At 42.4% G+C, this 112,088-nt stretch overlaps 4 protein-coding genes across 7 annotated transcripts; all 4 read right to left on the bottom strand.

The window, feature by feature from the left end:
* Nucleotides 1-29,412: 29,412 nt before the first annotated feature.
* LOC117350670 (endothelin-converting enzyme 1-like) lies at nucleotides 29,413-62,329 on the bottom strand. Of its 4 annotated transcripts, none has more exons than XR_004537280.1 (19): nucleotides 61,882-62,325; nucleotides 56,663-56,801; nucleotides 54,985-55,194; nucleotides 53,857-53,981; nucleotides 52,025-52,171; nucleotides 51,180-51,236; nucleotides 49,095-49,283; nucleotides 48,500-48,642; nucleotides 46,465-46,591; nucleotides 45,369-45,479; nucleotides 41,947-42,045; nucleotides 40,972-41,049; nucleotides 40,469-40,572; nucleotides 39,722-39,832; nucleotides 39,239-39,306; nucleotides 37,507-37,670; nucleotides 36,371-36,466; nucleotides 34,633-36,103; nucleotides 29,413-29,957 (listed from the first exon to the last, which is right to left on the bottom strand). XR_004537280.1 is itself a non-coding variant. In XM_033925147.1 (18 exons), exons 1-18 carry the CDS (start codon nucleotides 61,903-61,905, stop codon nucleotides 35,927-35,929), a joined length of 2,169 nt encoding a protein of 722 aa, XP_033781038.1. In that variant the 5' UTR covers nucleotides 61,906-62,325; the 3' UTR covers nucleotides 33,587-35,926. The 4 variants fall into 4 exon arrangements, 2 of the variants coding, with proteins under 2 accessions (XP_033781038.1, XP_033781039.1); XR_004537279.1 differs by lacking the exon at nucleotides 29,413-29,957 and adding an exon at nucleotides 32,124-32,585; XM_033925147.1 differs by lacking the exon at nucleotides 29,413-29,957 and having other exon boundaries at nucleotides 33,587-36,103.
* A 4,006-nt stretch (nucleotides 62,330-66,335) lies between these two features.
* Nucleotides 66,336-67,325, bottom strand: LOC117350375 (olfactory receptor 1019-like). Its single transcript, XM_033924647.1, has one exon. The coding sequence runs from the start codon at nucleotides 67,323-67,325 to the stop codon at nucleotides 66,336-66,338; it is 990 nt and encodes a 329-aa protein (XP_033780538.1).
* Nucleotides 67,326-72,730: 5,405 nt separating this feature from the next.
* LOC117350374 (olfactory receptor 1019-like) lies at nucleotides 72,731-73,708 on the bottom strand. The gene has a single exon (XM_033924645.1). The coding sequence runs from the start codon at nucleotides 73,706-73,708 to the stop codon at nucleotides 72,731-72,733; it is 978 nt and encodes a 325-aa protein (XP_033780536.1).
* Nucleotides 73,709-79,520: 5,812 nt separating this feature from the next.
* On the bottom strand, nucleotides 79,521-82,419 carry LOC117350373 (olfactory receptor 1G1-like). The gene is made up of 2 exons (XM_033924644.1): nucleotides 82,302-82,419; nucleotides 79,521-80,485 (listed from the first exon to the last, which is right to left on the bottom strand). Exons 1-2 carry the CDS (start codon nucleotides 82,417-82,419, stop codon nucleotides 79,521-79,523), a joined length of 1,083 nt encoding a protein of 360 aa, XP_033780535.1.
* Between the last annotated feature and the right edge of the window lie 29,669 nt (nucleotides 82,420-112,088).

The raw sequence follows: 112,088 nt of genomic DNA, 5'->3' as shown, positions 1-112,088 counted from the left end.
GACAAGGGGGGAAGCCACTGCTTGCCTTGGATTGGTAGCATGGAAAGTTGCCTACTATTTGGTTTTTGGCCAGGTACTTGGTGACCTGGACTGGCCACAGTAAAGACGGGACCCTAGGCTAGAATGGGACCCTAGGCTATTCTTATGGGTTTTAGCCTACTGCTGTAACCATGCCACAAACGCCTTGAACACAAGCTATATCAAGTGTTTTATTTGGTCAGGAAGCCGAGAGCTTCTAGTATGGTCCCACACCTTAATTTTTGGAGAAGGGTCTGCAGATTATGGAAACTTTTCTCGCTAAGACAGAAGAAGGGGGGAGGGGGCAGGAAATGGAGGTTTTCTTCCTCATGCTAAGTGCTTTTACAAGAGTCCCTGGATAGACTGAAAAGTCCTTTCAGCCCTTTCTGATCCTTGATTTTAAGTTATTAAAGACTTTGTTCATCGCATCATTTGCACACCCTGGGCTGATTTGTTTTTGGACTTGTCCCCATTCTTTTGGTTCAGTCCTGACAACCTTTACACATGCTCTTAAGTAGTACGCAGGAGAAATTTTCATAAGGGATTTAACCAGGTAGTCCACAAGTTACCCAACTAGGTCAGCTGTGTCGCGAATTGTGCTTTGATGAGCTATTTATTTATTTAAAAAATTTCAAATCCATTTTATCCTCAGTTCTAGGCGGAGTACAGTTTCATATATATAATAATAACGATAATGAAAACCCAAAGCAACAAACAAAAAAATTTTTTTTTTTAAATCTGTAAAACATAAAACACTTTGCCAGCCAATCAGTTCTAGAGCAGGCTGCAGAGCAAATACCTCATTCAAAAAATGTCTTCAGACTCTTTTTTAAAAGCTACTATATAAAACGGTCTTGGTTCACCCTCTTCCAAGCACCCAGCCACCACAGTGCTGCCTGCTGCCCCCATCCCTGCACCCCAAATTTGCATCAGAAGCTCTCCACCCAGTGATATCTCCTGAGGTTTTCTTCCTACCTCTGATAGCCATCCTACCCTCTCCCAGAAGAGGGGGTGGAAACAGAGACTGTGTCTGAATTCAAGAGGGCCTGGGAAAGGCGCCTGGGATCTCTCAGAGAGAGGAAGAGTATAATGGTTACTGCGGATGGGCAGACTAGATGGGCCATGTTTCTATGACCTCACAGTGCAGGTATAAAGAACCTTAGCTTATAGGAAGAGGAGATGCAAACGTTAAGAGCGTAAGCCAATAGGGAGAGGAGGAGATAGTGGATGCTGGATGGACAGACTGGATGGGCCATTTGGCCTTTATTTGCCGTCATGTTTCTATGTTTTCTGAGAGCAGGGGAGAGGGGTAGGCTTCCTCCTGTCTGCTCTAGCACTAAAAAACTGTACAATCAAAGCAATGAAAAAGATGTTACTTCTTTGCAATGGAAACCTTTGGACCAATCGATCTTATTTTAACTTTACCGCATTTAGGCTTCTGGTTCAATCTTTAGTCTTAAGTACTTTAGATTACTGTAACTTGATTTATCGAGCTTCAAGCAAAAAGAACATCAAAAGGATGCAAATTATTCAGAACACAGCTGTCCGATTGATATGCAATCTGAAGAAATTTCAATCATATATCGGATGATTATCAGAGTTTACATTGGTTGCAAATTGAAGGAAGAATATTATTTAAATTGGGTTGTATTTGCTATAAGACATTGCATGGTTTGGGGTCTACCTACATTTATTAATAGAAAGCGATTTCATTTGTGATTCCCAGACTATTCGCTTTCCCTTCGGAAAAAGGTTGTTTATAGAAACAATTTTTTAATAGAATTCTTACCTATCAGGCAGCTTTGTGGATAAGAGCTTTGGTAATTTCATTTTTACATCTGACACCTATCTAACCCCCCTCCTTTACTATGAGCATCGGAGCAGTTACCGCCACTGCCGGCGCTAAAACCCATGTTACGCGTTAGTAAAGAAGGGGGTAATTTGTAGGAAATTGATAAAAAACATCTCTTTTTGAGAAATTTCTTCAATAATCTGAATTGTCACACCACTGTGAATGTGTAGGATTTTGCTATTGTACCCCCGCACGGAGCCGCAAAGTAGCTGCGGTATAATAAATGAGTTGTTATGTTATAAAGTGATAAAACCCAGGAAACACACCACCGGTGACACTTCTCTAGATTCTGGTGCTGGTCCATAGTATCTCTGTTCATGGGGCATTTCTGCTTCTAACCTGGGAACAGGATCCCACAGATTTTCCAGCCTCCAGCACCTGATTCTCTTCTTTCTCCAGGATTCGATTCAGTTTTTTCCTGCTCATTCTTTTGTGGGAAGCCTTTGATTTCCTCTCTGCTCTTTGGGAAAGTGTTTCTTTTCTCTCTTTGTATTCTGGACAGTACAGGAGGTTCTGGATCTCAAGATTTTGCTGTTTCTCCCCTTTCCCCAGATTTAGATCCAATTTTTCCCTGCTCACTCTTTTGGAGGAACTCTTTTCATTTTCTCTCTGTTCCTTGGAAAATGTGCAACTCTTCTCTCTTTGCATTTTGGACAGTACAGGAGGAAATGCATTTTTGTTTGCATATGTTTTTACTTCAAGCGTCTTATTGAGAAATTATTCTTGAATGATACAAAACAAGGAAACCCAAAACCAAGAACATATACAAGAACTAGGAATTACAAGTCTGACTTTGGGAGAATCAGTAATGAAATGGTAAATGTTAAGTTTGCATTGTGTTGAGTTAAAAATGTTTCAAAAGATTTCCAAATTTGTGTAATTTTAGGATATCTGTTATTTTATTTTCAGCAGCCTTTAAGTTGAGTGCCACCCAAATTTTGTTGATATCTCAGTAGTTGAATCTATCTAATAAACTGGCTTGATTTGGATAGCAAGTGATATGAGAATATCAAATAACTTCAACTTTTAAGATGGGAAAAGATGCATGAAAAATAATTATTGCTTTGGAATTTTTGATTGTATTTTTTAATTTCAAATATTTTAAAATTTTCAATGAAAAAGAACAGTATAAAAAGAACATACATGACAGTAAAAACCTAAGATATTGATATATTTGTATGGAAAGAAAAATACATAAGAAAATTGAAATATCAAAATTGGGTTACAGTGGAGACAAGAATAGTCTAGGTTTCTGGTTGTCTTAGGAAAATGTCTAGAAGGGTCCAAATTTTAAATATATTTTGGTACTTGGATTTTTTCCCTCCAATGCTTGTAATTCAAATTTGTCAATCTGACATATGTTATCCCATCAAAAGGTATCATTTAAATGGTTCACATTGTTTCAGCAGCCTAAAATCATTTGAATAGTGATATGAAACCATAGATATCTACTAAAGATTGTTCTAGATCAAATAAATTGGACAGAAGAAGAGCATATCGTAAAATGATAATTGGTAATGAAATCTGGCAACCTCTGACCAAAATCAGTTGTATAAAAGACTGGACTTTCTGCCAAAACATATTAATAATTGGACATTCAAAAAGGGATTGGGACTTGTAATACCACCTTTTTGTAGTTAAACAAACACACTCAAGCATTTCCCTGTCTGTCCCAGGGGGCTCACACTCTATTTAATAAACCTGGGGCAGTGGAGGATTAAGTCACTTGCCCAGGGTCACAAGGAATAGCCTGGGGTTGAACCCACAACCTCAGGGTGTTGAGGCTGTAGCTTTAACCACTTCGCCACTCTAGAAATTAAAATGTAGTAAAAGTGTAGTACAATCAAGCCTTTGTGACATCACTGATGAGGTTGGCTCTTAGGCATTGGTGGAATGAGACATTATTACATTACATTACATGAGAGATTTCTATTCCGCCAATACCTTGCAGTTCAAGGCGGATTACAAAAGATTTATGGTTGGACTGTTACAAAAGGAGATCGTTTCGGAGAGTTAGGAAGAAAAAAGGAAAGGAGGAATTTGTGATGTTAAGACTTATTCAGGGATTTCTTGAAGAGTATGGTTTTTATTTCTTTTCTGAATAACTTGTAGTCTGAGGTTGATATCAGTCGATTAGAGATTTGGCTATCGAGTCTCACTGCTTGAGTGGCCAGGAGGCCGTCGTAGAGTTTTTTTCCGTTTCATTTCTTTGATTGGTGGGTGTGTGAATGGGTTGTGGGTTTTTCTATGCCTGGTTGAGGTATTAAGGATGAGTCGGTTGTTCAGGTAGGCTGGGCTGTCTCCATTTATAGTTTTAAATAGTATGCAGTAGAATTTGAATAGTATTCTTTCCTGGATTGGGAGCCAGTGTGAGTTGATGAATGCTTCAGTAATGTGGTCGTGTTTCCTTAAGGAGTAGACGACGAGTCTTAGGGCTGTATTGTGAATTGTTTGTAGTTGTTTGGTCACTGTTGCAGGGTGGGGGAGATAGAGGATGTTGCAATAATCTACCCAGGATAAGGGATTGAACTATGAGCTGGAACTGTTTTCTTTCGAAGAATTTACGGACTTGTCTTAGGTTTCTCATAATGGCGAAAGATTTCTGTATTGTTTTGTTTATTTGTGGTTGCATGGTGCAGCATCTGTCTATTGTTATGCCTAGTAGTTTTAGGGTGGTTTGGATGGGGTATTTGATCGAGTTGAGTTCTATGTTGGTTATAGTTGTGGTTTTCTTATTTTCGAGGAGAATGAATTTTGTTTTGTCTGGGTTGAGTTTCAGTTTGTGGCCTTCCATCCAGTTCGCTACTGTTTCCAGAGTTCGGTGTAGTGTGTCTGTTATGGTGGTTTTTGGTTGATCAAAAGGTATGAGGATGGTGATGTCATCTGCATAACTGTACCAGCTCTGATTATCAGAGGCTGAAACTTTTCACACTATTTATTTATTCAGTTTTCTATACTGTTCTCTCAGGGGAGCACAGAACAGTTGATATGAATTTATTCAGTTTTAAAGACATAAAAATAACAAACAAACCCAGAAAACACCCAACAAACCAGAAATGTGGATTAGGATCAATAAACATGAAAGCATGGGACAAATAAGCATCATGGGTAATATTCCACAGTGGCAATATATAAAACACATTCGCATGGATCGTGCAGAAAGTACAAACAGCTACAACACGAGTCAAGCGAACCACCACTGGGAGGAAAAGCCTCAGACAAAGCCCTCCCACCACCACAGCTGGTCAAAAATTGAGGTAAAAAAGTGACTCAAACGTATCTTTTTCAATGTAATAATTTGTAAAGCTCGGTCGGAACACCAGCAGTGGCCAGCATTTCACATAATGCTGCCTCAGGGTGTAACCTCCGGTCGTGAGCTAAAAATTCAAAGAGAAAAAGCAGATGGGAATAAAAATGTTAATTATTACCTTAATGTCACCACTAAAATCATGTCATGCACGCAAAACATACCTTTCAAAACGGGGCACGCTAAATCGTGTTTCCTTACACAAAAAAAGATAGCGTTTAGAACACAGAGCTAGACGGGATTTCAACTGACTGACGTGAAGACGCAACCAGAAGTGACCTCAAGGCGCAGCCATAGCAACAGCGTGGCCACGAAAAGAGGCCACCCGGAAGGCGCCAAAGTTTAAAGATATACCGTAATCTGAAAAAAATGACCATTGTACAGAGAGAAAATTCCGTAGGATGAAGTGATCTCTATCATTACAGATTTTTTGCATCCTCATTCAGTCAATCCAAGAATCCAAGTTTTTTGATCAAACTTTTGGCTCTGGCAATGCAGAAGAACTATTTTAGATTTAAAAACAGATATTTTTTTTTACAAATTTCTGGGGTGGCCATGGGTGCAACCATGGCACCTTCTGTGGCCAACCTCTATGCAGAGGTTTGAAGACAACTGGATTACAAACAATTCCTTTTTCCAATCATTTGCGAGCCTGGAATGCGTTTCAATCGATGATGCTATTTGTTGTGTGGACCGGCTCAAAGGAAGATTTGGACTCTTTTCATTGTTGCCTAACTCTAGACATAACCCTATGCAGACATCATTTTTAGATGTCACTGTCACTAAAGAGTCCTATTCCATCATGACAACTGTCCTTAAGAAAAGCACTGACAGAATCGCATTTTTGCCAATTCTCAAGCAACCATCCACAGCCACTTAAATGCAGTCATCCTACCTCGCAATTTTTCAGATATCGCAGAATCTGTTCTGGTATGCCTGTTTTTAAACAACAGAGTAAACAACTGTACACACGCCTGAGAAATCGGGGTTACCCCTCACCCGGTTCTCAAAAAAGCCTATAAGAGAGTGAAATTTTTGAATAGAGACTACTTTTCATTCCCAGAGCTAAGGACAAAGAAGATGACACTGTCACATGTATCCTGCAATATTCTCCTAAATGACAGCTATCACCAAGATTTTAAGGAAACATTGGGTCACTATGAAACTTAATTCCACTTTCAAAGATACTCATTTTCGTATAGCACATTCCAGGCAAAAGAATTTTAAGGAACTGTAAGTCCATCTGACATTAGTCAAGTGACACAGTTGAACATAGGCAAGGGTGGTCATTATAAGTGTGGTAACCGTCTCACGTGTGGCTTCAGAGCCCAGAGAAAGCAATTCAGTGGCCTGGCCCACTGAATCTCAACTCTTTCTCGGCCTTATCAGCAGCTTTTGGGTTAAACAGAAGTCCTCATCTTATTTCTGGGCCTCTTATCTTATAGAGCTTGACCCACCCTTCAGTAGCTGATCAGGGAGACTTCTTGTTACTTCCCAAAGTCAATGAGGTAGAAGGGAAGACCTTGAAGTGTTCTCTTAGCGGCTCAGCTTGCCAACTGGTTCCAGTCACTCAGCAGGGTTGATCGAATCCTGGGTTACCCACTGCACGCAGGGACTTGCGGTCTTGCTTTTCTTTGTCATAGAAAATGCCATGTGGAAATTAGAACTACAAGTCCTTACGTGCAATGGACTCCGTCAATCTGTCAGGCAAATCTGGATCTCATTGGCAACCCTACTTGCAACTGTAAAGCAATAGTCAGTGTAGAAGAAGCTCAAAGGTGGCCCAGATGGCTTTGGCTGTACCTTGCTGCTTTGTACAGGAAGACTGGATAATCTGACTTCCAACAAGGCTGGAAGAGAACAAACAGACCGAAGAATAATGTCGGAAAATGTTACTTTCCAAAAAGTATGCTGGATGTAAAGAATGAACTCCCAGAGGTTGTTGGTGAAGGTAATAGCTGTAATAATACAATGAGGGAGTGAAGAGTAATGCCTGGGACTGGGACAGGCACAGAGGTAGAGAATGACACGGCAACAAATTTTTCCCTATCCCCGCGGGAACTCATTTTTACGTCCCAGCAAGTTCCGTCCTCAACTGCACAAGCCTCAAACACTTTAAAATGATAAGTGTTTGAGGCTTCTGCGGTGAAGGAAAAGCTTACAGGAATGGGGCAGGGGCAGGGACAGCGAGAAAACTTGTGGGGACGGGAGGGGGACAAATATGTCTCTGTGTCATTCACTACCAGGGACAAATTTTTCCCTATCCCCCCAGGAACTCATTTTCCCATCCCATTCCATCCCAGCAAATTCTTTTCCTGTCCTTAACCCAGTCCTGCAAGCTCCGTCCTCATCTGCACAAGCCTCAAACACTTTAAAATCATGTGTCCGAGGCTTGTGCGGTTAAGGCAGAGCTTACAGGAACGGGGCAGGGACAGCGACAAAACTCATGGGGACAGGGAAATGGAGTTCCTGCAGGGATGGGGAAAATTCTCTAATGTCTGGGAGTAACACAGAGAATGAGATTGGCCACGTTGGTGATTTTTTTGGAAGCAGGATAACAAGTGTATTCAACTGAATAAAACTTTATCTGTGTCCTATTCCTATTTGAATACACAAGGGACCATCTGGATCAAGCATCCTATGCAAAATACTTATTTTGTACCTGGGCAATAGAGGGTTAAATGATTTGCCCATGGTCACAAGGAGCTGCAGTGGGGACTGAACCCAGCTCTGCTCATTTTCCAAACACAGCACTGACCAATAAGGCCACTCTTCCACTCCAGTTAGCAACAGTATGTTTGAATGTTTGCCCCCATAACCTAATTGTACCTTTTTGCATGACAATCATGTTGTAAGTGTGAACCGTGAGGCTCCTGGTGGAAAATTCAATCCCAGGGTCATCTAGAAAGTTATGAAAGAATAAAAATGAATTTCAGAGAATATATATAACAAAAACAAACAACGAGAATTACATGTGAGCAGAAGGAGGAGGAGGGACAGATTTCTTGTGTAATCCAGCAGAGGGTGGGATGAGAAGACCATTTTTCTCGGGAACCCTGGCAGCAGTTACCACCCCATCCACCCATCATGTAATGAGGATCTTAAACAGGTTTACGTAACCCTTCAGTGGGCTGCCTGACCACATTCCACCCAAGGCAGAAGCCTGAAGTACAGTTTGGCAGCAGCGAGCTCTGATCTCAGGAGTTGCCCGAGGAGGCTGTGAGATTTATCTCCACTGAATATGACAAGTAGAAAATCCTCAGCTTAGTACGTGTCAGAGATTCAAAGAAGCAAAGAGAATGTTGGGAGCAGAAAGGAAAACAGAGAAGATCTGAATTCTTCAGTAGCGATCCAAAGAAAAGGATGACTGAAATGATAAAGGGGATGGTAGGGACTTCACATAAGAATTGCCATACTGGGACAGACTGAAGGTCCATCAAGTCCAGTATCCTGCTTCCAGCAGTGGCCAACCTAGGTCCCAAGTACCTGGCAGAAACCCACAGAATAGCAACATTCCAGAGTTGAGATTGTGATGTCATAATGTCTCATTCCACCAATGCCTAAGAGCCAACCTCAGCAGTGATGTCACAATGGCTTGATTGCCCTATACTTATTATTTATTTAAAAAATTTATATACCGCTTTAAATCAAAGCGGTGTACAAATAAACATACAGAACACACACAGCTTAAAAATAATATCAATCATATAGATGTCATTCTTACAAGTTTCATACATTGACATAAAGGGGTCATATGATGTCAAATTATAATGGCTTAAAGTCAATCCATATCATATAGAACTTGGAAGTTCTCACAACTCTCTTGAATTGTGCCAAACCGAACACACTACATGAATGCATCAACAAACAATTGAGTTTTCGTTTGTTTCCTGAAATAAACTCGATCTTTGCATAACCGCAGAACTCCAGGGAGAGAGTTCCAAAGTTGAACTCCTACCACAGAAAACATTATATCACCAATTCTCTTATAGTGAATCTTGGTTTGCTTATCACCAGCAAGCCTCATACATCCCTCAGATCTTAATGTACGACTGGGATGGTAGACTTTCCAAAGATTTTGAAACCATGCTGGGGCCGTAGAATATATCACCTGTTGCATATATGAAAGTACCTTATGAAAGATTCTCTGAAGGAATGGGAGCCAGTGTAATTTTTTTTTTAACTTGCATAATATGGTCAAACCTTGGAGTATCAGATATTAATATAGCTGCTGAATTCATTAGCTGCTGAAGTGACCTAAGTTTAGTCTTAGGTCGACCAAGGTACAGCATATTACAATAGTCCAGTCAAGTTAGACTAAATGATTGCACTACAGATCGAAAATCAAATCGTTAAAGCAGTAGGAGTTCCAAATTCACAGCGTCGAAAGCACCGGACACATCAAGTGAGACAACAAAGTATGATTCCTAGCGATCAAAACCTTCCCTTATCCCCTCTTTTACACTGTGCTAGCAGTTTTTAGCATAGAGAGCCGCGCTGAATGGCCTATGCTGCTCCCAATGCTCATAGGAACTCTGAGCGTCGGAAGCACCATGGGCCATTGAGCGTGGCTCCCCGCGCTAGAAACTGCTAGCGCAGTTTAATAGAAGAGGCCCTTAATGTCTCAATGACAGAAGTCAACAATGATTCAACATTATGGGCTTTCCTGAAACCAAATTGTTGAGGTTCAAGACAGCCTACAGTCTGAATATATTCATCCAACTGATTCAAAACCAATTTTTCCAACACCTTTCCTAAGAAAGGTACAACAGAAATAGGACGATAGCTTGTGAAGAGATTAGGATCCAATCCTTTTCTGTTTAGGATAGGATTAACGGTAGACTGTTTACAATCATCAGGAACATAGCCCTGAGAAAGTGGGGTTTTTTTAAACAACATCAACAACATAATGAAGCAATTTTGTCCACTAACAGTCATAAGATGTTCGTATTATATGGGTCCAACAGTGCCCTGGTAGGGGTAACTTTAGAGATCACATTCTTCACTTCATCCAAATCTACTTCTTTGAAGCTATCCCAAATAAGTCCAGGCACCGAACATTCAAATTCACAATCTCCTCAGAAATATCATCTACTGTGCTACTTCCTTCCCTCTTATGAGACAAGTATTCAGCATAGTCGTCAACCTTCAGATTACCACAGTATTTAGGGGCACAATTTCCCTCAATTAATTTCACAGTTTGAAAGGGTTTACGTGGACAATCTCGTACAACCTCACATAAGTACATAAGAGCTGCCATACCAGGACAGGCAGAAGGTCCATCAAGTCCAGTATCCTGTTTCTAACAATGGGCAACCCAGGTCCCAAGCACCTAGCGTAGATCCCAAGCAATAAAACAGTAGTGGAACAGAGACAGCTGAAGGGGGATATGATAGAGGTTTATACATCCTGAGTGAAGTGCAACAGTAAAACAAGGAACAGGTATTGAGCGCTTTACCCTTCACTCCCCTATAACTGGTAACACATTTTCAGAAAATAATTTTCAGTCAAAACTGTGAAACTTTCCTGGAGGATGTGCTCAGATTTAGGGCTCCTTTTATGAAGTAGTGGTAGACCTTTTAAGCGCAGGCTAGCAAGGTAAATCCTCCCACACTCTTAGGATTTGATTGAGCGTTGGAGCATTTATCTTGCTGGCCCGCAGTTCAAAGCTCTACCGCTGCTTGATAAAAGAAGCCTTTGGTAAGAGAGCTAGATTGAATGTGTAACCACAAAAAAATCAGTATACAAGTCCCATTCCCCATATAAAAGAATTCAAACAAGTTTCTGAAAAAAAGTCCAGTAAAAATGATTCTCCGGGTAGGCATAGGGATTGTGAACAATGTAGAAGAAGGAACAGATACAGAGAAACTGAGCATGTCACCTCTAGGACTGGAGGGCTCAGGGGATGGACACAGGGATAGAGAGCCTTGGCCTGTCATCTCTAGGACTAGACAGTTCATGGGATGGGTGCAGGTGTAAAGAGCCTGTCATTGCTAGGACTGGTTACCATTGGTAAGAGGCATATAGGACAGTCTCTCACACTGGACTATAAAGGTATTCATAATCAATGGCGTAGTGAGGGGGGTAAGGACCACCCTGAGCCCAAGTCGGTGGGGGCACTGGCACCTCTCCGCCCTGCTCACACCATCCCTCCCTCTGTACTATCTTCGCTAGCATGAGCAACTTCTGTACGTTGCTCGTGCCAGCCTAGTTCCCCTCTGAATCACTTCTGGGTCATGTGGCCTGGAAGTGACATCAGAGAGAAATCCAACGTTGGCGAGGAGAGGAGCATGCTGCTGAAGCCACTTGCACTGGTGAAGGTTTAGAGGAACGGGGGGGGGGGGGGGGAGAACACAAGTGTGGAATGGTGGGTGAAAGGAGCAGGGAAGACACAGAAGGAATGGAGACAGGAGGGAAGGGCATGGGAGGGGGCCTTGCTACCCTTACTAAGCCACTGTTCATAATCAAAGCCTTTGACTCCTAGGGTAATGGTCTTGATCATTGAAGGAAGTTTGGGAGGAAACCCCCCCCTCATCCCTGAGATGGCGCATAGACTGGGAAAGGAGCAGCTGAGCCCCATGACATCATATTCTTGAGTCCTCAGTACTGATCCTCACCAGGAGATAAAGAGTTTCCTTTCTTTCCCTCACTCCAAGAACTTTACTGGGTCAGACCAATGGTCCATCAAGCCCAGTAGCCCGTTTTCATGGTGGCCAATCCAGGTCACTAGTACCTGGCCAAAACCTAAAGAGTAACAACATTCCAGAATCCCAAAGAGTAACAAAAGATTATAGAACCCCAAAGAGTATCAGGATTCCATATAGAGCCTCAAAGAACCCCAAAGAGTAGCAACATTCCATGCTACTGATCCAGGGCAAGCAGTGGCTTCCCCCATGTCTTTCTCAATAATAGACTATGGAATTTTTCTCCAGGAACTTGTCCAAACCTTTCTTAAAACCAGCTACGCTATCCGCTCTTACCACATCCTCTGGCAACACGTTCCAGAGCTTAACTATTCTCTGAGTGAAAAAAAATTTCCTCCTATTGGTTTTAAAGTATTTCCCTGTAACTTCATCGAGCGTCCCCGAGTCTTTGTACTTTTTGACGGAGTGAAAAATCGATCCACTTGTACCCATTCTACTCCACTGAGACTGTGATATTCCCTTCCACACACTTCTCACCCAAGTTAGTTTGAGGTTACAAAGAGACAGCCATCTTGCCCTGTAAACTTATTGACTTCAGTGGGCGTGCAAATGAAAAGTACAGTAATTCTAGGTGTGGTTGGATGGAAGCCAGAAGCCAGAAATGCATAAGAGACACTACAGACAGCGTTGGCAGACAGCTATCCTGCTGAAGGCTATTACTGGTATCATCCTCAGTTTCTCTTATGCGCATTCAGTATTGTTATATAAAAAAATATTAATACGGGCACACTGGAGGTTCCTTCTCAGAACAGAATGAGTGGAAAGAAAGGCAAACATATGGGATAAGATAAACAGATTATCATTTGAGTCCTATGACTCCTTACTCTTCAGTGTTTTCACCCTCAAACCACATTATTCACCCCTATAGATTTTCAATGGTATCACCTTCATAGTCATCTCATTTGCCTTCATAGACTTCTACGGTATCACCCTCTGAACCATATCATTCATCTTCATACAATTCAGTTTAAAAATAGGAACCTTAATACATAGAAACATGAAGGCAGATAAAGACCAAATGGCCCATTCTGTCTGCCCATCCACAGCATCCACTATTTGCTCCTCTCCCTATGAGATCCCACATACCTGTTCCACGCTCTCTTGAATTCAGACACAGTCTTTGTTTCCACCACCTCTAGTTCAAGACTATTCCACACATCTACCACCCTTTCTGTGAAAAAAAGTATTTCCTTAGATTACTCATGAGTCTATCACCTCTTAACTTCATCCTATGCCCTCTCATTCCATGGCTTCCTTTCCTCCGGTACTACTCCCAATTCTAGAGAAGCATTGAAAAGGTCAGCCAGCGGAGCCGCCAGAACTTCTCTAAGTTCCTTCAGTACCCTCAGGTCCCATCGCTTTGTCCATCTTTAGTTTAGCTAGCAACTCAGAAAAGAATCCTTTGAAAATCAATCAGCGTTTACCTCACCTCCATCCCTACTTGCGTTTGTCTTTTGCGGTCCCACTCCCGGTGCTTCAGATGTGAACATAGACTCACATGTTAAGCAATTCAGTGTTATCTTCATCAGTTTCTACATATTTCTCCCCTTCACCTTTGAGTCTCACAATGCCACGTTTATACTTCTTCCTATTACTAATATGCTTAAAAATGTCTTGTCGCCCCCCAATATACAGTGTCAGCTATTTTTAATTCCATTTGCATCTTTGCTTTCCTGACTACTCGACCAGCTTCTCTTAATTTTTCCAGATATTTTTGCCTGTCTTCCTCTTTCTGCGATCTTTTGTAGTTTATGAAAGCTGACCTCTTATTCCTTACCTTCTCAGCTACTACTTTTGAGAACCAAAGCGGCCTTCGGTTTCCCTCTTCCTTACTTTCCTTACAAAATGGTTTGGTGCCCTTACAGTAGCTCCCTTCAATTTAGCCCACTGCTTTCCTACTTCTTCCAGATGTTCTCATCCAGACAACAATTCCTTGATTTAGTCCACCATCTAGAAGAAGTCTAGAAGCTTTACTTTTGAACGAGCCCTCTCTATACCCATCTTAATATTAAACCACACCATATGGTGATCACTGGGCACAATTCCATTATTCAGAGACTATTTTCTCACACACATCTACCCTCCGATGCCCGAGAACACTGTCGCCGCATACTTTTGAGTGCATTTAGCAGTTTTCCATTTGTTTCTTTGCTACACTCAATGAAGTCAATGAGTTTAAAGAGAGCAGTAAATAGAAAAATCTAAGTTCAATAAGACAATTCCAAACTCAAAGAGAAACAACTAGCTGGTTTCACCACAAGACCTCAAACACCCGAGGCACTACTTCAACCTTTTTTCGTGCCCTTACAGGGGTGATGTGTTCATCATCGGTCTTTCTTTTGGCATATACACAAAATACTGTCAATATTTATTAACAGGCTCAAAATTGGTAGTGTGTTGATACTTTATGAAGGAAGAGCACTTAGCTTGCAGCGGCCTTCTCCAGCGGTAGAAACTTCTACCGCTGCTTTGTAAAAGCCAGCGTTTGTTTTAACAGCCATCTAAGATTCATATTTAGAAAGCACACAAATGCTGTTCCACCACAATCAAAATGAAATTTTTGTGTCTTTCTATTCAGAAAAGATTAACCCCTCCTTTTTTAAACCGTAGTGCGGTTTGTAGCGCCGGCCAGGCTGTAGCAGCTGTTACCGCCTCGGCTGGTGCTAAAAAACGCACTATGGTTTTGTATAAGGAGGGAGGGTAAGTTGAGAGCTACCGACATTAAATGATCAAAAAAACTTTCCTTTTCCACAGGAATATGAAAACTAGATAAGAAGAATGAAATAATAATATGCTTGCATGCATGACATTGTAGTTTTAACCAGTAACATAGTGTATATCCATAAAGTTGTAAATGAATGCAAGAAAAAATGACCTCCTCCCCCCTTTTACAAAACCACAAAAGCGGTTCCTATGAGCGTCGGAGAAGCACACAGCATTCAGCATGCTGGCCGGTGTGAAAAACCACTTTTGGCTGCTGGAGAAGATTCTCGGGCCTCACTTCTCTTCATGAAATCTCTCAGTGCCCTCTTCCTTAGCTTGCGTGCACGTGGTGACATGTGCGCACAATGCAAGCCACACGGAAACCTCGAGCGCCGGATCCAATCAGTGGGCGCACAATTCATGAGGATCCAGTGTGTTCATCCTCCTCCTGCATCCCAGTTGTTTCTTTAGATGATTCAGGGCATCTTCAAGTTGATGAGTAGAAAAGTTGTAATGGAGAGCTATAGAAAAATCCGACCGATGGGAACGGGCGGAAACTAAAGACTGGGGATTAGGGGGGAAGCAGGGGAAATGGGTAGGGCTCGGGCATGCCCAGTGGGGCCCGGGCACTCACATGCTCAGAGAAAAAAAAAAAAAAAATCTCTCTGAGCTATTGGAGAGCTTATCCGCAAATTGGGAGGTGTTGGGACAACACCCCCATATGTGGCTGACTCATCCTGCTTGTCCTAGGAGAACCACTTTTGTGGTTTTGTAAAACGAGGGTTAAGTGTTCTAATGTTTCTCTATGAGTATTACATGACCAGTATGAACTGGATTTTGTTTTACTGGTGTCCATAAAGCTCTGTGTATCAAAAGGGATAGCAATTGGCATTTGAAGCTGATGTCAGTGGTCTGTTGGTCTTGAAACCCCCACAAATAAACAATTGTTCTTTTGACAAGGAAGTCTCAGTGTTTATGTATAACTGGGAGACTAGGAATCCAAACGGCAGATGATGTTTATTGTGAGCAAGTGCAAAGTGATGCATATGGGAAAGAGGAACTATAGCTATGTGATGTTGGGTTTCATGTTAGGAGTCACTGCCAAGGAAAAGGATCTAAGTGTCATTGTTGAGGATACGTTGAAACCCTCAGCTCAGTATGTGGCGGCAGCTAAGAAAGCAAATAGAATGTTAGGAATTATCAGGAACGGAATGGAAAACAAAGACGAGAATGTTATAATGCCCTTGTATCGCTCCTTGGTGTGGCCACACCTCAAATCCTGTGTGCAATTCTGGTCACCGCATCTCAAAAAAAGATATAGTGGAATTAGAAAACGTGCCCAGCAGTCCGCTCACGCGGCGGCCCCCAGGTCAAAGACCTGTGCCCTAACCAAGACCTGCCCTACTTGCTTTCGTTCTGGTTCAGCAGGAACTTGTCCAACCTTGTCTTAAATCCCTGGAGGGTGTTTCCCCCTATAACAGACTCCGGAAGAGCATTCCAGTTCTCTACCACTCTCTGGGTGAAGAAGAACTTCCTTACCTTTGTACAGAATCTATCCCCTTTTAACTTTAGAGAGTGCCCTCTCGTTCTCTCTACTTTGGAGAGGTTGAACAACCTGTCTTTATCTACCGAGTCTATTCCCTTCATTATCTTGAATGTTTCGATCATGTCCCCTCTCAGTCTCCTCTTTTCAAGAGAGAAGAAGCCCAGTTTCTCTAATCTGTCACTGTATGGTAACTCCTCCAGTCCCTTAACCATTTCAGTCGCTCTTCTCTGGACCCTCTCGATAGTACCGTGTCCTTCTTGCCAGGTATTGTGATCTGGATTGGCCACTGCTGGAAACAGGATACTAGGCTTGATAGACCTTCAATCTGTTCCAATATGGCAGCTTTTATGTTATTATGACCATACATTTTCTATGCTTTGATGTCAGTAGGATTTTTGTTATGAATTAGCTTATAGAATCTGGAGGCAGATTTGCCTAAAATTAATTCTTTTAGGGAGAGGATGAGATATTAGATGCTGTGGATGGGCCGTTTGGCCTTTATCTGCCATCTTGTTTCTTCGTTTCTATAACCATAAAACTCTATAAAACAATGCAAGTGTTATAAGGTGAGGGGCTTATAATCGAAACTTAAATACTTCTAAAAACCCACCCAAGTTGGCACTTGGACGGTCTATAAGACACGTCATCCAAGTACTGATAATCAAAATGATTTCTTGGACGTATCCAGGGACATTTTAGGCCTCTGAAATGTTTTTGGACGAGTGGTTAGGGCAGGACTTGAGCAGGATGTGGGCCGACCTAGACTTAATCATCCTGCAGGAATAATCGAATGTGTGATGAGACTGCCTAGGCAAAACTTATACATTGTGAGTTAGATGATGTAAAAACAGGTATAAGTGCCCACAAGTTATCAAAAGTGACCAGATAACCACTGCAGGAGACAAAGTAAAGGACCTTCCAACACTCCCCCCATGTTCACTGACCCCGTTGAATCCTCACAAAGTTCAGAATAAAATTGTACATACCTGCCTCCAGAACATCAGCACCTGGCATAGGAAGGCCTATTAGAGCTGCACAGAGGTTACATAGTCAGAAGAGAAAGATCATTGGAGAAGGATATTATGTTTGAGGACATTGAAGGAACCAGGTGAAGAGGGTGACTTGCAATCAGATGGCTGGACATGTTGAAAACAACCATGGGGATGATGCTGGAGGACCTTACCAGACTAGCACAAAACCAAATTCTTTTTAGATTTGTAATTCATCAAGTTGCTAGGACTCAAGCAAGAGTCGATGGCACCTAACTAACTAACATTTCCTCAAAAACCTTCACAATCACTCTGGAAGCACTTTTGGGACATCATAGAAAAAATGAAGGCTTCATTTTCTACTAAACTGGTAACTACTGTTAAGTTCTAATGATCCTTTTTCTACACTGGAGTCATTGAATAGGAAAACTTCTGATATAGAGCAAGATATTTCTGCCTTAAAAAACACTTTCAGGAGTCTTCAGAAAAACAGCTGGTTCTGATGAAAGTAAATTTGCAGTTGCATAGGAAAACTGAGAACCTAGAAAATTGGCTAGGTGGAAAACCCTGAAACTCATAAACTTTCCAAAGGTTTTGACTGTGGCACCAGGTTTTGACTTGTAAGAGATATCTCACTGAGATAGTAAGAATTCCAGGAGGTGAGGGGTGGTCTAGTGGTAAAGCTACCACCTGAACACTCTGAAGTTGTGGGAAACAAATCCAGCACCACTCCTCGTGACACTGGGCAAATCACTTAATCCTCCATAGTCCCAGGTACAAAATAAGGTACCTCTATGCTGTATATGTAAACTGCTTTGAATGTATGACCACAAAATGGAAGTATACAAGTTACCATCCCCTTATACTAGAGAATGACATAGTGACAGAAATTCATTACAGTTCCCATCCCTGCGGATAACCATAGGAAATCACCCGCATGTCATTCTCTAAGGAGAGAGGGAAGAATCAGAGAATGAATGGGCACAACCACTGACCCTCATGCCTTGGATTGGAGAATGCTAGTGTAGAAGGACTGAAGGTTGAGATAGACACTAAAGAATGACATGGGATGGTTTCCAGCCACTGACCCTCAAGCTTTACATTAAAGAAGGAAGTGGGTCTAATAAAGATCCCTTCATGCCCTTCGCTTTGAACACAATTTTGGTATTCAGAGACTTTTCTTATACATATCAATCTTGAGCATAGCATCATTGCAAACTGTTGAATGCATCTGGCACTTTTCCAAGTACTGTCTGGACTGGTTTCAGTGCCTACACCCAACGGTGTCAATGAGTTTACAGAGAGGCAGAGCACTTGTCATTCTCCTCAAGGGGGTTAGAAGATGCCTTGTATTTAGCACAAAGGACTGTTCTGTGAATGCCCTTCCATTCCCTTTTGATGATGTCAGGATGCCTTCAGCTGGCCTGCTTTTACCTCAGATCTCTCCTCATCTCCTCAACTCAACGATGCTTTGGCCTCTTTTTGTTTGCATAGATCATGCAGAGTTGAGATGGTGTTACCAACTTTTCATGGCTAGGAAGGGGTTCCCCAGGATGGAGCCCCTAGAACTGTAATTCATTTGCTCGCAGTTGCTTAAAAGAGGCCCGACCAGGTAGCTTTTCACAAACTGGTTAAGACAGCTCTCTTAGGAAAGTTTCATGTTTCATCGTAGCCTGTGCTTTGAAGTACAACATAACATAACAATGCTCTTATATAGTGCAGCTATCTCACAATTCAATGAGGTTTATAATGTATAGAGAGAAATTACAATTCAGCTATTTGGAAGTTTTCTCAAAGAGATGAGTTTTTAACAATTTTCTAAAATTTAAGTAGGAATTAGAACTTGAGTTCAAATTATCAAACCTCAAACCTCTTATCCCAAGTTTGGTAGGCCAAAATTCTATTGAAAAATCGCTTGTACAGACAACCCTTTACTGAGGGGAAGACAAAAAAATCTAGAATCACGAGCAAAGTGTCTTCCATTTGCAAATTGGAAATGGTCAACGATATAGGTAGGTATTAAGCCATACAGTGTCTTGTAGCAGATACAACTAAATTTAAATAATATTCTTGCTTCAATTTGCAGCCAAATGTCCACTTCCGATAGTTGTTCGAAATGTGATCAAATCTCTTCAGATTAAATATCGACCTGACAGTGGTATTCTGGATAATTTGCAGCTTCTTAATAGAAACATAAAAACATGATGGCAGATAAAGGCCAAATGGCCCATCTAGTCTGCCCATCCACAGTAACCATTATCTCTTTCTCTCTCTGAGAGATCCCACGTGCCCATCCTAGGCCCTCTTGATAGAAACATGATGGCAGATAAAGGCCAAATGGCCCATCTAGTCTGCCCATTCCAGAGTAACCATTATCTCTTTCTCTCTCTGAGAGATCCCACGTGCCTATTCCAGATAGAAACATGGCGGCTAAGTAAATCAAATTGCAATAAGCTAAGGTACTTAGTACCAGGGATTGAACCAGAAGCCTAAACGTATTAAAAGTGAAATAGGCCCTGAAGTTTCCAGAGCAAGAAATAACATTCATTTTGAACCTCGAATAATAAATCCCGGCCCAAGTATATCCCCCAAATTTTAATGCTTGAACGAATAGGGTACATTATCCCATTCAAATTTAGGTCTCCTTTTATTAAGACGCGCTACGGGGGTTAGCGCGTCAGACATTTCATCACGCGTTAACCCCCGCGGCAGCCTAAAATTCTAACGCCTCGTCAATGGAGGCGTTAGGTGGTAGCACGGCAGGCGGTTTAACGCGTGGTATTCCGCGCATTAAACCGCTCCCGCGCCTTTGTAAAAGGACCCCTTAATGTGTTCTCTTTAAGCTTATTAGATAGCGAAGCTGAAAATAATTTGGTTTTATCAGGATCCAGGAGTCTACTGAATGGATGATGGAAGGAACCGAGGATGCAGAAATTAGGAGAATCTCTATAGTAGAGAATGACATGGGGACAGATTTTTCCCATTTTTCCTGTCCCTGCCCCATTCCTGCAATCTCCGTCTTCATCTGTACAAGCCTCAAACGCTTTAAAATCATAAGTGTTTGAGGCTTGTGTGGTTAAGGCAGGGTTTACAGGAAAGGGGCAGGGACAGTGACAAAACTTGCGGGGATGGGACAAGGAAATTGAGTTTATTTATTTATTTAGATTTTTATCCCGTCCTCCCAGTAGCTCAGAACGGTCTACAAGTGAACATACACAATGGAGAGTAATTTGACATATAAGAAGTATAACAGGTTTAAATGTTTGGACTATAAGAATGTGATGTAATTTAAATAAAGGGAGAATAAGCAAATTAAGAGTAGACTTTAAATATAAGTAGTTTAGTTTAAGAACAGTTCTATGAGTTTAGATACAGTTTGTCAGTGTAAGGACTAAGAGAGGACTATACTGAAATTTAGGGAGAAGATAGGCAGGGGAGAGAGGAGAGAGGGGGTTTAAGGGGGGGAGTAGACAGAGGGTGATCTTTAGTTGAAGAGGAGGGTCTTTATCAATTTGCGGAATGTTAATAATGAGTTCTGTTGTCTGAGTTGAGGGGGGAGTTGGTTCCAGAGGTGTGGAATGAAGTGGCTGTAGGACCGTTTGCGGGCAGTTTCTGTGAGGAGGGACCTTCCGGGGGGGGGGGGGGGGGGGTGCATAGGCGTATCTCCGATTTTGAGCGGAGGGTGCGAGTGGGGGTGTAGATGGGAAGCTTGGATTTTATGTAGGAGGGGGTGGTGGAATAAATTGTCTTGTGGAGATAGGGGAAAATGTGTTCCCATGTCATTCTCCACTCTATAGTACTGGCAGGATAATCTCTTAGAATCCACTGATGGCTCCCTGCATTTCATAAGCACACACTGCCCCCATCACAAAATGCATGCTTTCCCTCCCCTCCCACTTCTCCCCACACATGCTGACAGATTCTCAGGAGCCCCCACAGCCATGCAAAATGGAGGCTGCTACACATGAGCCTGTCCATCCTGGTGATGTTGAACCTTCTGACCCAGTGTAATTGCTCTCATTCTGGGATGTTTCCAAGGCTACACCCACTAGAGTCAACGGGTTCTTGAATTCTAAAATAAGAAACAAGTGCCTATCCCTGAGCTCAGGGTTAAAGGAGTCTGTGAAAGTAGGAGGCTAGTGGCGTGTTGGCATCAAGATGGGAGAATACAGAGGGAGACAGAACAGCATGCTGCTTCCGTTGAAGAACATAAGAATAGCCTCACTGGGCCAGACCAATGGTTCATCAAGCCCAGTAGCCCGTTCTCACAGTAGCCAATCCAGGTCCCTAGTACCTGGCCAAAACCCAAGGAGTAACATTCAGAATGCTAAATAGCAAGGTTCCTGAACCCTAAAGAGTAACAAAAGATTCTGGAACCCCAAACAGTAGCAACATTCTATGCTACCAATCCAGGTCAAGCAGTGGCTTCCCTCATGTATTTCTCAATAACAGACTATGGACTTTTCCTCCAGGAACTTGTCCAAACCTTTCTTGAAACCAGCTACGCTATCCGCTCTTATCACAACCTCTGGCAATGCGTTCCAAAGCTTAACTATTCTCCGAGTGAAAAAATATTTCCTCCTATTGGTTTTAAAAGTATTCCCCTGTAACTTCATCGAGTGTCCCCGAGTCTTTGTAATTTTTCTAGGGACCGGGGTGCTTGCATGCCCAGCTCATGCGGCATTCTCTGGTCCTTTCAATGCTTTTATCCATGGCATCCCATACCTGAATGTTGGAAGCTGTCTTTTGATGAAGATACGTTGCATGTATTTTTCACTCACTTTTAATGTCATAGTTAGACTATGAAAATGTGGTGTATATGGGACTCCCACATTATTTATTATGTAGATTGCATACATTACAAAACGTGGGCTCACCAGTCTATTTATTGGTTTCTCTGCTTTCTTTGTTTTTTATTTTCTTTAGTTTTTATCTGGTATTATTTATTGTAATATAGATGTATTTATGATAATTATTCTATTGATGTACCTGCTGGCAAGAAAGTTGACTTTTTCTGAGGAGTAGTCAATTTTGAATTTATTTATTTAAAAAATTTCTATCCCGCTTATATCCTAATTTGATTGTAGGATGGTGTGTGTTGAAAGAATTGTAAAAATGTTTGAGAATCTCTTCTCCCTGAGTCTAAATCATAAAGATGTAATCAGTGTATTGATAGTTCTTCCCCACCAGTGCTCACCAGACGCTATTACAGCATTAATGAAATTCATTCCGACAACTATTTCCACTTCAACAATGATATCTATCTGCAAATCAAGGGCACTGCAAACCCCTTTATGACAGAACTAGAAGAGACATTTCTGGATATATATCAGACAAAACCCCTAAAATACTGTCTCTGCATTTTTTGCGCAAATTTTGTGAATTTTGATGGCAATGTGAATGGGCGTATTGTCATGATGTAGGAACCACGAATGCTCCCTCCCAACCTCGGAATGCTTCCTCCTGATTCTCTCATGGAGTCGTTTAGTTTGTCCTTGTGGCAGAAATCCATAATGAAAAACACCATGACGGTCAAAAACAACCTGTCATCACTTTGACATTTGACCAAACTTGCTGAGCTTTTTTCGGTCTTGGCAATATTTTGGTTCTCCATTGAGATGATTGAGCTTTGGTTTCCTCGTCATAGCCATAGACTGATGTCTCATTACCAGTTATCACTTTATCGAGAAATGTTTTGTCTTCATTTGCCTGCTCAAGAAGATTCTGACAGATCATGACATGGTTGTTCTTCTGGTCGTCGGTCATCAATCATGGAACAAATTTTGCCGCAGCACGAAACATTTCCAACTTCTCTGTTAGAATGTTGTGGCATGATCCAATGGAGATGTTGCATTCCTCTCCAATTCTCTAACAGTTAATCACAGATTAGCATGCATAAGAACCCTCACTTGATCAATATGATCATCTTCAGTTGACATTGATGGTCTTCCAGTTCCAAATTGTCTTCCACCGATTCACGACCACTTTTGAAGTATGAATATTATTCAAAACATCTTCCATGACTCATGACATGTTCCCCCATAAGCCACTTTCAACATTTCATAAGTTTCTGTAGTGGTGTTAGTCAATTGAAAACAGAACTTCATGCTATAGTGCTGCATATTGAGGTCGCACATGATGAAAAATAGCCAATCATGAAAACACACTTTTACAAAACTGCCAAAGCTCGGAGATGAAATCAGATAACAACAAACGGAAAAAAGGAGGTTACTTGTGAGGTTTCAAGCTACTCAACACCACCTAGCATATCTCAAAAGAACTTCCTATTGGTGTGTAATTTAAACTATCCTGGAACTTTTTGAACAGACCTCGTAAAAGGCACTGGAATTGCACCTACGTAGGTGCATCGGGCCACCAAATGCCAAAGTAGGCATGGCCAACATCGGAGGTGCCATTAAGCGGCCTAAAGTGCCTATGTAGGTGTGATTCTTGCAAAGATAGGCGCTGGAAATGTAGGCCTGGAAAACCCTGGCCTACATTTCTGGTGCCTATCTTTCCTGTAGGTACGATTCTGAAACCGGCATCAATGTGTGATTGACATGTGATCAGCAGCCGCTTTTAAGGCGACCACTTATATCGGTGCCAGAATCCAGGCATTAGGGCTCTTTTTATAAAGACACGGTAATGATTCTGCCACGGTAAATGCACTGAAACCCATTCAAATATTATGGGCTTTACTGCATTTACTGTGGAGGCAAAATCACTTGTTTAGAGCTAACTACTCATTTTCAGCAAAATGCTGAGAGCTGCCTACTGAATAATGACCCCTTATTTTAATTTTTTTGCGAGGGGGTTCTTTATTGGTGTTCATCAGTTAAAATCTAAAATTTGAAGCCCTAAATCTGCCATGGAGTTTTAGGGTAAATCTTAGCTAAGCAAAGTCTCCCTAGTGATGCGACTCACTTTGGAAAGAACCCTTGATTTTCAGTCCTTCTGGGTCCCATTCTGAGATACCAAAGATTGTCAGGTCAGTTTTTTAAAAAAATCCCTGAAGGTGAAAACTACTCGCCCAGGGAGTTTCACAAGGCAGTAAGCCACAAAATTGAGTGTTCTTGGGGGTAGGCAGAATGTGGGGGTAGAAACATAGAAACATGATGGCAGATTAAGGCTAAATGGCCCATCCAGTCTGCCTAGCCGGAGTAACCATGAACTCTCCCTCTCTCTAAGAGATCCCACGTGCCTATTAATGGGTGTAGATATAAGACCTTCTTAGATAGGACCCTAGCAAAAATCTTGGTTAGGTAAATGTATTCAGCAAGCTATGTTATCCTATTGCAATTTTCGGAAATTAATTAAGACCACTTTGTTCGATAAGTTTATTATTGAAATTCTATTTTATAAATATTTATATTTTTTACTGTATTATTGTATTTCGCTGATTGTCCAGCTCTTTGTAGTGTAAACCGCCTAGAACTTTTGGTTATGGCGGTATAAAAGAATAAAGTTATTATTATTATTATCCCATGCTTTCTTTGAAATCAGAGGGTCTCTGTCTCCACCACTTCTTCCGGGAGACTGTTCCACACATCTACCACCCTTTCTGTAAAAAAGTATTTCCATAGATTACTCCTGAGTCTGTCGCCTCTTAACTTCATCCTATGCCCTCTCATTCCAGAGCTTCCTTTCAAATGAAAGAGACTCAACTCATGTGCATTTATCGTATGTATTTAGGATGCCTACAATCTGCTATTTATGGCTTTATGTAGTAAAATCCAAAATCATATTATGATATAGTTATGCTTATAAATATCTAGTCTTTTGCACTATTTTGGAATTGGTTTTGTGAGCCATTGGAACAGAAAAAAGCTGGAAAGATTCCAGATATAATGTGAGGAACATATAGATATATATGGATGTCTTATGTGCTTAAATTTCTATAGTGTGTATGATCAAATATAATGCTAACACTTTGATCCATCTCAGCTAGCATTATTCCTGAGTAATATAGTCAGGGATTTGATTGTTGAATTATCATGCTATACTTTCCCAAAGGGGAAGCAGGAGCAAAGCCCATTAATAATTGCCCCTCTTAAGTACAAGGCTGTGCAAGAGTGAAAGCCTCAGAGTTTCTGGGGTTAACAGTGATCCTCGGTGTCTCGAGGCAGCTTGGCACGATTCCCTCCTGTACAATAATTATTTACTTATGAATTAATGATCAGAATGTATTTTCCAGAGTGCTCAGGGCTCTTTGCCTGCTTTCCTGATGCCCATGATCTATATCGGTGCTCCAGCCCCTGACTAATAACTTCCTCTCTGCCCAGATTTCTCATTAGGATGATGGAGTTAATGTGACAATCTGAGGCCCTTTGCCAGCAGCGAATCTGCTTTAGACATACTGGAATTGGGCCCAGTCCCTGGAGAGTGGAAACTTTATACCATAAACCCTCTCTCGAATATGGTCAAGCAGCTATGTGCCTTTGGTGATAATCCAGCCTGTCTATACTCATTGACCCTCTGCTGGGGAGGGAGGCTGGAGATGTGAAGGCAAGGACAGAGGGACAAGAGGATGAAGGGGGGTGGGGGGAAGAGAGAGAAAGAAATAGTGATAGATGAAGAACAGGAGTGACAGGGGCAGGAAACTGCAAGAGAGAGAAATGGGAACAACAGAAGGGACAGAAGGAGACAAAGAGAGAGGAACATAGACCGACCGACCAGAAGATAGAAAGAATCAGTGATGACAGATAAATCCATTGTGGGTCTAGGGCGCTAGTTGGCCAAAGTCGGCAGCGTCTAAAGTCCATTCTCAAAAAATACGTCCAAAATATTTCTTTTCGAGAAAAACGCACTCCCCATTCATACCCCCCCCAATCAAGGAAGTAAAAAGAACAAGACTACACGACGGCCTACTAGCCACTCAAGCCGCAAGACTGGACAACCAAATCTCCAACCTTCTGATGACCACCCCAGACTATAGGACATTCAGAAAGGAAATAAAGACCACACTTTTCAAGAAATTCCTGAAGCAGCAATAACATCACGACCTCTTAGTAACACCAAAACTGACGATCGATCTAACCATTACTCACTAATAATAACAAAAGAACCTCCACTTTGACCACCTATCAACTCTACTACAAACCACCTCACCCTCAACAACCCGCTAAATGTCTATAAGATCTACAACCTACCTCTCTAGCTAATCATTGTAACTCAGTTTTTAAATTAACCTTTTGTAATCCGCCTTGAACCGCAAGGTAATGGCGGAATAGAAATCCCTAATGTAATGTAATGTAATGTAATTGTCTAATTATATGTCCAGCTGTTTGATCGTCCAGACCACTAAGCCATCTATCTTTATACCGCATCCTCGTCCAAAAAATCGTCCAAGTCCAAAACGCCTAAAACAAGACCTTTTGGACATGGCAGGGGTCAGCAAAGTGATGGACTGGCCACTCAGACATGGCAACAGAGTTGTGGGGCAACTTATAAGGCACTGCTATGAACTTCACAGAAAGGGTGCCCCATAAACATCGGATCACAATTCTGTTATAGGTCATAGTTAGCCCCCCATAACACCCCCAAACCCTACTATGCCCACCTGTTTACCATCCCAATAGCCCTTATGGCTGCAAGCGGCACCTATATGGGAGAGCGGATGCAATACGGTGATGTCACGCACGTGTGCACATACGTGTGACATCATCGCGTAACACCTGTGTATACACAGATGCACTCCTAATGCGACTTCGAGCACAAGAATAGGTTGTGGGGGGGTGAGGCTGGGTGGAATGGGGCGTGATTTGGGCAGAATGGGATGGGGGCTGATAGAAGTGGGCGGGCCTGGGGGCAGGGCAATGGGGGGGGGGGTCTAGATTTTACATTAGTAAAATCTGGTGAACCTACCTAAACAGAGCAGCAGGTACAACCCTAACAACAAAGGAGGGGGGAGGGATAGGAAAAAGGAGGCATCGATGCCTCTTTATAAGACTCTGGTAAAACCTCCTTCAGAATACTGGGTTCAATTCTAGAGGCCGCACCTTCAAAAAGATATAAAAAGGATGCAGTCGGTCCAGAGGAAGGCTACTAAAATGGTGGATGGTCTTTGTCATAAGGCGTATGGGGACAGACAATCTGTATACTTTGGAGGAAAGGCGGGAGAGGGCAGATATGACAGAAACGTTTAAATATCTACCTATTATAAATGTGCATGATCGAGTCTCTTTCATTTGAAAGGAAACTCTGCAATGAGAGAGCATAGGATGAAGTTAAGAGGTGATAGTCTCCAGAGTAATCTGAGGAAATACTTTTTTTCCCAGAAAGGGTGGTAGATGCGTGGAACGGTCTACCGGAAGAGGTGGTGGAAACAGAGACTGTGTCTGATTTCAAGAAAGCCTGGGTTAGGCACGTGGGATCTCGTAGAGAGAGGAAGAGGTAATGGTTACTGCGGATGGGTAGACTGGATGGGCCATTTGGCCTTTATCTGCTATCATGTTTCTATAAGGAGCCCCTCCAGATATTACAGGATGAATTCTGCATTCTGTTATAAAGATATCCCAGATTTGGTTGCATAAAATCCGTCATCTTGTGTAATGTTCTTATTTCTCTGTTTGAACCCCTGTGAGGCCCCTATGCTCCTTGGCTGGGATTCTGTGCTTATTGTATTTTCTCCCCGTCTCCCTAATGCTGTAGTTTTGTATGGGGTTAATGATTGTCTCTGATGTCTCAGGGCTGTTCAGCACCATTCTCTTGTGTATAATAATTATTCAAATGATTAAACATAGGAATGAATGTTCCAGGGTGCCCTGGGCTCTTCCCCAAGTCCTTGATCAGTATCCGTGCTCCAGACCCAGTCTAATTGCTTCCTATGGACAGATTTCTCCAGAGGGTGTCTGGGTCAGTGTGATAGTTTGAGGTCCCTTGCCACTGGCACATCCGTTGTAGACATGTTGGAATGTGGCCCAGTCCCAGGAGAGTGGAAACTTCACACCATAAGACTCTCCCCGGACCAGGCAAGGAGACTATTACTTCTGCTAATAATCTCTGCCTGGGTACCCTGAAGATGTGTGCACAAACTCAAAGGGATAGGAGGATAGAGAGAGCCAAAGAAAGGGGGAGAAAGAGAAACAGAAGGAAAGAGGGGAGAAGGAAAAGAAAGAAAGGCAGATGCAGGAACAGAAGTACTTCAGTGGCTTCAACCCTTATATTATACCATTCCCTTGGGTTTTTGGAGCCAAGATGCATGACCTCGTATGTTTTAGCATTAAATCATAGCTGACAATGCCCCTTTCTTCAGAGCTGCATTTTCCCTCATCCTTTGTCGCTGAGGCAGTCTGTAGTGATTCTCAGTGTTGTTGTCTGAGTAATGCAGCTGAAAATCATTGCAGACTCTCCGAGACTCGGCTGAGGCCGCAGTACTTTTATCTATATGCGGAGGAGAAACCAGGTTTTGATGTCAGGGGGAGCAGACCTTTTGTGAAACAGGCGTCGATGTGAAGCTGAACAGCTGATCTGCATAGGCTCCTTTTCCACCCCACATAGCTACACCTCTGCCTCTAGGATATTTTTTCAGAGACCATTTCCTAAAAGGAATAAAGCTCACCAACCCTTTGGGAGTGGGTGACTGTCAAGATATCCTTATGTGTAGGATTACCATATGGCTCCACACGAATTGAGACATCCGGGTTTTACATCCATTGCTTTCAGTGGAAGTAAAATCCAAATGTCTCAATCTGTCCTGCTTATTTCCATTGCTTTCAATGGAAGTAAAACCTGGATGTCTCAATCTCCCATTCTGGAGCCATATGGTAACCCTACTTATGCATATGATGTGTCACAGTCTATATGTGTGTCTGCGTGTGTGTGTTTGTGAAGAAGAATTACTGTAATATGCTTTATTATAAGCTTTAATCGCCTTTGAGACCTATATGCTTATCATCTTCCTAGTACCATCCCCGTGGCACCTTCTTTTGTCCATGTAAGCAGCAGTTCTCCATGGCAGGCTGTGGCCTCATGGTGAAGTCACAGAGCCCTCAGTGACATCGCCAGCATCAGTGTCATAGAACCTTCCTGGTAGAGGAGGGATAGGGGAGTAAGGGGTGAATGCTGATGTCCTGCAGGGTTGGAGGAGATGATGGGCCCCACCAGACTTGAACTCCACCTGAGAATTCTGCTCCTGGCCTCCGTGTTCTTGGCAGTATCAGGCATTGTTCTTCCACCAAAGGTGGGAATGGGGCCACTGCAGGGAGTGAGGATTCGAAGGCAGGAGGGAGTGACATCCACTGCTACAACACTGACCAGCTCAACAAGTAAGAGACCAAGGGATGGTGTCGTGGGGGGGAGGGGGGGGAGGTAAGGAGATGTCATTATGTATGATGTGTGATTTGTGTAAGTTGTGATGTGATTTACCAATATGTGTCAGTCATGAGTGTGAGAAGTCATTCCTTTATTCAGTTGATAATTTTTGAGCCAAAGAAAGGGACCTACTGTAAACATGGCCTCAGAAGCTCACATGCATTGTTCTGGTGCTAATTCAAGAATGCGTGTCAGAGTCTGTGAAGAAGCCGGTATCCTGCAGGGCCAACAGGACTACAAGGGCCCTCAGACTCCTGAATAATGAAAAGGCCGGAGTGATATTCCGAGAGTAGTGTAAAACAAGCAGTGACATACCAGCAAAATGAACATAGATGTCAGCTCAAGAAGAGTACATGGAATAAATAAGGTGGGGGATATTTAGGAAAAATGATTGAATCCATGAAATATATCACAAAATTCTTTCACCTGTAACCTCTGAAAGGTAGAGGAAAATACACAGAAGGTGAAAAGAAGCTCACAAATCCAGTAGGATGAGGTGGGGGCTTCTTCTGTGTCTGTGGAGAATCTGTAATGAATAAAGACACAGGTCCTGATATAATAAGATTTTGACTTAGACAGCCCTGTTAATATGTAAAGAAAAACATTAAAAAAATAAAAAAAATTGTCTGCCTAAACAGGAGCTTGGAATGCTGGGTGAGGTGGTGGTGGGAGACAGGGTTCCTGGAGCCATATTGGTCCGGGAGAAAAACAGGCCATAATGCCTACATTAGATCAGCGGTTCTCAACCCGGGACATATTCATTTAATCAGGTTTTCAAGATAGCCACAATGAATATGGATGAGATAGATTTGTACGCAGTGTCCCCTTGGTATGCAAATTTAACTGATGCATATTCATCGAAAGTGTCCTGAAAACCTAACTGGCCGGGTGTGCGTTGAGAACTGGGATGAGAACCACTGCATTAGATCAATGAATGTCCACTAGTCTTGATGTCCAACTGGACATATCTGTGAGGTCTGGAGCATAGGAGCCAATGCTGTGAGTGCACTTGGGTGCTGAGCAACCCAATTTTGAGCAAGCTCCTTCACCGTGCCCAGGAGGAGGTCATTTCTATGTAACTAAGTTTTTAGATTCTGCTTAACTAGAGTTCTAAGTGATCGCAAAATCAAACATTACATCTCAACAGACTTCAGCTACAATCCTCTCATGTGCCGCCTAAGGCAACCTATGGCCTGGAATGATTTCAGTTGTCCTTGGGTCATTTTTCAAAAGGTTTGTCAGGCTTAACCTGTGTAATTTGGGGAGTTACATGGATCAAACTAACTCAATTGGAATTTCCTCCTGCTCAACAATGAAATGTATTTCACAGCATATGCAAAACCTTGGAGAAGGAAGCAGAAAAGCTGGCCTGGTTGCATGTTCAGTCCCCAATGTACATAGTTCACGCATGTGTAAGAGAGAGGGGGGTGCACTAAAGTGTCTTTCTTTACTCTCTCTGGCCAGGGGAAGAGCAGATAGTGGATTCCTTCCAGGCCGTGTTCACAGGAGACCGCATGGAAATCTTCAACATGGCCCAAAGCCAAGAGTCTCGGATGGCCAACGCGGCAGTGAGGGAGCATCTCTTCGACATGGCCCTTTGTTTTAACCTGGGCACTCTGCTGCTTTTTTTATGCGGGAGCTTGTCCTGGATCTGATTGGCTGGTTCCTGGAAGAAGACTTGGATGCATACATCCCCTTCTTGATTGCCTACTGAGTATGCTGGAAGTAGAGAATGACACGGGGGCAAATTTTTCCCTGTCCCCTGCGGGAACTGAATTTCCCCTTCCCGTCCCTGCGAGTTTTGTCGCCGTCCCCACTCCATTCCTCTAAGCTCAGCCTTAACCGCACAAGCCTTGAACACTTACGATTTTCAAGTGTTTGAGGCTTGTGCAGATGAGGACGGAGCTTGCAGGAATGGGGCAGGGACAGGAAAAGAACTCATCGAGAAGGGAAAATGAGTTCTTGCGGGGACGGGAAAAAATTTGTCTCTGCGTCATTCTCTAGCTGGAAGGACCACCAACACAGGCCATGGATAGTGGGTCATTGTAGAATGAATAAACCCAAAAGTGACCCAGTTGGTGAAGAGTTATTTCCATTTCTCATGGTGCTCCAGCTGGCTTGAGTCGTGACATGACCTGGGGCCTGTTCACCCTCCAGCCTCCCCATCCCCTCCAGAGATTGAGCATTGTTTACCCTTGACCTTAGAGGAGCCTAAGTTTGTGACCTTACAGCCACGAGAGATACAAATCAATTTCTGTATTTTTTTTGATACAAATCTATTGTTGATGTGCCTTGCAAGAAAGTCTGTGAATGTCTCTCGGGGGAAATCTTTGGTACTTTAGAGCAGTCTGTATCGTATGGGACGCCTGGGATTAGCATTCAAGGAACCTGAGAACAAGAGAGTCTGTTCATTTCCCTTTTGGTGTTTCTTTATACATTTTCAATAATCATTTTATTGTTTATTTCTGAAGCTGCTGTGCTCTGAAGAATGTCATTTGCTGCAGAATTACATTAAGCAGATGATCCCATGCAGGGTGTTTCTAAAAGAAGTTTATAAAGGTGCCCTCAAGATGCTGAATCATGGATGTTGCTAAGGTGCTTCCTTGTAGCCCCAGGGTTCCCCCTAGAGGCAGGGAGACAGTCAAGGTGACATAGACATTACCACACCAGAAGCAGCAAACAGAATCAGACTGAAGTAATAGATTTCCTCACCTACAGAGCAAGGGATTCTTTATTGAAATGTGGAGATTTTGCCAGGAGAAATCATTATGGCTACACCACTGAATGCATTTAGAAGTCAGCTGTACAGGTTTTCAGGTTAGGCACAGTGAAGATGCATGTAGGCAAACTGCTGTCATGCATATTTAGTTTGGATATCCTGGGAACTTGAAATGGGGGGAGGGCAGGGGCGGACACCAGGTCAGGTCTGGAAGTGCAATATCGCAGCACCAGGGAGGAGCGTAAATTCAGCAGTTCTGGGCCAATAGCAAACCTTGAGTTTGGGAAGGAGTATTTTTCACGCAAAATTAGCGTCAGAAGCTAAGTAGAGTTTTGGGGGATTTTTTTTTCCACTGTTCACCCTGCCTGCCGGCCTCTCTTCCGCCTAACATGTTAGGTGACCTTGTGAGGGGGTTCTCCATAGCCCAGTCGACTCCTGAGACATCACAAATAAAGACATGAAATAAACAACACCAGAAAGGGAAATAAAAAAACAAATGTTATTTCTTAATGTAACCTTAAAGGCCACAGACACCGATGCCCTGCTATGGATCTAGTAACTAATATACCAGTCCCCCTTGCAGTGCTCTGATTGGCTTGTCTAGGAAAACTAACATTTGCACAGTTTTACTATGAAATCCATCCTTAATACACTAACAGTAATACTTAATATTTGCATAGCACAGGGGTTCTCTCTGCTCAGTCCTCGGGATGCACCTAGCAAATTAGGTTTTCAAGATGTTCACAATGAATATATAAGAACAGAAGAATTGTTGCTGCTGGGTCAGACCAGTGGTCCATCGTGCCCAGCAGTCCGCTCACGCGGCGGCCCCCAGGTCAAAGACCAGTGCCCTGAGTCTAGCCTTACCTGCGTATGTTCTGGTTTAGCAGGAACTTGTCTAACTGTCTTGAATCCCTGGAGGGTGTTTTCCCCTATAACAGCCGGTGGAAGAGCGTTCCAGCTTTCTACCACTCTCTGGGTGAAGAAGAACTTCCTTACGTTTGTACGGAATCTCTCCCCTTTTAACTTTAGAGAGTGCCCTCTCATTCTCTCTACCTTGGAGAGGGTGAACAACCTGTCCTTATCTACTAAGTCTATTTCCTTCATTATCTTGAATGTTTCAATCTTGTCCCCTCTCAATCTCCTCTTTTCAAGGGAGAAGAGGCCCAGTTTATCTAATCTATCATTGTACGGTAACTCCTCCAGTCCCTTAACCATTTTAGTCGCTCTTCTCTTGACCCTTTCGAGTCCTTCTTCATGTACAGCGACCTGTGCTGGACGCAGTATTCCAGGTGGGGGTGTACCATGGCCTGGTACAGCAGCATGATAACTTTCTCTGATCTGTTTGTGATCCCCTTCTTAATCATTCCAAGCATTCTTTTCGCTGCCGCCGCACATTGCACAGACGGCTTCATTGACTTGTCGACCAGTACTCCCAAGTCTCTTTCCTGGGGGGTCTCTCCAAGTACTGCATCGGACATCCAGTATTCGTGTATAAGATTTTTCTTATCGACATGCATGACCTTACACTTATCCACGTTAAACCTCATTTGCCATGTATACGAGGTGCTAACCAAAAGTTCAAGGAATTCAATTTTTTTAAAAAATTGCTTACCAAAACTTCTAGTTTCCACCATCTCCTTCGAAGTAGTCCCCTTGAGAATGTATACAGCAGTCCCAGCGTTTTCCCTATGAGTCCATGCATCTCTTGAAGTCATCTTGGGTGAATCCCTTGAGGACTTCCTGTGATTCTGCCTGGATCTCTTCAATCGTGTTAAAACGGTGCCCTTTCAGTCATAATTTTATTTTGGGAAATAGGAAAAAAAAAAAAAAAATCACAGGGGGCAAGGTCAGGCAAATAGGGCTACGATCTGCAAGGATAGTCTCACAAACTTTTGCTATGGTTTCTGGTGTTGTGCTTGTTGATGGTCGTCTGGAACAGTCATCGTCATGGACAGATGTTCTTCCATCCTTGAAGCGTTTGTACCAAAGAAAGATTTTGCTGTGGCACATGGCATTATCTCCAAAAGCTTCCTAGAGCATATGATGGGTTTCTGCATCAGTTTTTTTTAAAGTTTGAAACAAAATTTGATACAGATTCTTTGCTCAGTAAAATCTGTTGCATCGAAATCCGCCGAGTCACTAAAACACAACTTTACAAAATCGCACAGAACAAAACAACGCGACCATTCAGCTGCACGCCCTTTGGCACACTAATTCACAAAGCATACTGCTAGACACCTCTAGTGGCAGAAGGGCATACTATATTCAGTTCATGCACGCTGTTCACATTCCCTGAACCTTTGGGTAGCACCTCGTAAAATGGAAGAGGCTCATGCAAATGTATCATGCATATTCAGTGTGGATGCCTTGAAAACCAGACTGGCTTGATGTGTCCCATGGACTGAGTCGAGAACCTCTGTCAAAAGAGGAAGTAAAGAGACAAGCAACTACTTCTGGGTTGGAAGACTGGGCAACCTACCGCTGCTGTTCAAGACTTGTTGCAGTTGTGAAAAGCGAGCAAGGGAGGATGAAAGAGCGTTCTGAGATCTAGGAGGACTTGCCAAGCCAGGCCTGTCCCCAGTGCATCTGCAGACTGCTGTTTCCCGTTTCCTCATTATGGGTCCACAGGTCACGCCTTGGGGTAAAGCCAAATTTGTGCAGCCCGTCCCTGCTGACATGGGGGTGACTTTCCAAGCTTGCAGCATCTCTGAATGGGTTCACCGTCACTGCAGTCTGCTCCTGGCGTTTCTACAGGGGTCACCAACAGGCTCCAATCCAGGCTCAGGCGCTCCTGCGTTTGCCCCCGTTGCATCTGTGGACTTGAAACTCCAGTTTCTTCCAGAAAAGCAGGAACAGCAGGTCCCTGGATGCAACTGGGAGGGAATACCAGCCTGTTCCCACTGACAACTGGTAATCTTAACATTTAGCAATAAATGACATTTTCAGAAACAAATAGTAGTGCTTTGCTTTCCAACCTGGGCCTGGAGCCTCACCCAGTGGGCCTCGTTTTCCTGTTTGTGATATCCACAATGAATATCAAGAAGCTATAATTTGCTTATGTTGCTTTGGCACAAGGCCAGGTCAATTTACATATTTTCACCACCCTAGTATCCCAGTGGAGGAAAGAGAAGGGCTCTAGAAAGGAGCTGCTTTAAGACATTCTCTGCTCCTCGGGAGAAGCCAACAGCTGCGGCACGGAGGCTCACCATTCCTCTGCTGATGAAGCAGGCTCTCAGACCACATGAATGTGTATGTTCCTGTGGAATTCTCAGTGTGGATAACATGGAAAATCAGATTGGGCTAAGACCCACAGGGACAGAATTCGGTGACCCATCCCAACCTTAGCAACCTATTGGCTCTTAACATTTAAAAGTTGTTTACTTTTGAGTTCAGAGCACTTGATCAATTGAACAATGTGTAGGATTTGCCTGGAGGGACTAAGGTGGGGGAAACCTGAAGGAAGATGCTGAGGTTAATCACTGCAGAGCCAAAGGATGGTTGCACTGTTCATAGAGCAAGGGCGCCATCTTGAGGATCTATGGCTTGAATGCAGTCTCTCAGTGTCAATGAGTGAAGTTTCCCTATCTGTTCGGAGCTAGGAAGCATGAGGAGAAAAACGAACGCCGAGTCGTCCCTGGTACTCTGTCCTGGGTAACACCCCATCAAGTCCATCACCAGTGACGTAGCTGAAGGTCAGGCAAAGTTGACAAGTTTACTATTCTTTGGTTGACGGAACTTCCATTCTTTTCCATGTCTAGGGTGGGGAGCAGGGGTCACCAGATGCGGCACTTGCTCTCGGGGTTCATGGGGGAACCTTTTGCACATTGGAAGAGACCCCCAAAGTCCTTGCTGTTAGCGATGGCTCCCAAGACACGGAACCGAGGAGGGCTGTGGCGGTCCTGGAGTAAAGTTTCTCGCAGTCCCTCGCTGGTCTCTGTTCCACAGAAGGCCTGAGGGGTGACAGTGAGAAAAGACCAGGTCAAAGTTATGAGCAGGTTATAACAACTGTCCATTCGTAATCTTTAGCTGTGGTCTCCTTCCCTGATAGCTCTGTTTTCTTCACATGTTGACCTCACTGCCGCACTCCTGCCCAATGATAAATGTTTACACCCTGAATGATGGATTCCTTCATTTAAAAGGGAAATAAAACTCCCTAATGGAAACATTTAGCTAATGGAGAAAGAAAAATCCTCTTAGGAAAGTGTTCCCCCCATTACCTGCGCAAAACTGGCAAAGAAGAGCTGATGGGGTCTGAGTCCGATCTTTGGTAAAATCTTCTTGCGTGTCCGCTTCTGGGCCCAGCTCTCATAGGCCTGAAAAGGAGAGAGATGGGTTTAGAGAAAGGAGTTAGAGATGGGCCCAGGCTGCCGCTGTAGGTTTGAGGTACAGCTGTTTTCCAGCTGGTTGCCGTGGCTGGCTTCCTGGCTCTCTGTTTACGCCCTCTGGCATGGTTCATGTATGAAACTGTGTGAAGAAAAGATCAGCCAAACACTCACTGCCCAAAATGAAACATAGAAACATGACGGCAGATAAAGGCCAAATGGCCCATCTAGTCTACCCATCTGCAGTAACCATTATCTCTTTCTCTCTCCGAGAGATCCCACGTGCCTATCTCAGGCCCTCTTGAATTCAGAAACAGTCTCTGTCTCCACCAACTCTTCCGAAAGACAATTCCACGCATCTACCACTCTTTCTGTAAAAAAGTATTTCCTTAGATTACTCTGGAGCCTGTCACCTCTTAACATAGACACAAAGAAACATGATGGCAGATAAAGGCTTTTGCTTACAGCGTTTTGGGCCGTGAGCCTCTGTTTGAATTTTCCTCACACAATTTCATGCATGAGTTCTTCCTGTCTATTTTTGTGCTGTAGAAGGTTCAAGTAACTGCTGAAGAAGGCTGACCTGCCCATGGTAAGCCCTTTTCAGCCTCAGGAAGTGCATGTCAAAACTTACTGACCCCCATAGATTGCCAGAGTTCATCTGAGATTTTACCTTCTGTCTGCAGTTTTAATTAGGGTTACCAAATTTTCAGGACCCATGGCCCCGCCCTCAGGCCCACCCCATTCTGCTCGAATCACACCCCATTCTGCCCCCAGCTCCGCCCCAGCCCCGATCCCTCAACCTAGTTGCTTGTTGGGAAGGCATCTGTGCATGACGCCACATGCATCCACGCAGATGCTGTCCCGACATTGCTGGTAGCTGGAAGCTTTTCAAAACCTGGACAAGTGCCGGACGTCTGGCAACCCTAGTTGTTCTTCCACTGTCTCAGAACAAAAGCAATTAGGAAAGACTGAGTCAATGAAATCCTAGGCCAGCCGTGAATGATTTACCCAGAATCCCTCCATCAAGTCACCTGGTGAGCCACATCAAGCCCGCCGTTGTCTGCAAAGTTCTCCAGGAGGGTGACAGTACCGTTGACTGCAAGCCCATGAAAGGAATATTTCTCATATTGCTCCACCAGGCAGCGGGTGCCCCGATCCAGTGCTTCTCTTTGCTTGCTGCCCGGACCTAGGTTAACTGCAGACAAACAGGAAGCAAAGGAGTGAATAGCGGGATCCTTCTGGGAAGATGCAGTCAAAGGGTTAGTAACATAGTAGATGATGGCAGATAAAGACCCGAATGGTCCATCTAGTCTGCCCAACTTGATTCAATCTAAAAATTTGTTGGTTTGGTTTTTTCCCCCCTTCTTCTTAGCTATTTCTGGGCAAGAATCAGAAGCTCGGCCCGGTACTGTTCTTAGGTTCCAACTACTGAAGTCTCCGTCATAGCTCACTCCACTCCATCTACACAGAGAATGTGGAACATTGAGGGCTGTGGGATTCGAGAGACCACATAGAGAATGACACAGGGATGGGTACCCGTGGATAACCATAGGATGGGGAAGGGGAGAGGTACAGAATCTGTGGGGACGGGGATGGGGAAGAGAGCCCTTGGGGCAGGGACAGAGCCCATGGAGATGCAGCAGGGATAGGGACAGAGCCAAGGTCTGTAGGGACAGAGACAAACTGTGTCCCCATGTCACTCTCTAAAAGCTTGAGACTAGGCTTAAACAGGCCATTCCAACTAGATGGAACGGCATCTATAAATTGCTAGTATCAAGATGGAAAACATTAACACGTTTTAGACCACTGGCAACTGATTTAAATTCAAAAGCAGCTTCTGCAGGGTTGTTTTTTTTTAAAGAGATACTGTAAATGACATCATTTGTGTCTTGTCTGCCTTTGATGTGGCAACAGGAGTCTTGTGCCCAGCTGCTCAATCATCTTACTGTTACTGCAACAGATTCATCCATGGTTGCTGGTACCAAGGAGCATTTCTGGCATTTCATAGACACTTATTTTCCTATTCATCCACTACACAGTTTAGGTTCTCATCTATACCTGTGTCTGAAAATATCAGAGGAGGCTCCAGCAAAATGAAAACAGAAGGTTATATCCTGCTCTGGTATCTTGAGCCCCTGTGTTCTCTGGTTCATAGACAAAACCGCGGAAGACAGAGGTGCGCGCCGACAACTGAGCGCAAGACGGAGGCGCGCGCCGAAGAAAATGACAGTTTTTAGGGGCTCCGAGGGGGTTGTTGTTGGGGAGCCCCCACACTTTACTTAATACAAAGTGCGGCGGCGTTGTGGGTGGTTTGGGAGGTTGTAACCCCCCTCATTATACTGTAAACTTAACTTTTTCCCTGTTTTAGGGAAAAAGTGAAGTTTTCAGTAAAATGTGGGGGGTTACAACCCCCCAAACCCCCCACAATGCCCCCACAATGCAGCGCGATCTGTATAAAGTAAAGTGGGGGGGTTCCCCCCCCACACCCCCCCTGTCGGAGCCCCTAAAAACAGTTATTTTCTTCGGCGCGCGCCTTTGTCTTCCGCGGTTTTGACCTGACACCGTGTTCTCTGCATGTTATTGGAGTCTCCTAAATCATTTTTACTATTCTGCCAGCATCTGGGTAATGGATGCAACTTTACACACTCTTAAACAATGCTGACTGTGAAGTTAAGGATAAGAGGAATACAAGATAAAACATCATTCTAGACATTACACATGGCACATTGCATTTTGAGTCCTGCAGTTCCCTGGGATAAGTACCATATTCGTAGAGAGCATGGAGGAGTTCGTGAGCCATAAACATGCCAGCTGCTCCAAAGTTCACTGCGCTGAGAGAAAAATATAGATCTTGTTAGTCTAGGACCAGGTTCAAGCCCTCCAGCTTGTCTTCTATGCACAGCAAACAAGACCATAATCTACTTAACTGTCACAAGATGGTACCATTGCACCACAAATTGGAGTTTGTCAGTCTATTTGCCATATTAGCATTATTTGGTTAGGCCTCACTCTTTGGCTATTGAGAGTATCAGGGGTAAGAGCTGCAGCAGCCTGTCTGACTGTCTCTGTGTGTTAAGTACACAGCATACACAGGTCTTGAGTTTCTGGACTTGCCTGAGCTGTTGATTTCCTCTGAGTAACACCAGGAATGTCAGCAGCATTTCCCATTGCCCTTTAGGAGGATCTCATTCCCAGAATGCCCGAGGGCAGTCCCTTCTCCCCCACACACTCTGTTCCCGGGCCTACCTTGGAAAATCCTTGTGGAAAAAAGGACTCCGGAACATGCCTGCAGGGAAGATCACAGTGTTGTGTTTCAGGGAATAGTAGGAATACACGGAGAAAGGAGGAACTTCCCAACTGAAAGAAAGAAGGAAAGAGAGACACCTTTTGCTGCAAATTCTGAAGAGTGGAGGAGACACACATGGAAGGAAGAAAGTAGTTATCAGTTCTTTGATGATTAGTGCAACGTTCCTTTCATTTATATTTCATACACCTCCAGTGTCAAGGCATATATATTCCTTCTATCTATCTAACACTACATCCTGTCTTTGTTTATACTAACCTTCTTCAGGGTACGTATTAAATCTATCTAAAGCAACACACACTCCTCCTGCCCATGTTAGCTGCCACTATGCCCTTCTTATACACTAATCCTGCCAAGGACTATAATTCCATCTAGGCTTCCTAGGCCAGTGCCTTAGGTGGCAAACCTTTGCCACTACCGCCATCAAGATACACAAAAATCATCACTGGGAGCCATTATCATGAGTTGCAGTCATGTTTGGAGACACTGAGAGCCCTAGGCTCATAAGGAAGAGGGAATAGAAATTGAGAAGTAGGTAGCACTGGCGATCTCGGGGACAGGAAGCACGGCATTGGTGGGCCAGGTGGTGATATCACTAGTGCTGTGAGGGTAGGCGGGAATTGGGAGATACAAAGCTAAATTAGTTATTGATCTGCCTTTGTTTCATTTATACTACTGGTAATACATACTATTCCTCTCCATGAGTGTCCACAGGTTCAAGATGAATCCTCTTCTGCGATAATCTCAGGAACTCCAGTACATTTGCAAAAAATGTGTCTTCATGGGGTTGAAACTGAGGGCAAAAACAAGAAGGAAGGGAAGTGAAACAGAGAAGGCATGATGGGAGAGTTCGGGTTGGCTGGGTGGGGAGCTGTAGGAAATAGTAGAAGAGCTAATGAGGAAGTGGTAGGAAATGGCGGAGGAATACAAGCTGTTGGGGAAGTTATAGGGAATGGCGGAGAGACATAAGCTGTTGGGGAAATTATAGGGAATGGCGGAAGAGCACGAGCTGTTGGGGAAGTTATAAGGAATGGCGGAAGAGCACGAGCTTTTGGTGAAGTTAAAAGGAACAGGCCAAAAGCAAAAACTATTAAGGAATGGTGGAGGATTGCCGGCTGGAGTTGCTGGAAAGCAGAGGAAAATTATAAGGACTGGGAGAACTATAGAATAGTTCCTTTTTGTTGGGTCATACCTCTGAATATTCATGATTCATTTCTTCAGTTTTCAAAATTCGGGGTGGGTATCCAATCTGCACCTTTATGGAGTCAAGCTTCAAAAAAATCCCCAAATCACTGAATTGCTTTTGTAATGGAAGATTTAAGACTCTAAGGGTCTTTGCTCATTCTGTGTCCTATGGAAAAAATCTTGCTTAAATGAAGACCAAAAGCTACTGTTTGGAAGTCTTTAAGAATAAAAAATCATAAGGAAGAAGTCTCATCGACATCAGCAGGGTTAAATAATCCAAATATCAGGAGAATACAATAATTAAATAGACATTCATATCAATAATACATCTGGAGAAATGGCTATTTTCAAAACAAAAATATAGATGCTTTTCTGTTTCGAGAATGGTCATGTTCACTACTGGATTTTTGTGGCTGTTCCACAAAATATTCAAACTCAGATTTGGATGACATATTGAAAACTCCCTTCCTGCCTAGATGTTGGGTGACACACTGGCTCTGTTTTTTGGGGACAGACTAATCCCTCACTGCACTGCATGGACCCACAGTTCTTGTTTTTCATAAGGTGAAATCATGGCTACAAATCCATGTACTTTGCATCTGGGAAAGGGACATCTATGGTTTTAAATCTATGAAGAATGCCATGCTTGCATAATGTTGACTTTGGGCCAAGCAGAACATCAACAGGATGAGATACTACTAAGACACTTAGGTTTCTACTCGGGATGCCCTCAAAAGTCTGGAGGTCAATCTGATGTGGACCTTGCTATGTTGCATTCACTGTGGCAAGTTGTTCACAGATACTCATAGGCACAGAAACGTAGAAAAATGATGGTGAATGAAGACTATATCACCCATCCAATCTGCTCATTACGATTTTGTTTGGAGCTTGTTGGAGGCTACTGGAGATCCCATATTACTGTGTAGATGGGATGGATCACAGCAGATGTATGATACCTATGGGCATATGTATGAAGGATCACCTTATCCATTGCCTCCTTCCGGGTCTGTTTGTCCATCCACTCCAGGCTCCCTAACTGGCTTCGGAGTACAGCTTGCACCTTTGAAAACATATCTTCTGCCTGTTAGAGAGAAACATGACCATGAAGAGAGTTTGCTGAGCAGAAAAAGGAAGGGAATCACAAAATAATCAGATTGACGGAGAGACAAGTATTTGTAGAAATGATGGGGAGCAAGATGGTAAATGGTGAGACTTGGGAGTATTATATTGAAATATTTACTCACAGAAAGGGTGTCAGGCATATAGGACAGCCTTGCAGAAAAAGTAACATAATTAAAAATACATTGGTATTCAAAAAAGCCTGATCCAATAGAGGTAATGAGGATGCGAGTGGAAAGCTGGAATCTGAGTGAAATTTACAGGGCTGCAACAGGAAGTGAAATTGGTAGTCTTAGGGGAGGGGCCTTATGGATATTATCTGCCATTATAATGGGAGTGAAGAGAGAGCTATGGAACTGCAGGAAGGTGTGCAACTTGGTGGTGATATGGGGTACTGGGGTGGGTGGGTGGGTGAGGGGTGTTAATGTCTTTACAGACATAGAATTATGATTGTCATATTGGCTCTGGTATTTCACATGGGACCAGACAGAGTCCAGGCTTAGTCCAAGATGATGAAGACCTAGCTTTCCATCCAGACCACAACCTAAAGAAAGGAATTATGTGGTCTGGATGAAAAGAGTTCCAAAATGTTAAGAATCCAAAAATTGTATCATTTTTCTTCTCTCTTTGCTTTCAAAATTGAATGAACATTTTTTCTTCTTAATTTGGCAAAACCAGGGGAATGATTTTAATGTAGAACAAATTTCTTTTGTTAGAAAACCCAGAAACAAGTAAAGCTCATGATTTAACACAGATGTGTCATTCAAATGGTATTGTACACAGAGATCAGGATATGATCATTACTTGTGGTTGATGGAAGGAGGAAGCGCAGGAAGGAGCTTGTAAGGGAACTGAGAAAAAGCTGCCCCAGACTATAACTGGATTATATGATGGGAAATAGAGAGGAGTGAGAGGAAACAGGAAGGGCATGGGGAGATGGCTATAGAAAGAGTGGAAAACATTACAAGAGAAGGAAGAAGGACTGTGATAGGTTTTGGGCCAGTGAATCACCTAGAAGTGTAGGTTTGGATGCCTTCAGTACAATAAGGATTTCTATGTTCTGGCATAGCATGGAACATGGAGCAATAGCAGGTTAACGCTCAATCTGGGTGTATATAGCATTGAGGCTTAAAATATTTTTCAGCCTCAGGGACGGGGATGCTCTGTTGAGAAATACAATTCCCAATGGTTACTCACTCGCTCCGGGCTACAGCTAAGTTTTACTATTCCAAAATTGGCTGATTGAAATATCTTTGAGATTTAAAGCACATAAAGCAAGGATAAGATAGATTGACTTGTGGAGGTGTATAGGCAGATGATAACTCACATGAGGGTGACCTGGCCAGAAATATTTCATGCTAGGCACCCGTGAGCCCTTGAAGCCTTTTACCCCCAGCCCTTTCAGTACTGAGAAACTATCAAGAATTCAACACAGCTACTTGTTTTTCCACAGTTCGATTTGCATTGGTCTTTTGAGACTGTATTCTATAAGTTTATTTGTTCAGTATAATAAGACCAGTTGAGATTAAACGATGAAGGGGTTGATGTGTGGAGGGGATTTTCCCATTTTGGAGGTCATTTTACAAAGTTGTCTTCCAGCCTATGTGGTCACATATCTGTTGAAAAGATGCATGTTGGCATGAACATGCCCCTTGCTGGTTGGTGGATTTTACAGGTTCACACATTGATTACAAATATGCATGCTTGAACTCTTTGCATGTTATGCTATGTTGGGTGCCATTGACTCGTGTTTGAGTCCTAGTGACTTCATGAATTACAGATCTAAAAAGAGATTGGTTTTGTGCTAGTCCAGTAAGGTCCTCCAGCATCATCCACATGGTTGTTTTCAACATGTCCAGCCATCTGGTTGCAGGTTGTCCTCTTCGCCTTTCACTCATAGAATAGTTAAGCTCTGGAATGTATTGCCAGAGGTTGTGGTAAGAATGGATAGTGTTGCTGGTTTTAAGAAAGGTTTGGACAATTTTCTGGAGGAAAGGTCCATAGTTTGCTTGCCCTGGATGGGTAGCATGGAATGTTGCTACTATTTGGGGTTCTGGAATCTTGCGATTCTTTGAGATTCTGCATGGAATCTTGATACTCTTTGGGGTGCTAGAATCTTTTGTTAATCTTTGGGATTCTGGAATGTTGCTACTCTTTGGGTTTTTGACAGGTATTAGGGACCTGGATTGGCCACCATGAGAATGGGCTACTGGGCTTGATGGACCATTGGTCTGACCCAGTAAGGCTGTTCTTATGTTCTCAGACATGATGTCCTTCTCCAACTCTTTGCATACATTCCTTTATTTCTTCTATAGAGCGGGTATAAATGTCTGTGTCTGCTTTTAATGCCCGATCCGTGACACTTGCATTAATATTTTATAAAGACAATTAGGCAAGTATGTGTCTTTCTAAAATAGGCTTAAAGTGGGCACCAATTTATCCTCTTATTCTAGGTGCTCTGTTATAAAATTACCCTCGTTGTGTCTGTCATGGACATAAATGAATTATTTTGGGGGAAGGAGGTAGAGCGCAGCATTGAGTGAAGGACTGAACCGTAGGGTCTATTGCAGATAACAGGAAGCAGAACCAAGGCAGGAAAGAGCCAAAGACCTGACGTACTGATCAATGTGTTGGTTAATGGGGCCATAGAAAGTGCTAAGGATGAGAACAACATGCAGGAGATTAGAAGCACTGTTACTGCAATGAAAAAATGATTTATCAGTGAACACAAAACCAGGACAGAAGCAGTAATTTCTAGCAGTAAAAGACAACTGAGTTCAAGAGAGGGATGGGGTTGCCAACTGGCTTCCGGCACAAGTTCAAAACCGGCAATATGAAAGTTGATTTTGACTGGTCTTTCTCGCTGCTCACAGGTTGCTCTAAAGAACATACAGCCAAGCAGGATCACAGCAAACTACATCAGAGGTGAGAGGATAAAGACATCAGAACATTCTCAGCAGCCTCCCTTCTTCTTCTCCTCCAGCCCATTGGCAGCAAAAAGAGGAAGGAAAAACTCTCCTCCCAGCATCAAGCAAACCATGAATGATTTGCAACGAAGAAGAGATGTTGAAATACTCAAAACTGGGAAGATGATGAGGGACTAAATGTTGGGGAAGGGGATTGATGGGGTGATAAGGAAGGAGAAGGATAAAAGCTGGAGGAGATGGTAAGGGGAGTGGAAGGTGAGAAGGGTGAGAACATGAGTACATTTGAATGGAGACTGGGGTTTTTATCAGAGTTGGCAACCCTTTTGGGTGATCTCTTTGCGGGCAATTTGAAACTTACCAGTTTTTTGGTCTTGGGTTGGAAGGTCTCTCGAACGAACATAGCCCCCACTACGGGTTCATAGAAGCTGCTCGTATCAGTCACACACTTCTTCCAGTGGGGAGTCAGCACCTAAGAAATAGAGAGAGAGAGAGAGGGGAAGAAAGAGCAAAACAAACATATTTGTTCCAATAAGAGAGAGGAAAAGAACATGAAAGAGACAAAGCCTTCGCATCAATGAAAAAAAGTGTATGTGTTTATATATGTTTGTGTATGATGAAGAGAAAATCAAAAGGGAGAAAGGAAAAAAAAGGCAGAGAGACAGAAAGGAGAAGAGAACGAAATAAATAAAAAAAAAACAACCAGAATTTATGGTGTCGGTTTTAACTTCCACGTTTAGCATCAAGTGTGGCAAAGAGGGAACCTTTGGTAGAAGCCGTTAATGAAGAGCCAGATCTGAGACTGCTAGGATAGGTATAACTAAAATATTGCTCCACAAGGCCTCTGATAGAAAAGTGAAAATACCAGATACATACTAGATTATTTGTGGTTCAACGTTTAAGACCTTATACACTTCATAGTGTTAGTTCTGAAGGTAGTATGAGGACTATTTTTGGTTTGGGGTTAAGGAATCACAAGAAGAGGGTGAATTCTGGGGGAAGGGTTATGATAAGAGGAGTGGTTTGCAGAACCATTTCCAACAGTATCATAGGCATATGTCTACTGATCAGTGAGAAAGATGCTCTTCCTACCCTCCATGGACTAGAAACTCTTTCGCTTGCTTCATCATTTTTCACTCGGAGAATAGTTAAGCTCTGGAACGTGTGTGTGAGAGGATGTGGTAAGAGCAGTTAATGTAGCTGGTTTTAAAAAAAGGTTTGGACAAGTTCCTGGAGGAATAATCCATAGTCTGCTGTTGAGATACACAAGGAAGAAGCCACTGCTTGCGACTTGGAGTAGCCTTTGTGAAGATGGGATACTGGGCTGGATGGACCATTGGTCTGACCCAGTAAGGCTATTCTTATGTTCTTATGTGACAAGTTAAGGAATTATCTGGGAACTGGAAGTATACACAAAAGTCTCTTAAAAGGGAAGTTGAAAAAGACTAATATCAAACCATAGTCTGAGTACTGTTTCCCCGCAATCCTTTATTCAGCTCCATACGAGCCCTCTGGAACCTATCATCTAGAGCAGGGGTCAGGTTCTGCACCAGGCACAGGATCATATACATGTGAAGTAAACTTCTGAAAAAGAAATGGAGATCGAATGGCTCATGATTACAAGGACCTCCAGACTAGATTATGAGTAGAGTGATCTGTCCAACCAAAGGTCCCGTGATAAGGAGACTTGTATGGGTTCTAGCTTTTCTACAAATAAACTCTAACAGGGAAATATGCAACACAAAATCCCTAATCAATTCAAGCTCTTTAAGAAAGGAACCAACTCAGCAAGAAACACAAATCAAGATCATGTGGTTGTTCAACTCGGTCAATTGAAGCATGGCCCAAACTATCTTGAGCTTGTCCTCTTCAGTAGATGCAACAGGAAGGTGCTCACATGGAAAAGCATCCAACCGATTAAAGCACATCATGGAGAGGCTCAAGAAACCAGATGACCCAGGGAATCCTGAATCTATTCTCTTTTATAGACAAATCAAAATCAACAAGAAACACGATGTTTTATAACAGTTCTAATCTAATCTTAGTTCTTCCAGAAAGTAACCCACTGAACAGAAAATGATGACATGGAAGCAGAGAAACTAGGAACACAATTGACCAAAGGACTTTTGAGTCAACTTAAGCTTCTATCTAGGGAAACAAGACTCCTTAATCAGCAAAAGAGTCCCCATGATCCTTATATTACATATCTTGAAATATCTTTTAGCCTTTCATCATAAATGAGGAATGTGTGAACCTTGCTCAGATGATGTTGTGTACTGTAGTAGCCAAGTTGGTCCTGGAAAAAAAAACAGGAATCTTTGTATTTTGTGAAATATCTTTTATAACACCAACACAAAAGATGTAACCTTGCAGGCCTCCTTCTATAGCATGAAGTAGTGGGAAGAATGACCTAAGTGTATCACAACAGATCATGAACAGTTCAATACTCAGGACATAGATGGCAGGAAGAGGGATGTGAAGGACCATTAGATACATGAAAGGGAGTTTGGGAGCATGGAAAAGTGCATCTATGTTTAACTAGGTTTTTGTAAGGTACCTATTAAAATAATGTATTGTATGTAAAGTGATGTGTGAGGTTTAAGGTTAGCTGTTGACTGTTGGCAGCTGGATAAACTGAGCCAGTCCTGGTTTTGCCTTGTTTATTTTTTCTTTTTGATTAACACACATCTTTCCAGTAGATGGTCAAGACAAATTATATGTCATATCTATAAGCTTGTAACACCTACTTCTGTTAAAGAAACTGCAATTACTAAGCTCTGGGGCAAATCCAGGACTATCTCAGATCATCCACTTGATCAGTCAGTTGGTAAAGGGTCACTCAAGTGGTCCAGAGCTCCTCACTCAACCATCTCAGAAATTGATTGGGACCTCTAATGAAGACATCCAAAGTTTTGGGGCATGGTCTCAATTAGGTCCAGAGTTAGGGGCCCCTTTATTTGGGCCATGTTTTTGTATCCTCAGAAGATGTTGAGTGCGGACCCTCCTTGAAAATGGACAAGTTGACATGAACTTACTCTAAACTCTAATGTGAGTGAGAGGGCATTCAAGAGCCTAAACCCCCAAAAGATTGTGCTAATCCAAAATTACTCCATAAAAAATTACAAAGACTAGGGGACACGCAATGAAGTTACAGGGAGATACTTTTAAAGCCAATAGGAGGAAATATTTTTTTCACTCAGAGAATAGTTAAGCTCTGAAATGCATTGCTAGAGAATGTGGTATGAGCGGTTAACATAGCTGGCTTTAAAAAAGGTTTGGACAATTTTCTGGAGTACAAGCTCACGGTCTGCTATTGAGACAGACGTGTGGGAAGCCACTTATTGTCCTGAAGTGGTAGCATGGGATGTTGGTACTATTGTCCTGGATTGGCCTCTGTGGAAACAGGATACTGGGCTGAATAGACCATTGGTCTGACCCAGGATGGCTATTCTTATGTTCTTATAATAATGAGCACCAAGAATGGCTTCTTACGTCTTCTGGTACTGCTCTAGCACGCGAGAGATGCCCTTCAGGTATTCCATGTCATGCACCAGGATTGACTCAGAGGCGTTCAGCACCAGGGATTGAAATATGGCTCGGAGGCTGGACAACCAATCAATGGAGGGTGCCAATTCCTGGGTAGAAACCAACAGAAAACAAGGAATTATGGAATAGAGAGGAATCATTTTTCTGTTCCTTGAAATTTTGGGGACTAAAACATCTTTCTAGAGTGATGGGACATTTCTCAGCAGTGCAGGGGTGGGGAGGAGAGAAGGGTCCCTGGGACTGAGAGTTCAGAGATGGGATGTTTTTCTCTGTTATCAATGGAGGGTTGCTCTCACCAGCTTAGAGTGTCATAGCATAAGGGGAGAGAAAAGGCAGTGCGGGAAAACGGAAATGTCTCACTGCTATCAGAAGGAGGCGCTGTGATCAGGATGGAGGTATCGGTGTCAGCACGGGGGATGGGAATATCCAGGACTAGACATACCTCTGGTACCAGCAGGAGGTGTTGTCACCATGTTGGGATCACAAGCCAATGTTTGAGATTATCTAGAAGTTTCCCTGACCCATGTGATCAGTGCTGTACCTGTAAGTCCTGGATGGTGGTACGTTGGAAAAACATTCTCTTCTCCCGATGCTCTGCCGTGGGTGTGACCTCATTCAGAAGCTGGGACATAAAGGAAAAAACCAGTGGGATCTGGAGTGACGCTACATTTTCCGTTCCAACAAGCAGTTCTCCCAGTTTGTTCAGGTAGCTGAGATAGACTCGCAGACCCTGAAAAGGGAGTCAGGGGAGAGAAAGTGGGGGTCCTTGCTGTGAAACTGAGCTTTACCTAGACTGTGCCAATCTCAAAGTTACAATTCACAGTTCAGGATATTGCTTTAGTCAAAACAGAAAAGGAGAGAATTCTCTATAAAAAGACATGACAAAAGAAGAAACAGAGGAAGGAGAATGAAAAAATGGAAATGAAAAAAAAAAGAAAGCAACAAACAAAGTTTTTCTAAATAATACAAAGAGGAAAAGGGAGAAAACATTGAATGGAGGTTAAGATGAACAATTTCTAGAGGGAAGGAAGCTTCTGGCAATCATCATCTACAGCAGATGAAAAACCACAATCTACTTTTTCCAAAATGCTGAAAATTAGTTTGCATGTGTGACTGCTGGGCCTGTGGGTGTTTTCAATTACTGTGTATCATGGTTGTGTTCCTTGGGAGGCATTTCAATCCCGCAGGAGAATTAGTTAATGGAAAGCCAGCTCAGCAGCTGGGTAGATGCCACCTTTATGATTAATGCTTTTTAGGCTGGAGCCAGCTCTATCCTACAATTTGTTGGCTATGGACAATGTAATCTAGTCTATGGGATGTCTTTCTCTGCATTTTGAAGAGCATGCCCGAGAGCTGGTCTCAACAGGTGGAGTTAACACGGGGCTGGAAGGCCCATGTTGAACGCCCACCAGGATTAGCTCTGGAGGAAGAGGAATAGTGGGGAGAGGTGGAGAGACCAGTTAGAGTAGGGCTTTACTTCCTGTCTTGGCCATGCTAAGCGATTGGTTGGCTGAGGTCTGGAAGGTTCTGGGAGGAAGGGGTATTTAAGCTGGGACCTCTGAGGTACAGGGCATTCCTGATCCTCGGAATTGGCTTTCCCTCCCTCCCCCCTTCTGAGGGAAGTTCTTTGAGCTTTGGAGGCTTTGGGATGTTGCAGTGGCGGTGTCTCAAGCTACCGACCATTGGGGGCTCATCCGGTGATGAGCGGTGAGAGGGCGTGAGCTTGAAGAGCAAGCACCATTAGCTCTGGTCACTGTAAAGGGGCATGGAGGCTTGTGCCACCCCCAGGCCCTAGCTGAGGAAGGTGGAGTTAAGTTAAAGCATGTTATTATGGTAGCTCGGGTCTGATGCTTTGTTGTATGTTATCTTTATGATTCCAATAAACGGAGCTGCAGCCCAATTTCAGCATCTAAAGTGTTGGGTGTTTTTGTTCCGAGTGTTATTAATGCTACTAGTTCTCCAAAAAGATAGAAATTGGGAGGGGGGGGGGGGGATGAGGGTCAACCGGGCCTTTCCTCAGGAGTCCGATGTTATAAAATAACATAGCTAACAAACGTGGAGAAACATAAGATGGTGTTTTACTGAAACACGGCCTGTGTTGGGTCCGTTTAATAGTTTTTGAAGAAATAAAACAAAAATTTGGACATTGCTCATTTCCACAGCTTTGTTTTGTTTGCCACTCTCTCTGTGGAAACTTGGGTCACTCTTTTTGCTTTTCATTGGTTTGAAACATTTATATATAGCCTTACATGCATAAGTTTCCTGAACAAAATGGAAGTGTTCCTGGGGCCAGGGCTGGAAATTTGTGCAAGTTAAACAGAAGATGTAAATGTATGTGGTAGAGACATTATGGGACATGGTAAGGCAGTTAACTTTCCTTTTAAAAATCGGTATCACTTCTCTCCTAGACTCTCTAGGTTGTTCTTTATTACCCATCATTTTCCTTTTTAACATCTGAAGACGCTGCTTTGCTTTTTTCAAACCGTAGACGCAGCTACTGGATTCTTGTGTTGACATATTGGATGATTTCAGTCTTCCCACTCTTTAGTCCAATCGTTCACTCTAGGGAGGGAGATGACATCCCTCTTCCCCCCCATCCCTGCCTGATCTAAGAGGGCCGCTGTACCTCTGCATAATCCGCGTACTGGCTCTTCGATGGCATGTCAAAGTCTGGGTAGTCGATCTAGGAAATTCAAATGACAACGAAGGTAGAGAGGGTAAGGCACAAAATAATCCCAAAATGAGGAGTCAGTTTGACAAACCAAACCAAAATAAAAGTCCAAAACTCCAATACATTTTATACATTGCTAACTAAGGGGTCCTTTTACTAACCGATTTAGCGCGCGCTAAATGCTAACGCACCCTTTATATTCTATGGGCGTCTTAGCATTTAGCTCGTGCTATGTCGGTTAGCGCGCCTTCGTAAAAGGACCCCTACAAAGAAAGTACTCAATAAACTAGAAAGACATAAAACCTCTGAAGAACAATGAAGACCAGTGCTCAAACAATTTAGATCCTCAGCCAAAGATACTTTCAAATGAATTCTCAAAACTTCAGCCAGAATGAACATTTTAAGTGCTGCACACTAGTCTGTTATTAAGACATGGGAGAAGCCTCTGCTGGCCCTGGATCGGTAGCATGGAATGTTGCTACTCTTTGGGGTTCCGGAATCTTTCTGTTCTTTGAGATTCTGCATGGAATCTTGATACTCTTTGAGATTCTGGAATGTTGCTACTCTTTGGGGTTCTGGAATCTTGCTATTCTTTGAGATTCTGCATGGAATCTTGATACTCTTTGGGATTCTGGAATGTTGCTGCTCTTTGGGTTATGGCCAGGTACTAGTGACCTGGAATGGGCACCATGAGGATGGGCTACTGGGCTTGATGGACCTTTGGTCTGACCCAGTAAGGCTATTCTTATGTTCTCTTCAAAGGTCCAAATATGTGCACTTCCATTTCTGTTATACAGTACCTGGATTATCCTGGTGGTGGAGTTCCATGGGCTGAAGTCCATATAGGCTTTAAAAAAAGGGAAGGTCTTATATTCTCCCATCAGAACATGCAGGGTCTTATTGAAGTTTGATTGATTCCAGGGTCCCGTGAGGATCCAGCCTCCAAGCTGGGGAGAGAGATTACCATTAGGTGAACCATTTTCCATGCTTTCCTAAATGAAAATAGTCTTTAAAGGCAGCACATGTGGGGCATCTCAACAATACATTCCAAGATTAGAGGAATACAGTAGAGAACAGGGGATTGAGGACACTCTAAAGACAATGCGAGTCCTTATAAGAACTCTGAGACCAGCGTCATGGTGACTCTCTCATGGGACTTCCCTAATCTCCCCCTCTCTCCATCCTATCCTCTCAGTTCTCAAATGGTTTTAGTAGAGGTGATGTACAATACCCTAGGCCTCCATGGTCTTGAAGAAGAGACACTTGTCCTTTGCTGCAGAACTCAGTAAAGGATAGCAAAAAAAAAAAAAAAAATTCTCTCATGAAGTAGAATTTTTTGAATTGTAAAGTAAAGATCTCTCTGTGATCCCTTAGACTCACAAGGTTGCAACTTCAAATGGAAAGAATGCTATCTACATCTCTTTCATATGTTTTGTGGACATCTTGAAAACCAGATTGTCCAGATGGTCCTTAAGGAGCAAATTATGAAGGTTGTGTAGACCTACATGAAATACTGAAACCCAATGGCATTTTGGGAATTTGGTTCCTTGGAGAAATATTCCCATTTAAGACAAAAGTGTCAAACTGTAATCCTGGAGAGATATAAATCAATCTGGTTTTCAGGATATCCCCTAATGAATATCCATGCGATACATTCACATATAGCGGAGACACAGGAGAACCCACTCACTATTTCACACACCCATCATCCAAAAATGTCACATGAAAAAAACTATATGACAACCTAATAGCCTCCAAAGTAGCTAAACTGGACAGACAAATCACCATTCTGTTGTCATCGACCACAGACTACAAAACCTTCAAGAAAGATACTAAAACCATACTCTTCAAAAAATACATAAAACCCATCTAACATGGCCAGTCCCTACCCAAACCCCACCTACCCTCTCTATACCCTTAATATACTCTAATATGCTTCAAACTACCCAACAAATTCTAAAATGCTTCTAATTACCCAACATTTATCACCTTAAGATCTCGACAACTCTTTGGTAATTCATATGTAACTCTTATGACATCTCTTATGCTATTCCTGTAAACTTTTATGTAATTCTTGATAACTTTTATGTAATCCGCAAGGCATTGGTGGAATAGAAATCACTAATGTAATGTAACAATGCATGCAAATATACCTCATGAATATTCATTGGGTATATCTTGACAAACTTGGGTATATCTTGACAAACTTGACAAACTAGTCCCTCCAGGACTGAAGTTTGACACCCCCAATAAGGGGCATCAGATTTCTCCATCAGGAGTGGTGCAATAATATTGTGGTTTCATTTGTGAAGGGTGGGCAAGTTCTATAGCAGATCTGCACTAGATGATATTATTGGAATATAGGGCCCTCCGAGTTCGTTGAGATTGTTCCAATCTTGGTCTTGGACTATTGACTCAAAATGCAACTGCAGGCTCAAACCCTTGCATATCCCCAAGTATCCCAAACTCCAGTAATTCTATAGATTTTCACTTTCCCATTCTTCTATAACTTGATCATCATTTTTCTGCTCCTAGGAGGATTTCTGAATAAGAGAGAGCTAATGGCTGATTGACTACAGATAACAGAGATAGCCTAGAATAGCCTAGGATGGTAGCCTGTAGATTCACTTACCTGATTAATCAGTTCTATCATGGGTTCTGCGCCTAGTTCCTGGATCTTTTCTGTGTTCATGCAGGACTGGTAGAACTTGCGGGCTTTCTCTTCTGCACTGCCGCTGTTTTCCCGCTGCGATCTTTCTGAAACCCAAACGAAATGAACACACCAGTGTGAGGGCACAGCAAAAACATCGTGTAAGGGTAGTTCTGATCTTTACTATGAATTCTTTGGAAGGTTATGAATCTTTTGGTGAGATACCTGGAATTTCTCTTGGGACCTTAGTAGTAATCTGTGCTAAATGATCAAAAGTGGACATGACAGCCCCGTCTTCTCACCAATATTGCAAGAAGTAGGCAGGTCCCTGGAGTCCTGCAGGACTTACCTGGAGGTGGTGCACTACTCGTAATATCACAGTTTCAGACTCCTCTGTACAAGAGGGGTATAAGGCCTGGTCTTAAGGCAAATACATCTGGCTGGTTTTACAGTGTAAAAAAATGGAGCTCTTTCATTGGCATTTAAATGCTAATTAAATAACAACTTCTGCGCCAGATCAGATGCTTGGATGGTTTTTTAGGGTCTTCATGCATCCCTGTTTTCATGTGTGCAGTTGGGTCAGGCAGAACCAATCCTATTTTATCCCCCCACCAGACACATATAGACCTATAACTCTGAAGTCCTCCAAGATGAGCTAGACTTAGAATTCCACACATTTAATGGGATAAAACCAGAACTGCCTTAGCCTGTCCTGCTAGTACATTGTACTTACATGTGCAAAGGCACATATGTAAAAATTTATCCATGTTCTAGAGCAGGGGTCTCAAAGAATATGCATGAGATCTATGTGCATGCACTGCTTTCAATGCGTATTCATTGGGGAAATCCTGAAAACCTGACTGGATTGCGGCCCTCAAGGAGGGACTTTGAGATCCCTGTTCTTGAGGGTCTGATGGGCTCTCACTGTGCAGGAAAAGTTCTATGATGGAACAGCGTGAGGCTTACTGTGATGTCACTGTGTAGGGGAGGTGCTGTGATGTCACAGTATGAGTCTTACTGTAACCTCATGCAAGAAAAGTGCTGTGATGGTACAAAATAGATCAAGTTGTTATATTGGCTCCCTACAAAGTCGTACAGGATCCACATTACCTAGCAGCTCTCTTACAATGCGCTGGTTTTCCTCCCATAAGTTGGTAAATGTGTTTGCTGATCCTTTGCCTTCACTGACAGAATGCTTGGCAGACCAGTTGCCACAAATGTAGCCAAAAAAATCTTGGCAGGGGTGAAAGTCAGGGTCCCTGGAGCTTAAGAACCTCTCTGCGAGGACTTCACATTCTTGCAACTCGCAGCTGTCCACACCTGGAAGAACATAGGGAAACCACAGTATATTCATTAGGGACCTTCGTTGGAGGCTGAGGATCACTGAGGGGTTTGCAGGCCCTAGGATACAAGAACTTTCTCTCTCTGAGCTTACAATTTCACTTGCCATTTTGCCACAATTTCATGTGACTGCTAAACCCTCTTGACCTGCTAAGTTTCAAGAAGAACATCTGAGGTTTTAAAATTAAATTACAGAAGACGACTATAGAACAAAACATGGTAAATTATTGGCCAGCCTCTGGCAGAGAAGGACCCGTGGTCATTGCATGATGGTTATTTCATCTTTATCATTACACCCAGAGGGACAGCATCAGTTCAATAATAATATAACAAGTTTATAGGTCTTAACTGTAGATTGTATCAGTATTCAAATTTTGGAGACACCATTATCTGTGGCGGCCACTGGCCGGAGCCGTTCACATAATAGTGCGGATTCAAGTTAAAACATACACCATTTATGCACGAGTATTTATGATATCTGACTGATGCAAGGTGGGGTGACTGGTGTAGTTCCGGCCCCTGCCTTTTGGATTGTGGACTGATTCCCCGATGAAGCATTGGGTGAAACAGGCCTGTCGGAATCAGGTTTTTGGACCACTGTTTTCAACCAAAAGTTAAGATATTGTGATACAGTATAATCCCTTTATAACGTACTTTAAGGTGCCTGGCAAAACAGACTTATATTCAGAATGCGCATTAGAGAATGACATGGGGAAAAAATCTGTCCTCGTCACTGCCCCGTCACCAGACCACCGTCCCCTTCACCGCCCCGTCCCCGCAGCATCCACCCTTCCCTCTCGCCATCTCACCGTCCTTCAGCGTCCCGAGAATCTCCCTCCCTCCCCCTTTGTGGCCTAAAGAAACTTAAGGGAGGGAAGTTGCGTCAGAAGAGAAGCTTCCGCCCACACAAACGCGACTGCAGGGCAGCACAGGCAGGCTTCGTTGACTTCAGTTTATTTTCTAAAGCGTCGCGAAGGTAAAGGGGGAGAGGGGGGAGATAGATTTCGCCAGAGTTAGGGAGGGGGCCGCGCGCGATCGGTGACCTCGCGCCTTCCCTCCCTTAACTGAGGGGACAAGGCCATTCACCGCTCCACTGGACGGTGGATGGCTTTGTCCCCGTACCCACAGTGAGCACTTTTTCCTCCCCACCTTTTGCAGTTTTATAAGGAGCCCTGATATGTGGTCCCTGGCCAAACACTGCTGTTCTTGGTGGGGACAGTAGGGGGATTTTATGACCTAGGAGGAAAAAGTCCCAGTGTGGTTGGATCCAACCCTGGTTCTGGAGGAAATTTCCAGATTGGAAAAAACAAAACAAAACACAAACCCCCCAAACATTTTGCTTCCTGTGATAAGGAAGATGATGGAGTGGGAGAGGAAGATCAGCAGTGTATCTGTAAATCTCAGGCAATGTTCCCCCCCCACCCCTTTCTGGGTCTCCAGCCCATACCTCGGTTGCAGTTTTGCACAGTGTAGATCAAGAGCCCCAAGAACACAACTAGGATGGCAGCCAGAAGGACACAGAGGGGTAGGAGCCTCCTCAGACATTTCCACCGTTTCTCAGACAACTTCTGGTCTTCAAAACCCACCTATGAGGGAAAAAAGAGAGACAGTCAAGAGGAATTTTTCCTCCAGGAGCTTGTTCAAATCTTTTTAAAACCCAAAGATTAAGTTACGCGGAGTAACTTGGGTGGTAGGGACAGCAAACTCAGCACCTTCCCCCTCTTCCACCTAATCTCAGCAAAAATGAAGCTCTAAGAATTTCACGAGACCCAGATTCTTATGAGATGTTACTGCACTGAATGGAGGAAAATGAGAGTGCAACAGATGGATGCTGACGAGAGCTACAGTGACTTCCCAGGGCAAGTTTCTCTCATTAAACGCTTTGGGCATCTGAAAAGTAGTGTGTCTAAGGCGAAAGGATGGCTTCAAGCTATCACTAGATGCTTCTCAACCCATATCATGCAGATCTATGCTGACAAGATTGTAAGCTCGAGTGGAGCAAAGTTCAGAAGATAAGAACAGTCTCACTTGGTCAGACTATGATCTGTGATCACGACTGCCTCTTTTGTGTTGTTCAGATTGTAAGCTCTACAGAGAAGGCACTGCCTCTCTAGAGGTGTCTATATAGTGCTGTACTATAGAAGTGTTTGAAAGTAACAGTGGTTTTATAAAACTATCACAAATCCTGCACATTTTCCAAAACAGAAATATTAACAGCCTATCATATAGAAACCTCTGCTGTGAAGAGCGATGGCAGGAAACTTTGTGAAAACCTCCTTAACCTGATGGTTTCCCCATCATTAAAAAGGCCAAATCTAGAAGAGGCTGGTGGACTATGCGGCATCACTGTTCCTGTTGCCAGGTCACAGTTCGACTTGTAAGAGTCCTCTAGTGAAATTATTTAGATTCATAAAGGAATGCAAAATGAGGTTCCAAATGCGACTTGTGATGCAGGCAAGGATTCACTTTCTCATGACCTTTTAATATAGAGGGTTTTTCTTTTCCAAAGAAGAAGCCCTTAACCTCCCTTTCTCTTTTGTCTCAGTAGAGACTATGGTCCTGTGATCACAAAAGATATTTCTGATACCTAAGAAAGTGTCATGTAACCAGGAGTTGAACCTATCCTCTGGTGAAAACGTAGGACTGTATCACAAGCAGGTCACATACCATGTACAGCTGTGTGTGTATAAGGAAGAGGTTGGTATTAAAGAATGGCACGGACATAAATTTCTCCCCGTCCCCGCTGGAACTTATTTTCCCGTCCCATCCCCATGAGTTCTTTTCTTGTCCCTACCCCATTCCTGCAAGTTCCGTCCTCATCTGCACAAGCCTCAAACACTTAATTTCCCCATCCCATCCCCAAAAGTTTTGTCGCCCCCATTTCTGTAAGTTTTGTCTTAACCGCACAAGCCTCAAACATATATTATTTTTGAGTTCCTGCAGGGACATTCTCTTGGTGGTATCTCGATACTTGAATAGCAGGGGATGCCATATGGCAGAACTGGGGTGCAGTGCCAGTGTTGTGGGAGGGGGCTCTCAGTTTTGGAGCAGCAGGGGTCAGTGCCAGACAGGAATGAAGTGCATCTGTGAGCCCTCCAGTCCTTCTTGTTTATCCTCGACTGGCCCTGATTATTAAAAGAAGTTGTTTTGAAGCCGGGCAGAGCCTAGTTCTCAGAAAACGTGTTGCTGTGATGTGAGGATGTTGCAGCAGGAAATTAGTTTCTCTCCTTTAAGAGCCCGCTGTCTGCTCACAAACTTTAATAAACTCCAGAGAACCTTTCTGTCCCTCCTCTCCCCCACAATTTAAGCTTTCAAAGTTACTCTTTGAACGTCAAAGCATATGAGAAGCCCAGATGCATTCTATTAAGGGAACTCATACAGACTTTTTAAATGGGTTTCAGAAAGAAAGGACAGAAAAGAAATCCCTTCCTCTGTCTTCCTCATGCAAAGACACCCCCCCCCCCCCGCCCCCCTAGTCATCCCCTGCTAAGAGTCCTCTTGGACTGTAGTGCCTGGCCGATTTTTGGGAACCAGGGAGGACATGCAAGGAGTGCCCTGCTGAAGGGGTCCTCTGGTGTTCTGGGATTCTCTTGGAAGTGGACATGGGGCAGTGTGGTCTCGTAATTTCTTTTGGGCTGTCCACTCTCTGGAGTTATCTTACGTGCTACCGCTTGAGGCACGTATTGTTTTTAAATTGGGTTGCATTTATTATAGGGTTTTGATGGGTCAAGCTCCACTGGACATGATGGATTTATTTTCAGCTGCTACACAAAAATTCTCTCGTAAAACTCATGCCATATTTGTTTATCCATCTGTAAGGGGTTGCAAGTTTAAAAGACAACATGAACGAATGCTCTCATATCAGGCCGCCATTTGGGATAAAGATTTCAAGCAATTGTTTACGATTTTATTTTCCTATCTGGAATGTAGGTGACACTTGAAAACCTACTTGTTTTCTAGGTTCTTAGGTAATTAATTTCATTCTTATTCCAAATGTTATATTTTTTTTGTCTTTTGTAAACCGCATAGAACTGTGAGGTTATGCGGCCTAGAAATTGATTTATGATTTTATCTTTATGTGTGCGAGGGGCGTGTAATTGTGAATCACTTCCAGCAGAGCATACAGGACTTATGCAGTACAGTGTTCCCCCATGAATTTGTGGTTCGTGGACCCGGTCATTCACAGTATTTTCTGACCGCCTCTTCCTGTACTAAAGTCGAGCTTCACCAATCAGGAACCACATGTTAAATCAGCTCCTGATTGGTGAAGCCCGACTTTAGTACAGGAAGAGGCAGTCGAAGCATAGCGCGAGTGATTTCCTTCACTCACCAGCGCTCTAGCTGCCCTCTCCTGCCTCCCCAGGTGAAAAACCGTATTCGCGGTTTTTTGAAATTCGCAGGGGTTCCTAGAATGGAACCCCCGTGAATATCGGGGGAGTTCTGTATTGGTCATTACAAGAACACATATAAAGTCTGGAATACTGATGTTCTTTCACGTAAGGGTTCACTTAGCCATAACAGTGCCAGCAAAGTGCCTGAGCAGGCTTATGCAAATACAGGCGTAATTTATCTAGCATAGATTTGCAAAGGGTGTACACATGGGCGGGGCTTAGGGGCAGAGGCGGGTCTCCCACTTGATGCCTGGAATGCGCTCATGAGGGAGGTGGTGGAGAGGAAAACAGTGACAGAGTTAAAAAAAAGCAAGGGATAAACACAGCAGATCTCTAATCAGAAAATAATGGTATCTGTTGAAGAACTAAGGCCAGTACTGGGCAGACTTGCAAGGTCCGCGTCCTGTATATGGACATTCAGTTGAGGATGGGCTGGGGAGGTCTTCCACGGCTGGGATGGTTTAGATGGGCTGCAGTGAGCTTTGATGGAGACTCCAACAGACGGAACCTAAGCACAGTACTGGGCAGAGCTCCGGGTTTCTGGCCTAGAAATATCTAAGAAAACAGACAATTTATATCATGAATTTGAATGCATGTACGGTTGGGCCGGTTGGATGGACCATTTGGGTCTTTATCTGCCATCATTTACTATGTTACTATATGTTTACAGAATAATATAAGTTATATGTGTCTCTACTGCATTTAAGCTCTATGGTTGGTGCATGCACTTCAAAGGGTATGGAGAACTTGGAATATGAGGAACGACTTAAGAGACTGTGACTGTCCCCCTTTGGGAAGAGGAGACTGCGAGGGGATATGATCGAGACTTTCAAAATACTGAAAGGAATCGACAAAATAGAGCAGGAAAAAAAATTATTTACATTGTCCAATGTGACACGGACAAGAGGACATGGACTGAAGCTAAGGGAGGATAAGTCCAGGACAAATATCAGGAAGTTCTGATTCACGCAACGAGTGGTGGACACCTGGAATGCTCTCCCGGAGAAGGTTATTGCGGAATCCACCATTCTAGGATTTAAAAGCAAACTAGATGCACATCTCCTTACGAGAGGCATAGAGGGATATGGGTGACTAAAATTACGCCAGGCGTACACCTGGCTGGGCCTCTGCGTGTGCGGATCGCCGGACTCGATGGACTGAAGGTCTGATCCGGAGACGGAAGTTTTTATGTTCTTATGAATAGCAAGATTCCGGAATCCCAGAGAGTAGCAACATTCCAGAGCTGAGATTGTGACATGAACAAGAGGACATGGACTGAAGCTAAGGGGGGACAAGTCTAGGATGAATATCAGGAAGTTCGGCTTCACGCAACGAGTGGTGGACACCTGGAATGCTCTCCCAGAGGAGGTTATTGCGGAATCCACCGTTCTAGGATTTAAAAGCAAACTAGATGCACATCTCCTTACGAGAGGCATAGAGGGATATGGGTGACTAAAATTACACCAGGTGTACACCTGGCTGGGCCTCCGCGTGTGCGGATCGCCGGACTTGATGGACCGAAGGTCTGATCCAGAGATGGCAGTTTTTATGACTTATGACTAACTGGTGTCCGAGTTCTGTTTGAGAATAACTGCCTTCTCTATTTCCATGTCTGTATCAGTGTATTTAATATGCTGTACAATCCCTTAGTGACAGAGAGACAGGTGTAGCACAAGGAACAAGTCCAGAGAAACAGCCAATGTCAGGAGCTGAGCATCTGCCATAGGTGTGTCACTGCCTGATGTGGGAGGTGGGATAAACCGGGGCTGACCCTGGAGCTCCCTGTGAGCACGCGCTGCTTTCAGACACAGACATAAAGGCCAGGAGGCTCCACAGCTACTGAAGGCCGCTACATCGCCTCACCCAGGTCAACCCAAAGAGGCTGATCTGGTCTAGGCTTTACATGCAGGAGATTCTCAGTCCTTTCACAGCTCTGTGCCTGCATGCACCTGATACCCTGTACCCTGAGTCCTGACATCCCAGCATTGACAACGCGAGTCATGATGCTCTGAACCATCAGCCCTGAGACCCCCAGAGACCCAGTGCTTAGATGCTGAGTTCTGAGCCGCTTTACATTTAGAGTAAGCATCGAGGCTCCCGGCCCTTCAAGCACTGAGACCTGGAACCTTGAACCTCCCAGCATTGGCAGGGCAGAGAGATAACTTAGCTGTGAAACCGTGTCCTGCAAACTTTGTTGAGCTGTGGCACACAGTTTGCGACACACTGCTGTACAATATAAAGACAAGAAAGAGCAGAAATTCACTCATGACCCTACCTGCTGCTGGCTGGAATTCTTCATGACCCCCAGGGGCAGAGGAGTCTCCTTTTAACACTCGCTCAGAATGAATGAGACCTCAGCCAAGAAGAGGCGGTGAGGATGCCACAGCCATAATCTTCTTACCAGACCACCTGAAGAGAGGATCGGCAAACACAACCCTCACTGTTACATTTCCACCCACACGGGACACCCTGAGGAGAGACTTGTGCAAAAATGGTTCTCTGACACCATGCAGAATCCAGATGTGAAGGAGGGAAGAGTACACCAGTGAGAAGAGACTGTCACCACCCTCTCCCTGAGGCACTTGATAAATAACAGCAGAGAGTGCTTGAGGAGCTGGGGTAGGGGCAGCAGGGAGCCCCAGCTTCCCCGAAGAGGTCTTTATCAGCCGAGGGGGCGTGAGGAGATGCTATTTCTCTGCCTGCGGAGGGCTGGAGAACGGCTGTCACATGCAGGCAGGTTGCAAGAGCTGCCTTATCGCAGCCCGAGGTCTTATCGAGGCTGCACAGCTGTGGGAGCTGCTCCCTCCAGAGAAGTCGACTGCCTAGCAAGATCCAGTGAGAACAGCTTCTCTCCCTCAGAGCTCTCTGCTGGGACCCAGCTACAGCGATCCCATCTTCCCCGTATCCCCCAGTCTCAGACACACACGCACTGTCTCACTCTCCTATCCGTCACCACTTAACTCCTCAGAGTCATTTATATTAATTTATTCATTCAATTTTCTATTCTGTTCTCCCAGGGGAGCTCAGAACTGTTTATTCTTTACAAAATTTCCATACCGCCAAAAATCTCAGCGGTTTCCAAGATTACATACATAAAAACACAATAATCCACGAGCACTGTTCCTATAGCCATTGACACAGAAGGAGCCATTTACATTACTTTAAAGAATAATCATCTGCTTTAACTTAGGGAATAAGAACAGCTTCAGAAAAAAAATATCAGGCCATATTAAAAACAGGCATCAACAAATAACTTTGTCTTAAGCATTTTTTTTTTTTTTTAAAGTAGAGTATTCTGCACAAAGTCTTATTTGACTTTGTCCACAATGACATCCCAGTGATCGTTCCCATTTTCATTCCTGTAGATACATATCTTAGATTTATAAATGATTGACATGTTATTTTCATACTATAGCTGAACGTAAAGCTTTACCAGGTCTATGGCCTATATTCACAAAGCAAACTGATCGGTTGGTGACCCCTTTCGACCAGATTTCCCTCCTGTACTATAATAATAATAATAATAATAACAATTTATATACCGCAGGACCGTGAAGTTCTATGCGGTTTACATAAGATTAAAAGAAGGTACAAATTGATTGAACTTAAAAGAGGTGAAAGAAAGTGGTTAATAGGTCAAGAGATGAGATATAACCCGCTTGTAAGATAACCTATACCAGTCTGGAGAGTTGCTGAAGAAAAGCATGATACATCTGGTATTTTACTCTTCCCAGAACTACTGATAAGAGTAGAACCTGTCTTCTTTTACTATTCACTAACCTCTCTGCTGACCATCCTCCGATCTGCGCATGCAAATGAGGGCAACGACATACAAAGTAGGCAGGGACGCGATTCACTAACCAAAACCCTACAACACCGACTGGACTGGCCGATCACAAACAGGCGACTGCTGAGGACCAGTTGCTCAAGCCCGTTCCGACTGTCCTGCCTTCAGCTGCCCTGCTCTCTGCCCTGTCAGCTCCGATCTCCTGCTGCCCCGAACGCCTCCCGCTGCCCTGGACTGCAAGCCCCGAACACCTCCCACTGCCCTGATCTGCCTGACCCAAACGCCTCCCGCTGCCCCAGATCTCCTGCCTGCCCTGACTCTCCCACCCTTCCCCGCAGTGCTAGCCTGTGGTTTTAACCCGCGGGCTTAAGCGGGTTCAAACCATGGGCTCCAATCGCACACAACCCCACAATTGCTAAGGCCAGCCTGAGGGGTCACTCCCAGCAGGCCGAAGTTGCTCACGCATGGATCATGTTAGCCTCTTCCTTTCACAGTGCTCTCTGTCCCTAAAGCGTGGGTGTCAAACTCAAATACACAGTGGCTAAAATTAAAAACTTGGACAAAGTCACGGGCCGCCCAAAACAAGTGCCGTGGTCGTAACCATGTTTACGGACAAGGTTCGGCAAAAGAAACTAAAAGGGTGTAAACATAAAAGTGGCCAAAAAAGCATCACAGGCACATAATAAACTAAAACCCAACAAAAAAAAAATCATATAAATAGTGGAAAACAAATAACAAAACCTTGCGTGCGGAAAGGTTTAAAAATGCGTAAATAAAAAGTCTCTGTTGCAGAGTGTGAAAAAAGTGTAAATGTCCTGCACTAACAAACGTCGCAGTGTCACGAACTGCCCAGTCACTGCGTTACAGCGTTTGTTTGTACTATATACGAGTGTCCGCTGAGGAAGGCGTTATTTAGTAGCACCGAAACACTTGTTGGGACTCTTTTAACGTTTGCACAATTTAATAAAGACCCATTTTTGGTTGATCGAGACATCCACCTTGTCTTTCTCCTGCTTGTGTATCTTTATCCCAAGACAAGGGGTTCTTCTCTTGTACCTGCTTAACAGACTATAGAAAACCTAAAAACCATCAGCTAAAATTTTATGGGAACTTAAGATAAGTTAAAATCACTATGTGCATGTTAAAAATAAAAAGGAAGAATGAAATCAAGCCACGGTGGCTCTTACCTAGTAGAGGCAATCTGGAGTCCTCTGAGCTGAGCAAACCGAAAGGAAAACCGGCTCGAAAAATGCCGGCAATTTAAAAAGGTCACATGGCAAGTGCCATAGTCACAACCGTAATCATAAGGAAAAACCGCTAAAGAAATCGATGGTCACATGATGAATTAAAACCAACTGACGCACATCGTGAAGAATTTATAGCTCTAGTAGACATTTGGTATTTTCTCGCGGGCCAAATATAATTACATTGTTGGCCGGATTTGGCCCCTGGGCCTGAATTTGACACCCTTGCCCTATAGCAATGTGTAACCCAAGGGCCGCACGTAGCCCTTGAAATCCTCCATTGTGGCCCTCAAACAGTTGGCCAAAATGCTCTTCAAATCCTCAAAACACGTTAATTTCAATCTTGCCCAGCAGTTGGTAACTGAACCCACGCGGATAGTGGTGTTCAAAAAATGAATGGGTAAGTTTTATTTTCCTTCCTTTCATCCATCATTCAAGGTTATATTTTGGTTTCTTTACATAGATTTTTGTCTACAATTGTTTCTTTCCCCCCTAGTTTTACGTTTGCACTTTCATTTTCCCATGTTTTTTCTTCTTTCTCAATGCTCTTTATTTATTTATTTTCTAAGGATCTGACACTGTCGTCTTCACGTTCTGATGACGTTGCGTTTTTGGCGCGAAATGTAGGGTTTTAAGTTAGTTTTGTTTTCAAGCGTAGCTTCATTTAGCAGCGACAATTTGCACTTCACAGCGTTCTTCCTTTGAAAGTTGTTTTTTTAAAATTTCGGGCGCCTTTTAAAACATGTGGCCTCTTTTTTTTTATTAAATTTTTTTTTTTTTATAAAGGTTCTTTATCAGCTACGCTAAATTATTTTGCATTATTTTGATTCGGGTTTTTCTTGATACCGTATCAGGCAGCAGGCTCCTTACTAGACATCGAGAGGTATTTTTGTACACCACTATCCGGATTTATGTTACATTTTTATGCATTATTGAATGTTTACACAATCTTGCACACTCATACCACTTCTTACATCCCCTCTTTTTTTCTTTAATGGTGTGGAGATAGCACTTGGTGTTTTTACAACTGAAGTTTTTACCTTATTTTATTTTATCTTATTTTACACCTTGTGTTTATTCATTTATTTTTCTGGTAATCCTTTTGGTTTCATTAGTTGAATTCTGGTGCCCTCTACTGGGTAGGCTTCGTTTTAATTTGGTCATCTCATGTTTTTATTGTGTATCCATAGTTAGAAACATAGAAACATGATGGCAGATAAACGCCAAATGGCCCATCTAATCTGCCCATCCACAGTAACCATTATCTCTTTCTCTCTCCAAGAGATCCCACGTGTCTATCCCGGGCCCTCTTGAATTCAGACACAGTCTCTGTCTCCACCACCTCTTCTGGGAGACTGTTCCATACATCTAATCTAATCTAATCCTTAGGTTTGTATACCGCATCATCTCCACTTTCGTAGAGCTCGGCGCGGTTTACAGAGAAGAAATAGGAAGGAACTACAACAGAGGGTTAGAGGTAGAAGTGAGAATAAAATTTAGAGGACTTGGGATGCCAGAGCCTATCACCTCGTAACTTCATAGAAACATGATGGCAATTAAAGGCCAAATGGCCCATCTAGTCTGCCCATGCGCAGTAACTATGGTTATACTGGGACCATCATCGCTCTTTACAGTCCCATCACCACTCGCTGTATACCATTCTTAAGTAAATACAAATAGCTGTTCAACTTATCTGTCTCATGGTCTGCTATGATCTTTGGCCATCACAAATGCAGAAAATATTGTAATCTTTGGATAACGTAGTTTCCCAGTGAGCACTTTACCTAAAGCGCCTTTCACCTCTCTGTTTTTCAGGCTGTAAATGACAGGGTTGACCATGGGAATTAAAACATTGTAGAGCAGAGCAAAGAGCTTGTTTTGGTCTGGTGACTGCATGGATGCTGGTCTCATATACAAACACATTGTAGTCCCGTAGAAGAGAATAACGACGGTGAGGTGGGAAGAGCAGGTGGAGAAGGCTTTGCGTCTCCCCTCAGAAGAGCTGATTCTCAGGATGGCAGAGATGATGTAGACGTAAGATACGAGGGTTGAAATAAATAATGGTAAACCTAAAAGGATACTCCAAGTATACGTTATAGAGTCAATAATGGAGGTGCTGGTGCAGGAAAGTTTTAGCAGAGCTGAGATGTCACAGAAGAAATGATTAATCTCATTGGACCCACAAAATGAGAAACCTGATAGAAGGATAGTGTGTATCACTGGGTCTAGAAAGCCAAAGATCCAGGAACCTAAGGCCAGCAGTACACACACCTTTTCATTCACAATTATACCATAGTGCAGGGGGTGACATATCGCAACATAGCGGTCATATGACATGACTGAAATAATAACGTATTCTACACATGTCAAACATAGAAAAAAATGCATCTGTGTAAAGCACCCAAACATAGAAATACCGTGACTCTTCCTTATGAAGATATCCATCAGTTTGGGAAGAGTTACTGAGGTGTAGGAGATATCGAGGAAGGACAAGTTACAGAGGAAAAAGTACATGGGGGTGTGCAGGCGATTGTCCAGACACGTCACGGTTATTATAGTGAGGTTCCCCATGAGGACAATCAGGTAAATCAGTAAAAACAGAAGGAAAAGGGGGATTTGCAGTTCTGGAAATTCAGGAAACCCCAGAATGATGAATTCGGTCACTCTGGTGATGTTTTCCACCTTCATGTAGATTAAATAATGCACATGGGTGGAGAATCTATGTAATATGTTGCCTTTGAGATATGCTGAGCGAGGCTTTCAGAGTTATCTTGATTCAAAGAAGACCTGAGGCCATACTTGGAGATGTGGAAGTGGCTGCAGAAATAATCCTCTTTAGCCTTCATCTTCTAACATCTAGGTTAGTGGTCTACAGAGAAGATCGTGAGCAGGAGCCAGTGGTGTCCTCCGTCGCTTGTAATTACTCCTTTCTGAAAATGGCCGTGATCAATTTGTTTGCTTTCCCACGAGAGTTGGAAAGGAGAGGTGACGCTGGAAACAAATATAGCATACTGTGTTGTTTAACTTGCTTTCTTACCAAACTTTAAAACCGCCCTTCTAAAATGTTGATTAGAATCAAAAAAGACATGTCTGCGAACGAGAGCACCAGATTTGGGCAGTAAATACATCTGTCCCCCAGAAACACGATAGCAAGGGTCATGCACCAGTGGACGGCAGCACTAACGTCTTGCGACACATTCTCCCGAATGCTGTTCCATGCCAGGCTGGACTATTCCAGTCTGTGCTGAGATTCAGACGGCCCTAATAAAGCTACAGCAAAAGTGGTTCTTGTTCTGATTTTATCAAGATTACCTTAAACTCTCCCTATGGCTCTGCCTCCACCAGACTCTGAACCTTTGTGCATGAACCAAGATCCAGAACCCGAGTATCTCTCGCAGTCAGTAGGGTAACCTTCTACTAGCAGGGTCTTCGGCTGTTCCTCTGCAGTGTGGCCCTTTTCAAATATTGCCGAAAGAAGCTGTAGTTTTCTTCTGAAATTCATCTATTTTCTCACAAAATACTCTAAGCTCCTTTCAAACTCCTAAACATATCCTTCTGCATTGCTGACAGTTGCGTCCTCACCATGGCCTACCCAGCCTTGTACGAGGAGCTGCTGAAAAGTTCTCAGCCTGAACCAATTAACTTCCTCAATTCTGAGCGTTATTTTGCCACTGTAGCTGAAAAGAGCGTTATCTTATTTCATTAAGTGCCAATTTGCAGAAACAAAATTCTGTGTTTTGACCTTGTTTCGGATCATTGATTGTACCATATCCATATCATTCTCTTCTTGGTTGGGCTGAGAACTTAACTACGCTGTCATTAATGCTTTGTTACACTAAGCTCTTTGGGGTTGAGTCCAGCGACCTTCTGCCTTGCTTCTCCCTTCTGCTATATCTATGCAACCCTCAGTTCTCTTAGGAATTTCCTCATTGTGGATAACAATGCTAGAACGAAGTGTTGTTCTCCAGGGTAATATTTCTGCTACTACGGAGAATCAGCGATACACTTACAGTCCTTACGGAGAGGGTGGTGGATGCCTGGAATGTGCTCCCGAGGGAGGTGGTGGAGAGGAAAACAGTGACAGAGCTCAAAAAATCATGGGATGAACACAGAGGATCTTGAATTAGCAAAAATTAAGACCCGTGCTGGGCAGACTTGCACGGTCTGTGTCCATATATGGCCATTTGGTTGAGGATGGGCTGGGGAGGGCTACGATGGCTGGGATGGTTTAGATGGACTGGAGTTAGCTTTGACGGAGACTTCAGTCAATGGAACCTAATCACAGTACTGGGCAGAGCTTTGGGTTCTGGGCCAGCAATAGCTAAGCAATTAAATCAGTAAGTTAAACAGTGAGTAAGGTTAGGCAGACTGGATGGACCATTTGGGTCTTTATCTGACGTCATCTATTATGTTATTATGCTAACTGATGGACTGCACCAGCTCCAATCTCTATTTATTTATTTGTTTTGATTTCTATCCCGTTCTCCTGGGAGCTCAGAAAGGGTTACAATTGACATTCACAATAAAGTTACAGGACAATAAAATTATAGGCATTCAAAGAGGAGACAGCTGAGAAGATGTAGCGAGAGAAGGGGGGAGGGGAGCAAGGGGAGCCTGGGAAGGGAGGAGGGCAGAAGTGGGGGAGTGGAAGGGGAGCAAGGAGTTAAAGGAAGGAGAACAGGAGAGAAGGAGGAGGAATATGTGTCTTTTGTGTAGGATCCTTTGGGGAAAGCTCCCCAAGGCTGACCATGTCACAATGCAGAGCCTCAGACAAAGAAGCAAGTGAACCTCACAATCGCGTAGAGACGCAAGAAAGCGGTTGCGTGAGGTTACAGCAATGAGGCGGGCAATGTTCCAGAACGCGACCGCCGAACACTTAAGGCACAAGTTTTCCATAAAGAATCATTCTTTATAACACCGAGGGCCTCAAAATAGTACCTGATGGGCCGCATGTGGCCCGTGGGCCATGAGTTTGAGACCACTGGAATAAGGGGAGGATGGAGAAAGTTAAATGAGCTCTTTTGTGCATGGAACCAGGAAATCAGAAGAAAAAGGGTAGAAATCACACCTTCAAAGAGGGATATGTAGAGAAATATGACTATCTTCTTTTACTGCTTTCTTTAACTCCCCCCCCCAAAAAAACCCAGCCATTGATTAGTTAATGTAGTGGGTAAAACTTATACTGGGCTTCCAAGAAAGCAACAATGCACGACCCTAAACAGTAGAAGAACTACAGCACTGGGCTTCCAAAGTGACTGAGGCCATCCACATAGAAAGACCCTGATTAAAGTCAACTTTATTCTTGCAACAGGCCTTGCTCGTCTCAAAATGACAGGCTAATCTCAAAAACAAACACACATGCGAAGAAATGAGTAAAGGGAAGAGGGGGGGGGGGGGAGAAGTGGAGTTGAGTTGTGCAAAGGACAGACGGTTACCCAAAGTAGATGAATCTCTTTATCTATCATCTGACAAGGTTACTTTGTTACCTTTCTCTAAATTATGCTAATAGATGAATCATTGGGGGGCTACCTGCAGGAGGGGTTGGACTCCCTCTTGCCGCAATCGTTTGTGGGGGGGGGGGGGGGGGACTGGCGGCTGCTCTACTTATCGCAGCAGGGAGATTCCTTGCCGCGATATGTGTAGCGGCCGCGTCTACAGTAACCCGGTTCTGTAACCGATGTCTGTAACATGGACGTCAGTTACAGAATCAGGTTTATTTTGGGCAGATGTAGGTCCATCCCGGGCCTCCTATACAGAATCCGGGCCTATAAGTCTATCCTCAAATATACACATTTACGTTTTCTTATAGGATCACAGAAGAAGGTTATCATTACCGAAACACAGACCGTGTTTTAGATGGATCTCCTTACTGATTTGCATCATTCCTTTGGGAAGACTTTTATTGATTTGTGTTATCTGTGGAGACTTTCATTGAAACACATTGTTTTTACTGTGAAGACTTTTATTAAACTTTTACATCAAGAGCATCGATTCCACAGTTTTGCTTTTTGTTTGGAACAAAGATAGGACAATGTCTCTTTCTGACTTCAACTCACACGTTTCTAATGGTAAAGGGCACGTTGGATATTGTAATGTGAATGTCTCCTCGTGTTCTTGGTGGACAGAAAGGGACTTTCAGACACCACTATAGATTTGAGGAGATATAGGAGATAACATACGGCACTGGAGAAGTTTTTTCCTTTGTAATAGAAGTGAAGGTATTAGCTTCACATTTTACATAGGGAACACTTTTGGGAGAGTTTTAAAGTAATTTTCTATCTCGTTCTGCAGCCGTTGCTTTTTCTTTTTTCATATCTTCAGATCCACACAGTTTCACTGCCAACACCTATCTGAGAAAGCAGGGTGTTCAAAGAGACACAGGAGCCGGTTGAAAGGGCCTCTTAAGGCCTAATTAAGATTAATTTAGTTTCAGTCATCAGTAATAAATTTGCAATAAAGAGACACTCTTGACTGGACACATCTCTCTCTACCACCTAGTCAGTTTTACTGTTTGAGAGCCACAAATTCTAAAAACTCTCTTCTGTCATTTTATAGTGAACATTCTTCTTCAAGCTCCTTTCACCTCTCCGTTTTCTAAACTGTAGATGACAGGGCGAAACATGGGAATCTAAAGATTATACAGCAGAGCAAGGCCCTTATTTTGATCAAATGACTGCATGAAAGCCATCCCATAGTACAGAATAACGACTGTGAGATGGGAAGAGCACACAGAGAAGGCTTTGCAACACCCAGTTGAGCAATAGATCTTCAGGACGGCAGATACAAGGGTTGAAACACAGGAAGATAGGCCTAGAATGAAACAGAAAATATAAGATAATGCTTTCAAAAGTGGAGATGGAGAAATAGTTAATCTCATTGGATTCACAACATGAGAAATGAGATGCAAGGGCTTGTGTCACTGCTTTCAGAAACTCAAAGATCTTCAGTGGAGGTTGCTTACTGCTGTGGCTGGGGTCCTTGGAGAAAAAGGGAGATATGGGCCTATGAGAGAGAATGGTTCCATCTCCCCCTCACAGGCACCACCTTGGGCAGCCCATATCTCGCTTCTGCTCCAAGGACCAGCAAGGAACTCAAGTTTCTCAAGTCAGGTTGGTGAAGGTCAGGTCAGAAAAATGAGTTTTTGAAGCTGCCATTTGGACATCCAAAAGTCATGGGGATCCAAAAGATGGTTCCCAAATGGTGTCAATATGACAGAACCCAAAGCACATGTACTCAGCTAAGCATAATTACCCCTCAATCACATTTGTCTAGCCCTGGCTAAAGTGAGCCCTTTGTTGAACTCTGTGTATCTTGCTGCTGGAAATTTTGTCAAATATGTTCGTATTCCTAGTATAAAAGAACAGAACCATTCAAAGAACAACTTAAATTGTAGCAAATATTTCTCACTTTCTCAAAACAAGTGATACTGACAGAAAGCGGAGCAATTTATCTCATGCTGGAATTTCTTCCAAGAGAAGAAAAATTATTTTTCTCCTGATGACATCATACCATTATTTCAAATATCAATTCAATTACTTAACGTATTCCTAGTATAACATTGGAGCTCCATGTGTTCTAATATAGACCAACCAAACCATGCCCCCTTGAAATCTCTGCATCCCAGGGACCTGCTTACATGAACAGTGGTGGTCTGAAATTGACTTTTGTACATGTATTTGATCCATGTAGATGCCACCATGTAGATGCTTCTACAGTTCCCTCCTTTCTCTGGCTAACCTAGGGACTCAACCAGATAAAGGATTTTATTTGAGACTCTGGGGCTGAGAAAATATAGGGAAGAATGCTGGGGGCAGAGCTCAAAGTAAACCAGAGAGTCTTGCGATTCATTTGTTATCATGCTAATTTCATTTTAGCTACATATACAGCATTGTAGACCTCAGAAAGACAGAGAAAGATATCCCCTTATCTTATCTTATCTTCAAGCTGTTCTATTCAGCAGTTGAAAATCTGCTTAAAGATGACTGGATGGGGTAACTTATCGAGATTAAGGAGAAACTGCCCTGTTGAATGTCATTTTCAAGAAGTCTTTGCACAAAGAGTCTGAAATGGACACAATGTATATTGTCACCTGCTCAGTTGTGATGTTTGACCTTCTCCGACATTCTTGCAATCTTCGGAAGTAATAAATATCTGGTAAATGCTTTCCTTAAAGCTACCTTTACCTCTCTGTTTTTCAGGCTGTAAATCATGGGATTAAACATGGGAATTAAAACATTATAAAGCAGAGCAAAGACTTTGTTTTGTTCCAGCGACTGCATGGAGGTTGGTCGTATGTACAAAATGATCACAGTCCCATAAAAGAGGATAACGACAGAGAGGTGGGAGGAGCAGGTGGAGAAGGCTTTGCGTCTCCCCTCTGAAGAACGGATCCTCAGGATGGCGGAGATGATATGGACATAAGATACAAGTGTTGACATAAATAAAGGAACCCCAAAAATGACACTCCATATGTAAGATATAATGTCAATGGTGGAGGTGCCGGAACAGGAGAGTTTTAACAGTGCTGAGAGATCGCAGAAGAAATGGTTAATCACATTAGACCCACAGTAAGATAGATTTGATATAAGGGCAGTGTGCATCACTGATTCCAAAAACCCAAAGATCCAGGTCCCCGAGGCCATCAGTAGACAACATCTCAGATTCATAATCAGAGTATAAAGTAGAGGGTGACATATCGCAACATAGCGATCGTAAGCCATGATTGAAATAATAACAAATTCTAGACACGATAAACACAGATAAAAATACAGCTGTGTAAAACATTCCTTGACAGAAATATTTCCTCTCTTCTTTAAGAAGATGTCTAGCAGTTTGGGGAGGGTGACTGAGGTGTAAGAGATGTCTATGAAGGACAAGTTACAGAGGAAGAAGTACATGGGGGTGTGCAGACGAATGTCCAGACATGTCACGGAGATTATGGTGAGGTTCCCCATCAGAACAATTAGATAAATCAGTAAAAACAGAAGGAAAAGGGGGATTTGCAGGTCTGGAAATTCGGGAAACCCCAGAATGATGAATTCTGTCACTGTGGTGATATTGACCTCTTCCATTGGATTCTGGAAGAAAATAAGGGTTAAACAGACAAAGAAGAAGGTTCCTGAATGCTGCCAAGAAAGTGGCAAAAAGTTGAGATTTAAGTGAAATACTTGAGAGAAAGGGAACTGAAGAGAGAGCAAGAACTTCCATTACTCCTTAAGGGAAAAGTTAGCACAATTTGCTGTATGGCCTGTGCTTCCTTTCCATTCTCATGCAACTAGGGATAGTCTGTTTATTCTGAGCCTTTCTGAACTGCGTGACCAGTCAACCTAGTAACATAGTGAATGCCAGGAGACCCCCATTCAATCTCCATCTGTGCTCCATCACCTCATGCATCAGAGTGGCCACTGCCTTGACCCTGTCTTCTCCTCCAACTGCTCTACCACCTGATTCTGCTCCTCAGCTCTAACCCCTCTCTGGCCATCATCTGTTAACCTTCACAACTCATCACCCTCCCCCCCCCACCCCGACCCGATCAATCACTACCTATATGTTTAGGAACTTTCAGGCTATTGACCCTGATACCCTCTCCACCACTGTCGTATCCCTCCCTTTTACTGCTCTGTCACACTAGTCTGTCAATGAAGCTGTCTTCTCCTACAACACCATTTTCTTCTCTGCTCTAGAAACTCCCACTCCTCTCATTTTGCATCCTATAAGGCCTACCAGAGCCCAGCCCTGGTTGACCCCCAACATCCATTACCTGTGCTCCTGTGATCAACCTGCTGAATGTCTTTGGCTAAAATCCCCCACACGTGCTGACTTCGTACACTTCAAATTCCTGCTAACATCCTTTCAGTCCACTCTCTTGCTTGCTAAACAAGAATACTCGCCCTTTTAACTAACTCTCTTAACTCTAACCTTCGCTGTCTCTTTAGCACCCTTAACTCCCTACTCAAAGTCCCCCCACCTCTAATCCCCTGTTCACTTCCCCCTAACAATGGCAGAGTTCTTCTACGATAAGATTCACAAGATTCACCTTGAGTTCTCAACCAGGTCCCCTCCCCCCCACACTTCTCCTTCCAGCTGTCCAGTCCCTGATACTTTTTCCTCCTTTTCCGAAATTACTGAGAAGAAAAAAGTCTATTGCCCGTCTGTTAGACCAGTGGTTCTTAAACCTGTCCGGGGGGGACCTCCAGCCAGTCGTTTTTTCAAAATATCCCTAATAATATGCATGAGGCAGATTTGCATGCCTGTCACCTTATATGCAAATCTGCCTCATGCATATTCATTAGGGATATCTTGAAAACCTGACAGGCTGTGTTAGACAGTTTTCATTCAACAAACACTCTTTTTATATCCCAAATACACTACTCCCTGGATTCTATATATGGCGCTCATCGTAATTGAGTAATGAGCTGTTAACTAGCGATAATTGGATGCTAATGACCAACTGTTGCAGTTAATCCACGTGCTAATCTTATAGTGCACAATTGAAAAGGGGGTGAGGTCAGAGGCATTCACTACTGATGCGCACAGTTTTATAGAATCCAGGAGATCGGAGCCTAACTTATGCACCAGAATTGACACCGGGCTTCAGTTGGTATTTGCTGTGGAAATCGGCTCTAAGCTGTATTTTATAGACGGTCTGCAAGTCGGAGCACCATTTATAGAACAACGCTCCCGTGGATTATTTTTCAGCACACAGATTTGGAAGCCATTTGCTGAATCTAGTCCAAAATCCACCAAATCACCATTATCATCTTACTTGTTCATATCCTGACACCCTCTCCACCACCGTCTTATTCCTCCCTTACTGCTATCTCACACTAGTCTGTCAATCTAAAATCTAAACCTTGGTAAGGCATGACATGCTTTTGTAGAAGCCGTGTTGATTCACTCCCATTAAGTTGTGTCTGTTTCTATGCTCTTAGGGCTAGATTCACCAATCTGCCCGATTGTGACCGATCCGTGTCCGATCCGGGCAGGTCCGATGGATTCATAAACCGACAATATTCAAATGGGGCGATCAACAAGGATCACTAGTGTGTGATCCCGACGCATGCGTCTAAGACCCATCTGAGCTGTGATTTTTTTAAACTTTTATTTAACCTGCTTTAAACCTACGGGTTAAAACCATGCGCTCGCATTGTGGGGAAGCGCAGGAGAGATTTGGAGAAGAGCAGGGCGGCGATTCAGGAGAAAGCAGGATGGCGATTTGGGGTGGCAGGCAGGAGAGATTCAGAGCAGGCAGGAGAGATTCGAGGCAGAGCATCGGGGCAGCAGGCAGGAGAGATTCGGGGCAATAGAGAGCAGGGCGGCAATGGAGCTGCAGTTGCTTCTTGGGTTGATCAGCCAGCCCAGTCAGATCACGAAATTTGTTTTGCATGCGTGGATCGGAATTGGATCGGCAGAGAGGTAAGTGAATCGGGCCAGAGTAAAATCGGGTCACAAACCGATCGGTACACGATAGGTTTGCTTAGTGAATCTAGCCCTTAGTCAAACTCACCAGTCTGTATTTTCCTCAGTCACCTCTTAAAATTGGAGTTACCTAGGCCATCTACCAATTCTCAAGTGCAATGGCAGTTTTACTGTTACATTACAAAAACACATACTGTACCTAAGAATTTACAGTACATGAATCAAAATCCAGAAGATGTCTCTCATGACATAAGTTTATCACACCTCAAATGATCTTCCTGAGGCTCTCTAGTGAGGCCAGGATTTAATTTAGCATCCAGTTTGGGCTGTGACTGCCTGCTTCCTTCTTGAGTTCACCCACAGTCTCTCAATTTCTATCTCCATTCATTTCAAATTATTAAATGATCTTTTGAAACATAACAGGCATTATTATCATTGCATATATCCATCCTATCATGGGTGCCTTTTAAGTTAATTGAGGCTTGGAATCTGTGAACTTCTGCACCATTCATTTTGCAAAATACTCCAAATTGTGCATAAAAAATGAGAATTGAAATTTTAAGTAGGATAATCAAAAATCAACATCATACTTATAGCTCTTGGGGGATGGGCAGTCCGTCTATTATTTTGAGGCCATTTCATAATCCACAACAGTCAGCAGTATTATACGCATTGTAGGTCCCTATAGGGAAGGATCTCCAAGGTTGATTGTGTCATAGCACAAACAAGCAAGTCAGTTCTGCTTCCCGTGTAGATTAGATTATACAATACCCCAGTGATAAATTAGCACAATGGATCTAAATTATTTGTAGCAGACTTTTCACATCTACAGATACAGACTCCAGTAGCATCAAACTCTTAACCAAATCATTCACTTCCATGGATAACACTGGTATCACTCTTGTAAACATGTCATTCAGCTCCATAGACTTCAATAGTAACCCCTCTAAGCCAAATCATTCACCTCTAGACTTCGATGGTACCACTCTCCTAACCTTGTCATTCACTGCTGTAGACTTAACAAATATCACCCCTCCTAACCTAATCATTTATCTCCATAAACTTCCATGGTATCACGTTCTCAGTTCCTATAGTCTTCCATAGACTTTAGTAGTATCATTTTCCCAATCACATCATTCAGCTCTATAGATTTCTATGGTATCACTCTACCAAGCATGTCGTTCCTTTCCATAGACTCAATTGTAGAAACAGATTTTGGGCATCCTTGGGAAAAAATGTGGATGGCAGTGATAAGAAAAGGGTCAAACAAATCAGTTAAAGACTTCAGGGAGGAAAGAAGGGGAGAAGGTTGTGTTAGATAAATGGAATGCACAGGTCCTACTGAGTCAAATAAATATTAAGATGTAAAAAGATAAAGGGTCTTTGATTTGATATTATTATTATTTATTGATTTGAAATACCACCTTTACCAGTTAAGGACCTAAACGGTGAACATAATTTCCAAAAACAATCCATAGAAACAAAGGAACGCCAATATCAAAAGAAAAGTTTCGAGATAACATGCATACAATCACACCATTACCCCCCTTTCTGTGGGTACAATCAAAGAAATTTACATAGTCTATATTCCAGTTACTTTTTCTGTCCTTAGTGGACTCACAATTTAGCTTATGTTCCTGGGCAAAGGAGGGTTAAGTGACTTGCTCAGGATCATAAGGAGTTGCAGTGGGAATTGAACCCAGTTCCATAGCCCACTCCACTAACCAATAGGCTACTCCTCCACTCTCCATGTTCAGTGGGGCTCCTACCCTGATAAATCCAGCTTAGTGCCATCCAGGATTCTCTGGGGTTGGAATTGTGGGCAAACTCGAAAGATATCTAGGCATAGCAGAAATTCATTGCTGGTGCCCAGATAATTAAGAAGAACAGCAAAAAATGCAAATCTTAACTATTCTTGGCTAGTATCTTGGTAGCACCCTGAATATCAGCCTTATCTGGATAACTTCTGGGCACTGAAGAAGAGACAGATAGTCAGTTCTTGGTCCGGATTAGGCCAGCACTAAATATCTATACAATTCAGCCTGTGGAGGTCAGTGCTTTCAAAAATGCTAACCTCTGGGCATTGAATGTCAAAGGAGATATGAAAGTTATAAACTACAATTACAGACCTATAGCTTCCATACCACTTTACGTCAAGCTAATGGAAGGCCTTGTAGCAAAACTTCTCACCAAATACTTAGAAAACCACAACATACTCCACATTCAGGCTTCAGAGGCAACTACAGCACTGAAACACTACTAGTCTCCCTCTTAGACACAGCCAAACAACACCTAAGTAAAGGCAAAAAAAAATGCTACTCATATAACTCGATCTCACAGCGGCATTTGACCTAGTAGATCACAACATCCTACTACAAACACTGGAGGCAATAGGCATAACTTCATACAGCTATGCAGATGACATCACCATCCTCCTGCCTTTGACCAAACCAACCCCAACACAACGAACAAACTGCACACTGCACTAGAAACAGTGTCAAAATGGATGAGAGACCACAAATTAAGGCTGAATCAAGACAAAACCAATTTCTTACTTCTAGAAAAAAACAAAACCACAACCATAACAAACCTAGAAATAGACTCCATCACATACCTCATACAACCAAACCTAAAACTGCTGGGAATAATGATAGACAAAGGTTGCACCATGCAACTTCAAATCAGCAAAATGATCCAGAAAGTATTTGCAACCATACACAACCTAAGGCAAATCCGAAAATACTTCAACAACGAACAATTCAAATTCTTGGTACAAGCGCTAATCCTAGGACTCCTGGACTACTGTAACATCCAATACCTGTCATGTCAAACAATTACAAACAGTCCAAAATACAGCTCTTAGACTGATTTACTCGTTGAAATAATATGACCACATTACCACTGCCTTCCGAGATTCACATTGGCTCCCAGTACAAGCCCAAGCTATCTGAGCAACCACCTAATCAAGAAAAACACATCCAGACCAAGGAGGACTCATGCACACTTTACCCACCCCCCAATCAAAGGAATACAAAGCAAAAAAATATACGACGGCTATTAGCCACCAAAGCAGTAAAACTAGACTGCCACCTATGACGCCCAACTACAAAACATTCAGGAAAGAACTTAAAAACTTTTCTATTCAAGAAATTTGTCAAATGATCTAACTAAACCTGATTGACCCTCCACAGATCCTGAAGCATACTCCATCTATTAACCATGTATTCTCCCTGGAAATGCCCAGGCCAACTCTTGTTGTAAACCACCTAGAACTGAAAGGTATTAGCGGGATAGAAGACACCAATGTAATGTAATGTAATAAATCATTTTCATCTTCAGTTTTAAATAGCATTAGCTACGACCTGAGAATATGTTCTTGGAACACACGTCACACATTTAATAAGACAAATAGGAGATATCCTTTTTATTCAGGGTTTATCATACCCTATCTCTTGCTCTGAAGCTCTACAGCATAAAAGGTTTTGGATGTCTGGAATACAGGTTTCTGATAAATAATTTTGCTACGGCTTTTTTTACCTCATGGTTTCTTAGGCTATAAATTATGGGGTTGAACATTGGAATTAATGCATTATACAACACAGCAAAGAGTTTATTTTGTTCAAGGGATTGAGTGGATGTTGGTCTCATGTATGAACAGAGCAGAGTCCCATAGAAGAGAATAACGACTGTCAGGTGGGCTGAGCAGGTGGAAAAGGCTTTGCGTCTGCCCTCTGCAGAACGAATCCTCAGGATGGTGGAGATGATGTAGAAATAAGATAGAAAGGTTGAAATAATGCATGGCCCCCCTACAAAACCTCCCAAAATATATGTTATATGGTCAATGGTAGAGGTACTGGTGCAGGAGAGTTTTAGCAGCGCTGGCATGTCACAGAAGAAATGGTTGATTACGTTAGACCTGCAATAAGAGAACCTTGATAGAAGGACAGTGCATGTCACAGGATACAGAACCCCCAAAATCCATAACCCTGCAACTGTGAGAACACAGACGTTCCAATTCATTATCACCAAATATTGCAGAGGGTGACATACAGCAGCATAGCGGTCATAGGCCATGACTGAAAGCAGAAAAACTTCTATACATAGTGAAAATATGAAAAAATATACCTGCATAAAACACCCATTTACAGAAATGCTCTGGTTTTCCCTCAAAAAGATATCCAGCAGTTTGGGGAGAGTGACTGAGGTGGAAGAGATATCAACAAGGGATAAGTTACAAAGGAAAAAGTACATAGGGGTGTGCAGATGAGGGTCCAGGCACGTCACGGTTATTATTGTGAGATTTCCTAAGAGGATGATCAGGTAAATCATTAAAAACAGAAGGAAAAGAGGGATTTGCAGGTCTGGAAATTCAGGAAATCCCAGAATCATGAATTCTATCACTGTGGTGCTGTTTTTCCCTTCTATATGCCCTGGAAACAATGATGAAAAAGAAGGAAAAAAAATTATCATCATTAGAAATAAGTTCATTGAACATATCTGAGAGGTGAAACTATGAGGTTCTGTCCAGGGCCTAAATACTGACCTGAGCTACAGGAAACGCAGTCCATAAAGTTCAGCCTTCCTTAAACCACCCTAATTTCAGCATGTAGTGATTTCATTACATAGATAACAAGGATCTTTGGAAGACATTTCTCATCTTCTCTGATAAATTGTTAGCACCCCAACCGTAGACCAACCTGGATCGACTGCATCTTAGAAAGACCAAGAAAAACCATTAGGATTTGCCAGTAGGACAAATATGAAAATTTCATCTTTGAAACCTATTGACATATGGGAACGAGTGTGGGAACGAGGCATGATTTGGGGTGTCTTAAAGGAATCAAGAAAACAATCAATAAATAATTGAAAATATCACTGAAAGAAGGGCCCATATATTTAATGCCAAGACCCAGTAACAAGGGTTAAGGTCATAGCAGCGAGGACCACAGGCCCCACAGGTGCTAATGGCCCACCTAGTCTGCCCATCCACAGTAACTATTATCTCTTTCTCTCTCTGAGAGATCCCACGTGCCTATCCCAAGCCCTCTTGAATTCAGACACAGTCTCTGTTCCACCACCTCTTCTGGAACAGTCTCCCGGAAGAGATGGTGGAAACAGAGACTGTGTCTGAATTCAAGAGGGCTTGGGATAGGCACGTGGGATCTCTCAGAAAGAGAAAGAGATAATGGTTACTGTGGATGGGCAGACTAGATGGGCCATTGCCCTTTATATGCCATCATGTTTCTATGTTTCTAATAAATGGGAAACATATAATCATAATGTGTGGAGATAATTATAGATGCTTAATTAACACATTGAAGATGCTTCAGTTCTGGAAAAGTGAGCTAATTCTCAGAATAGAGAGGAAAGTCTAATGACATTGCAAGAACTGAAATGGATCTACCTCATTCTGGGATTCCAGAGAGGACCCTATGGCTCAGGAGTGGTCAAAAATACAATGGCAGATGTGGATGGTCCAGAAGATGGGAAACTGAGGGGGAATATCATGAAACATATTTGTGGGTTTTCTCTCTAGAAATTCATTGTGCTGTTTTCACAAACTATACACTCCATAATCTACAAACACAGAACCCTAGGATCATCTATTCTATGTAATCCCAGGAATGATAGAACAACATTAAAAAGAGTGTGTCATACAAGAACACACATGCACAAGGGCTGACAAGTGTGACCGCTACATGCAAGTGTCAGTGAAGGAGAGTGAAGAGAAATGCGGAAGGCAACAATTAAGAGATTTTACACTTATTTATTCACAAAAGAATGGGAGTGAATTATGCATTAATGTGGGGTCTTTGAAAACTGCCCACTACATATACAAGTATCATTTTACCTGCAGTGAGAAGAGGCATGCTAGGGGGTGTGGGTTTAGCCTACACCATTTTCAGCTGTGTTTTGGCTCTGCAAATGGCTCATAATCTGAGTTTGTGCTTGTGGCAATGAAAGTTTAAGAGGCTTATCAAAGTTCACACAGAGCAAGAGCTGGATTGAACTCTGGCTTCTCTTATTCTCATGCCACCAAGATCGGCTTGAAGTTAGGGAGGAGCTAGTGATTCCATACATACTTCTTCATGTTCAAAACTATGCACAGATTATTTTCTGGAAAATGTAACTGCACAAAAGAAGGAAATGAAAGTTGTAGAGGTATATCTTCTTTTTCTACTTTAACAAACTCAGATCCTTTTTTCATGAAAGAAGAGCCAAAGAACTCACTCGTGCCCTAAATACCTTCCTCCTTACTGAGATGCTCAACCCCGGAATGGGTTTTCATCTCGTTCACAGCTGTGCTCACCTGGATGCTGCTGTCTGAAGCTTCTTTCTCTACTTCCTCTAACCTTGAGACCATCCACTATTGCCCGATCTCTTTCTGAGTTCCTTGAAAACTCCTAAAGTCAACTCCCTAGTTAATATGGCATGACACAACCCTGAGTCTCAGCCCAGATCTATTCCTCCCAGTATAAAGAGAGCAAGTGTCACATCTCTCTTCCCTTCATTCTCTCACCCTGCGTCTCACCTCTGACTTCCTCTGGATTTACCATCTGGAATAACGATCTTGGTTGCACTGTGGCCAACTGGTTAAATCCTTCATCTCAGCATGGGGTAGTGGTGGCATTGAAAAAAATAAATATAACATGAAAGATTATTCAGAAAGGGATGAAAATAAAACTGAGAATATTAAAATGGCTCTTAATCAATCTATGGTATGAATGGACATTAAGTATTTCTCAGAAAAGATGAAGAGGAACTGAAAAAAGTACAGAGAAGGGTATTAAAACTGATTTAAGGGGTGGAATGGCTCTCCCGTAAAGAAAAGACAAATAAGTTAAGATTCTTCTGCTTAGAGAAAAACCAAGTGAGAGGTGGTATGATCGATGATTATAGAATCATGAATGGGGTGGAACAGCTAATTACAGAATGGACTAATGAATACTTCATTAAATTAGCAGGTAGATTTAAAACAAATTAGAAAATAACATTTTTTCAAATTTCATAATTAAGTCATGAAATTTGAGGCTGGAAGGTGTGGATAAGGCATGTAGCAAAGCTGGATTCACAGGGGTTTGGATGATTTGAGGGAGGAACAGTCCATTAATAGAATAGGGCGATGGTGCGATTGAATCTGGAGTACTGCGTTCAGTACTGGTCACCATGCCTTAAGAAGGATATGGCGATTCTCGAGAGGGTCCAGAGGAGAGCCACAAAAATGATAAAGGGCATGGAAAACCTCTTATATGCTGAGAGGCTGGAGAAGCTGGGGCTCTTTTCCCTGGAAAAGCGGAGACTTAGAGGGGATATGATAGAAACTTATAAGATCATGAAGGGTATAATGAAGGGCCAGATTCTTCAGACTGGTGGTGGCAACAAAAACTAGAGGGCACTCAAAAAAATTGAAGGGAGATAGGTTCAGAACAAATGCTAGAAAGCTGTTCTTCACACAGAGGGTGGTGGACACCTGGAATGCGCTTCCAGAGGAGGTGGTAGAGCAGAGTACGACTTTGGGGTTCAAAAGGGGATTGGACGAGTTCCTGAAGGAAAAGGGGATCCAGGGGTACAATTAGAGGGTTATTATACAGTACAAAAGGCTGTAAAGTAATAGAGTAGTTGAGTAATAGATCACTACAGGTTATTGACCTGAGGGGCCGCCGCGGGAGCGGACTGCTGGGCATGATGGACCTATGGTCTGACTCGGCAGAGGCAATGCTTATGTGCTTATGTGCTTAATTAGCTATGTGAACTTGAAAAGCTACTGATTATTCCTGGGAGGGAGCTGTAAGAAATCTGTCTACTCTTTCAGTTCACTGGGTACTTGAGACCTGGATTGACCATTGGAAACAGGATATTGGACTCAATCCACAATGGCTGATATTCTGTCTCTAAAAAAAACTCTGCTACTAGTAAAGTCCCCATTTCCTCTTCCTTGTACCCATTATGCACTGCTTCACCTCTATGACATCATTCCCTTTCCTATCACTAGTATTTCCATTCTATTGCCAAATCTTTCAAGAAATTACTTGCAGTTGTTCATTCTTTGTGCTAGCATAACCTAACTCATATCCATCTTTCATACACTGAATTCCTGTGTCTGGCAGTCAAAGAACTGAATAAACTTTAATGAATCGATTATCTCTTCATAATCAAATAGCACACATCGAAGGCAGAGACTTCACCTTCAGGACTTGATCACTTCATCACCATCTTCCCATCTATGTTTCAGTACTAATACCAACATCCCACACACAGTCCTTACCCTCTGGTTGATCATCACTTCATCTTTACACTCCAGCTTCAATCAGTGATAAGCATTACAGGTGTGTGCACCTGCAGAGTTCAGTTCTGCATCTGTTCCATCCTTATAGGATGAAATATTTTCTGGCATTATCATTTCTTTTGGGAAAGGATCTCTTGGGGTGAAAATTTCAAATGATGAGCACTCATGGCAAGAGGTGATGAGGGAGCCAGTGTTGTGTAGATGATGAAATTAGTCTACAAAATCCTGAGTGGAGTAGAATGGGTACAAGTAGATCGATTTTTTTACTACGTCAAAAATTACAAAGACTAGGGGACACTTGATGAAGTTACAGGGAAATACTTTCAAAACCAATAGGAGGAAATATTTTTTTAACTCAGAGAATAGTTAAGCTGTGGAATGCATTGCCATAGGATGTGGTAAGAGTGGTAACGTAGCTGGTTTTAAAAAAGGTTTGGACATGTTCCTGGAGAACAAGTCCAAAATCTGCTACTGAGATAGACATGGGAGAAGCCACTGCTTGTCCTGGATTGGTAGCATGGAATATTGCTACAAGTACTTGTGACCTGGTTTGGCCACTGTGGAAACAGGATATTCAGCTAGATGGACCATTGGTCTCACCCAGTCTGGCTATCCTTATGTTCATACACTAATAACAACATCCCACACACAGTCCTTACCTTCAGGATCATGATGAAACCTTGTCTGTCATTCTAACTTCCCTTAAGTGTTATAGATCATCACTTCATCTCTGTAATTTCAACCCTTCTCCAATAAATAATAACAAACATCCCACACACAGTTCTCACCTTCACGATCATCATGACTTCCTCACTATCATTCCAAGAAATCAGTGATGAACCTTCCAGATGTGTGCATCTGTAGAGTCCAGTTCTCCATCTCCTCTGTCCTTGTAGATTGAAATACTTATTTGCACTGAATGTGGCTTTGGGAAAGGATCCCTTAGGGTAAAAATTGCAAATGATAAGCACTAATGGCAGAGATATAATGAAGGAGCCCTGATTTATGTTGATGATTAAATACTTGTGTTCATGTGCAATGGGTGTGTTCCTAGATTATGTAGAATGGGTCACTAAACTGAGAAATATGGATAATGAATGATACTGCTGAAGTCATAGTCCCATGAAGAGCAAGAAAGAGGAGGATGCTGGGTATGGTGGTCCCATGAAGAGCAAGAAAGAGGAGGATGCTGGGTATGGTAGTACCATGAAGAACAGGAAAAAGGAGGATGCTGGGTATGGTGGTCCCATAAAGAACAGGAAAGAGGAGGATGCTGGGTATGGTGGTCCCATAAAGAACAGGAAAGAGGAGGATGCTGGGTATGGTGGTCCCATAAAGAACAGGAAAGAGGAGGATGCTGGGTATGGTGGTCCCATGAAGAGCAAGAAAGAGGAGGATGCTGGGTAAGGTAGTCCCATGAAGAACAGGAAAAAGGAGGATGCTGGGTATGGTGGTCCCATAAAGAACAGGAAAGAGGAGGATGCTGGGTATGGTGGTCCCATGAAGAGCAAGAAAGAGGAGGATGCTGGGTATGGTGGTCCCATGAAGAACAGGAAAGAAGAGGCTACTGGGCGTGGTAGTCCCATAACAAACAGGAAACAAGAGGCTACTACAGATTATGACTTCAGGTAGTCATAGCCTAAAAGTAGTCAAGAAAAGGAGCTCATAATAGAGGAATGTGAAAAGATTTGGGGGAGCCAGGTGAGACTAATGAAGGATTTATTTAAACAGAACAGGATATATGTTAAAGGTAGAAGATACTGGGAGAGGGAGAGATTCTAAGGGGCCTGGAACTTGCCAGAAAGACAGCACAGGCAGAGAAGCAAGAGTTGTTCAGAATATTATTGGACTAGTGTAGGCCAAGAGCTACTCCTTCAACTGGGAATACCTCAGTAAAAGTACAGAGAAACCTTTAGAAAGTAGCAGAAAAAGACAGGAAATAGCAGAAGGATGTGTTTCAGATTTATTATGTATTTACCCTTTCAAATATAACTAAATTGACAGAAAGCAGAAAAGAATATATTCCCAGCTAAAGCAAAAAGAGAACAGATCCAGCAATCAGCCTCCCCGAGACCCTCGCATTCAGGCTCCGAGACACAAGAGTAGAGGATCTTATTGGGCAGGAGTATCTAGAAAGGGAATTATTCACATCCTGACTTCTGAAAATATTTGATTAAAGCTATCCAGATAATTTTAGACCTGGACAAAGTTTCACCAACCTTGGGAATGTCCCCAGAGTCATCTCTTCTTAATTAGCTAACTTTCTTTGTGGCCAAGAAGTTGGTTAGAGGTGACTATTTATTCCTTCATTTATTTATTTATTCATTTATTTAGCCCTTCTTCCCAAAGGAGCCCAGAACGGGTTACAGGAGTACATTCATAATATGGGTAGGACAAATGTTTGTGAGAAATACAGACTTTACAGCATTTACAGTATAGACAAGGGGGGTTTAGGTTACAGCATTTACAGTAAAGATATAACATACAGACTTAAAATACAGCCTAAGTAGGCATAGGGTGGATTAAATTGCAGCGTTTACAGTGTAGGTATAACATGGAGGTAACTTAGCTTTCCTGGCGATGGGTGTATCTTTTTGTCAGAGAACGTGGTTGTAATTCAGGTTATATTTGCGGAGGCCTGAGATTTAGAGATGTCCTTTGGTGTATTTGGCAGTGCCTTTGAGATCCCCAGGGTGTAGACGCGGGTTGTTACGGGGCTGGGTTTGTAAAGAGAAAGATTTTCCTGGCTTTCCTGAAGTTCCAAAGACTGTCTAGTAATCTAATGGATGGGGGGGGGGGGCGATGATGTGCCATAATCTGGGAATGTAATGAGAATAAGACCGTCTTCAGGCTGTCTCAGACGTGAGCGAACGGCCAGGTGGCAGGTAGGTTTGATGCAGTGTAGTTTGGTGTCATCTTGTGGAAAGTCTTGAAGGCTAACACCAAGGCTTTGAAGGCGCATTGTTTTGAGATAGGCAGCCAGTGCATGGAAGTTAATGCAGGGGTGACGTGGTTGCGGAAGCCCAGGTTTCTTAGGAGTCGGATTGCAGCATTTTGCACCCTTGGAGATGGGAGAGTGTTTTTGCTGGTAGGCCCACTAGTAAAGCGTTGTAGTAATCTAATTGGGATAAAACAAACACTGAGCAAAATTGCTTTATGAAAAATAGGCAAGGATGCACTTTAGTTGGCGGAGGTAATAGAAAGAGGAAGACACTATTTTTGATACATGGTCTGAGAGCAACAGGTTTGAGTCGAGAATCACACCTAGGCTGCGGACGTTGTCTTTGGCTGTGAGGGTGTCATTTCCCCAAGAAAGAGATGGGCGGGGGTAGGTGCAAGTGGCCTTGTGTATCCAGAGAAGTTCTGTTTTTGATGCATTTAGCTGAAGTTTATTTGCAGTCATCCAATTTTTTATTTCTGTTAGGCAGCAGTGAAGTTTTTTTAGTTGTGCTCTTGGTGATGTGCATTTCAGTGATGTCCATGTATAAGACTTTGGTGAGACCTCATTTAGAATATTGTGCACAATTCTGGAGGTTGCACCTTCAGAAAGATATAAAAAAGGATGTAGTTGGTCCAGAGGAAGGCTACTAAAATGGTGCGTAGTCTTTGTCATAAAGATCTCATCTGTACACTTTGGAGGAAAGACGGGAGAGGGAAGATATGTAGAGACATTTAAATACCTACATGACGTAAATGTACATGAGTCAAGTCTCTTTCATTTGAAAGTAAGCCCTGGAATGAGAGGGCATAGGATGAAGTTAAGAGGTGATAGGCTCAGGAGTAATACTTTTTTACAGAAAGGATGGTAGTACGTGGAACACTCTTCCAGAAGAGGTGGTGGAGACAGAGACTATGTCTGATTTCAGGAAAGCCTGAGATAGGCACGTGGGATCTCTTAGAGAGAGGAGATAATGGTTACTGCGGATGGGCAGACTGGATGAGCCAGTTAGCCTTTATCTACCATCATGTTTCTATGTTTCTAACTATGGATACACAATGAAAACATGAGATGACCAAATTAAAATGAAGCCTACCCAGTAGAGGGCACCAGAATTCAACTAATGAAACCAAAAAGATTACCAGAAAAATAAATTAATAAACACAAGGTGTAAAATAAGATAAAATAAAATAAGGTAAAAACTTTATCTAACACAGCGATGGTTATTGGTAGACATTAACATAATTTTTTTGTTTTTGAAATATTTACCATCAATCCAACTCTTAATTGATTTCAAAATTTCATTCAGTCTAAGTTCTACTTGCGACACTGAGTTTTCAATAGGAGAAAAATGTGCTTAGCCCTGCGGGACCCCTGTAAGCACTTCCTGACACCTAGAAAGATTATTGTCCTTCCTGAGTGGACAATAACTGGATTTGAAGTGGCTAATGTTGTCGCTATCCAGGATTCTCTGGGGTTGGAGTTGGAGCAAACTCGGAAGATATCTAGGCATAGCAGAAAGTCATTGCTGGTGCCCAGATAATTAACCAGGCAAGAAGAACCGCATATAATGCAAGTCCTAACTATGCTTGTCTACTTTCCTGGTAGCACCCTGAATATCAGCCATATCCAGATAACCTCTGGGCTCTGAAGAAGAGACGGGATATTCTGTGCTTGGTCCAGATTAGGCCAGCACTAAATATGCAGACAACTCAGCCTGTGGAGGTCAGTGCTTTCAAAACTGCTAATCTCTGGGTGCTGAATATCAGAGGGATGTTTTTGTTAGATGCCATCAACTCATGCTCAAGTCCTAGCGACATGATGAATTGCGGATCTAAAAAGAAATCGGGGTTGTGCTAGACTAGAAAGGTCCTTCAGCGTCATCCCCATGGTTGTTTTCAACGCGTCCAGCCATCTGATTTGCAGGGATATGAACATTATAAATCATTTTCATTTTGAGTTTTAGGTAGCATTAGTTACAACCAGAGAAAATATTCTTAGAACACCCATCACACACTTGACAAGAAGAATAGGAGATGCCCTTTATATGTAGGTTTTACCTCACTCTATCTCTTGCCAGGAAGTTCTACTGAGAAAATGATCTTTGGATCTCTGGAAAACAGGTTTCTGATAAATAATTTTGCTACGGCTTTTTTTACCTCTTGGTTTCTTAGGCTATAAATTATGGGGTTGAACATTGGAATTAATGCATTATACAACACAGCAAAGAGTTTATTTTGTTCAAGGGATTGAGTGGATGTTGGTCTCATGTATGAACAGAGCAGAGTCCCATAGAAGAGAATAACGACTGTCAGGTGGGCGGAGCAAGTGGAGAAGGCTTTGCGTCGGCCCTCTGCAGAACGAATCCTCAAGATGGTGGAGATGATGTAGAAATAAGACAAAAAGGTTGAAATAATGCATGGCCCCCCTACAAAACTTCCCAAAATATACGTTATATGGTCAATGGTGGAGGTGTTGGTGCAGGAGAGTTTTAGCAGCGCTGACATGTCACAGAAGAAATGGTTGATTACGTTAGACCTGCAATAAGAGAAACTTGATAGTAGGATGGTGTGTGTCACAGGATGCAAAACCCCCCATATCAATAACCCTGTAACTGAGAGAACACAGACGTTCCAGTTCATTATCACCAAATAGCGCAGGGGGTGACATACTGCGACAAAGCGGTCATAGGCCATGACTGAAAGCAGAAAAAGTTCTATACATTGTGAAAATATGAAAAAATATACCTGCATAAAACACCCATTTACAGAAATGCTCTGGTTTTCCCTCAAAAAGATATCCAGCAGTTTGGGGAGAGTGACTGAAGTGGAAGAGATATCAACAAGGGATAAGTTACAAAGGAAAAAGTACATAGGGGTGTGCAGATGAGGGTCCAGGCATGTCACGATTATTATTGTGAGATTTCCTAAGAGGATGATCAGGTAAATCATTAAAAACAGAAGTAAAAGAGGGATTTGCAGGTCTGGAAATTCAGAAAATCCCAAAATGATGAATTCTGTAACTGTGGTGCTGTTTTTCCCTTCTATATGCCCTGGAAACAATGATGAAAAAGAAGGAAAAAATTTGCATCATTAGAAATAAGTTCATTGAATATACCTGAGAGGTGAAGCTATGAGTTTCTGTCCAGGGACTATATACTAACCTGAGCTACAGGAAACGCAGTCCATAAAGTTCAGCCTTCCTTAAACCACCCTAATTTGGGCTTGTAGTAATTTCATCACACAGATAACAAGGATCTTTGGAAGACACTTCGCATCTTCTCTAGCACCCCAATCTTAGAAAGGACAAGAAAGACCATTAGGATGTACCAACAAGGCAAGTATGGAAATATCAACTTTGAAAGCCATTGACAGGTGGCACATTCTGGGACCCCAGAGAGAACCCCGTGGCTCCGGAGTGGTTGAAAGGGCAATGGCGGAGGTGGATGATCCAGAAGAAGGTGACAGACACCATACTGGACTATTTTGTAGTTTGCCCAAGTGAGGGAAGTGAGGGGGAATGTCACGAGACTTATAATTATGAGTTTTCTTTCTAGAATTTCATTGTGCTGTCTGCACTCTATAATCTACAAACACAGTATCCTGGTCTATGATCGTCCATTCTGCATAATCTCAGGAGTGATAGAACAACATCAAAAATAGTGTGCCATAAGTAATAATTCAGATACATACAAGAACACACATGCACAAGGGCTGACAAGTGTGACTACTGCATGCAGGAGGCAATGAAGGAGAGCGAAGAGCCAAGATAATTAACACAAACGTGGAAGGCAGCAATTAAGAGATTCTACACAGGTAAGCACATATTATTCCCAAAAGAATCGAGTTGATTTCAGCTTGGGTGTGCGGTCTTGGAATCTGTCCAATTACACATTTAATTTTACCAGACGTGAAAAAAGAGATATGGGTTTAGCTTACACCACTTTCGGCTGTAGCTACAGGTAAAGTAAGCATTTCCTGTCCCCAGATGGTTCACTAAATTTGTACCTGTGACAATGCAGAGTTAAGTGACTTACCCAAGGTGAAACAGAGCAGGAGGTGAATTTGAACCCTGACTTCTCTCGTTCTCATTCCACTGAAATGGACTTGGTGTTAGGAAGGAACTAGCAATTGCATACATACTTCTGCATGGTCAAACTGTGCACATATTTTTATCAGGAAAATGTATTTACACAAAAAAGGGACTGAAAGCTGTACTATGCTTCTCCTTTTCCCACATTTACAAAATGAGATCCTCCCTCCGTGATTCAAGACAAAAAGAACTCACCCATGACTTAAACTCCTTTCTCCTTACTAAATGGCTCTATCCCTGTGTGGGTTCCAATCCCGTCCACAGCTGTGCTCACTTGGAAGCATCTTACAGATCTGAGGCTTTGATAGGAACTCAGAGAGAGATTGGGAGATAGTGAATGGACTTAAGAATAGAAGACGCAGAGACAAACTCCTAAAGCCATTCTCCCAAGTCTTTCCACCCACAATTCTACCTTAAGTCTCGGATCTATTCCTCCCACTACATAGTGCAAAAGCGTTAAACCTCTTTCCCCTTCTTTGTGACTTTTTTCACCCTGTGCCTCACCTCTGGATCTCTGTAGGGTTCAACATCCAGAATAACGATTGTGGATGCACTGTGGACAATATGTTGAAATCTTCACTTCAATGTGAGATGACAAAAAAAGTAAATAGAACATGAAAAATTCTTCAGAAAGGGATTACAAGTAAAGCTGAGAATAGGACAATGTCGTTGAATTAATCGGTGGTGTGAGTGAAAATTAAATATCATGTACACTTCTGGTCAAGCACCCCATCTCAGAAAAGATATAGAGGAACTTAGTACAGAGAAGGCCAGGCAAAATGCTAAAAGGGTTGAACAGCTCTCCTATAAAGGAAAAAGAGGTTAAGGGAAAAAACTGGGGGGGAGGGGGTGTTATGAAAAAGCATTATAAAATCATGAGTTGGCTGGAAGAGGTTATTATTAGATGGGTATAAACCATAACATAAAAATTGCCATTTTGGGACAGACCGAAGATCCTTCAAGCCCAGTATCCTGTTTAAGTAGCCAGGCTTTCAAATCTTTATGAATGAATTGGAGGCCATGTTAGTCCACTTTCCAAGGTAGTATAAAGAATTAAAACAAAAAAAAAAAACAACTAAGGAAAGAAGGCGACACCTTTTATGTTGGACCAACTCAAGGCATTTTTTTTTTAATGAGCTTTCGAAGGTAACCCTTTTTATTCAGATCATAAATAAGCAAATGTTTTCGATTATCAGCCACCTACCCTTCCCTCTTCCTATACTGATATTTGTCAACATTTGCTTATTTCTGATCTGAAGAAAAAGCTCATAAAAAAATGCATTGAGTTAGTTCAACAGAAAAGATATCGCCTTATTTCCTTAGTTTTTTTGTTTTAAATATTTCTTGGAAGTACCCATGAAGTGCTAATAAGAAAGATGGCACACCTAGTCCTTACCTTCACGGTCGGCATTACTTTATTAACTCAGTTCCGACATCAGTCAACAAGTGTTACAGGTTTCTGCATCTGCTCCTTCCTTGTATAGAGAAATACTCGGACTGTGTGCTCCTTTGGGAAAGAATCTCAGAGGCTGAAAGTTTCAAACAATGAACCCTGACGAGGGAGCCCGGTGTTGTGTACGAGTTAGATGATTAAATGATGTGATACCCTTGTGATCAAGTACAATGGCTCTGATCCTAGTTGATGGACAATCCGTTTGAAACAAAGAATAACAGCAAAATATATAAATTCATTAACATTTCTATAAGGGATTAATAAAACAAATTAAATATATGTGATAAAAACATTATCAAGCACAGTTTGCAGTGGGAGCTTGACAAGAAGGAAATTCATTAATTAATGATTATAAGAACATAAGAACATAAGAAACGCCTTCACCGGATCAGACCGAGGTCCATCTAGTCCGGCGATCCGCACACGCGGCGGCCCATTTAGGTACTCCTATATGGAGACCCGGATTTACCGTATCCCTCAATATGATATGCAAGAAGGAAGGCATCCAACTTGCGCTTGAATCCCAGATTGGGAGTGACTAGTAAAATATGCACGGGGCATATGGGCTACGTAAAACAGTGCCATTAATTGGATAATCAAATTGGACATTTAAAAAAAAAATAAAATCTAGAAGTAAAATCAAGTTATCGATGTTAAATCAACATGAGCTGAGCAGGAACGATGGGCAGGAACTTAAAATCGAGAAAACAAGTTACAAACAACTGGGACACAGGCATGATAAAGGAAAGCGCATACAAAAGTAATTAAGATAAAAGTAGGGGAGATGGATAAAATTCATTAAGTATATGGTGTGGGCAGAAAACAAGTAGGATAGGGGAGCAAAAATTTTTAGTGGAAAGTTTTAGTGCAAGAATGGTAATAATGAAATAGCTTGTAAATTCATTAGGAGTTGATAAGTAAGAAGAATATGAGTTAAGGCTTAATTCATAATATTATTAAGCATTTGTAATTTAAATAAATTCATTTTTTGATATTATACCTGGTTTTTTTTCTTCATTAAACAAAGAATAGAAACATAGGAGTGATGAGTTGAGAGGACTGAGTAAAATGGCGGAGGGAGGTGAAATTAGCATAACTGAAAACAACAAGTGTAGGATACTGAGCAAAATGGAGGAAGAGAAGGAGAGAGCGGGAAAGAAAAAAAAGCGCCAAAACAAATGTACAGATTTAGCACTAAAACAAAGTTAATAGGGATGGACAGAAATAAAAAATCAGAAATGAAATATTATCCAAACATTTCTCCTTGGCATTTCAGTGCATTAAAAAGCAACGGTTGAGGAGAAAAGAATAAAAGAAAAGAAAGGGAAGAGGGCTGTGTATGCAGACGGGTGATAGCTCAGCAACAAAGCACATATGTTTAAGGATAAATTTTAACAACAGTTTAAAAGAAGCAACTGTATTACATTACATTACATTACGGATTTCTATTCCGCCTATACCTTGCAGTTCAAGGCGGATTACAAAAGATTTGACTGGACATTTTCCAGTGAAGATCACATTACAGAAGATTTGACTGGACATTTTCCAGTGAAGATACAATTTTTTTTTTTAAGGGGGGGTAGCTGGATAGAATCCTAGGGGAACTTACTGGTTGGATAGTAAACTGACAGTGCCGAACTGTGTGATATTAGCAAATGGAATACAGTTAGAGTAGGTAAGATTACAATCTATTTTAAGAGTCTGTTTACTTGGAAGGTGTTTAGGTGGGATATTGGGGGAGAATTATCTGGAGGTAGGTGAATTAACTGGAGGTAGGTGAAGAGGGGTTAAGATATTTGGATGAATTTTTTGAAAAGCAAGGTTTTGATTTCTTTTCGGAATGTTTTGAAGTCGTCCGATGTTGTCAGCAGATTGGAGATGGAATGGTTGAGTTTTGCTGCTTGTGTTGCCAGAAGGTTGTCAAACATTTTCTTGCGTTGTGTGCCTTTGAGTGGGGGGAAGGCAAAAGGGTTCGGGGTTCTTCTGTGTCTTGAGGTGGAGATCTGGTTTAAGCGGTTATTTAGGTAGGCGGGGGAAGAGCCGTGTAACGCTTTGAATAATAGGCAGTGGAATTTGAATTGAATTCGTGCTTGTATGGGTAGCCAGTGAGAGTCTAAGAAGGCAGTTGTTATGTGATCATATTTTCTAAGTGAGTAGATCAGTCTGAGGGCGGTGTTTTGTATGGTCTGGAGTTGCTTTGTCATAGTGGCTGGACAAGGAAGATATAGGGAGTTGCAATAGTCCAGCAGATCTAAGACTAGGGATTGTACAATTAGTCTGAATTGTGTTTGGTGAAGAATTTTCTGATTTTACATAGGTTTCTCATGGTTAGAAAAGCTTTCTGGGTCGTCTTGTTGATCTGGGGCTGCATTGTGCAACATCTGTCTATTGTAACTCCTAGGAGTTTTAGTTCGGGTTGTATTGGGTATTTGGTATTTTTGATTATCAGTTCTGTGATGGTAGGAGTTTTGGCCTTTTCAAGCAAAAGGAATTTTGTTTTTTCTGAGTTTAGTTTTAGTTTGTGATCCATCATCCATTTTTCTACTGTATCTAGGGTTGTTGTATGTGAGTCCGAATAAGTCAGTAAAAGTTAATGTTAATAAGAAGAACTGTGAAATACAAAACAAACATCAGTAACTTGCAAGATCGTAGACACAGAGCAAGAGCTGCAGGGCTACAAACAGACAAGAAGTCAGGTTGATTTATTGAAAGGCAGAAAATGAAGCAGTCAGCCCATTTTGGTTTGATGAATCCAGGTCGGCAGTAACGATGGATCTGAATAAGTTTAGTTTATTGACTAAAATATGTTAGCTTTGGGAAATGTATATAGCAGATGTCTTTGTATTGTGTTCAAAAGAAAAGGAAATGCATTTCTGGTTTTATTTCTACAGTGTAGTTGAAGTACTTGCTGACACCTGGCTGTGGCTGCTGATGATCCCCAAGCACTGCAAGCAGAGGACCTCTTCTAGAGACAGCCAGAACTCCCTTCCACCAAGCGCAGCCACATTAACCACCTGTTTCTTTTCATGCTGTTGGGGGTAATGTTGAAACTCTGCTCAGGTAGGGGATAAAAGGTTCAGCCGTTATACTATACGTTTGCCACAGGAGGGCAGCACTGAGCATCTCTGCAGAATAAAGATACTAAAGTGAAACGGTTTAAATGTTCTGAATGTGATAATTATAAACAGATACTAAAGAGATACCTTTTCAAAGTTCTAAATGTAGTAAGCATAAAATCAATGAAGAGATACCGTTTAAATGTTCTCAATGTGATAATCATAAAATCACTGAAGAGATACCTTCCTAATGATCTGAATGTGATAAGTATAAAGACACTGAAGAGTTACTTTCTAAATGTTCTGAATGTCACAAATATAAAAACAATAAAGAGATAACTTTTAAATGTTCTAAATGTGATAAGTATAAAGACTTTGAAAAAATACCTTCTAAATGTTCTGAATGTGATAAGAAGAAAAACAATAAAAAGATACCTTTTAAATGTTCTGAATGTCACAAGTATAAAAACAATAAAGAGATATTTTTAAATGTTCTAAATGTGATAAGTATAAAGACACTGAAGAGATACCTTTTAAATGTTCTGAATGTGATAATGTAAAGACACTGAAGGGATACCTTTTAAATGTTCTCATTGTGTTAAGTATAAAGACACTGAAGATATACTTTCTAAATGTTCTAAATATAAGTATAAAAACAATAAAGAGATACTTTTAAATGTTCTAAATGTGATAAGTATAAAGACACTGAAGAGATACCTTTTAAATGTTCTGAATGTGATAAGTATTAAGACAGATACTGAAGAGAAACCTTTTTTTTAAGTTCAAAAAAGTTTTATTTATTTTCAAGCCTAGAATAAACAACGAGTAATGGTCATGTCACAACAGAGCAGTAAAATAACAATTGTAGGGATTGTATACATCCACAATAAGGGCCAAAGTGGATAATGTATGATATATTCCCAGGGCAGGATAGTTTCAGTCATTGTTGCTATCCTCAAAAACCTACGATGTCAGATAATCCTGTAAAACACTTTCTACAAATTGACTAGTGTCCTGAGGGAAGTCCACTAGCAACACCCAGGTCTGAGCTGAAAGCCTTAGGTCACAGGAGAGGCAGACTCACTGATCAATCTCATCTAAACCTACTTGCTTCTGGCTGTATAGTGGAGACAGAGACATACCCCAAGAGAGAAAAGAGGAAGGAGTGGCAGAGGAAAAGAGAGACCTGCGCTCTCTCTGGGCAAGCAGGGGGAGGGAGAAAGTTTTCAGACAGAGCTCTGCAGGAAGTGGCTATGATACCCAGGATACACTGCAAGACAGACTTATCTCTACTCTCAGTGCCTACATACAGGAAAGAAATGATGAACAACTACTTCAGAAAATTGCAAGCCATGGAATCGAGGGTGAAATACTCACGTGGATTAAAAACTGGCTGGAGCATAGGAAACAGAGAGTGAAGGTATATGGACAATACTCGGACTGGAAGAGTGTCACCAGTGGTGTGCCGCAGGGCTCGGTGCTTGGACCCGTGCTCTTCAACATCTTTATAAATGATCTAGACATTGGTACGACGAGTGAGGTGATTAAATTTGCGGACGATACGAAGTTATTCAGAGTAGTGAAGACACAGGGGGATTGCGAAGATCTGCAATGTGACATAATCAGGCTCGAGGAATGAGCATCGACATGGCAGATGAGGTTCAACGTGAACAAGTGTAAAGTGATTCATGTTGGTAACAAAAATCTCAAGCATGAGTACAGGATGTCCGGGGCGGTACTTGGAGAGACAGGAAAGAGACTCGGGAGTTCTGATCGATAAGTCGATGAAGCCGTCCACGCAATGTGCGGTGGTGGCAAAAAGGGCGAACGGAATGCTAGGAATGATAAAGAAGGGGATTACAAACATATCGGAGAAGGTTATCATGCCGCTGTACCAGGCCATGGTGCGTCCTCACCTGGAGTACTGCGTACAGTACTGGTCACCGTACATGAAGAAGGACATGGTACTACTCGAAAGGGTCCAGAGTAGAGAGCTGCATGGGAACGGGGCTGACGGGAATCCTGCGGGACCTGCGACGATCCCGTGGGTTCCCCCTTTGGGTCGTGGGAATCCTGTGGGACGCCCCCTCAAGTCACAGGGATCCCGTGGGGATGCCCTCAGGGTTGCGGGGATCCAGCGGGGTTGGAGGCAGCTCCAGCTGAGTGGCTCTCGTCTTCTTTTTCTGCCCTCCTGATAAAAAGAACTTACTGAGTGCGCACTAGGAAGAAACCGATCCTCCTGCTAATTTGTTCTTGCACATTCCAGCTTTTAAGTAGTAATACAGTCTCTTGTTTTCTACAATGCTCCCAGCCACAGCAGCTTAGTTACTCAGCGAGTATCCACCCACTGGTACCCTATTGCATCATTCTGTCCATTCAAACCAGAAAGGTACCGCCTCTTCCCTTAGAGAGGAACCAGATTGGATGTCTGCCATTCTTTAAAGACGTAACTAGCCCACCTAATAAGGTAGGTTGAGCTCTTGCTACTTAGCTTCCCTTATCCATTTGAACTGATTAAAGGGGAGAAGGTGGGCGTGGATGGCGGCATCTTTAAATTGGTGGGACCCTGAGGGATTAGTTGCCGTAGTATATCCTGGTTAGAACTGATCACAATCGGCAGATTAGCGTGGTTAAAAAATACAAAAAAAAGGAGCAAATGGAGGTGGGAACAAAAGCATTGTTGAAGAGAAGTAATTGATCGTTTCTGCATTGTATAGTGAATGTACTGTTGTTATGCTTGCTACCTATTTTTAAATTAACTAGGTTCTGTAGTTCAGATGGTAACTTCCGTTGCTGCATGGCTAGTATTCTGTGCCTTTTTATTTACGTTTTAAATCGTTAATGCTTTATGAAAGTTGTTAAAGACTAGTTACTTTTAGCTGGGGTTTTCGAGTGTTTATGTAGAAACTATGGTCTCTTAATATAGTACATCTTTGTATTTCTATACTGGTCCTATTATCTCGGTTGTGCATGCTGAACCGTTTGTTGCTGTGCCTGAAAAAGAAACGTATATAGTGCTTTCTTGTGTCGGTTACTGTCAAGCTAGCAGGAGAGGGAAACAAGTATACTAGTCAACTCTCTTTTACCCTTTCCTATCATTTCTGTTAAGAAAGAGGTATCATATTTAAAGGGTTGAGGGATGACCGCAGCACTATAGAATTATTGTGTGATTAGAATTGTGGTTTTTTCATATGAAATAATAAGGAGCTAAATGAGGGTCAATACCCGGCAATGGAAATCTGAAAGAAAATAACTGTAGGACTAAATTTAATTCAACAGCTATGTTTAGAAAACAACTGCCCCCAATAAGGAGTTACCCTACCTTTTAAAATGTCTTTTATTATAGTATAGCACGCCATATGTGTGTCAGTGAGAGGGAAAGAAAGATGGTGTACACGGGGAATGGAAGAAAGTGGAGAATTTTTGGTCATTGGGAGAGAATGAGGTACAGATAGGGAAGTGAAAGATGAGAGGGAGAAATGTGGTGGAAAGGGAACAGTGGGAAAGATTGAAAGGGATGCAAGAGGGAGGAATGTTGGACATAGTGGTGAAGGGAATGGAGGGAGAGATGTGGCATGGTGCTGGAGAGGGGTGATAGAAATTGAAATGTTGGGCATGGGGCTGATGGGCAGGGGCAAAAGATGCTGCACATGATCCGGGGAATGAGACATGAGAGAGGGATAAATGCTGGACCCTGGTAGGAGGAACCAATGGACAGCAACAGAAGAATTTACAGAAGACGGTAAAGCAGAAAAAAAGAAACTGGGACCAACTTGATGGAAAAATAAGTCTCCAGACAACAAAGGTAAAAAACAGAATTTATTGACTAAAATATGTTAGCTTTGGGAAATGTATATAGCAGATGTCTTTGTATTGTGTTCAAAAGAAAAGGAAATGCATTTCTGGTTTTATTTCTACAGTGTAGTTGAAGTACTTGCTGACCCCTGGCTGTGGCTGCTGATGATCCCCAAGCACTGCAAGCAGAGGACCTCTTCTAGAGACAGCCAGAACTCCCTTCCACCAAGCGCAGCCACATTAACCACCTGTTTCTTTTCATGCTGTTGGGGGTAATGTTGAAACTCTGCTCAGGTAGGGGATAAAAGGTTCAGCCGTTATACTATACGTTTGCCACAGGAGGGCAGCACTGAGCATCTCTGCAGAATAAAGATACTAAAGTGAAACGGTTTAAATGTTCTGAATGTGATAATTATAAACAGATACTAAAGAGATACCTTTTCAAAGTTCTAAATGTAGTAAGCATAAAATCAATGAAGAGACACCGTTTAAATGTTCTCAATGTGATAATCATAAAATCACTGAAGAGATACCTTCCTAATGATCTGAATGTGATAAGTATAAAGACACTGAAGAGTTACTTTCTAAATGTTCTGAATGTCACAAATATAAAAACAATAAAGAGATAACTTTTAAATGTTCTAAATGTGATAAGTATAAAGACTTTGAAAAAATACCTTCTAAATGTTCTGAATGTGATAAGAAGAAAAACAATGAAAAGATACCTTTTAAATGTCCCAAATATGATAAGTATACAGATATACTGAAGAGATACCTTTTAAATGTGCTGAATGTGATAAGTAGAAAGACACAGAAGAGATACCTTCTAATTGTTCTGAATGTGATATTCATAAAAACAATAAAAAGATACCTTTTAAATGTTCTGAATGTCACAAGTATAAAAACAATAAAGAGATATTTTTAAATGTTCTAAATGTGATAAGTATAAAGACACTGAAGAGATACCTTTTAAATGTTCTGAATGTGATAATGTAAAGACACTGAAGGGATACCTTTTAAATGTTCTCATTGTGTTAAGTATAAAGACACTGAAGATATACTTTCTAAATGTTCTAAATATAAGTATAAAAACAATAAAGAGATACTTTTAAATGTTCTAAATGTGATAAGTATAAAGACACTGAAGAGATACCTTTTAAATGTTCTGAATGTGATAAGTATTAAGACAGATACTGAAGAGAAACCTTTTTTTTAAGTTCAAAAAAGTTTTATTTATTTTCAAGCCTAGAATAAACAACGAGTAATGGTCATGTCACAACAGAGCAGTAAAATAACAATTGTAGGGATTGTATACATCCACAATAAGGGCCAAAGTGGATAATGTATGATATATTCCCAGGGCAGGATAGTTTCAGGCATTGTTGCTATCCTCAAAAACCTACGATGTCATATAATCCTGTAAAACACTTTCTACAAACTGACTAGTGTCCTGAGGGAAGTCCACTAGCAACACCCAGGTCTGAGCTGAAAGCCTTAGGTCACAGGAGAGGCAGACTCACTGATCAATCTCATCTAAACCTACTTGCTTCTGGCTGTATAGTGGAGACAGAGACATACCCCAAGAGAGAAAAGAGGAAGGAGTGGCAGAGGAAAAGAGAGACCTGCGCTCTCTCTGGGCAAGCAGGGGGAGGGAGAAAGTTTTCAGACAGAGCTCTGCAGGAAGTGGCTATGATACCCAGGATACACTGCAAGACAGACTTATCTCTACTCTCAGTGCCTATATACAGGAAAGAAATGATGAACAACTACTTCAGAAAATTGCAAGCCATGGAATCGAGGGTGAAATACTCACGTGGATTAAAAACTGGCTGGAGCATAGGAAACAGAGAGTGAAGGTATATGGACAATACTCGGACTGGAAGAGTGTCACCAGTGGTGTGCCGCAGGGCTCGGTGCTTGGACCCGTGCTCTTCAACATCTTTATAAATGATCTAGACATTGGTACGACGAGTGAGGTGATTAAATTTGCGGACGATACGAAGTTATTCAGAGTAGTGAAGACACAGGGGGATTGCGAAGATCTGCAATGTGACATAATCAGGCTCGAGGAATGAGCATCGACATGGCAGATGAGGTTCAACGTGAACAAGTGTAAAGTGATTCATGTTGGTAACAAAAATCTCAAGCATGAGTACAGGATGTCCGGGGCGGTACTTGGAGAGACAGGAAAGAGACTCGGGAGTTCTGATCGATAAGTCGATGAAGCCGTCCACGCAATGTGCAGTGGTGGCAAAAAGGGCGAACGGAATGCTAGGAATGATAAAGAAGGGGATTACAAACATATCGGAGAAGGTTATCATGCCGCTGTACCAGGCCATGGTGCGTCCTCACCTGGAGTACTGCGTACAGTACTGGTCACCGTACATAAAGAAGGACATGGTACTACTCGAAAGGGTCCAGAGTAGAGAGCTGCATGGGAACGGGGCTGACGGGAATCCTGCGGGACCTGCGACGATCCCGTGGGTTCCCCCTTTGGGTCGTGGGAATCCTGTGGGACGCCCCCTCAAGTCACAGGGATCCCGTGGGGATGCCCTCAGGGTTGCGGGGATCCAGCGGGGTTGGAGGCAGCTCCAGCTGAGTGGCTCTCGTCTTCTTTTTCTGCCCTCCTGATAAAAAGAACTTACTGAGTGCGCACTAGGAAGAAACCGATCCTCCTGCTAATTTGTTCTTGCACATTCCAGCTTTTAAATAGTAATACAGTCTCTTGTTTTCTACAATGCTCCCAGCCACAGCAGCTTAGTTACTCAGCGAGTATCCACCCACTGGTACCCTATTGCATCATTCTGTCCATTCAAACCAGAAAGGTACCGCCTCTTCCCTTAGAGAGGAACCAGATTGGATGTCTGCCATTCTTTAAAGACGTAACTAGCCCACCTAATAAGGTAGGTTGAGCTCTTGCTACTTAGCTTCCCTTATCCATTTGAACTGATTAAAGGGGAGAAGGTGGGCGTGGATGGCGGCATCTTTAAATTGGTGGGACCCTGAGGGATTAGTTGCCGTAGTATATCCTGGTTAGAACTGATCACAATCGGCAGATTAGCGTGGTTAAAAAATACAAAAAAAAGGAGCAAATGGAGGTGGGAACAAAAGCATTGTTGAAGAGAAGTAATTGATCGTTTCTGCATTGTATAGTGAATGTACTGTTGTTATGCTTGCTACCTATTTTTAAATTAACTAGGTTCTGTAGTTCAGATGGTAACTTCCGTTGCTGCATGGCTAGTATTCTGTGCCTTTTTATTTACGTTTTAAATCGTTAATGCTTTATGAAAGTTGTTAAAGACTAGTTACTTTTAGCTGGGGTTTTCGAGTGTTTATGTAGAAACTATGGTCTCTTAATATAGTACATCTTTGTATTTCTATACTGGTCCTATTATCTCGGTTGTGCATGCTGAACCGTTTGTTGCTGTGCCTGAAAAAGAAACGTATATAGTGCTTTCTTGTGTCGGTTACTGTCAAGCTAGCAGGAGAGGGAAACAAGTATACTAGTCAACTCTCTTTTACCCTTTCCTATCATTTCTGTTAAGAAAGAGGTATCATATTTAAAGGGTTGAGGGATGACCGCAGCACTATAGAATTATTGTGTGATTAGAATTGTGGTTTTTTCATATGAAATAATAAGGAGCTAAATGAGGGTCAATACCCGGCAATGGAAATCTGAAAGAAAATAACTGTAGGACTAAATTTAATTCAACAGCTATGTTTAGAAAACAACTGCCCCCAATAAGGAGTTACCCTACCTTTTAAAATGTCTTTTATTATAGTATAGCACGCCATATGTGTGTCAGTGAGAGGGAAAGAAAGATGGTGTACACGGGGAATGGAAGAAAGTGGAGAATTTTTGGTCATTGAGAGAGAATGAGGTACAGATAGGGAAGTGAAAGATGAGAGGGAGAAATGTGGTGGAAAGGGAACAGTGGGAAAGATTGAAAGGGATGCAAGAGGGAGGAATGTTGGACATAGTGGTGAAGGGAATGGAGGGAGAGATGTGGCATGGTGCTGGAGAGGGGTGATAGAAATTGAAATGTTGGGCATGGGGCTGATGGGCAGGGGCAAAAGATGCTGCACATGATCCGGGGAATGAGACATGAGAGAGGGATAAATGCTGGACCCTGGTAGGAGGAACCAATGGACAGCAACAGAAGAATTTACAGAAGACGGTAAAGCAGAAAAAAAGAAACTGGGACCAACTTGATGGAAAAATAAGTCTCCAGACAACAAAGGTAAAAAACAGAATTTATTGACTAAAATATGTTAGCTTTGGGAAATGTATATAGCAGATGTCTTTGTATTGTGTTCAAAAGAAAAGGAAATGCATTTCTGGTTTTATTTCTACAGTGTAGTTGAAGTACTTGCTGACCCCTGGCTGTGGCTGCTGATGATCCCCAAGCACTGCAAGCAGAGGACCTCTTCTAGAGACAGCCAGAACTCCCTTCCACCAAGCGCAGCCACATTAACCACCTGTTTCTTTTCATGCTGTTGGGGGTAATGTTGAAACTCTGCTCAGGTAGGGGATAAAAGGTTCAGCCGTTATACTATACGTTTGCCACAGGAGGGCAGCACTGAGCATCTCTGCAGAATAAAGATACTAAAGTGAAACGGTTTAAATGTTCTGAATGTGATAATTATAAACAGATACTAAAGAGATACCTTTTCAAAGTTCTAAATGTAGTAAGCATAAAATCAATGAAGAGACACCGTTTAAATGTTCTCAATGTGATAATCATAAAATCACTGAAGAGATACCTTCCTAATGATCTGAATGTGATAAGTATAAAGACACTGAAGAGTTACTTTCTAAATGTTCTGAATGTCACAAATATAAAAACAATAAAGAGATAACTTTTAAATGTTCTAAATGTGATAAGTATAAAGACTTTGAAAAAATACCTTCTAAATGTTCTGAATGTGATAAGAAGAAAAACAATGAAAAGATACCTTTTAAATGTCCCAAATATGATAAGTATACAGATATACTGAAGAGATACCTTTTAAATGTGCTGAATGTGATAAGTAGAAAGACACAGAAGAGATACCTTCTAATTGTTCTGAATGTGATATTCATAAAAACAATAAAAAGATACCTTTTAAATGTTCTGAATGTCACAAGTATAAAAACAATAAAGAGATATTTTTAAATGTTCTAAATGTGATAAGTATAAAGACACTGAAGAGATACCTTTTAAATGTTCTGAATGTGATAATGTAAAGACACTGAAGGGATACCTTTTAAATGTTCTCATTGTGTTAAGTATAAAGACACTGAAGATATACTTTCTAAATGTTCTAAATATAAGTATAAAAACAACAAAGAGATACTTTTAAATGTTCTAAATGTGATAAGTATAAAGACACTGAAGAGATACCTTTTAAATGTTCTGAATGTGATAAGTATTAAGACAGATACTGAAGAGAAACCTTTTTTTTTAAGTTCAAAAAAGTTTTATTTATTTTCAAGCCTAGAATAAACAACGAGTAATGGTCATGTCACAACAGAGCAGTAAAATAACAATTGTAGGGATTGTATACATCCACAATAAGGGCCAAAGTGGATAATGTATGATATATTCCCAGGGCAGGATAGTTTCAGGCATTGTTGCTATCCTCAAAAACCTACGATGTCATATAATCCTGTAAAACACTTTCTACAAACTGACTAGTGTCCTGAGGGAAGTCCACTAGCAACACCCAGGTCTGAGCTGAAAGCCTTAGGTCAAAGGAGAGGCAGACTCACTGATCAATCTCATCTAAACCTACTTGCTTCTGGCTGTATAGTGGAGACAGAGACATACCCCAAGAGAGAAAAGAGGAAGGAGTGGCAGAGGAAAAGAGAGACCTGCGCTCTCTCTGGGCAAGCAGGGGGAGGGAGAAAGTTTTCAGACAGAGCTCTGCAGGAAGTGGCTATGATACCCAGGATACACTGCAAGACAGACTTATCTCTACTCTCAGTGCCTACATACAGGAAAGAAATGATGAACAACTACTTCAGAAAATTGCAAGCCATGGAATCGAGGGTGAAATACTCACGTGGATTAAAAACTGGCTGGAGCATAGGAAACAGAGAGTGAAGGTATATGGACAATACTCGGACTGGAAGAGTGTCACCAGTGGTGTGCCGCAGGGCTCGGTGCTTGGACCCGTGCTCTTCAACATCTTTATAAATGATCTAGATATTGGTACGACGAGTGAGGTGATTAAATTTGCGGACGATACGAAGTTATTCAGAGTAGTGAAGACACAGGGGGATTGCGAAGATCTGCAATGTGACATAATCAGGCTCGAGGAATGAGCATCGAGGTTCAACGTGAACAAGTGTAAAGTGATTCATGTTGGTAACAAAAATCTCAAGCATGAGTACAGGATGTCCGGGGCGGTACTTGGAGAGACAGGAAAGAGACTCGGGAGTTCTGATCGATAAGTCGATGAAGCCGTCCACGCAATGTGCGGTGGTGGCAAAAAGGGCGAACGGAATGCTAGGAATGATAAAGAAGGGGATTACAAACATATCGGAGAAGGTTATCATGCCGCTGTACCAGGCCATGGTGCGTCCTCACCTGGAGTACTGCGTACAGTACTGGTCACCGTACATAAAGAAGGACATGGTACTACTCGAAAGGGTCCAGAGTAGAGAGCTGCATGGGAACGGGGCTGACGGGAATCCTGCGGGACCTGCGACGATCCCGTGGGTTCCCCCTTTGGGTCGTGGGAATCCTGTGGGACGCCCCCTCAAGTCACAGGGATCCCGTGGGGATGCCCTCAGGGTTGCGGGGATCCAGCGGGGTTGGAGGCAGCTCCAGCTGAGTGGCTCTCGTCTTCTTTTTCTGCCCTCCTGATAAAAAGAACTTACTGAGTGCGCACTAGGTAGAAACCGATCCTCCTGCTAATTTGTTCTTGCACATTCCAGCTTTTAAATAGTAATACAGTCTCTTGTTTTCTACAATGCTCCCAGCCACAGCAGCTTAGTTACTCAGCGAGTATCCACCCACTGGTGCCCTATTGCATCATTCTGTCCATTCAAACCAGAAAGGTACCGCCTCTTCCCTTAGAGAGGAACCAGATTGGATGTCTGCCATTCTTTAAAGACGTAACTAGCCCACCTAATAAGGTAGGTTGAGCTCTTGCTACTTAGCTTCCCTTATCCATTTGAACTGATTAAAGGGGAGAAGGTGGGCGTGGATGGCGGCATCTTTAAATTGGTGGGACCCCGAGGGATTAGTTGCCGTAGTATATCCTGGTTAGAACTGATCACAGTTGGCAGATTAGCGTGGTTTAAAAATACAAAAAAAAAAGGAGCAAACAGAGGTGGGAACAAAAGCATTGTTGAAGAGAAGTAATTGATCGTTTCTGCATTGTATAGTGAATGTACTGTTGTTATGCTTGCTCCCTATTTTTTAATTAACTAGGTTCTGTAGTTCAGACGGTAACTTCCGTTGCTGCATGGCTAGTATTCTGTGCCTTTTTATTTACGTTTTAAATTGTTAATGCTTTTTGAAAGTTGTTAAAGACTAGTTACTTTTAGCTGGGGTTTTCGAGTGTTTATGTAGAAACTATGGTCTCTTAATATAGTACATCTTTGTATTTCTATACTGGTCCTATTATCTCGGTTGTGCATGTTGAACCGTTTGTTGCTGTGCCTGATAAAGAAATGTATATAGTGTTTTCTTGTGTAGTTTACTGTCAAGCTAACAGGAGAGGGAAACAAGTATACTAGTCAAGTCTCTTTTACTCTTTCCTATCATTTCTGTTAATAAAGAGGTATCATATTTAAAGGGTTGAGGGATGACCGCAGCACTATAGAATTATTGTGTGATTAGAATTGTGTTTTTTTCATATGAGATAATAAGGAGCTAAATGAAAGTCAATACCCGGCAATGGAAATCTGAAAGAAAATAACTGTAGGACTAAATTTCATTCAACAGCTATGTTTAGAAAACAACTGCCCCCAATAAGGAGTTACCCTACCTTTTAAAATGTCTTTTATTATAGTATAGCATGCCATATGTGTGTCAGTGAGAGGGAAAGAAAGATGGTGTACACGGGGAATGGAAGAAAGTGGAGAATTTTTGGTCATTGGGAGAGAAGGAGGTACAGATAGGGAAGTGAAAGATGAGAGGGAGAAATGTGGTGGAAAGGGAACAGTTGGAAAAATTGAAAGGGATGCAAGAGGGAGAAATGTTGGACATAGTGGTGAAGGGAATGGAGGGAGAGATGTGGCATGGTGCTGGAGAGGGGTGATAGAAAGAGAAATGTTGGGCATGGGGCTGATGGGCAGGGGCAAAAGATGCTGCACATGATCCGGGGAATGAGACATGAGAGAGGGATAAATGCTGGACCCTGGTAGGAGGAACCAATGGACAGCAACAGAAGAATTTACAGAAGACGGGAAAGCAGAAAAAATGAAACTGGGACCAACTTGATGGAAAAATAAGTCTCCAGACAACAAAGGTAAAAAACAGAATTTATTGACTAAAATATGTTAGCTTTGGGAAATGTATATAGCAGATGTCTTTGTATTGTGTTCAAAAGAAAAGGAAATGCATTTCTGGTTTTAATTCTACAGTATAGTAGAAGTACTTGCTGACCCCTGGCTGTGGTTGCTGATGATCCCCAAGCACTGCAAGCAGAGGACCTCTTCTAGAGACAGCTAGAACTCCCTTCCACCAAGCGCAGCAGCCACTGGCAGCATCCATGAGACACTGAGGTGCCAGCATCTGTGACTCAGGGACACTGCTGCTGCCTGTCAAGCTTGGCAAAAGGGAGCCTTGGCCACCTTCAGAGGAAGTCCTCAGCTGACATAGCTTGGGGGGTCCTCATAAGCTGAGTATTTATATTTTATATTTACATTAGAGGCTCTGGTAGAAACCATTTACAAAGTATGTATTCTTCCCAATTAATATTTCCAAATTAATAAAGGGTCTCTACCAGAGTCTTTAATTCAGTAGCATAATTAAATGAAATGACTAATTCTGAAGTTTATAGGGATGAGCAGGAACGGATGGGATTCTTCACAGGGACGGACGTGGATGGAGGGATTTCTCGCGGGGATGGATGGGATTCTTCACATGGATGGGCGGGGATGGAGGGATTCCTCACGGGGACAGGTGGGATTTCTGTCCCCCGTGCAACTCTCTAGTCCAGAGAAGAGTGACTAAAATGGTTAAGGGGCTGGAGGAGTTGCCGTACAGTTAGAGATTGAAGAAACTGGGCCTCTTCTCCCTTGAAAAGAGGAGATTGAGAGGGGATATGATCGAAACATTCAAGGTACTAAAGGGAATAGACTTAGTGGATAGGACAGGTTGTTCACCCTCTCCAAGGTAGAGAGAACAAGAGGGCACTCTCTACCTACCCAAGGTAGTGTAGAGGAGAGCAACAAACCCCAGGGAAGTCCAACCCTTCCCAAACCGATGGAAAACAAACTGCACCCCAGAATCCCCAACAGACTGCCAGCAACATAAACATCCCACTTCAAGCCAAACAGGTTAAAAGTACAGACATTCTATAAAATCGTCTAATATTAGAACAAAAGATGAGAGCCAAAGCCAACAGACAACCACACAGTGGCTTTGATGGCTCACAAATAGCTAGAAAAGCCCACGAACAGCACCCCCCCCTAAAAAAAATCAAGTGGCAGATCTGACAGGTTTCTTTCCAGATCTCAACACTGTAGTCCATGTTCCGCTTGGCCTAGACGTCACTGCTATCTCAGGAAGGTTCGAGCAGCCCAGATCTTGCATCTCCGACCACGCTTCTGCAACGGTGCTCACTCGCTTAGATCTTCCATTCACAGTCAACCACACCCCAAAGGGAAATAGCCAGCGAAACCTATGTCCACCTGCACGCAAAGCCTGGGTGACTTCTTTAAAGGCCTTGCGTTTCTGTAGCGTAGACCATGCTAGATCTTGAAATACTCCCACAGCCAGATCTTGCCAATGAAAAGTCACCTTCAAAACACGCTCCTTTAAATTATAATCGCTAAAGCAAGTGATAATATCCTTAGTGCCAGGACCTCTAGTTGGCAACAGTCTATGATGTGCCCATAGTAAAAGCATGAGATCTGGCACGTCTGCTCCATCAGCCTGCAGCAATTGTTCACAAAACTCCCGCACCACTATTTTGCAGTCCCAATAGGCCTGCACCTCTGGTATGCCTTTAAAATGCAGATTATAGCACCGGGATTGATTTTCAAGATACTCTGCCTGCGCTTGTAGGTGTTGTAGTTCAGTAGATATACGATCGGTAGATTCTTTAATCCCAGACACCGATGTAGAAAGGGTTTCTATGTGGTCTTCAGAGGTGGAAACTCATGCACCCAACTCACTAACATCAGAGCGGAGTTCTACGCTTTAACATCGAAGTGGACCCCAATCATCTCCTCCTTCAATGCTTTAAACTACATCTGTGAGCCTCCTCGCCGTTCTCCAACTGTTGAGCAGGGATACCCTCATCCTCCAACTCTGAATGAGTCGCCTGCCCTGCCGCCATCTTATTTTTCTCCAGAGAACCTCCAGGCAGGTCTGCAGAGGACTTCTCACCCCCTTCGCCATAACCTTACTGACCCTCGACCTCCCAAGAGTCAGAGATTGCTATGCGCTGGAGGCTTTTAACTCCACAATTCTCATCAGCCCCTATGGAGCTCTCGATTTAGGCAGCCATTCACCGGGATGTAAAAATCTGGCAACTATTCTGTCCGGATCTTCTTTCTTTTCCTGCATCTTATAGAGTTACCGCTAAGAGCAGGCACTTTGCTGATTAATGCCCATCTGGAGTTTTCTCTTTCACCAATGTGTCCAGTTTCCTTGCATTCAGCTTTTTACTGGTCAGAATGGAGATGACCCAGGTGATCATAATCTCTTCATTCTCTTAGGGTTGTGGGTCCCCCCAGTGCTCTTCCAGTCCAATGATGCTAAAGTGTTTACAAATTTCCCAGCGGATTTGAGATGTTATTTCATTGCATCTTTCTACATTGAAAATTACTACCCTCAGCACCTTGCAGGCGTCTAAAAATAGGGTAACTGTTCCTAGCAGTTACATTTCTGGTTTTCCATTTTCTAACTCCTGTATTTGCTGTGATCCGTATCTCTCGTAATGCACTGTCCTGGGTTGCAATTTCCAATTTCTTATCCTTTGGTTTCAGTTCTCCTTACATGACCATTACTGGTTGTTTATTCTAAGCTTGAAAATAAATAAAACTTTTTTGAACTTAAAAAAAAAAAAGTGTCCATTTTTGTTTGATTTACATTTCCCACTCTGTTTCCACATTAACCACCTGTTTTTATTCATGCAGGTGGGGGTAATGTTGAAACTCTGCTCAGGTAGGGGAAAAATGGTTCAGCCTTTATGCTATACGTTTGCCACAGGAGGGCAGCACTGAGCATCTTTGCAGTACTCATTCCTGAAACTGCTTAGGTAGGGGGATAAAAGGTTCAGCCTTTATGCTATACATTTGCCACAGGAGGGCAGCACTGAGCATCTCTGAGATACCTTAGAGAAACAGATTTAATGTTCTGAATGTGATAAGTATAAAGACATAATGAAGAGATACATTTTCAAAGTTCTAAATGGAATACGCATAAAATCAATGAAGAGATACTATTTCAATGTTGTAAATGTGATAAGTATAAAGACACTGAATAGATACCTTTTAAATGTTCTGAATGTCACAAACATAGAAACAATAAAGAGATACCTTTTAAATGTTCTAAATGTGATAAGTATAACGACACTGAAGAGATACCTTTTAAATGTTCTGAATGTCACAAGTATAAAACCAATAAAGAGATACCTTTTCAATGTTCTAAATGTGATAAGTATACAAACAATGAAAAGATACCTTCTAAATGTTCTGAATGTGATAAGCATAAAAATAATGAAAAGATACCTTTTAAAAGTCCCGAATGTGATAAGTATACAGTAACATACTGAAGGGATACCTTTTAAATGTTCTCAATGTGATAAGCATAAAAACAATGAAGAGATATCTTTTAAATGTTCTGAATATGATAAGTATAAAGACATATACTGAAGAGATACCTTTTCAATGTTCTAAATGTGATAAGTATAAAACCAATAAAGAGATACATTTTTTATGTTCTGAATGTGATAATCATAAAACAAGGAAAGATACCTTTTAAATGTCTCGAATGTGATAAGTATACAGACACATACTGAAGAGATACCTTTTAAATATTCTGAATGTCAGATATAAACAATAAAGAGATACCTTTTCAATGTTCTAAATGTGATAAGTATAAAGACCTTTTAAATGTTCTCAATGTCACAAGCATAGAAACAATAAAGAGATACCTTTTAAATATTCTAAATGTGATAAGTATAAAGATACTGAACAGATACATTTTAAATGTTCTAAATGTGATAAGTATAAAGACACTGAGGA

Source organism: Geotrypetes seraphini, chromosome 16, assembly GCF_902459505.1.
Source record: "Geotrypetes seraphini chromosome 16, aGeoSer1.1, whole genome shotgun sequence".
Taxonomy (NCBI): domain Eukaryota; kingdom Metazoa; phylum Chordata; class Amphibia; order Gymnophiona; family Dermophiidae; genus Geotrypetes; species Geotrypetes seraphini.
This window is presented reverse-complemented; position numbering and strand designations above follow the sequence as displayed.

What these genes read in the sequence shown, in the direction of transcription:
- LOC117350670 (XM_033925147.1), bottom strand. Translation starts at nt 61,905, where the DNA reads ATGAAGAATTCCAGCCAGCAGCAG. An exon ending in CCACCATCCAGGACTTACAG is followed by an intron (nt 48,643 to 49,094) that starts GTACAGCACTGA and finishes GTTTCTACCCAG; the next exon opens with GAATTGGCACCCTCCATTGA. An exon ending in AACCCAAGACCAAAAAACTG is followed by an intron (nt 42,046 to 45,368) that starts GTAAGTTTCAAA and finishes TCTCTCTAACAG; the next exon opens with GCAGAAGATATGTTTTCAAA.
- LOC117350374 (XM_033924645.1), bottom strand. Translation starts at nt 73,708, where the DNA reads ATGGAAGAGGTCAATATCACCACAGTGACAGAATTCATCATTCTGGGG.
- LOC117350375 (XM_033924647.1), bottom strand. Translation starts at nt 67,325, where the DNA reads ATGAAGGTGGAAAACATCACCAGAGTGACCGAATTCATCATTCTGGGG.
- LOC117350373 (XM_033924644.1), bottom strand. Translation starts at nt 82,419, where the DNA reads ATGGTCTCAAGGTTAGAGGAAGTAGAGAAAGAAGCTTCAGACAGCAGC. An exon ending in GCATCTCAGTAAGGAGGAAG is followed by an intron (nt 80,486 to 82,301) that starts GTATTTAGGGCA and finishes CATTGTTTCCAG; the next exon opens with GGCATATAGAAGGGAAAAAC.